This window comes from Juglans microcarpa x Juglans regia, chromosome 2D, assembly GCF_004785595.1.
Source record: "Juglans microcarpa x Juglans regia isolate MS1-56 chromosome 2D, Jm3101_v1.0, whole genome shotgun sequence".
NCBI classification, from domain to species: Eukaryota; Viridiplantae; Streptophyta; class Magnoliopsida; order Fagales; family Juglandaceae; genus Juglans; species Juglans microcarpa x Juglans regia.
Window position 1 is genome coordinate 5,258,595 of NC_054596.1, and position 144,179 is coordinate 5,402,773.

The 144,179-nt window shown below is 35.5% G+C and overlaps 10 protein-coding genes, 1 long non-coding RNA gene and 1 pseudogene across 22 annotated transcripts; 3 read left to right on the forward strand and 9 right to left on the reverse strand.

The window, feature by feature from the left end:
- Positions 1 to 4,243: 4,243 nt before the first annotated feature.
- LOC121248800 (protein DETOXIFICATION 14-like) lies at positions 4,244 to 7,182 on the reverse strand. Its single transcript, XM_041147379.1, has 7 exons — positions 6,768 to 7,182; positions 5,666 to 6,210; positions 5,466 to 5,552; positions 5,324 to 5,380; positions 5,000 to 5,238; positions 4,521 to 4,726; positions 4,244 to 4,365 (listed from the first exon to the last, which is right to left on the reverse strand). Exons 1-7 carry the CDS (start codon positions 7,011 to 7,013, stop codon positions 4,303 to 4,305), a joined length of 1,443 nt encoding a protein of 480 aa, XP_041003313.1. The 5' UTR covers positions 7,014 to 7,182; the 3' UTR covers positions 4,244 to 4,302.
- A 2,043-nt stretch (positions 7,183 to 9,225) lies between these two features.
- Positions 9,226 to 35,002, reverse strand: LOC121248081 (annotated as a pseudogene).
- Positions 35,003 to 35,660: 658 nt separating this feature from the next.
- LOC121248801 (2-hydroxyacyl-CoA lyase) lies at positions 35,661 to 40,976 on the reverse strand. Of its 2 annotated transcripts, none has more exons than XM_041147380.1 (3): positions 39,478 to 40,976; positions 35,849 to 36,244; positions 35,661 to 35,715 (listed from the first exon to the last, which is right to left on the reverse strand). In XM_041147380.1, the coding sequence occupies exons 1-2, from the start codon at positions 40,882 to 40,884 to the stop codon at positions 35,930 to 35,932; spliced, it is 1,722 nt and encodes a 573-aa protein (XP_041003314.1). In that variant the 5' UTR covers positions 40,885 to 40,976; the 3' UTR covers positions 35,661 to 35,715; positions 35,849 to 35,929. The 2 variants fall into 2 exon arrangements, with proteins under 2 accessions (XP_041003314.1, XP_041003315.1); XM_041147381.1 differs by having other exon boundaries at positions 35,693 to 35,722; positions 35,853 to 36,244.
- Positions 40,977 to 42,838: 1,862 nt separating this feature from the next.
- LOC121248802 (histone chaperone ASF1B) lies at positions 42,839 to 45,911 on the reverse strand. Of its 4 annotated transcripts, none has more exons than XM_041147385.1 (4): positions 45,675 to 45,911; positions 45,237 to 45,428; positions 43,689 to 43,804; positions 42,839 to 43,584 (listed from the first exon to the last, which is right to left on the reverse strand). In XM_041147385.1, exons 2-4 carry the CDS (start codon positions 45,343 to 45,345, stop codon positions 43,228 to 43,230), a joined length of 582 nt encoding a protein of 193 aa, XP_041003319.1. In that variant the 5' UTR covers positions 45,346 to 45,428; positions 45,675 to 45,911; the 3' UTR covers positions 42,839 to 43,227. The 4 variants fall into 4 exon arrangements, with proteins under 4 accessions (XP_041003319.1, XP_041003318.1, XP_041003316.1 ...); XM_041147384.1 differs by having other exon boundaries at positions 45,237 to 45,527; positions 45,675 to 45,910; XM_041147382.1 differs by having other exon boundaries at positions 45,237 to 45,454; positions 45,675 to 45,909.
- Positions 45,912 to 47,566: 1,655 nt separating this feature from the next.
- On the forward strand, positions 47,567 to 47,796 carry LOC121248804. The gene is made up of 2 exons (XR_005937514.1): positions 47,567 to 47,730; positions 47,766 to 47,796. It is a non-coding gene; the product is annotated as an uncharacterized LOC121248804 (long non-coding RNA).
- Positions 47,797 to 47,808: 12 nt separating this feature from the next.
- On the reverse strand, positions 47,809 to 62,808 carry LOC121248803 (DNA ligase 6). Its single transcript, XM_041147386.1, is given in 20 exon segments — positions 47,809 to 48,142; positions 48,339 to 48,438; positions 48,707 to 48,795; positions 48,892 to 49,053; positions 49,149 to 49,210; positions 49,329 to 49,363; positions 50,138 to 50,187; positions 50,343 to 50,450; positions 50,666 to 50,825; positions 51,704 to 51,769; positions 51,873 to 51,970; positions 54,559 to 54,606; positions 54,981 to 55,109; positions 55,441 to 55,543; positions 56,483 to 56,579; positions 56,681 to 56,783; positions 59,813 to 59,894; positions 60,025 to 60,142; positions 60,256 to 61,455; positions 61,458 to 62,808. Coding segments are annotated over 20 exon segments (4,335 nt in total). The 5' UTR covers positions 62,674 to 62,808; the 3' UTR covers positions 47,809 to 47,833.
- Positions 62,809 to 68,292: 5,484 nt separating this feature from the next.
- LOC121248806 lies at positions 68,293 to 69,117 on the reverse strand. Its single transcript, XM_041147387.1, has one exon. It carries the CDS (start codon positions 68,880 to 68,882, stop codon positions 68,316 to 68,318), a length of 567 nt encoding a protein of 188 aa, XP_041003321.1. The 5' UTR covers positions 68,883 to 69,117; the 3' UTR covers positions 68,293 to 68,315.
- An 18,981-nt stretch (positions 69,118 to 88,098) lies between these two features.
- On the forward strand, positions 88,099 to 94,201 carry LOC121248807 (EEF1A lysine methyltransferase 2-like). The gene is made up of 7 exons (XM_041147388.1): positions 88,099 to 88,505; positions 89,059 to 89,187; positions 89,907 to 90,104; positions 91,240 to 91,336; positions 93,250 to 93,353; positions 93,508 to 93,559; positions 93,786 to 94,201. Exons 1-7 carry the CDS (start codon positions 88,288 to 88,290, stop codon positions 94,008 to 94,010), a joined length of 1,023 nt encoding a protein of 340 aa, XP_041003322.1. The 5' UTR covers positions 88,099 to 88,287; the 3' UTR covers positions 94,011 to 94,201.
- Positions 94,202 to 95,278: 1,077 nt separating this feature from the next.
- LOC121248808 lies at positions 95,279 to 96,472 on the reverse strand. The gene is made up of 2 exons (XM_041147389.1): positions 96,252 to 96,472; positions 95,279 to 95,982 (listed from the first exon to the last, which is right to left on the reverse strand). The coding sequence occupies exons 1-2, from the start codon at positions 96,352 to 96,354 to the stop codon at positions 95,714 to 95,716; spliced, it is 372 nt and encodes a 123-aa protein (XP_041003323.1). The 5' UTR covers positions 96,355 to 96,472; the 3' UTR covers positions 95,279 to 95,713.
- A 1,732-nt stretch (positions 96,473 to 98,204) lies between these two features.
- On the forward strand, positions 98,205 to 101,394 carry LOC121248809 (eukaryotic translation initiation factor 5-like). The gene is given in 4 exon segments (XM_041147391.1): positions 98,205 to 98,364; positions 99,399 to 99,988; positions 99,991 to 100,773; positions 100,776 to 101,394. Coding segments are annotated over 3 exon segments (1,335 nt in total). The 5' UTR covers positions 98,205 to 98,364; positions 99,399 to 99,771; the 3' UTR covers positions 101,111 to 101,394.
- Positions 101,395 to 102,723: 1,329 nt separating this feature from the next.
- LOC121248810 lies at positions 102,724 to 108,081 on the reverse strand. Of its 8 annotated transcripts, none has more exons than XM_041147395.1 (9): positions 107,757 to 108,081; positions 107,164 to 107,216; positions 106,306 to 106,555; positions 105,431 to 105,502; positions 105,254 to 105,321; positions 104,984 to 105,131; positions 104,048 to 104,128; positions 103,866 to 103,955; positions 102,724 to 103,132 (listed from the first exon to the last, which is right to left on the reverse strand). In XM_041147395.1, exons 3-9 carry the CDS (start codon positions 106,552 to 106,554, stop codon positions 103,091 to 103,093), a joined length of 750 nt encoding a protein of 249 aa, XP_041003329.1. In that variant the 5' UTR covers position 106,555; positions 107,164 to 107,216; positions 107,757 to 108,081; the 3' UTR covers positions 102,724 to 103,090. The 8 variants fall into 8 exon arrangements, 7 of the variants coding, with proteins under 7 accessions (XP_041003329.1, XP_041003328.1, XP_041003332.1 ...); XM_041147394.1 differs by having other exon boundaries at positions 107,105 to 107,216; XM_041147398.1 differs by lacking the exon at positions 107,757 to 108,081 and adding an exon at positions 107,625 to 107,664.
- Positions 108,082 to 113,947: 5,866 nt separating this feature from the next.
- Positions 113,948 to 115,399, reverse strand: LOC121248811 (protein PIN-LIKES 2-like). Its single transcript, XM_041147399.1, has one exon. It carries the CDS (start codon positions 115,356 to 115,358, stop codon positions 114,000 to 114,002), a length of 1,359 nt encoding a protein of 452 aa, XP_041003333.1. The 5' UTR covers positions 115,359 to 115,399; the 3' UTR covers positions 113,948 to 113,999.
- Positions 115,400 to 144,179: the final 28,780 nt, after the last annotated feature.

Sequence of the window (144,179 nt, forward strand, 5' to 3'; positions counted from 1 at the left end):
CAAGAATAAAAGTATCCAAAGAAACTATAGTCAAATGGAAATTAAATTCCTAGGAAACAAGTAACCTCCCCACTCCCTTCCTAGCTTTCAAACTGAATTCAACTCATATTGTCTAAAAAGAAGGACTGTGTGGTTCATTGACTTGAAATCATGAACGTCGAACATTATCTAAAGAAAATGTAGTCAAAGGGAAATTAAATTCCCAGAAAACAAGCAACCTCCCCACTCTACTCATTCAAACTGAATTCAACCAGAGAAATGATAGGCTATACTGGGCTGATCTTCAAGGATGGGTCAAATCCAACACTACACGGAAAAGCCATAGAGAGAACAACCAACTCCATAACTAGTTCAACCATTTTTTTTTCTTTTTTTGCGGTTCAAAATTGAAATATTACCATGTTGATCTAGAATATTAGCTTTCTTCAGATCTTAACGTTAATTGCAAAAAACCAAAAGCTTTCTCACATTGGTTAATATATTTGCTTCCATTCTAAAGCATTTTAACATCTCGCATAAAATTTCTAAGATCGTCATTCTTTTTCTTTTCTCTATTCAATTTTAGTCCAAAGAAAAGAAAACTAGAGGGATTTTGAAATGAGTAGAGAAATTACGGTGAAATACTTGGTACTGATTTTATCTTTCAAACACTTCTAATTCAACCATTTTGGCACGTCTTCAAAGTGAAAATCTTCATCATCTGTGTCTTCAAGATCGTTTTTGGGTCTCTCATTTTCATGGATCTTAGTGGTCTTCGGAAGCCTCAAATTTCAACTTTGCATTAGACCTTCCAGCAGAACTGGGAAAAAATTGATAGAGAGTGAATGAACGAAATGAAGAAGTGGGAAAAAATTGATAGAGAGAGAAGGAACGAAGGTAGAAAAAATAAAATTTTTTATCTACTAATTACCAAGGGTTTCACCAACCGGTTGCAAATAGAATTTTTCTTATTAAAATCAAAGTTGCAATGATATAACAAGAATATTTGCATGAGGTAGTCCTTATTGAATTCAGATATGAGTTGAGATGAGTTGAATAAAATATTATTTTTTAATATTATTATTATTTTAAAATTTTAAAAAATTATTATAATAAGATGAAATGAATTCTAAATACAAATAGGGGCTTACTCTAACCTGCGCTATACGGATTTTGACCAGATTTTTTACTCAATCAGACACAGCTAGCTAGGAGTAGTAGTAATAGTTCTAATCTAATCATCAACTAGATGGGTCGACGATAATCGCAAATTTATAATTACTTGCATTTTAGACAGATCGACCCAAATTCTCGGGAAAAGGGCGCGCCTGAAAATACCCAAGAAATTAAAAAAAGGAAAAAAATTCGTCACGCTGAGATAGAATTTATGATAGAAATTAAACCGTTGATCCGATCTGTTGTCAGATCCGCTGATAACGCAGAAGTAATTGAATTAGACTTTTTATTATTATTATTATTATTATTATTATTATTATTGGGTGGCCGCAAGAACTTGTGAATACTTGTCGATTGGTACGTCCGTACATTGATTTAGTTGTGAACTAGCTAGCTAGCCGCTATTGGATTGAGAGCCGTTGATTCTTCGTGCCTAAGTTAATACAGCTTCTCCATAAAAAAAAAAAAGGTTAATACAGCTTCAATTATTAATATTGTTATTTCTGTGAACTTTCCAAATTATATTATATCTACCTCTTTTATCCTAAAACTGGAAGGACAAAGTAGAAGTGCTATGGGCTCGGTTTTTATCGGGTTATATTGAGACAGATTCTTTAACTTTTAGTTAATTGGGTTACTAGGGTTGTTTGTAATATTTGATATTTTGAAGATTTTTAGGATGAGATTTAAGTTTGTATTTTTTGTATGGACTAAAAACTTCTTATATCTATCGTGAAAGTAATGTTGTGACTGATTTTCTTAATAAATATGATGTTGATAGTTTAAATACATAATAGATTGATGATAGAAATATTTTATCTAGTCAGTTAAGAAGTCTTTTTTACATGGATAATATTAATTTTTCTTATTTGAGGCTATCAAAGTGAGGTACTTAATTTTTACTTCTCGTCCCTTTGTTATTTTCTTATATGTGTGATTTCTTGCAGATTGGTTTCTTGGGATTGTTCTTTCCATAATTTGGTCTTCTTAGTTTGTGGTTAGGTCTTTTAGTTTTTTATACTTGGGCTTTGGTCTTTATGCTTATTTGTACCTCCTAAGTGTCTGGTTGTAATCACGTTTTTCTTCTATCAAAAGTGAGGATTATCAATAAAATTAAGATATCGTCCTCTTCTTAAAAAAAATATAAAAAAAATACCTATTTTATATCTGTCATTCTTCCTAGAATTGCTTATCAAAGCCGGATTTTGATTCCTGTTTACGGGCTAGAACCCGAATTGCAAAAATTGGGTGCACCTAGTCCAGGTACCGCAACCCGGTTAATTTTTTTTTTAGTTTAAATGCTTTGATCTTTCCACAAATTAAACTCTTCCAAAATTTGTTTCATGTCAACCTTTCGTTCCTTAAGTCGGATATTATATATATATGGCATGGGGCAGAAAAAATTCAAAAGTTTTGGTTTTATTAATGCATGTACACGAATGATCATCGTGTGTTGGTAAGCTAGAAAACTTAAAATGCCAACTTTTTGTGAAAAAAAATTGACAGCAAGCAACCGACCGAGTAGTGCCAGTAGATCGGGCCAGAATCAAAACATTTGTTCTGATCTTTCTTTTTGTATCTGCCATTCTTCCAACTAACAGTCCCTGATCAATTTCATGGCACCTACAAACTTTTACTTCATCTTAATCTCACAGCTGCAATTGGCCTATATAAACCAGTACTCCACTTTGTTCTTAATTGACCTTATATTTGCCTCTCCATATACCCAAGCACCAGCAAAATAATGCCTTTCCATAGACATCCACCGCCACCTCCAGATCCTTTCGGCCCACCTCCACCGCCACCCCTGGATCCTTTCGGCCCACCGCCACCGCCGCCAAATATTTACGGGCCTCCTCCACCACGTCCTGAATTCTATCCTCCACCTCCACCGCCACATCACCATCATCCACCAGGACCACCCCCACCACCTTATGGCTATGCACCACCACCTGGTCCCCCTCCACCCCCACAACCTTACGGTTTTGCAGACCCTTATCGTCCTCCTCCTCCACCATGGAATCGCCCTCCTCCGCCGCCTTACTAGCATGCACTGTATCACGCACTTCAACAGATCGAGCCAGGACGCTATGAAATAAGGAAAAATAAGGACGGATCTTATATTGTTCTTATTCTTTTTTCTTTGTTCTTTTTTGGCTTTTGTTCCTTTTTTTCTTTCTTTCCGAGGAAGCAATAAGATATATTTATGTATCTTGTGCAAGGTATGTAATTTTCCCCACATCTTTCTGCAGTACTGCTAAATATGAATACGAGGGACGATCTAGTATTTTATTGTGTACATAATACATCGAATTTTGTTTGATACTCTCCATAGTATGTTTTTTTTTCCCTGGTATTCTCATAATTGTCGTATGGAGGAAGATAAATCAGATAGGTAATGATTGGCAGAGGCTTTTTATATATATATATATATATATATATATATATATATATATATATATACATCTTACCAACGATCCAGCGGACACAACTTTATCAGGAGAAATACTATATCATAAAAAGCCCCTCCCAGCAGTACCATTTATGTTGATTTTCTGACTTAGAAATTGTGCAAGATGTTGATCAGAATTTTAGTTATCTGAATAATGTATCCAATAGTGACGATCCCACTTATCGAACAAAGGTGAAAGGTGGGCTGCTAAATAACGCAAGAATCTTACCCAAGATATAGATGCCTAATCTGGTCCCTCATGTCTTAAGAAGTTCGAAAGAACAAATGTCCTGTGTCAGCATTCATAATTTGAGATGAAAATTGTAAGAACAATATGGAGGGGTGCTGTTTCTATTGGACACCGCAGAGTGAGCGATGTTGAGGACGATCTTGGCGCAAATCTTAATAAAACTGGTTACAAGATCATATCTATAAAACCCAAGAGACAGATTAGCTTTCATAACCAAACATTACAAGAGAGAGCTATGTGCTCGTAAATTGATGGCTCAATCTCCAGACTACAGGGATTATTACAGCACGAACAGCAATATATACGCATAGCCTTGTGCCTACAAGGTATGGAGCTGTTGACAATCCACGACTTCTAAAATGCTAACCATCGTAATTTTTTTTTGTCCAAAATGTTCAAGGATTTAAAGCTATTTCTCAATATATAAATATGTCATATGTATAACTCAAACTAATCGAGTCTCAGCAGGTATTGTTCCCTGAAATATCCTCACCCTTGCCTTGGTCGCCTGCAACATAATCACAGAAGCTTAATATTAGGTTTCCTAGTTGTTTGCAGTACAGGATTCCAACTTCTTCTTCTTCCCCACTTTCTCCGCAGTTAGTCCCAAAAGTTTCCAAAGAAAAAAAAAAAAAAAAAAAAAAAAAGACAGCAAAAGCGAACCTGTTTCTGCCAATTTGTGAAGGTTGTAACCAGAGCGAGCATGACTGCTTGTACAGTAGAGCCAGCCAATATCCCAATCCATAGGCCCTTCCCTCTTAAATGTAGAACAAAACCCAATACAACAGCCCCTGGTATTCCAACCAAGTAATATGCTCCAAGGTTGACAAAGGCGCCTATATGTTGCAACCCACTTCCTCTAGCAACCCCTAATGCAAATGAGAGAATAACACTCTTAGGAGGCATTAGTTCAAGGGAAGGATGCTCAAAAGAAACAGATCCAATCTTGATCCAAAAATTCGAAACACGTGTTAAATGCTGCCAGAGTATCAGAATTCAACTCCCTTTTGGTTGTCTTTTGCTCAAGTTAAAAGACTAGGCGCACACACAGTATTATATTTTAGCCTGGGGTTATTAAGCAATTGTTAATCAGATACAATCCAAAATATAGATATTTCAAGATGGACAAGTGCGGAACTGACCAGAAAGCAGAGTTTGTGAGGTGTCCATGATTACCGATAAACAGAGTAATGGAGTCATTCCTTTCATATAATCCACAATTTCCTTTTCATCGCTGTAAGCATACCCCCAGACAGAACGGCAGCAAAAAAGAGTTGTGCCCACAGTGACTATCTCTATGGCTCCAAGAAACATCGCAGCACTGACAGATAATCGTGCTACTTGTGGATTCCCAGCTCCTAGTTCATTTGAAACCCGAGTGCTGCAAAATGTCCATTGCATTCATTTTCAATAGTTTAATGCAAACATGTGAGGTTTATGAACTAGTAGGCAGTCTCAGATTAAACCTTGCAGCAGCACCAACAGCATATGGAACGTAGTAGTGCAGTGTCATTATCGAAAGGCTGCTCAAATTGGCTACGAAAAATTAGAATCCATGAATTGATAATTCTGTATTCATTTAGCATAGGGCTAATTAAGGAACCATACCATATAGAAAGAACAGAGGTTTCAATTGTCGGATTTGGAAAAAGCCCAGAAAGCAGTACAAGCAGTTCACATGACCACCATTCAAGACTAGTAGTTTATTGGCAAAAAAAAAAAAAAAGCCTTATCGGTAAGTACTTTGAAAAATAAAATGGAGAGGAAAATCAAAGAAGTCTAGTTAAAACGTAGAAAGGAGATGTTACCAAGCCATCACAGCAGAGGGGATAGCAAAGCGAAAGAACTCCCTAACGCTTCGGAAAACATCCTTCGAAAACGAGATGCGGGTTTTCTCACAAGCTGAAGAATACCTTATGTATAATCCAAGCATGGTTGCATTGAACCAATACGATAAACCATTAGCTAAAGCTGCTCCAATAATTCCCAGTTTAAAGTTAAAAGTCAAAGCCCAACAAAGAGGAACATGGAAGCATATCGTTGCGCAAGAGGTAAAGAGCATTGGAATGATCAAGCCTTGAGATTGGAAGTAGCGAACCAACGATTGGAGAACGGCAAAGCCGAATAGTGCCGGAGTGAGAAAAATTGAGTATTTTCCAGCTTCAAGTGAGATTGAAGGGTCTTGGCCAAGCAGTGCCAACACTTTGTCGACAAATATCCAGAGTAGAGATACCGGCAGACAAACCAATGTAAGACAAAGTATTGCACAGTAAGTATATATCCCGAGTTGCTGGTACTGCTCTGCCCCATAAGCTTGCCCACATAGAGTTTCCAAAGCACCAGACATTCCAAACTGCTTGGCATTCAAATTTGGTCAATTCGTCTATTAAGCTTCAGTTAGGAAGTAAAAAGCACGTACTCAATCAAAGTTGAGGGGGGTTGAGACGGACTTATAACAAGGGCAAGCCATATTAACTTCTTAGCATTCAATTAAGAGGCTTGCATGGTCATTTCAAATATTGTTTGCATCAAGCTCATAAAAAACATTAGCTTAGTTAGATCTCGGCTCATGTTAATCTGGCCAAGATCAAGCTTCGAGTTGGGGCCAACCGTTACAAGAATTATGGGGAAGAAGATGGAAAAGAGACGGTCAAGATAATATACGTAATTGCTTAAATTATGAAATTATCATTGCAGGAACAACCGTTACTACAACAACTCAATCCTTTAAGCTTAGATATTTTCAAATTGTCTCAATATGTCCTTAAAAAGTAAAGGGAAAGTACGAGGGTTACTAAAAATTAGTTTCCCAGACTTTTCACCGGGGATGATAATTAACGATGTCTTAAAAGCTAAAACGAAATAGAGGGATAAAGTAAAAAGAAGAGGGTAAAGGAAGGAGAACTTCACAAGAAGACTGAAGCCAGTGACGTTGGTGAAAGAGACGGCTATAGCGACACCGGAGAGTGAAAGTTCACCCAGATGTCCTACCATCATCAGCGACACAACCTGTAACAGATACTGTGACACTGTAACCACCACCATCGGTGCTGCCAAGAAGCTCAACCTCTTCAGCTCTTCCGCAAAGGCACCCCGTCCTATAGTCGGTTTCCATACCCTCTCTTCCCTTGCTGGTGACAACGGTGCTTCTTCCATTCCCCACTACTTACTCCCTAAATGCTTTTCCCTAACAAATTATAGGATTTTCAATATGGAATACTGGGTTACTTGTAGCTGCGAAGGTTGAAGTAGCCGCAAGATTAGTTTGATTTTCAGGAGAAGGGAGAAATGAGAGAGAAAAACAGTCTGGGGGTGGTGAGACAGAGGACAATACCCTTGTCAAAGGATCATAATTATAATATAAAATCATTAATATTATACATATCAGAAAAGAGAATAAGTTTTCTCAAATATTCATTTCATTCAAGATATTTACATTGTGCCCCTTGACAGAATATATAGGCATGAGGTGCTGCAAGTTGATAACAGAAAGGAATAAAATTGGTTACAACCGAATCAGAATAAAAAGCAAAATCATAAAGATTCTGGAAGGTCGTGAAGCTGCTGAGGTGGCTTCTGCTGCTTCTTGTTTTGCTCAGTGGTATCATTTGGATTTATGCTAATAATACACATCAATCAATCAATCAATTTTATACTCGCATCATTAAGATTAGCATCCACATCCGGATGCCGGCTACGGTTACACGTGGAATCAGTTGAGTTCATGTGTCTGAAAAATTTAAACCTAACTCAATATCTAAATACACAGTTTTTACATCATTAATCACTTAATTTAATATCTTTTTACACGTAAAACTCATAATTTTTTTAACTGAATATTTCTTTACAAGCGAAATTCATAATTTTTTTTTAATTTCTCATAAATACATCTAAACTCATCTTAATACCTAAACACATCTAAACTCATCTAAACTCATCTTAGATAGACTATACAAAACTCACTCCACTATTTTAATTCACTATTATTCATAAAGAACTCAACTAATCTCAACTCAACTCAACGTCCAAACATAACTTAAAGCTTCCAATTCCCTAAATTTTAGCAAAAAAATTTAACGGTTTGACAAAATTTCCTCTACATCCAATTCCCTATTTTAGGGAAGAAAAGTGTTATATATATAAAGAGAATACATAAAAATAAACTCATAAATTAATGTGTCTTCATACGATCTATTAGATCTACTTTATAATAAAATTAATTTTACAATCTGATATATTGCATTAAGCCTTGTGAGTTTACTTTTATATAATTCTTTTGTAACTAACAAATAAAACAAATTATTGTTCTAATCATCTACTTTTTCTCTCATGCTCATATTTATTATAGTTAAAATTTTAAAAAAAATGTCACCATTGAGATGATCCAATTTTTTTTTTTAAAAAAAAAAAAAATTGATTGACCATTTGTGAAAATATGATTTTTTTAAATATTATTGTTACGAAAGTACTATGTTAAAAATAATTAAATAATTACGAAAAAAATAATAGTTAAAGATGTACAAAAAATGAGTAGAAAAAATAAGAAAGAAATATTATTTTAATAGAATAGAGAAATAATAAAGAGTGAGATGTAGGATGTTTTAGAAAGATGAGTAAAATTTAAGAAAAAAATTTAGAAAAATATGACTTTTAGTTAAAATTTGAAGAAAATTTTTTTCATCCAGATGTGAATGCTCTTATATACAGTAACAAAATCCTCAATTTTAGACCATATGAAATCGTAATATTCATATTTTGTTGGTATCCTTATTCTCCTACATTAATCTTTTCTTTTAATTTTTATACTTTCTTTATGTATCTGGAATGTTTGTGTTATTAATAATAATGGCACTATAATATCATCGGTTTTGAGATTTTGATTATAATCCCAAACTTATTCTTCCACCGTAAATGAGGGTGTATTAATAAAATTAAGCATCCTACTCTTTTTTTTTGTAAACAAATATTTTGTTGCACGCATGAGCACCCCTCAACTCCTAAAACTCTCTTAATATTAAGATTCTTTTACAATCAGTTAATACCAGCATATTGTCATGACTTCATTAAAAATGAATTTTAATTTAACAAGTCACTATTAATTTAGTATAGACTACAGGGTTGTAAAAAAGTGCAAGAAGATGCTAGGATAATCATTTTCCATTATAATGATTTTTAAAAATAATTAAATCAAAATTGTAATAAAAAAGATATATGCAATGGATGATGTTGCAAGTGAGTTAAAAAGGTGCATCTACAATTTATGAGTACCTAAATTTACTACTTTATTGATGCAAATTATCCCTTCAATGGTCCATGTTTCCATATTTATATAGTGAGGCTCCATATCTGTTGAAAGATAGGCAAGGAACTAACCTGAAAGAACTGCCTGTAAGCTGTCCATAAAAACTGAAACACAAATCAAAGGAGTCATAGCTGCAATTTAATTCACAACCTCCTTCTCCCCGCTGTAAGCATAACCCAAAGCATGGCGGCAACCGAAGAGAGACACGGTCACAACAATTGCATCTGTAACAGAGGAATATCGTAGCCCAACTTGTCACTCTAGCTGCTTGTGGATTTCCAGCTCCTAGTTCATTGGAAATACGGGTACTACGAAATAGTTGGTGCTTTATGTTAAGTTTATGCTAATGTAAGTAAAACTTGAATCATTCATATTTGACAAAACGCATACCTTGCAGCAGCCCCCAATCCATAGACTACAATGAAGTGCAGAGTAGAAACTGAAAGGGTGATAAACCATAATAACAAACAGATAAGCTCGAGTTGTGAAAAATTAAGTTTGTTGAATACAAAGGTAAGAGATATAGAGGTGTACCATATAGAGAGCACTGAAGTCTCCAGCTTTGGATTTGGTAGCAGGCCAGACAGCAAAATAAGCACCTCCATTGACCACCATTTATTGACTAATCACTAGCGTGAAAACCAAGTAATTTATGGAGGAAATTGATGTATTTCTCGACAGAAAAAAGAAGAGAAAGTTACCAAACCATTACAGAAGAAGGGATGGCCAAGCGTGTAAGAATAGCCGATAAAACTAAATTGCAGAACAACTAACTGGAAAAGGAAAGAAAGAGAGAGAACTTTTCTGAATTTAATTCATTCACTATGTCGATTGCTTACAAGAGGAAATAGGTGCTGGTTTATATACAACAAAGAATAACAAACTCTGACAAGTCAGAGGTAAAAAGGAATATTCATCTGAGTGCTACAGCTACGTAACAAACTGTACAATTACATAAAAGGACACAAAGACTTAATTACAAGAGGACCCTTTCTGGTAGTTTGAGAAGAGCATTATCATAAGCTGCGAGTGCATGAGGCTGCAGGTCAGATGTCTTCATGGTAGTACTATCAACTTTATCTTGATCATCTTGATGAATTACAGTAGAGGAGCTATGATGAACATGCTGCTCTAATATCCCCCCACAAGATGGAGAATAGATATTAGCTATTCCCATCTTGGATAAGTGAGCACAAAGAATGTATGAAGGGAGAGATTTAGTAAAATATCAGCTAGTTGTGAATTTGTAGAGACATGTGCGGTTCTGATTTGTTTTGCAAGAATTTGATCTCGAATGAGATGGCAATCCACCTCTATGTGTTTTGTCCTCTCATGGAAGACAGGATTAGATGCTATGTGAAGAGCAGCCTGATTATCACAGTACATGTCAGCAGGTTGAGGATGAGAAATGGCAAGGTCAGATAGGAAATGCCTCAGCCAGGTGATCTCAGTGGAGAGGGAAGCCATTGCAATATACTCTGCTTCAGCAGAGGATTTGGAGACCACGGTTTATTTCTTTGAGCTCCATGAGATGAGGGAATTACCCATGAAAACACAATAACCAGTAACAGACTTGCGGGTGTCAGGGCATGATGCCCAATCTGAGTCACAGTATCCTCTTAAGTGAATGGAGGAATGGGAAGATAGTAAGATACCTTGGCCAGAGGAATTTTTGAGGTACCTTAAAACTTTATGAGCTGCATCAAGGTGAATATTAGTTGGTTTTTCCATGAATTGGCTGAGAATTTGAGTGGGATAATTGATGTCAGGTCTGGTTAAGGTAAGATAGAGGAGCCTGCCAATAAGTTGTCTGTATGGAGTTGGGTCAGATAATGGAGAGCTAGTAGTTTTGCTTAATCTGTGGTTTTGGTCCATGGGAATTTTAAGTGGCTTGGATGCTAATTGTCCTGAATCAGCAAGAATATCGAGGGTATACTTTCTTTGGCAGAGATGAATGCCAAGAGGGGACCTAGCAACTTCTATGCCTAAAAAGTACCTTAAATGGCCAAGGTCTTTTATTTTGAAATTGTGATTCAAGAAGGATTTTAAGGTGGAAATAGATTCAAGTGAGTTGCTTACAACCACTATATCATCTACATAAACAAGCAAAGCTGTGAAAGTAGCACCATTGATGCAAGTGAAAAGACTATAATCAGCCTTTGATTGTTTAAAACCAAACTGAATGATGGATGTAGAGAATTTGTCATACCATTGTCTTGAAGCTTGCTTAAGTCCATAGAGACTTCGAAGCAGCTTGCAAACTTGTCCTGGGTTGCCCTTTTGATAGCCAGAAGGTCTTTTCATATAAATTTCCTCTTGAAGTTCTCCATTGAGGAATGCATTATTGACATTGAATTGATGAAGATGCCATCCTGTAAGATGGAGGGGCGCCCACGTGGGGCTGACCCCCTCCTTAAAACATAGTGTAACGCATGGCTTTAAGCCATGCGTTACTTGCTTATAACGCATGGCTTAAAGCCATGTGTTACGGCAATTGAAGGCTGGCCTTTAAGGCCAGCCGTGTGTAGGAGGACTATACTATAAATAGTCCTCCTCAATTGTTTTTTTTTTGTGACAATTGGAAATACACAAAAACTCTCTTTTTTTTGTTCTCTCTTGATAAGATATTTAGGCTGTAGATTTGTTAAGTGTTACTCTAGTTGTATACTACGTAGTACACTTCGCCACTAAGAGGAAAAGCTTGTGATTTGTCAATCTGGAAAAACTTGTGGAGCAATTTTATAAACTGAGCTTGAGGTATTTTTTCCGCTGTGCATTCTAACATTGGTATCAAAGCTTTTTAAATTGCTTCCAGTTTATAGTTTTTTTTCTCGCATATGCTTGAGATTTGTCTTCTTTTTTTTATCCTTTGGGATTCAAAAAAAAAAAAAAAAGAGGCAGCGCTGCAGTGCCAGCACCATCGCAGTGGTGCTGCGCTCACCCACTTAGTGGTGCTGCGCGCACCGTTGCAGTGCCAGTACCATCGCAGTGGTGCTACGCGCACCACCGCAAGGTGCTGCGTGCACCTGGAGCAGCGCGCACCAGGAGGTGCAACGCACACCACCGTGGTGCAGCGCGCACCGCGGTGGTGCTGCGCACACCAGCGAGGTGCAACGCGCACTACCATGGTGCAGCGCGCACCAGCAAGGTGCTGTGGCACCACCCTGCCGCTTGGAGGAGCTTCTCCGACGGAGAATGCAGCTGAGGCTAGCAGTGGCTGAGCGCTGCTGTGTTACGGCTACTATTCACGTGAACAGTAGCCATCTGAAGGTTGAAGAAAACAAGTCTTTACACGGGCTGGGCTTGGGTTTTTTTTGGCTGGGCTGGGCCGGGCCATTTGGCCCTTCTGTGTTTTTTTTTTTTAAAAAAAAAAAAAAAAAAAAACTCGATCTTGTGTGAGCCTATTTTTTTGCATGATTTAATATATGCTTAGATATATTGTTATATTACATGCGATCTTTTATTTAATGTTTTAAATTAAATATGATTACATGTGAATATATGGTTATATTCATGCTTTTTTTTTTATTCCATTATGTTAATATTACATGTGATCTTTTATTGTTTAGATTAAATGTGATTACATGTATATGTGAATTGAACATCTGGATATGTGATTATTTTATCATCTATGAATGTTAGGCTTGAATGTTTATACATTAGTCTTTAATGATAAAATAGAAAAAGTTCCCACTAAGTAGTCTTAGTTAGAATTGTCAGTGTAAATGATAGGCTGAAAAAATTGCAGTGACTCCAGTAAGAACTGTAAATGCACTGTATAGCCAAAAGACCACAGTGACCCCAGTAATAACTGTAAATGCACTGATGGAACAAGAAAAATGGATTGTAATGGTCTTATATGAACCATCTTTGTAGACTGGCCCAACAGATTGATGTGGTTGGAGTAGTTGTCCTTGTAGATTGGCCCAAAAGGTTACTGCGATTTTAGTAGGTTATGTTTTTACATGTGACTGGGACTAGATGACTACTTAAGATAGTGGGAGTATGGTTGAGATTTATGATGATTAATTCTCCCATATTTTTTAAATTTACGCAGGAATTAGGTTAAAAATTTAATAATTGGATATTGTGGCGCAAGAGATGATTCTGAAGCCTAGCGATTTTTCGATCTTGCGACATGTCTAAATTATTCTTTTTCTAGCTTGGATGGACGCGACAGATTTCTTAGGTGTGTGTGTAATAGGTGTGTAGTGAAATGGCATCCAAGAGTATAGTTACCGATTTAAACAAATGGGAGAAATTGGATGGGGAGAACTACAACATTTAGCATCGCAAGATACAATATGTCTTAGATGAGCAAGAGGTCTTGGAGGTCTTATCTCACTCCCTTACTGCGCCCGGGGAAGAGATCTCGGAACAACACAAAATAGATCAACTAGCCTATTCTCAATGGGCTAAGAAAAGTCGGTGCGCGCGCATAATAATGTTAAGCTGTATGCACAATAATCTAATGTGTGAGTTCGAGATGTATGACACTGCCCAAAGCATGCGGGAGGCTTTGAAGTTGAAGTTTGGTGGAACTTCAACCACTAGGTTGCGTGGGTTAACCATGAGGTTTGACTCCTATAAGATGCGCTCTGACCACACGATGAAGCAGCATCTTAGGGCTATGTCGACCATGATCCGCGAACTTAAGTCGGCAGGAAACAACCTGACTGATGAACAGCAAGTCCGGGCAGTGATTAGATCACTGCAGAATTCTTGGGAGAATATGAGCCAGAACCTGACGCATAAAGAGAATATCAAAGACTTTGATGATGTCTCGCGTCACTTGGAATTGGAGGCTGAGCGCCTAGAGGCTGCTAAGCCCAATCATACGGCCTATGTGGCTGATTCTGGTTCGCGTAAGGCATCAAGGCCTAAACGCAAGAAGTCCAAGAATGGCGTAGCTGCTGGACAAATTAAGAAGGTGTCAGGAACTTCTCAGCGCAGCAAGAGGGGCAAGCGCGGGAAGAACAAGTCAAAATTAGAGTGCTTCAACTGTGGAAAGAATGGCCACTTCGCTCGTGACTGCACTGAGCCAAAGAAGGTACACTCTGACTTTTCTCGCATTGTTTTTGTAACTAGCCATGTGATGGTTGCTCACTCCTATCCTGTGTGGACCGTTGATTCAGGAGCGACCGAACACATAGCGCGAGATAGAGTCGGATTTGTGGAGTATCTCCGGATTCCAGCTGGGAGCCGTGATATCAAGGTGGGGAATGGAGCTAGCGTGGAGGTATTGGGACTTGATACCTACAAGCTGGACTTGCGGGGTGGCCGCACTCTTTTCCTTCACAATGTGCTATACGCTCCCGAGATCCGACGAAACTTACTTTCTGTAGTCACTCTATTAAGACTTGGTTTTCGTATTGTATTTGAAAACAATTATGTTTCCTTTTATTTGGACCATGTGTTTTATGGTAATGCATTTCTACAAGACGGTTTTATGATATTGAATTTAGATTATTTAAATATAAATGAGTCTATTGCTTTTCTTTCTACATCTGATAATTTGGATTCATATAAATGGCATGATAGGCTTGGCCATATAGGGCAAGATAGAATGACTAGGTTAGGAAGAGAAGGCCTTATAGGCAATCTCGTAAGGTCATCTTGCCCACATGCGAACATTGTCTAATGGGAAAAGCTAAGAGAAAACCGTTTGGAAAAGCCACTAGGGCATCTTTTCCACTGCAATTAGTCCACTCTGACATATGTGATCCAATGAGTGTGAGGGCAAGACACGGAGGTGTCTACTTCATCACATTTATAGATGATTTTTCACGTTACGGTCATGTCTACTTAATCTCCCACAAGTCTGAAGCATTGGAATGCTTTAGGCGATATTTAAGAATGGTTGAGAATCAGTTAGATAAGAGTTTAAAAACTCTAAGAACTGACTGAGGACGAGAATATCTCTCTGAGCAATTTAAAAGGCTCTGTGATGAAAAATGAATCAAAAGACAGTTGACGATGCCAAGTACGCTGCATCAAGATGGCGTGGCGGAAAGGAGAAATCGAACACTGCTTGAGATGGTCAGGTCAATGATGGCGCAAGCAAACCTACCAATTTCTTTTTGGGGGATGCACTTTTGACTGCTGCCTACATTCTTAACCGAGTGCCTTCCAAATCAGTAACTTCCACCCCATATGAACTATGGACCGGCGAGAAACCCAATTTGAGTAACTTGCGGCCATGGGGTTCAACGGGTTTTGTTCACGATCTTTCTCATAAGTATGGGAAGTTAGGCCGTAGAGGGAAGAAGTGTATCTTTATAAGGTACTCAGAACACTCTAAAGGGTATGTGTTAATAGGTGAACAATCTGATGGGTGTGTGACTGAGATTGAGTCACGAGATGTGGATTTCATTGAAGATGAGTTTCTAAGTAGAGGTGAGGTTGATAGGAGTTTAGAACTTCATGAGATTGTGGAACAAGAGGAAAGTGCTCCAAGGAATTTAGTTGAGAATGAGGAAGAAATTCTTCAAGCTCCTACAAATTATAAAAAGCATTTGAATCCGAGTGGGAGCACATCACTTGTCAATCAATCACAACAACCTAAGCCGCGTAGAAGCACACGTGAAAGGATTCCCCGTCGTCGTTTTGAGATTGAAGGGGAAGCTTTTATGGTAGCTCCGCATGATGATGATGAGCCTAGGACGATTCATGAAGCTCTCTCATCTTCTACTAAAGATGAGTGGATGAAAGCTCTTAATGATGAGATTGAGTCTATGAAGACAAACCAGGTCTGGGATCTGGTTGATCTACCGACAAGGCGTAAGACTATTGGGAACAAATGGGTTCTTAAGGTCAAACGCAAGTCGGAAGGATCAATAGATAAGTACAAAGCTCGCTTAGTGGCAAAAGGATATACCCAATAGGAGGGTATAGACTATGAGGAAACTTTTTCACCAGTGGTGAGGTTTGCCTCAATTCGCCTGATTCTAGCTATAGTAGCAAATATGGATTTGGAACTCTACCAAATGGACGTTAAGACAGCATTTCTCAATGTAGAACTAGATGAGGAGATCTATATGGATCAACCAACGGGTTTTGTGGTCAAAGGTCAAGAGCGCAAAGTGTGCAAGCTCAAACGATCTATATATGGCCTAAAGCAATCATCTAGACAATGGTACCTCAGATTTCATCGAGCCATTCTCTCGAATGGGTTTACGATGATCACAGAGGACCATTGTGTCTATGTCAAAAGGTCCAAGAAGAGTTTCATTATGTTGTCATTGTATGTTGACGACATACTACTAGCTGGAAATGATAAAGGGATGATAGTCGCCACAAAAGAGTGGTTATCCTTTAATTTTGAGATGAAGGATATGGGTGAGGCAGAATACATTCTGGGAGTTAAAATCTATAGAGATCACTCAAAGAGACTTTTGTGTTTGTCACAACAGACTTACATAAAGAAAGTCCTCGAGCGCTTCCTAATGAATGAATGTAAACCCATTGACACCCCTGTTGCAAGAAACGAGAACTTGTCTAAAGTGTTGTGTCCTAAGACTCAAAAAGAAAAGGAAAAGATGACTCATGTACCTTATGCTAATGCTGTGGGTAGTCTGATGTACGCAATGATGTGTACTCGGCCTGACATATGCTATGCAGTTGGCTTAGTGAGTAGATTTCAATCGAACCCCGGACTGGCTCACTGGAAAGCGGTCAAAAGGATTATGCGATATCTCAAGGGAACTGTAGACTATGTGTTGTGCTATCAGGGTTCAGATTTGCATCTAAGAGGTTACAGTGATGCCGATTGGGGCAGTGACCTAGATGAGCGCAAATCAACCACTGGGTATGTCTTTCTGCTCAATAAAGGCGCAATTACATGGAGCAGCAAGAAACAACTATGTATAGCTTTATCCACTATAGAGGCAGAATATAATAGCTTGTTCTACAGCAGTTCAATAAGCTGTTTGGTTACGGAGGTTCCTCAAGCATTTAGACATTGGCACGGATACTTCAGATCCAGTGACGATATTCTGCGATAACATGGCAGCTCTCGCATATGTTAAGGACTCAAAGTATCATGGAAGAACCAAACACATAGATATCAGATATCACTATATCAGAGACATGGTAGCGCAAAAGGAAGTGGTTCTAAAACACCTTTCTACGAGTCGCATGGTTGCTGATCCCTTAACGAAGCCTATTGCAAGAGATGTCTTTGAGGCTCATGTTAGGAATCTAGGACTGCGTAGACTGTAAATGTAATTTGTGTTTCAAATAACACTGAGATGTAACCTTTCCTTTGGGATATTAATACAATATGATTCAGTTCTTGTCTTTATCGTATTGTTTTATAATACACACACACAAGATATGTCAACAGGCTTAGATCTGCTCACTCATACGAGCGATCGCCTCTAGCGCTTAAGTAGCGAGTAGAGATGAGACATTATGTCCCTAGGTACTTGTCCAAATGGATAAGTTGGTTGACACAAAGTTATGTCGCCTTAGTAGGAGCTAAGATGAGGTCCATTGATAGGATTATGCATGGGTTACCCCACCATCCATGTAGCCTGTAGTAAGCCAGATGCGAATTTTTTTTTTTTTTTGACGTCTTGGAGGCGTGCAAATAGAGGAATTCGGGTTAGACGCTTAAGGAGCGGCTAGACTAAGATCTGTACGGTGTTGATACAGACATATGCTCTTTAAGAAAGAGAAATCCACCGTAGCATGTGTTTCATACTATATGTGCTTATTCGACCAAATAAGGAAGTGAGTAAAATGTTTCTCTCTTTCTCACTGTGTGAGTCTCATTTTTAAATGTCCTTTACTTTTGACTTTGTCACGAAATGGAGGTTGTAATGTCTGCTACTTTGGCATGCTGTCTATGGCCATGATGTCTATGGCCATGATTGATACGGTCTAAAGAGGCATTGTTGGGAAAGCGGTTCGACCAAAATTGAGTGATATAAGTGCAAAGGGAAGACTCTTCGATATCGTATCTTCGATAGTGTTTGCTGACGTCATACAATGACGCTACATCATGGTAGTGGCTAAAGGTTGTGAACACATTGAAATGATTTGGAGGTAGTCAAACATTGTTCTGAGTTTTTTAACTCAAGAGGGTTCGAAAATGCTTGATCTTGATGCGATCAAATGAGTCTAGGACATGACCAGACACTTTAGGGATGTTACTATACTGGTCTTCTCTGGGAGAGATTTGGTATATGTACTCCCACCTTTCTATAGATGTGCTTGGTGGTCGCACGACCTATTTATCTGTATGAACAAGATTAAAAACATTAGAGAGATGTAGACCTGGGGTCATGCCCACTGTGTGCGAGTGGGAGATGTAAGATGGAGGGGCGCCCACGTGGGGCTAACCCCCTCCTTAAAACATAGTGTAACGCATGGCTTTAAGCCATGCGTTACTTGCTTATAACGCATGGCTTAAAGCCATGCGTTACGGCAATTGAAGGTTGGCCTTTAAGGCCAGCCGTGTGTAAGAGGACTATAAATAGTCCTCCTCAATTGTTTTTTTTTTTTTGTGACAATTGGAAATACACAAAAACTCTCTTTTTTTTTGTTCTCTCTTGATAAGATATTTAGGCTGTGGATTTGTTAAGTGTTACTCTAGTTGTATACTACGTAGTACACTTCGCCACTAAGAGGAAAAGCTTGTGATTTGTCAATCTGGAAAAACTTGTGGAGCAATTTTATAAGCTGAGCTTGAGGTATTTTTTCCGCTGTGCATTCTAACACATCCATTAATGGTAGCCAAAGCAAGAATAGTTCTGACTGTGACAATTTTAACCATTGGAGAAAATGTTTCATGGTAATCCACTCCTTCTTGTTGAGTGAATCCTTTGGCAACTAGTCTTGCCTTCTTTCTTTCAATAGTACCATTGGAATTGTACTTTGTTTTGAATACATATTTGCAGTCAATTGGGATTTTACCTAAAGGCAGGTCAGTGAGAACCCAGGTCTTATTGAATTCTAGTGCATCAATTTCTGCTTCCATTGCCTTACACCAATCAGGGTCTTTGACAGCTTGTCTATAGGTTTGTGGGTCTTGTGTAGATGAAATGGAATTGAAAAATAAGGAAAACTTTGGTGACAAACGATCATAAGAAATAAAATGAGATAGAGGGAAAGAGGTACCTGATGTCGTGGCTTTGGATGGTGAAGGTGAAATGAAGGATGCTTGCTTGCAATGAAAATCCTGAAGGTATTGAGGAGCTGTCCTTGTTCTGGTTGACCTTCTGAGTGGTGGTGGAGAAGCAGAAGTAGAATTAGGATTAGGAGAAAGAGAGGAGTGTGGAGGTTCAAGAGGCAAAGGGGGAGAGGTTGTAGGATTAGGAGTCTATAAGGGTGGGGAATGTGATGGGATAGGTAAAGGAGCAGAAGAAGAAAATGATGGGGGTGAAGAGGAAGTGGGTTTGGAAGTTGGGCTGGGTAAGAAATTATTTGGTAATGGAATGGTGGTATGTAGAGGTGGAAGGGAATGATGAAAGGGGAATATATGCTCATAGAATGTGACATCTCGAGAGAGAAAAACTGCTTGAGTGTTAAGGTCAAGTAACTTGTATCCTTTTACCCCAAAATGATAACCAAGAAAAACACATCTCCTGCCTCGAGGGTCTAATTTCTTCCTATTTTGTGAAAGGGTGGAAGCAAAACAAAGACACCCTAACACTTTCATATGAGAATATGTGGGGGGGAATGTTGAAAAGAATTTCAAAGGGGGTCTTATTGGACAGAATTGAACTTGGAACTCGATTAATAATATATGCTGCAGTGAGAATAAAATCAGTCCAGTATTTATTGGGAAGATTGGATTGTATTTTCAGAGCTCGAGCTATATTCAAAAGATGTTGGTGTTTTCTTTCAACAACCCCATTTTGTTGGGGTGTTTCTACACAAGCTCTATGATGGATGATTCTCCTTTTATGGAAAAATTCTTTCATTTGAAATTCAAGGCCATTGTCACTTCGGAGGACTTGAACCTTTGTGTGAAACTGTGTATTAACTAGATTGCAAAAGGACTCGATGCATTGTCTAGTGTCTGATTTAGCCTTGAGCAGATAAATCCAAGTGGTCCGAGAGAAGTCATCTACTATAGTTAAAAAGAATCTGTGACCATCATATGATTCAATGGAATTGGGACCCCATATGTCACAATGTATGAGTTCAAAAATAGTTTTACTTTGATGATTGCTTATTGGAAAAGGAAGCTTATGATGTTTAGCAATGGGGTACACATGACAAGGATTGTTATGAGAAATAGTAAAGGTGTGATTCTGAATTGAAGTATCTTGAATTACATTTAGCTTGGAAATAGGTGTATGACCCAATCTACAATGCCAAATATCTGAAATATAATCTACACTTTTGGAAATAGCAGAAACAGAAATCTGTTTGTGTTGAAAAGTAGAGAAATAATCAATGAGGGCAGTAGGAGACATTGAAGCAGTAAGCAAATTGTAGAGTCCATCCTTCATTTCACCCATGCCAATCGTGGTCCATGACAAAAGGTCCTGAATAAAACATGATTGTGAAAGAAAAACAAAACAACAAGAAAAACAAAACAACAAGAAAGAGAGGTAGTCAGTTTGGTTGCTGAGATTAAATTGAAATGAAAAGATGAAACATATAATATATTGTGAAGAGTTAATGTATTAGTGATTTGCACAGTGCCAATATGTGTGACAAGGGTTGTGGTTCCATTTGGTAATTTAACAACAAAAGAGACACAAGAGGAAATGGAGGAGAAGAGGGAGATGCTGCAGATCATGTGATCTGTAGCACCTGTGTCTATGATCCATGGTAAATGGGCTGTTAAGTGGTGTGTGTGAGTGAAGGAAGTGAGGGAAAGGGATGTACCATTCATGGCAATGTTGACTAAATGAGTGGCAATGGAAGCTTCTCTTGACTGCAATAGAGACAAAATTTGTTGGTGCTGATCCTTGGTAAAAGTAGGCTGAGTATCTGATGGTGATTCTGGCTCAAGGGATGTCATGTTGGCATAGGGAAGGTCAGGTTGCTTACCTTTGACATGTAACTTATGGCCATGGGGATAGCCATTTAGTTTATAGCATTTATCTGCTATATGTCCTGTCATATGACAGTGTGTGCAGGTTGGTGGCTGAGCATTTCCAGCCTTAAAACAATTTTCAAGCAAGTGGCCAGAAATTTTGCAATAGGTACAATAAGGTCTCTCACGCTTTGGTGGTTGGGATGATTTGAAAAAATGTTTGTAGGAGAATTGAGGTTGTTTGACAGTAAGAGCCATGGATTCAGGGGATGGTATTCCAGAGAGAATCAAATGTTGCATTTCTTGCTGTTGAATCATGGAAAAGATCTTGTTGATGGGAGGTAATGGGTCCATGAGCATGATTTGATCTCGGGTCACATTATAATTATCATTCAGACCCATGAGAAATTGTATAACACAATCTCTCTGATATCTATCATATAAGACAGCAAGCTTACCACAGGTGCAATTAGGCATGGGTTCATATATGATAAGTTCATCCCATAAGGTTTTAAGCTTACCAAAGTAGACATTGACAGAGTCACTGTCTTGTTGCAAACCTGTTAAGGATTTCTTCAGCTGGAAGATGCGATGGCCATTTTGTTGAGTGAATCTATCTCTGAGTTCAGTCCAGATTTGCTGAGCATCATCCACCAAGATGATGCTAGATTTGAGGGCTGGGTTGATAGAGTTGTGAAGCCAAGACACAATGAGGTCATTACATCTTTCCCAGACTTCATGTAAAGGGTCTTTTGGGTCTATTGGTTTGGACAAAGTGCCATTTATAAACCCAAGTTTATTCTTGGCACGCAGAGCCTTGCACATGGCTCTTGACCAAGTAGTATAGTTTTCTATGGTAAGAAGATCTGGAACCAAAGGAAGGGAGGGTTATCTCCATGGTCAAGTCTATAAGGATTGACAATGTTAGTGAAATCAAGAAAAATGGATGTGTTGGGTTTGGGTGCATCTTTTGAAATGGATTTATCTGTTGAAATAGGTGCTTCCATTGAAAATTTTTAGAAAAACCTGTCTCTTGATACCATGTAAGAATAGTAGATAAAACTAAATTGCAGAACAACTAACTGGAAAAGGAAAGAAAGAGAGAGAACTTTTCTGAATTTAATTCATTCACTATGTCGATTGCTTACAAGAGGAAATAGGTGCTGGTTTATATACAACAAAGAATAACAAACTCTGACAAGTCAGAGTTAAAAAGGAATATTCATCTGAGTGCTACAGCTACGTAACAAACTGTACAATTACATAAAAGGACACAAAGACTTAATTACAAGAGGACCCTTTCTGGTAGTTTGAGAGGAGCATTATCATAAGTTGCGAGTGCATGAGGCTGCATGTCAGATGTCTTCATGGTAGTACTATCAATTTGATCTTGATCATCTTGATGAATTACAGTAGAGGAGCTGTGATGAACATGCTGCTCTAATAAAGCGATAGAATATTGTGATACCAAGCAAAGCATCTTTTGAGAAAGGGACACGGGTTTTTTTCGCAGGCTGAAGAAGAAATCACATAAAAGTTGAGTATTATCACGTTCAGCCAAGTTGACGAACCGAAGGCTAGCGCTGCACCAAGACTCCCTAATTCCCATTTGTACACTAGAGTCCAACATACAAGTATATGGATGTATAGAACAAAAAAAGAGCCAAAGAGCATAGTCAAGCTTTGTGACTGGAAATACCGAGTGAGTAGTTTAAGTACTGCACTGCCAAACAGTGCAGGAATGAGCCATACAGAGTATTTGCGAGTTTCAAGCGATATTATAGAATCTTGGCTTATGAGGATTAGTAATTTGTCTATGAAAATCCAAAGAACACAGACGGGGGGACAAACTAGAATGAGAGAAATGATTGCAGTGTAAGTATAGGTTCCAAGTTTTTGATACTGCTCTGCTCCATAAGCTTGCCAAGATAGAGTTTCCAACCCACCAGCTAATCCCGACTACTTGAAATATAAAACAAGATCAGATAGTACATGTTAATTACTCCATACCTTTTCGCAACCACAAGGATCACAAGCTTCTGTTTTGTTGTCTACCAAGGCCAGCAATTGTTTAATGAATAATTGATTTTTGGAATTAAAAGAAGGGGGTGTTGGGGAAGAGTGCAGACTGTTTATTAATGGTATTGGCTTTGAGAACAAGATGACTCAAGATCTAGCAAACTACGCTTTTCTTTTGCTACTAGCCCCTTCACTTAGGAATTAGGATTTCCATATGAAAGAGACATACCACCGTAATCTACTCCTCTTATTTCTCTCCATGAAAAGCTGCTGAGATCTCTCTATTATTTTTGGTAATGCCTGATTCTTTCACTTATGTACATAGCGTGTTTGTAGGCTCTGTATATTCCCTGTTTTACAGTTGTATATCTTTCCTTTTATTTTTCTTCTCTACAACTATAACTTTACATTATTCCTATGTAAATCATTATATAAGTAAAACATGAGCCATGGACAAATGCAGGCTATTTTTCCTTACATGGTATCAAGAGCCACCAAAGGATTTTTTTTCCACATTTTCAATCCCTCCTGTGGAAGAGCTTGTTTCCCTTGATCTATCTTCTTCCGAAACTCATCTTCCTAATATCTCCATCAAATTAGCCTCCAATAATTATTTTCTCTGGAAAGCCCAGGTTATTCCTATTCTACATGGTCACGGGCTTCTCGGTTATGTCACAAATGATCTTCCTTGCCCACCTATAACCGTTCATGGAACTGATGGTGTTCTCACTTAGAATCCAGTTGCTTTCAAATGGCTCCGTATTAATCAATTAATCCTTGGATGAATCAATAGCTTGTTGTCCAATGCTCCCCTCTCTCAAGCGATCAACAGTGAGACCTCCATGAAGCTTGGGACGTGTTGGAAACGTTGTATGGTTGACATACTAGGGATCGTGTCCAACAAATGAAAAGTGAGTTACAATCACTACCAAAGGTACTACTTCAATGGAAGAATACATTCACAAAGCCAAGTCTATGGCTCTTACTCTCCAAGGTGCTGGAAAACCGATGGAAGAATATGATTTTATCATCTGTATACTCAGAGGTTTGGGCTCTGAGTTTGATCCTATAGCAACTCTACTAGGTACAATCGGCCTGCAGAACCGCAGTGCAACCAGCTGTTGTTTATTTCATTTCTTGGATTAAGAAAAGGAAGGGACCCACCACTGCTTCCCCTCTCTTTATCTTTTTGTATGCGTACAATGCCATGAGACAAGTCTTAGGCAAGCCCTCATGTACATGAGCTCCCACCGGACCCAGCTTCAGCTTCATTCCCAGGCAAAACACCAGCACCCATTGAAATCGGCTCCACAACCTTCAAGACCTGCAACTCCTTGGCCCCACATTCTCTCCTCGTTGCAAATCCGCACTTCTTCCCATTACAATCAGTCCTCCATCTCGACTCTTCAGGCAGTCTCACAGCCTTCTTTTCTTCTTCCTTTCCCTATCACACTCCAACGCAATTCGAACCAACCCAGATGCCATTTCTCGAACCAAGACGCTAATTGGCATAGCAAGCTCAATCAAGAAGGCAAGTTAAGAATTGGGATCCCTTTGGAACGCAATATTGGGATCTCTTTTTTTTTTTTCTCTTCCTCAACAGCTTTTGAGGAAGATTTGATGCTTGGAACTTCATCATCATCTTCATTGCCAACTTTAGTCAACCAGTGGAAGTGCCTCTTGGGGAGTGGTTGTGGATTCGTGGGTTCGTGGAAAAGATGAAAGGGGGAGTGGCCGTTTGTGGCTTCGTGGAGAATAAGATGAAATTTCACCAGTGTGTTAGCTAGATTTTCTTCTTCCTACCTACTGCAATGGAAAAATGAAACTTCATTAATGACGTAGAGATTCCCCGCCGATTGCACAAGCCCGGTTGCAAGAAGCATTTTTCAATCCTGTAGTTGTTGCTATCAATGCAAGAGACAACTTCCCTTCTCTTGAGGCTGTCATAAGCAAGTTACATGATTTTGAACTCCAAATTTCTATTGGTTGAGACACTGCTTCAACCGTTGCTTTTTACACAAATCGTACTGCTCTTTTCTCAAATCGTGTTGCTAGAAATTCTTCTTCTCATGGGCGTCAAAATCAGCCAAAGTTTAAAACAAATTGTGGTGGTGGACATTCTCATGGTCGCAAAACACTACTCCTTCTCAACAAATGTCTTTCTGTGGTGGCGATAAAGCTCCAGCACGTACTAGTCGTATCACCTGCTTTTGGTGTGGAGGTCCTAATCACAACGCCGACAGCTGTTGTGCCACCGATGAAGACATCGAGGGCTACCAAGCATTCCTTGTTGTCCAAACTGGTGATACCATTGATGATACCTGGTATCTCGACACTAGCGCAAACCAACATATGGCTCCTACAACCACTGATACTAAAGGTATTTTACCATACATTGGTAACAACTTTGTAATGGTTGGAAACGGTTGTGGTCTTCCTATTTCTGTTGTTGGTCATTTTGATGTTCCACATACGTCTCTCACTATCACTAATGCTCTTGCTGTGCCTAATATTAAAAAGAAGCTTATCTCAGTTTCTCAATTTACATCTAATCACAATTGCTACCTTGTGTTCTATCCATGGAGTTTTTTTATTAAGGATCTGAAGACGAGTCGAGTGCTGTTTAAGGGCTTGGTTGAATATGTTCTCTACGCTTTACGTGCAAACTCCACTTCCTTTTCCCCTGTTGCATTTCCAGCTACCAAGGCTTCCAGCAATCTTTGGCACGCACGCTTGGGCCATCCAAACTCCAGAACTCTTAAGTCTATGCTTCCTTGTTTACCTACTTTAAATAAAAGTATTGGTTTTTGAGAAAGTTGCACTCTTGGAAAATCAAAGAAATTATCTTTTTCCTCTCGTACTATCCATGCTAAATCTTTTATTCACACTCTTCACATAGATGTGTGGGGTTCAGCTCCCATCCCCTCTTATGATGGCTTTAGATTTTATTTAGTTGTTATTGATAAGTATTTATGATACATAGGGGTGCTACCCGCCCCGTACGGGGCGGGGGCACCCCTCCCCTCCCCCCCGCCCCTACATGGGCGGGGGTTAGTTTTTTTTCCCCGTACTCCGCCCTTGCCAGTGTGGGGGCGGGGAACCCCGTCCGTTCAACGGGGGGCGGGGGTGCACCCCAATCCGTCTGCCTCCCCTTAATGGGCTTTCGGCCCAATACATTTTTTTAGGTCCTTTTTGGGCCTAGAATTTGTTTTTTAGCCCAGAATTTAATTAAAAAAGTTAAATACATTTAAAAATTAAAAAAATATATAGTATATACATATATATAGATATAACTATATACTAAATTTCAATTATTAACTACTAAGTTATTACAAACTACAATTTACAATTATACAAATTAAGACTCTAAGAGAACTAATAAACTTAAACTATTACAAACTCCTCTAAAAATATTAAATATTACAAATTGTAGCAACATTACACTTAATTATAAATTAACAATTACAACTCATAACTTTTCAATTTGATCAATTTGGGATGGCGGCATGGCGCTGTGGACTGTGGAGGGGTGAATTCACGGAGTAGTGAGTTGTGTCGACTGCTGTGAGACTGAAAATCAAGATCATAAACGTTAATAAGTTATAAAACCTTAAAGGCCGAAATATTAACAAGTTAAAAATAAAACAAATTAGAATTATAAAGTTATAAAATGAAACAAAAATTAAAAAAATTAAAATACAAAATATTAAAAGTACCTTTTGAGATGAGATTGGGATTGGGCAATTAGAATTTGAGATGAAGATGAGACAGATGAGCATAAATCGGTCAATAGGATTGGGCATATGTATAATTGTATATTGAGAATATGAAAGCTAAAATAAAAACAAGCAAAATAATTAGATACTAAAATATGATATAAAATTATAAATAAATAAAACAAATAAATGACAAATTGTGCAAACCATGGCAATGGTGGGTCCAATACAAAGTCATACTGCATCGGAGGTAACCGTAGACGTCGTCTCATGTATCACTATAACAATAAAATTTGAAATTAAATTAATGAATACCAATTAAATGAAAATAAATAAATTAATAAGAAATTAGAAAATGAAATTAAAATAAATACCAGATCCAGGCTGATCACCATCCTCCTCCTCGACATCGGTCTCCTCATACTCAAGAACATCCGGAACATGAATTGGAGTTCCCTTGATCCAATTCTGCATACAAATCAAAGTCTCCACAGTGATAGGAGCTAATGAACTCCGAAATGAATCCAATACACACCTTCCGGTGCTAAAAGTTAATTCTAAGGCTACGGTGATAACAGGGATGGCCAAAAGACTACGGGCTATCTCTCCAAATATGGGATACTTCACGGCATTCACCTTCCACCAACTTAATATATCGAACTCTCGTGAAAATGGTATTACATCCACTGCTAAGTATCTGTCTATCTCTGACTGAGCCTCTACATAACTTCACATTAAGGGGGTCTGCTCAAACCTCTCACCCCAGTCCAATCTACGTCTTTTCCCAGTATCGACTTCTTGAACCTGTGTGGGGGTAGGTATAGGTGCCGCAATATTACCATCCCGCAGGACGGTAAACTCATCAAATAATCTACAAAGGGTTTCCCGAACCCTTGCAAATACAAAGTCATACTAGTGTTATAAATTATAATAATAAAATATTTTTAGATATTTGTTTCACAATATATATTGTACTATATATACAATACAAAAGGGCATTATAAACATAAGTAACAATACAAAAATATTTTTATTGGTATATATCAATTAGGAATATATGGTATGCATTTATTTTAGGGTACTTCGAAACCCTAAAATAATTTAGGGGTTTTAAGGATAATTTAGGGTATTTCAATTAATTTAGGGTTTCGGCTTGGAACCCTAATTCCTTGAAACCCCTAAATTATTTTAGGGTATTTACAAAAAATTGAAAAAAATAAACCAATCACGAGTCCACGACAGATTCACATTTTACACAAGAACACTCAACAGTCAACACACAAATCAAGTGAACCACATGCATAATCAAGTCTCCACAGCACACAATTCACAAAATTCCATCCTCCATCTCCGATTACACCCCATCCTTCCTCCAATCTCCATTTCATAAAATAAATTACACAATAAATTGTAGGAGATGGGTTTCTTATGGTCTTACCTTCGGGCCTCGGCGACGGAGATGAACTGTGCCTGACGAAAGGCAGTGGCGACGGCGAGCGACGGACCACAGAGAGCGCGACGAGTGAGCAACGGAGCTGCGAGACGCCGAGAGAGAGAGAGAGAGAATCGGGTGACTGGGAGGGAGTCACAGGGGGGATTCTAAACAAAAAGGAAACGACGTCGTTTCACCATTAAGGAAACGACGTCGTTTCCTAGGGTATATAAAAAAAAATAACCCAAGCATGAAACGACGTTGTTTCATGCCTGGGTTATTTATTTATTTTTTTATATATATTCATATATTTATATATTTATATATATAAACAAAATAGCGGGGCGGGGCCACCCACCCCCGCATCTGATGGACGGGGGGCTCAGCCTCGTTGATCGAGGGCAGAGCGAAAGCGGGGTGGGGCCCCGCTGCCCACCCCTAATGATACATATGGCAATCTCTCATGGGTCATAAATCTAATGTGCTTCATATACTTCCTTCATTTTTTTTCAAATGTTGGAAAATCATTTTCAAACTCGCGTGAAAATTGTTCAAAGTGAAGGAGATGGCGAGTTTGTAAATTCCTCGTTAAAACATTATTTTTCTTCACAAGGGATTATTCATCAATTATTTGTCCTAGCACCCTCGAGCAAAATGGTTTAGTTGAACACTGACATCGTCATATTGTTAAGACTGGTCTAACCCTACTGTCTTACTCATCTCTTCCCTCAAAATTTTGGACCACCGCTTTCACTACCGCCGTCTTTCTTATTAATCGATTACCAACTCCTATACTTGATGGCAAGTCTCCATATGAACTTGTTTTTTATTCACCGCCCACATATACCACCTTGCATGTATTTGGTTGTGCATGTTATCCCTATCTAGCCCCTTTTGGTCGGTCCAAACTTGATTTTAAATCCACACAATGTGTTTTTCTTGATTACTCACCACATCACAAAGGGTATTGTTGCATGTATATGGTTTCTGGTCGTGTTTACATTTGTTGACATGTTTTGTTTGATGAGACAACATTTACATCCAATCGTAGCAAGCTTTGTATCGGACCACTCCCGCCTTGAGCTTGATGGGAAATGAAGAGACATACAACCGCAATCTACTCCTCATATTTCTCTCCATGAAAAGCTGTTGTGATCTCTTTGTTATTTTTGGCAATGTCTGATTCTTGCACTTATGTAAATAGCGTGTTTATAGGCTCTGTATATTCCCTGTTTTACAGTTGTATATCTTTCCTTTTATTTTGCTTCTCTACATGAGCTGTAACTTTACGTTATTCCTCCGTAAGTCATTGTATAAGTAAAACATGAGCCATGCACAAACGCAGGCTATTTGTCCTTACACCATACTCTTCTCAAATTCCATTTTTCAAATTTATCTTTTACAAAGTACACATTTCAATCCATGACATCCTTTCTATAAAAAAAGAAGTAATCTTATATAACAAGACCAGACTGCAAGTTGATAAGCTGCGAAGACAGCATTTGGAAACCCCCGAAGCGACGAAGGGTCAAATAACACAAGCCAAAACCTTAAAGTTAGGCAAGTTGACAAGTAGAGCCAAATATTGACCCCTAGATCATGGTCACATGCCACGAGAAGCTTCAGTACCAAGAATGCTTCACCTTTAATGTTGCCTAAAAGTAGGGGTGTGCAAAATTCTGACAATTCCGACTCCGTCCGACCTCCGCTCCGATGCCGACTCCGACGGAGTCGGAGTTGTTGGAATTCGGAGTCGGAATTCGGAGTAGCTCCGAATTGTTATTCGGAGTCGAGTCGGAGTCGGAGCTCCTTGTAGCTCCGACTCCGACTCCGAATTTTTTTTTAAACCCAGCTGTAAAACGACGTCGTTTTACAGCTGGGTTTAAAAAAAAATTATTGAACAACACCGTTCCACTTAATATGGAACAGCATCATTTCATATTCCTTCTTCATACGTTCCCCCCCTTCTTCTTCCTTCTTCAATTCTTCTTCTTCCTTCTTCAGTTCTTCTTCCTTCTCCCTTCTCTCTCGCGTCTCCTATCCCAGTGACTGAACCAGTGAACTGTGAAGCCGTCCTCACGTCTTGTGTCTTTCTTGCCAGCGTGCCGCCGTTCGTCGTTGCTCCTCCGTGCCGCCGTTTCTCGTTACTCCTCTGTTCAGCTTCCACCTACAGTGAGCCCTAAATTTATGAGCCCTAAATTTAATTCAAGCACGTCTCTTATGAATTGGAGCCAGCAGTTGTGATTCTTGTGAATTGGTTGTATTGAATATTCAATTTAGTCCCAACACGGCGCTCAAAACCCTGAATTTTACACTGTATTGCAGACTTGCGCTCGAGCGAGAAGTCGAGCGCAAGTCGAGCGCACGTTGTATTGAACATTGGCTCGAGCGATATGTCGAGCGAAAGTCGAGCGAACCTCTCTGGATGGATTCTGCTCGAGCGCCACGTCGAGCGCATGTCAATCGAACCTCTCTGGATGGATTCTGCTCGAGCGCCACGTCGAGCGCACATCGAGCGAACATTTCTAGATGGGTTCTGCTCGAGCGCCACGTCGAGCGAACCTCTCTGTATGGCTTCTGCTCGAGCGCACGTCGAGCGAACCTCTCTGGCTGGGTTCTGCTCGAGCGAACGTCGAGCGCACGTCGAGCGAACCTCTCTGGATGGGTTCCACTGAGTCGAGCGCACGTCAACCGAACCTCGATGTAATAATACATCGATACAATAATATATTATGATACAATAATACATGTCCTATTGTATAATACAATAGCCTAGTTTATTTTTAAACTAATTTTTTGCTTCTAATTTAATTTTTTCAGCTTCATTGATTGTGATATGGATCCTAGACATAGTGAAGATGATCGTCCACAAGGGGATGTGGCGGATGCCAATGCTACAACTCCTACACCGGTGGGTACTTCCACCCCTAGAGCCACATTTAGGGCAGCTACATCTAGAGCAGCTACATCTTGTGCGAGTAGTCGACTCCCACTCCCAGTTGATATAGAGGATGAGGATATGTTCAAAGAAGAGGAGGAGATGCCCATTGAGCAAGATCAACCACCACGACCTTCTAAAAAGAGGACGTGGACATGGGAGCATTTCACCAAAATTCCTGGTGAAATTGCGAACCCAGTAGCAAGATGCCATTACTGTGGATCACTTTGTGGATGCCATTCGAAGAAGCAAGGTACCAGTGTGTTAATAGTACATCTAAATGGTTGTCAACGATATAAGATAGCGAAGGGATTGCAAGCCACTGATCAGACCAACCTCAGTTACCAAACTTCTACAGCCACTGATGGTACACAGACTAAGAAATTGGTCATCCCTCAATACAGTGAGAAGATGTTGAGGGACATGCTTGCAGAGATGATAATTATTGATGAGATGCCATTTACCACAGTCGAGAAAATAGGCTTTCGAAAGTTTCTAAATTTTGTTGAGCCACAATTTCTCATTCCATCACGATATACAGTGATGCGAGATTGTATGAAGAGGTATGCGAAGGACAAGGAGGAGATGAGGAAGATGTTTATTACCACTGGCCAGAGAGTGTCTTTTACGACTGACACATGGACTTCCATACAGAACGTCTGCTACATGTGTATCACAGCACACTACATTGACAGTGAGTGGATTTTGCATAAAAAAATTATTGGTTTTAAAGAAATTGTGGATCATAAAGGTGCATCCATTGGGGCGAAGATGGATGATTGTTTAAAGGACTGGGGAATTCAAAAAGTGCTGTGTATTACAGTTGACAATGCCAGTGCTAATGAAACAACAATTGATTGGTTTAAGCGGAACACTACGGTGAGAGATGATGTCATTCGGGCCCACGAGTTTATTCACGTTCGATGCTGTGCTCATATCATTAACCTCATAGTTGTTGAGGGATTAAAAGAGGTTCATGATTTCATAACCCGAGTCCGCAACATTGTACGATATGTGAGGGTTCCCCTCAAAGGCTTGCCAAGTTTAAGGCAATAGCAGAAGATCTGAAGATTGAATGTTCTAGTATGCTGTGCTTGGACGTTCCGACTCGATGGAATTCTACATACATGATGTTGGATGTGGCACAGAAGTACCAAAAAGCATTCGAGCGGATGGAGGTCGAGGATGGGGGGCTGAGGTATGCTTTGTTGGAGCCAGCAGGACAGGGGCTCGGTGCGCCGAACGCACATGATTGGACCAGTGTGAGTTATTTTGTTGAATTTTTTAGAACTTTTTATGAGATAATCATGCGGCTATCTGGATCCAAATATACGACTGCGAACTCATTTTTCAGCAAGCTCTCGGAGCTTCACTTCCAGTTGGAAAATAGTTGTACTGATTCTGCTGGATTGTTATCTGCTATGGCTACGAGGATGAAGATCAAATATGATAAATATTGGGGAATATTGAGAAGATAAATAGATTGATATTTGTGGCTGTGATCCTTGACTCCCGAGTTAAGTTGGTCGTTCTAGAATTTTGGGTAAATTCCGTCCTCGGGGCAGTGAAGTCTGCAGAGTTTATTAGATTGCTAAAAAGTGATGTTGATGACTTATATCATCACTACAGTACTAGTGCTCAGCCTTCATCCGCAGTTGGTAGCTCCTCACATTCGAGGCCGACATGATTGACAGTTTCCTCAGGTGATACTAACCCATCTGTAGGGTTAGAGGCAATCGTATTATACAACAGTATCATCAACTCATGTCAACAAGGAATATTATGCATTGTATATCTGAGGTTGAACGATATTTTATGGAAGCTGTCGAGGCACCTAATGATGTATTTCAGTTATTAACTTGGTGGAAAGTTAATTCCACCAAGTATCCAGTCCTTTCTCGTGTGGCCCGAGATGTGCTAGCCATTCCTGTCACTACGGTTGCCTCAGAGTCGGCATTTAGCACTAGAGGTCGCATGTTGGATGCTTATCGGAGTTCATTGTCACCGTCAACCGTGGAGGCCCTCATTTGCACACAGAATTGGATAAGTGAAACGCCTATTGGACTAGATACCGTTGGCATTGATGCTGAGAGCTATAGGCTTGAATCGGGTAAGTTTATATGCTTTTAAATGATGATTTAATTATTTTTAATATTTCTAACTTCTACTTTTTATGATTTTATAGATCTAATTGTGAACCCTAACATAATTACCGATGATTGAGAGTCTGGAACGGACGCTACTTGAGAGTTGGGATGGAGTTGAGAGAACCTCTTTTCTTGGTAAGAATCAAATTATTCTTTTACCGTATTCAATTTTTTATTATCAATTTTTTTTCATCTATTGATTGCTACTTTATATCTTCATTTCAGGCATGACCAATGGAACAAAAAGTATTTGAGTGAAATCCGTGTTTAATTTTTATGTAGTTATATTTCAAGATTGAGTCATATTGTTATTATGTTATAAATGAGACTGTTATAACTTATGGCTACATCATACATGTTATTTACTTTTTAAACTATTTATATAGTTATATTTATGTAGTTATATCCCGAGTAAAGACGTGAGATAAGTACTCTTTATTCTATAATTTCTATTAGTACTTATCCATCCTCTCTCAAACGTTTAGAATTTATTATCCAACTGAAATTAATCGAATTATAGAAATTCGTACCATCATTCTTTTTTATAAAATTTTAAATTTGTGTAATTTTCAACTCATGAGTCATGAGCACTTTTAATGCTAAATTTCAGGCGGACATAAAACAAATTAAAGATATAATCAAAATTCAGTAACAAAATCAGAACGAATATTTAAATTATTGAAAACTCTTGAATAAACCAAATATTTGTAGATCGTTCACTTTTAAAAAATATATATATGTTGCTCACTATCTGAAACGAAATTGAACAATAAAATTTAAATAATAATAAAAAAAAGAACAAAATTTCCGAAATTGAGTTCGGAAATTTTGTTCGGAGTCGGAGCTCCGACCTCCGTTCGGAACTCCCTCCGAACTTCAGTCGGAGTTCCGATCGGAGGTCGGAGCTCCGACCTCCGTTCGGAGTTCCGATCGGAGTTCGGAGCTCCGACCTCCGTTCGGAGTTCCGATCGGAGTTCGGAGCTCCGACCTCCGATCGGAATCGGATTCCGACTACGTTCGGAGTCAGAGTCAGAGGGGAAATTCGGCTCCGACTTTTGTCAGAGTCGGAGGTCGGAAATGACAACTCCGACTCCATCGGAGTCGGAGCTCACCCCTACCTAAAAGTAAGAATTTTTGCCGCCCAAAAGAAAAATATGAAACGTAACCCACCCTCTTTTAGAAGTGAAGATGGTGAGAGTTTGAGAGACTTGCAAGAAGACTAAAGCCGGTAAAATTGGTGAGAGAGGCGGCAATGGCAACACTAGCGAGCGAAAGTTGGCCAAGGTGTCCAACCATTATAATAGATACTACTTGCAGAAGATATTGCAGTAATGTCACCACCGCCATTGGTGAAGCTATGGAACTTGTCTTCTTCAGTTCCTGCACAAATGCAACCCCATGTTATTGCCCATTTTTTCTCCAGTCACTGCCATTCCTTCCATACCCTTTTCTCTGTTCTTCTCAATACTAGTAACAGTTCAGCTTTATAAAGAACTGGAAGGGTTTCACTGCTGATGGGTTATTCCTCTGCTTGGCTCCACTTGGTATTAAGTATTCATGGTATAATTCGCTAATGAAGCTAACCGACGACTGCATGGTCTTGATGGGAGACGTAGATAATATAATAAACGTCAGCATTTGATTGGGCCTGCAAAGATTACTTTGACGAAGTTGTTCTCAATGTAGGGGTATATTTTTAGTCAAAGTGGGATTTATTATTGTTTCTTCCGCAAGTGCTGCCTTATATCACTCGATAAATCAACAGTATTTTTCCGGACATATGAGTTAGATGACATGGCAAATTTAGGGGAAATAGCTAACAGAAGTTTGGTGTTTCTTATTCGCTTTCTGGATGCACCCTTTACTCTCTCTCTCTCTCTCTCTCTTTTTTCCCCCATTCTGGCTAAGCTTTGTTTGCTGTTCAAAACTTCAAAGCAGTTGGAATTCTTCACAAGGAATTCTCTTTTAGGGGGTACTCGCCACATCGCAGCTTTGTGGATGGTGTCGAACTGTCGGTACAATTCCTATATATTACACCCCGATTTTAGTAATTAAAAAAGAGAAATAATTTATATAAAAACTAAATATATATAAGCCTTTTTAAACCCACCTTGAAAAAGCGAGAGGTATCCACGACTTTAGCTCTTTACCAGGCATTCAAATAAGCTTTAACTCGAAAATTACACCCAAGACAATTGCTGCAAGCAATGCAAAACACAAACAATACTATGTTCATGAGGCTCTTCTTTTTCGTTAAAGCTCTCCTTATTCAATAACTATGCACAATAGCACAATGCAGTACTCCCCTTCTTTAACCTATGTGATGCAAAAGTCAAGGAATAAAGAGAGCTTATGGAGGCTCTGAGTATCCCAGGACGCGTAATATGACTCCATCAATCTCGTGATAACAATAAATACATGTTTCATTATAAATCATTTTCCTAACGCAAATATAACCTTGCTATGCAGCAAATGAAGCACAAATCCCAAAAAAGGAAGGGAAAAAAGCAGCCAAGCGTCACTTCAGTTCTTGTGCTGAAGTCTGCCACTTTCTGAACCAGCGTAAGGATCAATTGTGACATTTATAACAGCAGGTTTCCTGGCAGAGAAGGATTCCGATAGGGCGGACTTGAGCTCTTCAGGGGTCGCAACAAGATAACCTTTGCCTCCAAAAGCTTCGATTACTTTGTGATATGCTGCACCAGGGACTAAGGAAGTGGGTGCAGGATCATCTTTATAAGGCCCATCAATTTCTTCAGGGCTCCTCCGGTCACCACCATATACTCCACCATTATTAAATACTATCACAACCACAGGCAACTGGTATCGAACCAATGTCTGCAGACGTCAATAAAAGATACACCACATTAATTTATTTATACAATACAACTAACAAGTACAGAAACCACGAACAGACTAACATAATATGGTATTAATAAGAAGATTTTTTTTTATAAGTAATAAGAGATTTCTTAATGCAAGTAAATAGGTATAACTCAAATACACAGAAAGTATACAAGCCGAAACACTTAAATACAAGCTATGAACTAGGAACTAGTAAAGTCTGAAAGAAAAACATTTAAATTATCCACATTCAATACAAGAAGAAGATATAAATAATGTTATGTTTGAATGAGAGATTTTGAGATGAGATTTTAATTGAAAGTAATTTGGAAATTTTGATGTTCATTTCCCTCCTTTGGGATTTTCAAGCATCCAAATCCCAACTTCAAATTTCATGGTGAATATGTCATTCTACACAAACTCCACCAACATTACCACCCCCATACCACCTTCACACTGCCCCGTGGGTGCCATCAACACCATGGTTAGCACTGTCATTTTCCTCTTTTGGGATTTTCAAGCATCCAAACCCAACTTCAAGTTTCATGGTGAATATGTCACTCTACACAAACTCCACCAACATTACCACCCCCATACCACCTTCACACTGCCATCACCACCATGGTTGGCATTGCCACTCCCACCACCACCAACACCATGGTCACCACCACTATTACCATCAGCATCACAACTACTAACCAATAACACCCCTTCTACCTTTTTTTTTTTTTTTTTTCCTTCTTTCAATCAGACTACAGGTAAGGTAACTAAATCCTCTTTGATAGTTTCATTAGTTCAAATGCACTCGGTGGTCTTGAGCCCATGATCCACCCTATCCTCAACCCTGTTCTTTATGGTTTGGAGTACTTTTTTTTGGTGTGTCGGGCGGGCGAGCATGGCTAATAGCCAAATCATACCAACAGCATACAGAGCACACTTCCCTTTCAGATCTTGAGACTAAGGATGGTCAAATCTTCTACCAGGAAACATACCAGCAATGTATGGAGCAACTCCTTCCCCCCTTAGATGAGTATGGGATTTACTCAAAGAAGGTAGGAAAAAGGCCCTCAAAATCTGACAACTACCATCTTTTGTCCTTCCTAGTCCTTGTAGCCATTCTAGGAAGCATTCGGATGTCTACACCAATTCCCGCAAGGAAGCGAAGCTTGACATCACAAGTAAGTGACCAATGCAAACAGATTGAAAACTGTCCTCAAGGTTCTCGGTACATCAATAAGTTAACGAAGTTGGAATTTTATTCCCCCACAAATGGGAAACCCAAGAAGCCTTTTCAATTTTTTCACCATTACACAGAGAACATCGAAAATGAGGCAAACCAATCATATCAACTAAGCAATGACAACAGCATAAACAGGAAACCCAATAAGCCTTTTCAATTCATTTCCCACTGAGAAAATCCGAATTGTTGAATCTAAATGAGGCAAGCCAAACAGATCAACTAAGCAATGACAACAGCATAAGCAAGAAACCTAATAAGCCTTTTCTGTTCAGTTTTTTTGCCACAGAACATCCAAAATATCAAATCCAAATTAGGCAAACAAAATGATCAACTAAGTGATGACGGTGCCTTTGTCTGTCATTCAAGAAATGCCTCCGCACTTTTCTTTTCTCAGACTAAAATAAGTGTGCTTAATCTTCTCAGGGAATGAAAACAGACGAATGCACCAGAATTCTCGACTGGAGAACATAACAAAAAGTAATGGCAAGAATAAAACAGGACTTAAAAGGCCCTTGGAATCTGACAACCACTGTCAGTCCTCTACTCTCCTATAATTCCTATTCTCATAACTACTTAGAGAACAAAATAAGTAAAAGATATCCATGGTTCCAGCTCATTCTAATCTCCACCAACATCAGGTCCCAACAATGAGAAGCAAATTTTTAATGTGAACTACCAAAGCCTTATACCATCTGAGCAGAAAACAGTGATAGTTTTTTTTCTCTATTTGAGAAGAAATCTTTATTGATAAGCGCAAAGGCGGAACCCAAGTGCACAGTGAGTATATAAGAGAGACACCTATCTAGAAGGAAAAAAAGAATGATGCTAAAGATACAAACAGCAATAGAATCTTGTTCTCAGATGAACACTCACGAGACCATCAACAAAACCAAAATGGAACTCGCTTACACTGCAGAGGTCTAACTAGGCTTTGAAATTCTTCAAACACAAAGGTAATCCCCTCTTATGTCTTAATAGGAAAATACTCTGTTGCTACCCCAACCATTACAACTCAGATATTATGATACTAATGACGTCCAAAAAGAATCCATTTTCCAAAACCATATTCTTGGAAAGACTATCAAATTACACAATGGAGTCATGATAAAAAAAAAAAAAATGGAGCAACTGAGGCAAATGGCAACATCAATGCAGCAGAGAACACAACGATAGAGAGATCTAATGATCTACTCCCAATTTTAATAATATTACCATCCCCTAATTAAACTTCTTCCTACATCCGGGATGGTTCTCAATATTTCAAGATCCAAATCTAAATAGCTTTATTTACTTATTTTTTATTGGCACCAGGTGTCTGGTACTAAACTGACAGCTTTATTTAATTAATATACAGTGGGTTCCCACCCTTCTTCGTTGGTTTTACTCTAAGAATGCATCAATAATGTAACCAGCATCCCATCAATGCTATGATGAAAAACCACTACAATGGTGCCAAATATGGAACTTTCAGCGCATTCACTTCTTTAACCAGACACCAGCATTACGCACCTCATACCCGTATTTGATTCAGGTGAGAAATCCAAAATGCAAAAGATTCCATCGGCCCCACATGAAAATTCATGTTCTATATCTCCACCTATAATGTCAATTAGCATCAACATAGACTTCAACTTATGCTAGCAGCCAAGTTCTATGATCGTGCGGCCATTAGTTACCCACTCTATAGAGGCTTACTAATGTTTGTCAGTCATGAGAACCATGTTGGCCTCTGCTATGACTGAAAAGCCATGGCCAATTTTAACTAATGACCAAAAGGAACCAAATGGTCTGTGAGCGTGAGCTAATTCGGCCAAACATCAGCCAAACAAACAGCAACAATGAACAAGTGAACCAACAAACTACTTAAGAGCAGCCATTTGTTCCTACAACGTGTGAAGAAATAAAAAGTTGAAAAAATGCTTATTGGTGGTGGCAACTTGTCTGCCATCACCAATAAGCATTTTACAGGGGGAGAGCGAGAGAGTACCTCAACTTCGATTGCACTAAACCCAAATCCAGAATCCCCTTCGACCGCAACCACCAGCCTACCCGGCGAAGCCACCGCAGCCGCAATACAATAACCTAAACCAACCCCCATTGTCCCCCAAGTCCCAGCATCCAACCTAGTCCTCGGCTCCGTCTGAATCAACACTGCTCGCCCAAGATCCATCGTATTCGCCCCTTCCGAAACCAATATCGGTGCAGGACTCCCTACTCCCAATATCGCATCCCTTATAATCCTCAACGGCGTATAGAAATTAAACGGCACCACAACCTTCCCCAATTGCGCCTCCATTCTCACCACATTGTCCTTCACTTTCTTCGCTACTTCCTGAACCCAAGGATGCGACCTCCCCAAACAAAAAGGGTCGTCCTTGATCACACTATTAATCAATTTCAGAACCTGTTTCGCATCTCCAACTAAACCCACACTCGGTTTCCTCAACTCAATCTCTTCGTTACTTATATCCACCAATACGAACTTAACGTCTTTGGACCACTTGGGTGGCTCCCCAAAATGCAATAACCAATTCAGTCTAGCACCAACAACAAGCGCGACGTCGCACTTGCCAATGGCCAACGATCTAGCCGCCGTCAACGCCAGCTCGTGCGTATCCGGTAATAACCCTTTCCCCATTGGAGTCGGTAGGAACGGGATTCCAGTGGTTTCTACTAGCCTCTTCAGTTCGTCCTCTGCTCGTGAAAATGCCGCTCCTTTTCCAAACACAATTAACGGTCTCTTAGCATTTCTAAGCAAAGACACCGTTTTCTCAATATCGGAAACTGGTGGGACCGGGATTTCTTCGCGCTTTATAGAGCTCTCTGCCGCAGCTAATAAAGTTTCAGCTTCAGAGCTGGAGATGGTCTGGTGTAATACGTCGGACGGGAGGTCCAGATAGCAACCACCGGGCCGACCTGAGATGGCATGGTGGAGGACTTGGGCCACAACATTTGGGATTTCGGAGATGTGCTTTGCTTTTGCAGAGAACTTAGAGAAGTGTTTGACGGCTTCGATCTGATCGAGCTCCTGGAAGTCGCCACGGCCGATGTCCGATTGGTCGCAGGAGCCAGAGATCATGATCATCGGCCAAACGTTGGCCATGGAATTGGCAAGGCCAGGGAGGCCGTGGACGCAGCCTGGACCGGATACGGTGAGAAGAACACCGGGGCGGCCGGTGAGGTAGCCGAAGGAGGAAGCGGCATAACCGGCGGATTGCTCGTTGTGGAAGGCGATGAAACGGATGCCAAGGGTAACGGCACGGTTGGCGAAGGGGGTGACGGGGATGCCGACCACGCCGAACATGTGGTCCACACCAAAGCGAGCGAGGGACTTGGCGGCTAGGATGTTGCCGTCTATTAAGGATTTGGTGGTGGTGAGGTCTGATTCCGCCATGGGAGAATTTGTTTGTTCCGACGATTGTTTAGAAGGATTAGAGAAAAGTGCAGTGGGTGATGACTGTTGAAGGATGTCTGCACTGCGTATGATTTTGTAGGCGACGGAAGTTACAACGATTTTGCTACTCTTTATTTTTAATAACATTTCCTAACATAACATATTTCAAATACTTTTATATATATATATATTATTTAAATAGATAATGGTTTAACATGTGCCAAAATTTAAGATAAAAAATAATATTATAACATATATTAAAGTTTAAATGATAAATCTAAAATTAATAAGTAACATTATATCAAAACAATAAAAATAACGATTTAAAAAGATTAAGAAGAATTAGGGAAAGGAGAAAGAAGAGAAGTTGGATTGCAATTATCAAAATGAATTATTGATGTACAAGGACTGTGGAGAGAATAAAGTTAACGTGGGGAGGTGACGGCGAACTCGTGGCCAACTGGCAAACGCAAACAGAAATGGCAAAGTTGGAAACGCATCAGTATCCATCCTGAGACATTTTTTTCCATCTACAGATTTGGGTGGGTACGTCAGGTGAAACGTCGGTTTTGCCCTTAGTCGTTACAAAATTTGGTTTTGGGAAATCCTTGGACCCAACCGCCATGTAATAAAGGCTGGACACGTTGCCAAAGGAGCTTTTCAGAAAAGCGACGTGGGACGGAGGGATTCGTCAATATAGGGCCATTTAATTTTACGAAAACGTGTTATATCAATATAATAAGGTCGGAAATGCATTTTTTTAAAAAAAATAACAAAGGAATTTTCAATTTGACATTTTATGTGTATCGGCTGTCGTGGATCCCAGCAAGACACTAGATTGTGTGTACGCGTAATTTAACAACATTTTTAAAACATGTATTGGACTTGACTAGTCTTGACTTAAGGAGTAAGAGTATTACTATACTTACCGAAAAAACATTCCGAATTTACTTTCCGAACAGTATATTTTCTTTTCTTTTATTTTCTTTTTTTTTCATATATTTTTTTAATCATCATAAACATTTTTAAAAAAATAAAAAAATTCACAACATCATTAAAAAAATATTTTCTTAATCACTAAGCAAAAAAAAAAAAAAAAAAACCTCATTCGGGACACTTTTTGGTTGTGTTTGGATGTTAAAGTGAGTTGAGTTGAATTGAGTTAAGATGATAAAATATTGTTAGAATATTATTTTTTAATATTATTATTATTTTAAAATTTGAAAAAGTTGAATTATTTATATATTTTGTATTGAGATTTAAAAAAATTATAATGATGAATCGAGATGAATTGAAAAGATTAATAATTCCAAATGAAGCCATGTCCCGAATTCGGGAGGTTTAGCATTTCTCGAGGAGTAATAAGAGGTTGTGTGTCCACGGAGCCATATGTCCAACTATCCAATCTTAAGGAGTAATATTATTAATTTGTATTTCTCGGAAGTTACGCTACATTGTTCAAATATATTATCGTATTTTTTTTTTATTATTATTATTGCTTGAGAATCCATATAATGTTTTTGGCGGGTGGTATTTTTGGATACCTTTTCATTTAAGCGTGCCGTTAAAGGAATACGGATGTGTTTCGGCCAATCAAGCTAGTTTAGGTACGTAAATATAATCAAATTGAATAGTTATATTGAACAAAAAATTAAAAAAATTAGAGTAAAGCCAAACTCTGGCTGGAAAAAAGGTTTAACGAGCAAAATTGTTTCGAACTCAAAGAGGACCCAAAAAACTGCTGTCTCTCGTCCGGCCCGACCGTCCGGCTGGTTTGGCTCTCGAACAGGGTTTTTTTAAACTTTTGAGTATCCGCAATTACGGAAACCTTCACCACCCTTGACCAAGCTCACTCGACAATGCCCCTACCATCAATTACTCCAAAAGTTTAAATAGGAACATACATACATACATACATACATACATACACACTAAAATTGTGATATGGAGGATCCACTCAATTGTCCTTCCAACATTAGGAAGCCTCAACCACATAAAAGAAACATTGGTTGTCAGCGATACATTCAGCAAATATTGATAATTAAACCCCAAAACTAGCAAGGCCAAATTTGATGAAAACCACTGTGAACCCAGGATTTCTTTCTTTGACCCCAACACAACTGAAGATTCAATTTGAAACACAGCAATCAGCTTAATACAATAGGATTTAACAATCTATGGTCAAACTGAACCCTAGAAGTTCAACCACCACCTCATAAACTCCTTCACATTGTTGTCAAGTTAACGCAATCAAAATGCCTCCAAAATGAAACCACCGTTAATACCTTGAATGAGAAAATCCAAGAGGTCAGGGACTGGAAGTAGTTTCTGTGATTGCATTATTTACTGCCCCTGCCCATCTGAAGGATGAGGATCAGGTGAAGCAGGCAATTCTTCATTTCCATCAGTCTCAGAAGGATGATCAGGTGGAGGTGGTTGTTCTCTACTTTCGCTGTCCTCTGGGTGGAAATTGATGGGGAACTTTGTGACCCTCGGTTTATCAGATAAAATGTTTCTTTGAACCCTATCAATTAAGACCTTCGATGGAGGTTCCTCTCTCAGCTGCTCATCATCGTAATCGTTGTTGACATAGTAGCCCACCCGGATAAACTCTTGACCCAGATAAGAGCATGTTAACAGAAGCACCGTCACACCAATGATATCTTCTTCACGAATTTTTGATGGATCCGGCGGGTCTGCCTGCAAATGTCCAACAGAAGAATAGATCAAAGTTGATTCTATATGCAATTCAAATGCAAAAATCTAATAAAAAAGAGGCGGTACAAGGTGCCAGGGAAGATTGCCTGTAAAACAAATCGATAGTTCCCCACATTGACAGGCCCGACAAGTACACTCTCTAATAGTTGGTCATAAGTCTCATCCTCTGCAGACCCCACATAGATGAGTTTCCATTCCAAATCTGTACCAAGACAACAAAACGATATTTGTTACTCTTAGATAAACAGCAAATAAGTCAACAAAGACTAATTAAAGAGCTCACACAATGGAACAAACAAAGATTGAACAAGATTGGGACATGACCTCTTTACCTCTTTTTTTATGCTCAATTGTATTCTCTTTAGATTAAGAAAAGGAAGACAAGACACGTTGAAGTATAACTGTGAGAGAGGTGTTCGAAGTTAAGCCATTCTACAAGGTTTTAGTCCCCCAAGACAACGTTACTTTTCCACAGAAGACCATTGGCAGGAGCAAGGCTTATTTGAGAGCACAATATTGGATCATCTTCTACTCCATTGAAATGTAGCTAGCACAATATTGCAAGCTGTTTTTAGTCTCTATGAGGTAGGTTTGGTGGTGCCTAGATAGGTAGTAGATATGATATCATGCTGGAAGGGGCAGGATGGTAGCAACCACAGAGATCAGTGAAAAGTGATCCCAAATTTCTTGTATGGTGCCTACGGAGAAAAGAAATGAACGAAGTCGGAAAAAAAAAAAAAAAAAAAGACAATTGAAGATCTCAAGGTTTTCTTTTTTAATGTGTAGCACCTTTGGATGGAAACCAATCTATGTCTCTCTAGCTCTAACTTCCAGATTTTCCTGCACTTTTCGTTCTCCAACTTGGTGCATCTGATGTATCCCCGTGTACCTCGACTAAGTCGTCTAATTTTTTTCTTTGATCATTAATAAAAGTTACCTTACTTGTGTTACACAAGTCCGGCATTTTACTGAGTAAAAACATGTTACGTTTACACGGTCCCCACGTGCCTCGTCATAATAATAAAAAAACATGTGTAAAACAAATCCTCAACAGGTACCCATTCTTCAAATGCAGAACATCTAGCATAATGATAAGAGGCTCAAAAAGACACCTAGTGGTCTCATAATTTTTAGCATTTGTACACCATCAGTAAACCATGTTCATTGGCCATTGCCTCAAGACACTTCATCGTCTCATACAAAACCATAAGCATTTGGGATTTACTTCTCACTCCAAAATCAAAACAAGATTCCAAACCCTAGCTAAAAATCCAGACCATATCACAAATAGGGGCAAAAACAAAGAGCATCGATACACAATAGCAAATCCCATATCTCAGAAGTTTAATAAGATACAATTATGACATTGCAGACCCTACCCAGCTGTTTGGGTGCGGATAAATCAATGGGAAAGAAATAGAGAACTTACTCAAAAAAAGGAATCAAACCCGATAAATTAAAGATTTCATTTTCCACGTCTACGACAGATTAAAGATGCATTCAAGCTTCCTTTATTTTCGCGAAATTTGTAACCAGTCAAGCAGAGAGAGAACCCTAACCGGAATCAACCAAATTTAAAAAAGAAGAAAATAATGACACAGAGAGAGAGAGAGAGAGAGAGAGAGAGAGTGTACCGTCTTTGAGAGGGGTCAAGCACTCGTAGGAGATCTCGAACTGAAAGGGGGTCAAGAAGGAGGCAGGATTGTCGAGGACGGTAACGTTGGTGATATTCACAGCACTCATAGTTGTTTAAAATGGGAGGAAAGCGCGGAGCTCTCATGCAGCTGGTCCACGTGCGGCTGTATGGGAACCCTACCTTCCAGAACCTTCATCCGACCTCAGAGTAAAAACCCTAACGAGAAATCAAAAAACACAAAACGGGAACCTCAACAACACTACACCACGCCAGCCAACACCTTTACTATCTGAAAAATTTTAAATTTAAAATTTGTTCACTTTATGGGGTAAAACAATTCGAATTTTAAAACCGAACCAAAGTACCAAAAGGACTTCCCTTTTCTCTTAGCCTTTAAATAAAGCAAAAATTTATATGAAATTTGGGGGATACTCACCGGGATTGTGCGGAGGTTTTACCGGCGACAGCCGGTTGCGAGATTTGGCGGGAGTTTGTATGGAAATTGAGGTTACGAAAACGGTCGGTTCTCTGACAGACACCGCGTGCGTGCGTGCGTGGTGGCGGGAAGAAAGATAGAAAGATCAAAGATAGATAGATTAGATAGAATTTAGGGCTGAAACTGAGAGGAGTAAACTCCAGGTCCAGTATCCATGGAGAACAATTTGCACATGACCTGAGGAGGGATAATCTTTTCTCTCTCTCTCTCTCTTTTTCTTTTTTAAATGATATTTGTAACAGTAATTGTGAAAGTAGTTCAATCCTTTTAAAAAAATAAATAAATACGATATCCACATAAAAAAAAAATTTAATAATAAATATCATTTTTTTCAAAACGATTATATAGAAGTTACACACTCTACAATTATATAAAGCATAAACTAGTATTAGTTTCTCTATATGCAACTTTAAAATCACTTTTTTTAAAGATTGATTTTGTATATTAAGAAAAACTCTCACATTAAATTATACATCTTTGAACCAAATAATAATAAAATATTATTATTTTTTATTTTGTCTTAAAATTATTATTTTTATATATTTTACAATTAGTACCATGTGCTCAAAAATACCAATTCCATATAGTTAAATATTACCGATTTCATATATCAAAATGATCAATTTTATCAATAAATATCAATATGTGCTAAAAAACATTTTGTATCAACTTAATACAAATTTCTTATATCAAAATCATCTTAATACAAATTCCACAAAGTTGATTTTAATGGGTATGAAAGAGAAAAAAAAGTAAAATAATGTTGAGAGTGAATAGTATTTCTTCAAATTTAATTTGAAGAAATACTATTCATAGCTATGCAAAATTTTGAAGATGCATAATCCAATGTAAACTAGTTTAAAGAGATATTATACAAATATGAATATGAATATAAAGATGCATAAGCTATTGCCAATAACTCTTTATTTTATGCCACATGTATGCAATAGATATAAGAATTCAAAGTCATAGTAGGCATGGATAGAGTAATAATTAATAGGAAAAATCTAATAGTAAGCGATTATGCGTACTAATACGCGCACCCTTTCAATATAATTGGTCAGAAAGTAGACTTTATTGAAAACATTATTAATTTGAATTTAGAATATGAAGGCAACAACATTAATACGCAGATTGGTACGCAAATTTACTTGTACATAACAAAATTCTAACTAATAAGAGTTTAATAGTTGGGTCCAACTTATAGCCCAAAGCCATCATCTCTTTTATTAGTATGAGTTTTGTAGAATAAGCCATCATCTCTTTTATTAGTATGAGTTTTGTTGAATACGATTGTAATTGTTAGTTATAATTGTAATTGTGGCTTTATGTTTATCGTTAGAGTAAGTCGTTTGTGTCCCAAGAGTAGAACATAGAAGTCGTATATGTAGTAGAATGACAGACTTGTAATGGCATCCAGAATCTAAATATCGATTATTTTCTATTTTGCTCTCACCCTCTCTTCTATTAGAGCCTAGGTCAACCTTGAATCTGATCATTTTTTTTACATTTTCTTTCATATTTTCTAGTTATCCAAACACTACCCATCATGTGTGTTTCATTTTATGTCCTTTTTTTTTTCTTTTCTTGTCTATTTCTCCTCTGTCTTTCCTGCAAAATAAAATGGAAAAGAAAATTTTCAGTCTTATATTAGTGAATAGAGCACATCAAATAAAGTGCTTATATAATATAATTTAATTTGAAAGATAAATTTTAAAATTTAAATCTTATAAATCAAATCTTACTATTTAAGTTATATGAATAGTGTGCTCTGCACCAATTTAAAAATATAATAACCGAAATTAAAAGAAAAGAAAAACCATCTGCCGCCCTCTTAGCTTTCGTTACGCAGAAGTAGGAACATTCAAAATTTATATATTATTTGGAAGGCTAAAAATAAGTAGCAAAAGAGATGGCTAGACTCCAATCTTATCTAACGGTGCATACAAAATTTCAGCTGCATCATACCCTGTGCACCATACATTCAACTTCTTTTGTTTTAACTATACATTCAACTTCTTTTGTTTTAAGTTTTAACTATACATTCAACTATTTTGAAATACAAAAGCAGCTTATGTACAGAATGACAAAGACAATGTTCAATCTTCAGCTGCCACATCCATCCTTCGAGTCTGAGACTGAAACATTTCAGCTACATCTGCAGCTGTGCTACATTCTTCTGGATTTCTATCAGAAACGGGGCAGATGAATCTGGGGAATCTGATTGAGATACCTCGAGATGGATGAACTAAACCTATGGCCGCCTTGTGAACTGGTGACAGTGTGAAGTCTGCACCTCTTATTTGCCAAACAAGTTTTGGCAAAAACCACATATCAGGCACCTCAGCTGTTAGATAATACGGGGGCTTTTTGGATAAAATCGTGTCCCCAGAAAAGAAATCTTTCATCTGCATTTCAATGTAGGCATCCCAAGTCAGTGAGTTGTCCCTTCTAAAGAATTATTTTCTCCCGTAACAAACACCAAACTACAAACTGCATAAAATGATATGCTGCTAAATGCAGCTTTGGTTCATTTAAAACTTTCACCATAACTCTACCAACATGCACATAATAACCATGCAAGTAAGCAACAATCATGATTACCTCTCTGTAAAAAGAATCTGCAAACCCAGACATGACACGGCACACGCTTTGGAATTCCTCAGTGTCAGGGTCGTAACATGCCACAAGAAATGGACTGTACCTGCAACGTAAGACAATCAAAATAAATATTTCTTTAGTAAAGAAACGGATACTTCTCTATCATGAATGAACTATAGTTTATTGTTAATTATTTTAAAAATATCAAAAATGCATTTTATTGTCACTTTTTTCTTTCTGCAATGGTTTTTACTATAAACTAAAATTTTCTGGCCTAGAAGATGGAAACTATTTTAAGTTTCGCGTAAATTCCAAATCAAGTGTTATAGCAAATAGCTATCCGCAAGCAGCATGAACCGGGGGGGTCTTACCATCCAGCTTTTCTCCCATTTCCATGCCAAGCACCGATTGGGACTAAATCAAGAGAGTCACATAATCCTTCCACATAGTCACGCTTGACCTTCAAACAAAAGAATGATGTCAATGAGGGGTCAATAACTTTCTTGCTCTACGGTAACTACATGAAGTAAGAAAATAGATCTCATATGCCGATAACCTTTAACCATGTGTCAGTACGCTTTGAGGGAGAATATTCAGCATCAACATCTAATGATTTCACAATGACCCCTTCACATGAGGAGCGGAACGCATCTTCAAGAAAAGAATTTATCTTACTTAATGTGGCTTCATTAGTCATACAAGCATCATTTGCTTCAACCTACAAACGGATAAATCATATAAACCACTAATCATATAGTGGTTATTTAAAAAGACAACAAAAAACGAAACAAAAGGTAAAACTCAAGCACTTACTGTCATTTCCTTTGCATATTCAAAATATCCCAACTTCTCATCACAAAACAATTCCTTCAATTCTTTGAGTTTTTGGCACAAAGGGTTAAAGGATTAAATTACAGTGAGTTTCAAGGGAAAAGAAGATTCTTAAATCCAGAAATAAAAGAATACTGCACCATAAGATGTGGAGATGCATACTTTTTCGTCTTTGGCGGAGAGGGAAACTCAAAAGCCTGCAAGAGAGTATGAGGCAAGCTAAATTTAAAACTTTATTCCAAAGATAAGATTGGATGCTGAAAATAGAATCACTGATTCTTGTAGCCACGTGAAACCTTTCCCCCTGCTAATAATGAGGTCTCAGGTTTGGGGATGGAATCTGGGAGGGGAAGGCAACACCATGTTTTGTAACCTTTCTTTTTTTTCATTTTCCCAATTAGGACTATGAGTACCGCAAAAAAGACACTCATTTGGTTTGACCACTTCCCAAGTCACTCATAAAAAGGAAAATTTCAGAAATATGTTACCACCACAACAAAAACAAATTTCATCCATAAAGTAAAATAAGGAAAGTCATGGAAATAGATGATAAATCAGTCAAATTAATAAATAAAATGCTTGAGATCCACCAACATGCAAGCTCGCAAATTGCAAAACTAGCTAGCGCTCTGCTTGAGCTTGACTCCAGTATAATCAAAGCGAGCTTGAATCGTCAAATATTAAACAGGATAGCAACAGTATCAGGACCACTTCATAATCACAACAAAAAATAAATTGAATGACCTCCATTTGATCACAATTTCTCAATACCATACACTTGACAGATATATAAAACTTGACTATCTTGGTCAGTAAAGGGGCAATGTTGATGGATACCACTGCTAAACATACCACAATAGTCCAAAATGTGCATGCACACTTACGTGTACGGTTTTTTCCAAGACATTCAATGCACATATATGAGGCAAGAACACCCATCACAATACCAAGACAAAGTTGAAAATAATTACCGTTCTCCATTAGCAAACATTATATCAAATACAAACACGCAAATGTCAACCTGTGTTAACAAGAAACCATCAGAATCATATCTAGAAGTTTAAACAAAAAGCATATTACCTTAAAGGTTCCATTTAAGGAAAAGCTCCATAGCTTTCATATTTAAGCATTAAAGTATTGGAATATATCATGAAGTAAAATAGGTACACATCAAACCTTTATGCTATTCACTGTGATAAAGGTATCTTTGCTCCCTCTCCCTCGTGAAGATAGTTCTTGGAAGGACATGAGTCTGCAGCCATTCTTTCTATCAACTGCAACAACCTGAAACCAGAAAGGAACACATTCAGAATGATTAATGCTTACTTTATGATCTTTCATGTACCAACTCAAAAATAAACCATCTTAACCTTAAAATAGGATTTAAGGGAAAAAAAAAAAAAAAAAAAAAAAAACAAACAAGGTTCAATACCCCAACAACAAAGAAGCATCTGACAGAAACATGGTCTGTCTTAATATAAAAAGCCAAATTCGCTTACCTCTGCATCCAGTACAAAAGTCACTGCAGAAGGCTTACACGACTCTTTAATTATATTAATCAAATCCGGAAATCTTGATGTTGTTTCATCTCCATTTCGAGAAAAAATATGAAAAGATCCATCAACTAATCTGTGAATTTGGCCACGCTGACCATCATACCTAAAATCACAACAACAGGAACCAGTTCCAGATAAAACAGCCAACTTACAAAAAAATAAAGTGAAATGGATTATAAAATGCTGATTACATATTGTCTACTCAATGACAACCACCAGACTAATTATGTTCATGACAAAAACGTCTTATGCTGACCGAACAAAAGCAAAGAGCAACGGAACTGAATTCTTTTTCTTCTTCTTTCAGTAAGAAAACAAGAGCAGAGATATAGAATAGCATCAAACTTGATAAAAGAGTTAAAAGTTCCAAACTCTGAATTCAGGAACATATATAAATAACTATGAACATTAGAAAGCCCCTATAAATAACTATTGGAAGTTGAGGACATTAGACAGAGAACTATGAACAAGCTAAAAACCACTATTCCCTGTATGACCTAAAGCACGCCTCTATATAGTAAAAAAATGGAAACTGCTTGCCAAGGTCCTCAGATCAGATTTGCTATAAGATTTCATATTACTTTGTTTCTTCCTCATCAGAGAGAGGCCCCTTAGGGAGTGGGGCCTATTTGTTGAAAATGGGTAAGTGAGAGGAGAAGGAAGAATGGAAAGGTAATATCTCCAATCTATTCAACTACTCATCTTGCTTGTGGCTAGATTCTTTCAATTCTACCATTACAGTGCCAATACGGTAAACTTAGATAAAAACCTAATAAAGATCACAATAACATTAAAAAACAATCAAAATTGTATGCAATACTTGTTATCATATCCAAGCAAGAACCCAACATGACTACTGTCACCTGTCCATATGTTATTAAGCATAATATATGATCCAACTCATCAAAACTTCAAATAAATAACTGAATGGGAAAAGACCGCAAGAAAATGATCTATCTACCATAGAAAAAATGGGCATACTTATATTCACATGTAAAAGCTTTATGTTCGAAGAGCTTCAGTGCTTGTGGAATACCATTTGTGATTCTATCAGAAGGAAGAAACAATACAATAAGCTGAAGCATTGCCATGCATCCTGCATAATTCCAAATGGGAAAAACACACATATCGCATATCCAAGAATATATACTTTGCAAGCATAGGCTTAATAGGAATTCCTGGAACCATAGACAACGTTGAAGAAGAGAATTCGATGCCTTTGTTCATGAGAGAAGGAACAACCAGATCCTGCTTACAATTAATTAAACAGGTGTTACATTTTCAGATAGTGAATGTAATAAACTTCCCAAATATCTTCCAAGTTCATCACAAAAAAGGAGTACACAAAAGGGCAACCATATAAAGTATGCAGGTCAATTCTATACTGTATAATAACCTATGAATAAAACTCCTTGATTACCCATAAAAAAATTACATACTGTATACTAACCACCACCATAACATAATACAAAGGAAATCAACGGGAGTATAAGCAAATTTATCACTAAAGAAAATGTTAAACCTAATAAGATAAATTCCCCAATCCAACACCCCCTCTCCGAATCAAATGGCCACAACTCATTAACAAATTCTATAGCATTAGCACTATCTTGTTTCGAAGATGCCTTACCTCTAATATCCAATTTATTTTTCCAAGTACACAATCAAGAGTATGATGCCAACCTTTTTTTTTTTTTTTTTTTTATAAGTAAGAAATTTATTAAAAATCGTAATTAGGCATAGCCCAAATACACAGAAAGTGTACAAGAGAGAGACACCTAATTACGAGCTAACCCTGAAAAACAGTACAAAAGTCACTAAGACTATTCACATCCAATACAATAACCGAAGCCCAAAACAACAAACTAGGAAAAAAGAAATCTCTAATCCCTTCCACCGATCGTTCTCCATTCTCAAAACAGCGCCCATTCCTCTCATTCCAAATACACCACATAAGACAAAGAGGTATCATCTTCCAAACAGTTGCAATTTGACGGTTTCCTAGAATCCCTCTCCAACATGCCAAAAGGTTCACCACGCACTTGGGCATCACCCAAGCAATTCCCCCGCCTTAGCAAAGACCTCATCCCACAAAGCCTTCAACTTCCTATGGTTTATTTCCTTCAAAAGTTGAGGTATTGGCTATCAAAGCAAGGTGTAAAGTTGTTGAGACAGAAATACTTTGAACAATCAATCCCTAGGCTAATTAGTTTCTAGTTCCAAGATCAGCACTTGGAAATTGATCAAGAACTTGCTAACAATTGCCTTCCAAATGGTGTTTGTTTTATAATTAATAAGAATTTTATTATCACAAATAGGCATAGCCCAAGTACACAGGAAGTATACAAAGGAAATACCTACTACACTCTAGAAAACAGGAAAACTAAAACAGAAACAGATTCAGTACATTCTCATCATTCTTTACAAAGATCTTAGCCCACAAACTCAAAAGTAGAAAAGAAAAAGTTTCAAAGATCTTCAAAAGAGCGCTCCTTGTCTTCAAAACATCTTTCATTTCTTTCCAGCCATAAACACCACATTAAACACAAAGGAATCATTCTCCACCTGGAAGCAACATCTTTCCTCACCTCACAACCACACCAACATGCAAGAAGCTCCACAACTTCCTTAGGCATCACCCAAAATAAACATGTCCAACTAATAACCTCATACCACAAAAAGTTTGCCACCTCACAATGTAAAAACAGATGATTTACAGATTCTCCATCCTTCTTGCACATGATACACCAATCGGCTATACACAAACCACGTTTTCTAAGGTTATCCGTAGTCAATACTTTACCTAGAGCAACCACCCAACTGAAGAACGCCACCTTAGTAGGTAGCTTCACCCTCCAAATGCTTTTCCATGGAAATACACAGCCAGAATAACAATTAAGCACCTTATAATAAGAACTGACTGAAAACCTGAAATTTCCAGCATAGTCCCACAATAGCCTATCCTCTCTTCCCTGCATCACTTTTGAATTATAAATCCTTCCCAAAAAATCTGAAACAACATTAACTTCCCAGTCATTTGGATCTCTAATAAAGTCAGCATTCCATAAAATATTATTATCCGTACATTGAAGATAATCTGCCACAGCAACATTTTGATCCCTTGCCAGCCTGTAGAGAGATGGAAAATCCGATTTAAGAGCTGATTCTCCACACCAAATTTCATGCCAAAAGAGAATCCTCTTCCCTTCCCCCACCTTAAATTTAATATGTTTAGAAAACTCCCCCCAACCTTTCCTAATAAACTTCCATAAACTCACCCCATACGCTCCTCTAACTTCTTTAGAACACCAATCCCCCCACCCACTCCCATATTTAACAGCAACAACATTCTTCCATAAAGCATATCTCTCTTCATGATATCTCCAAAGCCATTTCCCAAGGAGTGCTTTATTAAACAACCTCAAATTTCTAACCCCCAATCCTCCATAAAAAACTGGTTGACAAACCATGTTCCCACTAACCAAATGAAACTTCTTTTCCTCTCCTTTTCCTCCCCATAAGAAATTACGATAACAGAGCTTGAATTAATGCAGTCACAATTCAAAAACAGAGCTTGAGGATTAACAAATCAAACAAATTCTATTAGCAGCATGAGCAGAGAAGCATTTCTTTTTTTTTTTTTATAAGTACGAGCAGAGAAGCATTTCTTTTCAAAACAGTTTACAAAAAAAAAAACAGATGTAGCATATAGCTGGAACAAATGTACGAGCTCTGCCCCCGAACAAGAATAAAAGAAAATTCAAAATTTAAGTTTCCTGAGACGGGAAAAAAATGAAAACAGCAAAAAATTTTAATGCATAAAACCAAATACTAACCAAATTGGGGAGGATATTATAGGCTTCAACCACTGCCACAGAAAGGCACTGGAAAAAAACCAAAAGATCAATTAACCATCAGAAACTATATAACAAAAACAAATTCTACAAATTAAGTATACCCACATTAAATAATTACTAATTGACTTCACAAACAATTTTTTTTTTACCAGTACCTCTTTTATAAGTAAATCAGTTTTTTTTATCAGTAATTCACAAACAATCTTTGAAAAATTTAAAGAGAAAAAAGAAAAAGAAAAATCTTCAAAAATTATCAGAGATTATGTAGAAACTTATTTGTTTGAATGGTAGATAGGATAAAAGATCTAAAAAGTGCCAACTAAATGGAGAATTAAAAAGATAAAATCATAAAACGATGAGAAAAAAGGCAGATCTTGTTAAAAGCAGTGAAAAGAATTCACCTGAAGCCTGTCCTTCAAATTATCAACTCTTCCTTCAGGGTAAAAGCCAGGGGAGGAATTAATAACAACTGCTTGAGCCAAAGCAGGAAGAACAGTTCGGATCATTGCTCCAATCCGTAAATTCCTTATCTGCAGAGAAATGATACTGAGAACCAGGCACTCACAAAACATAGTTCAGTACAGAAGTTAAACCACATCTTAAGTTCCACCAATTATCATACGCATTAAAAAATATTTCTGCCTCTCTCCCACCCTATTTGAAAGTAGATACTGAAACCAACACTCTTCCTAAAATTCCCTTAGATGAGCACAGTAATATGTGTTCAAGTATGAAAAGAAGGTGACTTCAGGAGCAACAGATCCTCCCTTCTGTTTTCTTACTTTATTCAATTCAGATGGCAAAATATAAGTATTAAGATAAATGTAGACTGTCCAAGTCAAACTATGTTAAAAGACTTACCAAAGTTCTAACAAGAAACTTCATCTCCTTCTCTCTACAAGTACACATGAGATTTACAATAAGGTTTTTCTTTCGAACAGTGCTTCCATTGCCTGTTTGTACACTGATGAATATCATATAAGAAGACCTAGGATTTTATAACAAACTGCTAGCAATTAGTGTCACATCTAAATATGTAAATCATTTAAATAAGTTCTTTTTTTGATAAGCCATTAAAGTAGGTTCATTAAATTCCATAATCTCGAACTTGAAGTTTATTGAAATTATTTCTTTCATACTAATCAACAATACAAAAGAGATGATTTCTTTTAAAACCTCTAGAAATAAGACTCGGTTTCGTAGGGCTTCTCAAAGGTACTGAGCTTATAAAAGCAGAAATGAACCTTGAGCTATTTTGATAACCCAAAACGCAACTATCTTGACAATTTTAACAAAGTCTTGTGATCTTTAAAAGCATCCACAATTGTTTTCCATATTTAAAAAAAAAAAAAAAAAGGATTCATATCATTATAAAATCATATTGTTATAGTATTAGGATAATGCTAATGTGGTCATATTTACTAACTGCATTAGCATATCCAGGTAAAATATAATGGAAAAATGAAAACAAAAGTCACCATCGATGAAAAAGTTCTAAAATGGTAAAAAAATTTTGACGTTGAAACAGACAGAAGTTACATGGAAAAATCAAGTATTGGATCTCTCTCGCACGTGCATGCACATACACCTAAATGCTAAGACCTTACCCTGCACCCACTGTTTTGGGGGAAGGAGATGCCCATTTGTCTAAAAACTACCCTAACTACTAAGGCATTACACCTCACTGATAATCCCATCCAATTAGGGCTATCCTTCTTCTACTTATCCCTTTGGCATGTCAGAAAACTACCACTGAATAATCATCAATATGTCCATTAAGCTCATAATTCTTTGATAGGTAATCAAGAAGTTTTATTCATAGAAGTAGGCAAAGCCCACGTGCACAGGGCCATTAAGCTCGTAATTCTGTCATAAATAGAAAACCATGATGGATTATTCATACCTTATCTTTCGGAGTGCAGAAAATACATCTCTAATTAGAAGTGGTGAAGGAGTGACAAGTAAAGTCTGTGTTTGTCGGCATTCTTGAGCAACATCACCTTTAAGAATAATAGACTATTTCATACGTTATATAAGAATCTTGCAGCAAGAAAGTGTTTGGCAGACAAAATCTAAATCACAAAAAAACATTTGTTACTACCAAGATCACCGAGCTGGTTATACATCTCCCTTATTTTGGACCGGTTTGTGCCACATGCCTCTTCCAGTGCTGATGTGACCAAACTTCCACCGATATTTAGTTCCTGGAGCATAGTGTGACATGAGGACAAGCACAGGAGCAGATTCTTAGAGCCCGTTTGGATACTTATAATATCTCAGTATATCTGTGAATAGTAGTGAAATAGTTTAAGTTAAGATGTTCTATTGGGTTTTGGGAAATGAGAGAGAAAAAGTTAAATAAAAATATTATAAAGTTAAAAAATTGTTTGAATATAATTTTTTAATATTATTTATGTTTTGAAATTTAAAATAGTATTAGTTTTTGTGTTTTGTTTGGGAGTTTGGAAAAGTTGTAATGATTAGGTAATGATTAGATGAAAAAGTCGAAAATTTGAAACTGAAATGTGTTTTATGTTTAAGTGATATTTGGAAAGCAAATATCTGAGAATATTTTTTTTTTTAGTGCAGTTATAGTGCCAAACGATTTCCAACCCCAGAGACTGGACAGGTTGAGAAGGTTCTTAACCTGTCAGATTCTCAATTTCTCCTGAAGGTTTCTTCAATAGCTCTCGGGGCTTGAGACAAGGGGACCATTTATCTCCTCTTTTGTTCATTTTGGTAATGGATGTGTTGAGTAGAATGTTGGGCATTATTTCGGGCTTCATGGTGGGTGGCTCTTCGAATGGTTGCTTAAATGTATCTCATCTTCTCTTCATTGATGACGCGTTGATCCTTTGTGAGCCGGACCCCAATCAGATTCGCTCCTTGAGGGCTCTTTTGCTTTGTTTTGCAGCTGTGTCCAGACTTAAGGTGAATCTATCGAAATCTGAAATGGTTCATGTTGGCTTGGTTCATAACTTAGGTGAATCGGCTGCTATCTTGGGCTGCAAGGTGTCATCTTTGCCTATGTAGTATCTTGGTCTTCCCTTGGGGACTCGTCATAAATCCAAGGCAATGTGAGATGGGATTGTTGAAAAGATAGATGTAGATTGGCCGGTTGGAAGAAGATTTATTTGTCCAAAGGTGATAGAACCACCTTAATTAAGAGCACGTTATCTAACCTCTCAATATACTTTTTATCTTTATTTCCCTTACCTGCAGGGGTGGCGAATAGACTAGAGAAGCTTTTTTGTGATTTCTTGTGGGGAGGCTTAGAGGATGAGACAAAATTCCACTTGATTAAATGGGATAAGATCTGCACCCCTTTACTCTGTGGTGGTTTGGGGGTTAGAAAGATGAGAAACTTCAATATTGCACTACTAGGGAAGTGGTTATGGCAGTACCATCGGGAAGGGGATGCTCTTTGGAGGAATTTTATTGATGTCAAATATGGGAGTGTTTGGGGAGGTTGGTGCTCAAATGAAGTAAGAGGGACATATGGTATGGGAGTTTCGAAATTTATCCGGAATGGATGGGAAGGTTTCTTCAACAATTTGAGATTTAAGGTGGGAAAGGGAACACAAATCGGATTCTAGTACGACACTTGGTGTGGTGAAGTTGCCTTGATGAATGCCTTCCCCTCTCTTCACAGGATTGCATTGGGCAAGGATGCTTCAGTGGCCGATAACATGGTCATTTCTTCTGGTTCTCCTCAATGGTCTGTGAGGTTTATTAGAGCTACCCAGGATTGGGAGATGGGAGATATTACAAAATTTTATAGTGCATTATATGGGCTAAATTTAAATGTTGGAGGGGAGGACATGTTGCTTTGGATTCATTCGGGGAAGAAGAACTTCTTGGTAAACTCCTTTTATAAGGTTATGTCAATCCATTCTACCATTGTCTTCCCTTGGAAGAGCATTTGGTGGAGTAACATTCCCCTTAAGGTTGCTTTCTTTGGCTGGTTGGCCTCCCATGGGAAAATAGTGACTACTGATAAGCTAAGAAAGTGTGGCATTGTTATAATAGATTGGTGCTTTATGTACAAAAGAAATGGTGAATCAGTGGATCATCTTCTCTTCATTACGACGTGATTAAGGCTACATGGGATGAAATCTTTACTAGGCTTGGTATTGCTTGGTGGTAGATTTACTGTCATGTTGGAGAGGTATTCAGGGCAATCGTCAAATAGCAATTGTATGGAAGATGGTGCCTCTATGTCTCATGTGGTGCACTTGGAACGAACGGAACAGTCATTGTTTTGATAACAAGGAACGTTCGATGGGAGGGTTTAAGGACTTTTTCTTTCATACACTGTTACTTTGGGCTTCGGCTATTGAATTTAATGGGATTAGTTTAATGACTTTTATGATGTTTTCCACAGCGCTTAGCTTGTAATTAGGTCCATCTCTTGTACACTTTAGTGTACCTGGGCAAGGCCTAATTACGTGGATCAATGAATTCTTCTTACTTATCAAAAAAAAAAATTTGCCATTGTCAGCAGAATCATTAAGAAGTGCATTGGGTAGAAAGAACATTTAAAGTATCAAGGTTATGTATAACAGTATCTAATCTGAGTACGTCTCATCAAAATCATCAAAACCACACCCAAAATAATTAAGGCCTCGTTTGGTTACGCAATTTAGATAAGATGAGATAAAATGTTTTGTTGAATGTTGAATAAAATATTATTATAATATTATTTTTTAATATTATTTTTATTTTGGGATTTAAAAAAGTTGAATTGTTTATTATATTTTGTGTGTAAGTTTGATAAAATTGTAATGATTATATGAAAAGAGATGAGATGAGATAGTTTGGTTTTGTGTAACCAAACCAGGCCTAAGTTGCATTATAAACGCATCACAGATTTCCATTTTTCCTGATATTATCTATTTTAGGGTACCTTTTCAGAAAAGTAACAAGAATAAGATGGGGATGCAGTTGTAACTGAGAAACAGTGAAAACTCAATCAATTTTAAGAATAGAAATCAGAAAATTTAAAAATTTCGCACAAATCTAAAAGAACAAGAAAACAAGCAAACTTCTTTAATAGATCTCTACATAAACCATGCCCTTCACATAATGACTAGCCCCACGATGGTATTATTTATACAGCATAAACCAAACAAAAAGTTACTAACGATATTTCTTTATTGTGATAACTGACCACCAAGTCAAAGTCATCTCCAACTCCAGAACAGGAGAAAGATTGCAGAGGGAAGGGACTCACTATATTTTCATGGTTAGCAGCAATCTTATTTGTGCACAAATATACAGCGGGCAACACATCCTCAGGAGACAAGGTCAGCAGACTGTCATAAAAACAATTGCAGGCAAAGATTGTGCCCCATTTAGATACCCTAATGAAACCATAACAGAAAGAATGTATATCTATCTATGTATCTATCAACAGTATCAAAGATAAAATCTACAGCAATAAACCTTCTGAACATATTGCACAACATAGAAGTAGCTTTTATCTTTCCTTTCTCATCCTCAAGCAGGTCAAATGTTCTCGCAAGATGTATATATGGAGCAGGTTGCCCACTTCTCCAGCATGCTGCAAATGTATCTCAGCAAGGTGAAATATAGCCATTGAAAATATTTAGAATCAAAAGATATGAACAAGAAAACTCAAGATGTTAGGGAACTTCAAATTATAAAATGACCAACCATGCTTTATAGGATCGTATTTTTCTGACGGTAGTGCAACAAGAGTTGCATCCACATCCTTTGTTAACAATGCCTGCACGGAGATATCGGGAGTATGTTCTGATTTCCCTGACACATTCTTTTTTTGGCCAGGAGAGCAGTTGTCCATATTGCTCTGCTCCCGAACTGATTTAACAGAGTCACCAAGGCCACCCTGAGTATCACAGTAGTATATATCCAGTGCCTTATTAACATCTCCTTTTGTTTTATTTAGGATGGTAGCAGCATAGCCTTTAGATGATTCGTTACCATTTATTATTTGAATAAACTGAACTATTTCATCCCTGTATAATTTCGCATCATCATCAGGCACCAGATTTTCATCTTTAGGGCTTTCCTCCAACAAGGTTCCAACCTTACCACCTTGGGAAACATCAGGCAAAACTTTACTGAAAAACCTTGTTATTGTAGGTTGTTTTGATCCACCACAGTATGACTTCGTATCGACCTTTACTTTCTTGTCCGGCTTATTCTCGGTCTTTGTTTTCGTTTTTCCAGGAGAAGTGCCATTTTTAATTGAATTGACTTTTACCTTCTTGTTTGGCTCAGCCTCAATAGTCCTTTTCCTTTTTCCAGGGGAAATGTTACTCTTGATTGAATCTATCAGGTTGACTGACTTATCAAATTGACTTAAAAATTTGTCCACACTTCCAACAGGATTGCTCGTAACAAAGCCTGGGTTTGAAACCGAGGTGGAGTCATTAAGTAAGCTTTTCTGAGAAGACTCAGAAGCTTTACAAGTGAATACTTGCTTGTGAAATTCAGTTTCACGCTCATAGAAATTGGAGGCCGCCTCAACAATATCCCTTCCTGAGCTGCTAATCAGATCTAACATTTGGCTTCTAGTGACCCATGCTGGCAAACAATCACAAAGTTCCTGAATGATTTTCTCTGTTTCATCGTCATTTAACATGGATAGATCTTGTGAACAAGGTTGTTGGAGAGAAGATGCATCCTCATCATTCAATAACACTGGATCTTGTGTAACCGGTTCTTTCAGAGACAATGACGATTCCAACACAAAACCCGGATAACCAGTTTTAATGACTTTTGACACAGATGTCTCGGCCTCGTTATCCCGGTCCAGACACTCATTTGAGGCACCACTGGCATCCTTTGCAACCTTGTCAACCATCTCAAAAGAGCCTCGATAAAAGCCCTCAAAAACTCTTTCTTGTTGGCCATTTCATCAACAAACCCAGCAAAATGCTTTCGCATTTTATTAGCATGCTTACTCTCAAGGTTTTCAACATCCAACCCCACTGTAGGAACAACACGCTTCGGTTTCAACAGCTTCACATAATCCCTAAGTTCATCATAGTTTGAATGTTCACTATACGGTACAAGATGAATATCAAAAGAATCCTTAGACCTCACCGTAAATTTATTGCGCTTCACTTCATATGTCCACCCTGTCGGAACAAAACCCACAACCTTCGAGTACCCTCTTTCCTCCATGATCTCCTTCATTTTCACAAAATTCGGCCTAAAATAAGGCCATGTCTCACCCAATACATTCCACCCAACAACATGAACATCACTTTCACGCTCATCCTCTGTAAACACCCCACTATCACCGTACCCCAAGACACGCAGAATCTCCATTTTTCTAGCGTCCACATATATCTTCCTGTCACACCTCCGAGCAATTTCAAGCAAAATCTTCTCTTTCCCAATAACATAAGTAGCTACAAGAAACAAAACGTTTTTCATTAGACCATCCTTGTCATACTCACCTCCTATTCTCTCTATGACACTTACAACATACTCGACAGACTCATCTTGTGACGGAAACACAAATTTCGGATTACAATACGTAGTATCCAAGAAAACCGCATCCGATCCAGTAAATTCAGAGAAAAGAGGCTCTGATTTCATGGAATCGCAAAACCGGAAATCGCCCGTGTGAACAAACCTCTCGAATTTGCCGTTGGGACCTGGAATCCTGAACAGAAATTGCACCGCACCAGGACAATGATTCGCGTCGACAAGTGTAACCTCACTGCCGTCGATTGCAACAGTTTCGCGAAGCGGTAATGGAATGACGAACGGCGAAGGGACTTTGAGAACTTCAACGAGGAGACGAGCGGTAGTGTGGGAGCAGAAAACGAGGCCTCTGGACCAATTGGGGGAGAGGCCGGTGTAGTGGTCGGAGTGGAAGTGGGAAAGGAAGTAGGAAACGGAGAAATCACCGGCGAAACGGAAGGCATCGATCGCGAAACGGGTTTTGGGGATGAGTTTGGACCGGGGAAAAGAGGTGGGAACGGCAGCAAGAGAGAGAGGGAGTGGTGGTTCTTGTTGTTGACGGAGGGATTGAAGGGCAGTGAGGAAGAGATGGGAGGAGTCCAGTGCTAGGGTTTCGTAGGATTGGGAGGCCATGGCCCATGGAACATAGGGAGTCTAGTGGTGAGTGGTTTTCTTTGGAGGACTACAATGGAAGACGAGGCATTCTGGTGTGTGCGAGCAACGAGAAATAGGGGAGAGGCGCGTATTGTACATTTGAAGCATACAAGTCGTAGGTTGTTCTGTTTTATGAGAGAGTTTGTTTTGTTTATTTTTCTTTTTTTGACCAGAATTGCTTGTTCTGTACTCTACGAATTTAAAGTCGCTATACAATCGTCCGCTCCGCTCCAGTCTGTTCGGTTTCATGAATTGAAAATTTTGGTCTATTATTTTTGTCCCATCAGACCATTAGCTATCAATCTGATGATCTCAATCTGATTACATCAATGAACATTTTAATTTACAGATTAGTCATCACTTTAATATTTTATATATAATTAATAAATATTAAATAATTTAATTATATTTAATTAATGATATTTTTTTAATAAAAATTACATAATTAACTTATATAATTACTATATAAAATAATATTTTATATTTAAAATATATATACATGTCGATCCGATCTCATCTAAAAATACAACACTTCAAAATCGACTAATAGGACTATCGGGCCGATTCATCTGGTCTGCACCATTGGATCTAATTGATTTTTTCAATTCGAACCAATCGCCGTCTATTTTTATAAAATTTCTTTCTAATATAATAACACTTTTCTTTGTGAAATTGTGGGAAACGATGATCCTTATCGAAACCATATTAATTCGATTTATTTTAAATAAAAAAATATTAAAAATAAAAATTAAATATAATAAGTTATTGATGTAATTGAAAACAATAAAATTTAAAATATGATGATCAATTATTCATTTATCATTCGAGTTATGCAGAAAGTACAAAACCAGCACAAATATGAGCCTAATTGGTCACAGGGTTGCAGCTTGAACAAAAACATGTTAGGGATCCTTGGATCGAACCGTCGTCAATAATACGCAATCACGATAATTCATAAAAGCTATCTGCAGTCGTTGTGCGTAATCACTAGAAAGTCGGTACCCATGTGAAAAATGAAACGGCACCGTTTCAATCAAATGGAAAACGATCCGCTTCGTCCCCTCCCCTTTGTCTTCCCACGAACACTTCCTCCCTTCAAAGACCACTCTTCCCATGAACAACACTCTCTCCCTTCGAAGACCACGAACAAGCCCTCCTCCCTTCGTCTTTCTAGATCTTCCCTCCCACGATGCTGATCTGCCTCTTCACAAATCTTTAGCTAATCACTTAACGTTTTGTTAGTAATTTGGTATTATAATGTCCAATGGATCTGAACTTCATCTCAATCTCTGCGACTCTCAAAATTCCATATTTTTAAGGTATTATTCTCTGCAAATTTAAGGTTCCTTTTGCAAAACTCATCCGGCATTTGTGTCGTTGAGCTGTTGCATTATAAGGCCTTAATGCTTTTTCTACTCTTAAGTTCAACAACCCAAAACCATATTATATAGATAGACTTCAGATGGGTCCTGGGTATAATGGTTTTTGTTTGAAGCTACCCATTACCCATTATGTTTTAATTGTTTGTAATTTAAACCCCATGTTTCCCCTATCGGGTGGGTTGGAAAAAAAAATATACTTTAGGCATCTCGTGTATTCCTTAATAGGTGATAGAAATTGTACTTCATTTTTGTGGTTAGCTGAGCAGGTCAGGCCATATCCTCTCAGTTTCTTACATTTGTAGAAGATAGAGTTTGGGGGAGTTAATCCAAGACTTCTTTCATATCCCAGATTTTTTATCTTGGTGGAGAAATGCTTCAACGTACCAAGAAGTCTTGATTGTGCTCTAATCTGCTACTCACCCGAAAAAGAAGAATGTAACATACTAATCATGGATTTAGGGTATATAAGTAAATATTCTAGTTATATATATTTTATTATTATTATTATAATCTTATCAGATTTTATATTTATTTATTTTAATAATTTCTATTATAATTTTTGTTTGAATTTACTGAGTTTTGTGTTTTTTTTTTTTTTAATTCTAATAACTATTATTAGATTTTATCAGATTTTACGAATTTTGGTTTGAATTCAACTCTTAGTTCCTTATATCTCCATCGAACCTCATCTCTTGTTTTTAGCCTCTAAAATAAACACAATAAACCTTTAAACTCGTACGTCTCTCAGTATTAGTTATTAGTATTCTAGTGGAAACCGACTCTGTTGATGGTCAATTTCTCCACTCCGCACGTCTCCACTCCCATGCACATGCACGTCTCTACTCATCTAGGTTTCTTTTTATTTTTTCTCAATCATCTACATTTATAAATTACGCTTACCCCTTCTACGAGAAAAAAAAAACTCAAAGCCGTGTGCCACCCCACTGCTAAACTCCTCCACACCGTGAGCCCTTCCCCCCACTCTCAACCACCGTGCAAGGCCAAGAGCCCCCCAAACATAGTAAGCGTCATCGTGCGCCACCCTCTTCACAGAATCATCTGGTAAACCTCTGTTTTTCACGTCCAAAACAGAGTAGTCGCCTCTCCTCCACGGTAGCCACCTCAAGAGACGCCGAACCACCTCTCCAACGACACAGAGTTTGTCGGCCATCTTTTTCCATCGCACCCACTCCCTTCCAGTAAGCCCACCACCGTCGACCACCAGTTTCTCTCCTTAGCTTTTTCGGTTTTACAGTTTTCTCTCCCTCTTGTTTTTGGTTTAACAATTTCTCTCTCTAATACTCTCTTTCTCTCACTGTGTCGAACCACCATGCTCAGAGGAGCCTCCAGTTGCGCCACCGCGATCCCGTTTGCTGCCCAGAGCAGTCGAACTGCGCCGCTTTCCTCGGTGAGTCCTCTACCATCGTACAGCTTCTCTTCAAACTGTGTTGCCCGTGTGTTGCCTGAAGGGTAGCCAACCTTTATTTCATAATGGGCCCCTGGGCCTTAAAGCCCATCCGACCGAAAGCCCCGGTTCCTAGTGGACTTCTTCACGCGGGCCTCAGGCTTTCTTGTTTTTATGAAAGGCCCTAATTTTTGTAAACTGGTATATATTTTTAAATGGGCTTGGACTCTTGTGGGATTGATTATTGCAATTGAATTGTGCTTAAGAAAATGTTTAAGGAATTTAAAATGTGTTTTGAAGTATATTATGGAGCCTATTACTTTAGTTAATATTCCTTTATCTATTTAGTCGGATGTTAATAAAATTATCATGTTATACTTTAAAAAGAAATTAAGAAATAAGTTATGAGTGTTGAATAATATTATGATTGAGTCTACTTTTATTAATCGAATGTTTCTACCAATTATTTTAGATTTATATATATATATATATATATATACAGTTAAATTATATTTGAAATATTAGATATCATATTTTAGAAGTAAAAGTTTTTAAATTATTTTGAACGCTTTATTAAACGAGATTCTACTGTCTACTTTAATAGATGTTGTTATGATTATGCTATTAAAGTTGTAGGTTGAAAATAAAGAAATATGTTAAGAATATTTAAATGATATTAATATTTATTAGATTTCTTATAAAATTTAATAATTATGTTAAGAAATGAAACTTATTTTAAGAATTGAAGTTTTATGACTTATTTTAAAATAGCTCAAGTATTCTACTAAATTATAATATGTTATTAGTATTTAAGTAATTTAAATTCCTTTATTGATTATAGTGTTAAACAAAAGATTTATTTAACTATCTTTTAGATTGTGAATTTAATTTAGTAGGATATTAGTAAAAATTGTTCCCAAACAAATTTAGTAATAGTTATTATTACGTATAGGTGTCGAGTTACGAAGTGATATTCAAGAAGAAGCGCAGCGAGGTAAGTAATTTGATCACAAATTAGGATCATCACAGTTCAACTTATATATATAAGTATTATTTCAAGCCAGTTCATTGCCATCTATTATTTTATGCACCACTCATGTCATATGCAAACATGACATCCATCATAGCATACGATTATGTCATTCTGCATCATGTTTAAATTCAAAAATTATGATTATGTATGCAATATGTCATACATCTCATGTGTATAAGACACATAAGCTATCTTAAGTTCAAGTGCAAGATAAAGATCAGTTAATTAGATGGTCATTCAAATGCATGGTACCAATGCAGTTCAATTTCAGGGTAGGTGTGCAAGCCACGGGCTCAAGCGTGGTCCATCATAGTATGCCAGAATACTATTAGCGGCTCCCCTAGCGGCCGCGGGACGTGGGGCTGGTGCACAACCTCGCACACAAGGTTAAGTGTGTTGGTCAGTCAGATAAATCAAATAAATCAGTCAGATCAGTCAGTTAATTCAGTTAAATCAATCGTGTATAATATAAGCATCAGTATGAATAATCATGAATTTAAACTCTCAGCATGAAAACTTTTATGAAAACCTTATGTTTATTATGTTTATATTGTGATGGATTTCTTGCTGAGTCTTTGACTCATTTTAGTTTGTTTTCATGTTTTTAACCACTCAGGTGAGGATGATGAATACGAGCAGGCAGCCCAGGATTAGAAAGAGCAGTTAATTTTAGTTTCAGAATTTCTAAAATAAAATTTACTTTTATGACATGAATTTATTCAATTTATTTTATTAGACCTCTTTTTATAAAAATAAATAAATAAATTTCTAATTTCATTTATGAAATATGAAATCTCTTGTCGGGTTTATTTTATGAAAAAATACGTGACACTTCTAACCTATAGGAATGGGGTGTTATAAAAAAAAATCTCGCATTGTCCTTTCCTTCCAACATTTTTCTTTCTTTGCTTTTTCCTTTTGCTTTTTTTTTAGTTTTTTTTCTTCCACGGAAGCTCCCATATACAGCCGGTTACCCACCGTTTGCAAATGCCGCTTGTACGTAGTAGATCAGGTGTTGATGCAATTATTAATGTTGATTAATCAAGTTGGGACTCATCTGATAAAATTGGCTTAGGCAGCATACGATCCATGAAAGTTCAAAACGCCTAGCTAGCTAATAGAATTAATAGCTGCATGCAATGCCCTAATTTGTCTTGCAATAATTTCAATGCATATTGCATACCTAGCTACATATACATAATGATCATGTTTCGCATGCATGCATGCCAAATTCACGGAAGAAATTAAGTACTGTTTTATCTCATTAAACATCTTATAATTCCCTTCATCAACACGTACGTGTAATCATTCCTGCTTGGGTGGATAGCATACATTTTCAGTCCCGTTAAATGGAAAACAGAGTTTTTCACCCACCGTCTGAATTGACATAATTCGTGCAATTTGAATATCATACAACCGTTAATTAACACACATCATCTAACTTAATATATAGCATGCATGTACCCTACCCATGACAGATCAAGATAAAGATATTCTTGATCATCTATCCATATACAACTTGGGATCTCCAGTACTGGAGATCAGCCCATGTAAGATATTTCCAATCCAGCAACTCATGCAATTGTCGTCAAGACAGGAATTAACGTACATTAAACCCACATTAGCAGCTTCCTAAAACGACATATAATATATATATATATATATATATATATATATCACATCTAGAGATCGATCGATCTATAACCTACCTTGCAACAAAGGATATTAATACTGTAGTTTGCAAGCAAATTCCCCCCCATGTAACGTTCTATATCAGTACATAAAATCATGATCTATTAATTCAGGATGAATAAATTGGCTCTTCTGCTATGGTATCTAACACTGGTTTCTTTGACCTGCACATGGACAACCTATGCATGAACTCCGGTGTCGAGAACTCCTCGATATCATCCAAATTTAACTTTGGCACCTCCACATGATGAGCTGCCTCGTTTTCCATCCTTTCAACGGTTGTTCTTCCCTCCACCATCTGTGGAGCGTTCCCAGACTCAAGTAAGAACCCAACCTTCCCACTGGACACGCTGTTATTGGCCATGGAGTTGGCGGTGAGGAACAAGACGCCCATGTCTGCAGCTGACACGACAGATCTCATTCTCTTCATGGGGAACATGACGTAAACGTTGGCGATCTCTAGATCTTCGTCGGCGTTGAGCGCAGAAAACCTCCGTCCGATGTGGAGAGACCTTGAGTTTACGAGAAAGAAGTTCGGGATTTCGAGCATGAGTTCGGCCGCCTTAATGGGTTCATGGAATTTTCTAATTTCGCCGCCCGGAAAGATCACTTTTGTGGCTCTAGAATGCTTGCCTCCTGGGGCGCCGGCCAGCGTGCAAGAGATATAGTTGCCCATATTTTTGCGCGCGTTGCAAAAAGATGAATCTACGTATACGATCGTACGTACTCTTTCAATATAAGGTATGATAGCAATTCAGATCGAACTCCGGGCACAACTTTCCAACCGGAGAGAGAGAGAGAGAGAGAGAGAGAGAGAGAGGTGGGATTTGGTGGGGGGAGATTTGAAAGAGTGAAGGGTTTAAAGAAGAGACGGTGGGAGGTTGAAATGACTTTGTCGTACACGTCGGCCGTGAAGGTGATCATGGAGATGAAGTTCTATTTGGAGGATGGAGTCAACTCTATAAGGGAAATAGAAAAAGTCTAATTGGAAATAAATAGCAATAGAAAATTCGGAGGGAGCCAGTTGTACCCCAGGTTGACATTTTGCGAATTAGACTCCGCGTCGGGGAGAGAACAAAGAAAATGTACAAAAAATTAATACATCATGTATTCATGTATATAATACGTACAGAAACAGAATGGAAGGTTTCCTAATTTCCAGTTGGTAGTTTATTGGTCTCTTTCCTATGAGTACTGGAGATGTAGCCCGATAACCCACCGAAAAGGAGAAGTAGTTTTTTTTATTTTTCTTTTCTTTTTTTCTATATAATTTTTTATTCATCATAAATATTTTTTAAAAAAATAAAAAATTTACAACATCAATAAAAAATATTTTCTTAATCACTAAATAATAAAAAAAATCTCATTGACCCAAATTCTGGTCTCAAAACATTTCTCTTTTTCTACGTATAGTATGATATGAGAAATATTTTAATCATAAAAAATAAGGCATAATTTGATTTGTCATATCGTAAATTTATTTTATCATAAAGTAAGTCTAATAAATCATACGAACTCACGTCAAATAGATTATATAATATCTGTATCACTTCTCTCGTCATGTATGGACATGAATAATAGCAACTCTACAAATCGCAAACATTTTTCTACCGCTGACGTACGTGTAAGACTTGATCCTTTTTGCCTCCGTGATGGAAATTTTCTTCCTCTCTTTATTCTTGCTTCGAAGTGGGTGGGTCTTGGTCTTGGTCTTGTTCTAGTAGTTCTTGATCAAGCAGTAGTTGTCTTGTCTTTCGTACAACAGAGTTAGTGTTAGTATAACAAATCTAATCACAAGCTGCCTAATACAGTTTGACCACAAGTGAATAGTAAGCAGCTTTGCGCGAATTAATCTTCTGCTATTTTCTTTTCTTTTTTTTAAGTTTCTCATGGGAGAAGCTGAAGCCGGTGCATGGCGGTGTGTCGGTGTTCAAGTGCATGCGGCCGATGATCATATGCGCGCTGCGTCACGGGATAGACGTTGGTGCCATATTCCAAAAGTACTTTTTCTTTTTTTTTTTTTTTTTTTCTGGGAACATATGCCAATTTAATTTAATATTAAGATTGTATTTAGATGTTATAGTGAATTGAGTTGAGATGATAAAATATTATTAGAATATTATTTTTTAATATTATTATTATTTTAGAATTTAAAAAAATTGAATTGTTTATTATATTTTATATTAAAATTTAAAAAAATTATAATAATAAATTAAGATAAATTGAAATGATTTATAATTTCAAACGAAGCTGTAGAGTTATCCAAGATGATTTCCCACATGGAGAACAGTACTTGCGGCAAATGTGTACACACATATCTATCTACTATATATATCTTTTTTTTTCCGTTTTCAGCCGCTTCCATTTTTGTCCTTCCTTGTGCATTCATTTTGCTGCTCTGTCCTTCTTCTCCTACGTTCTGATTTTTACCTCGATTCTGCCAATTTTTTTCCCACATATATTTCTTATCACTGACTGCACCGACTGATTTTAAAACATGAGTTCTACCGGATGGAAATGCCCCTAAGATGTTACGTGTTTATTCTAGATTACATTTCCACCGCTTACCGCCGAGTATAAAAGTCTTCACCTTGTTCGTTTTAAACCGTTTCGTAGAATTTTCAGTTACTTCATCTTCTCAAATCTGCTTCTTTGTTCCTCACTTTGGAATTATCCTCTTTGTTGTTCATGTCTTTGTATCTTACGGTATGTTTTCTTATATTTATCGTTGTAAATTAAATATTTTTGATAATTTCTTCTATTATATATTTACATGGAGTAGTAAAATCTAGAAGGTAAATAAAAAAATTCTAACTATAAAATAATTTTGGAAGCAAGGACAACACAAAAAATAGAATAAACATTTCTGTTTCTGCTGCTGTTGTTGACTCTTTGATTTTAGATTTTGAACTTCCGATGGCACATATAGACTGTTTGGAGCTATGTTCAGATCTGGAACAAAAAACAAATAATGTTAATTATTTCAATATTTATTAAAAAAAATTCAACTGTAAACAAAGAAAGTATACCCCAAATTGAATAAGAAAATCAGAACATGCAAGAAAAAAAGAGATCATGTGTTATTAGATAATAACATCAAAGATATATTCAAACCTGGAATAGAAAAGAAATAATGTTATTTATTTCAATCTTTACCAAAAAAAAAAAGATTGAATTGTAAACAAATAAAGTAAACCCCAAACTAAATAAGATAATTAGGCCAAATACACAAATAAATAGATATGTTACTAAAATTTTAGATAATTACATTTCAGATTTGAGATGACAAAAAAGAAGAAATAAATCTCAACATCTGACAAATAATGTAAGATATAAAATGAAAAAAATAACTAACATTTTTGAATGTGGGAAATAATATCTGACATATGTGTCACTTCTGAAAATAAAACTATAATACATAAAGAACAGATCCAGAAATCTACAAAAAAAAAAAAAAAAAAAACAAAGCTTTTATTTATGCGTTGAGGTCTATAGAGAGAGAAAATCAAAAAACAAAAACAAAAAGGAACAACATCCATTCATCTATTTATAGATTCACAATAGAAAAAAAAATGAAAAAAAGAAGTAGGATTTTCAGAAGTGAGAAATAATATCTTACATATGTCTTACTTTTGAAGACAAATATCTAACAAATAAAGAACAGAACCAGAGATCGTCAAGACCAGCGAGCGTTTTCACTATTAAACATTTTCTTACATCCAGTGTTCCATTACGTACATGATAAATAGCGTATTTAAAATAATTTATTACATTTGTTATTTAAATGTAATATAAATTTTATATTGGCTTCTCTTGATATATTACTATATATATCTAACATGTATTTTTTCTTGTTTCAATGTTTTAATTATTAATTCAAATCTTCAGAGCAACAAAAAATAATGTATTGCTTGAAGAAATAATTGCAAACAATTTTAATAGGGCAGGCGCATCAACTTCAAGCAGTTCTGCTGATCCATAAATAAAAATATTTGAAATTGCCAAAGGCTTGAAATCTATACCAGCAATGACAGTATAATTTTATTATTTAAAATCATATCTCTTATTTATTTTATTTTTTTTATAAAGGATTAACTTTTTTACACTTGCTTTCTTAATCTTTTTTTTAGATACGAAGATTGGAGGTTGGTTGGGAAGAAATGGAGATGGAGGATGAGAATTTGTGAATTGTGTGTTGTGGATTTGGAATAGTGCATGTGGTTAAATTTAGAATGTTGATTGTTTGTTAGGTTCTATTGATGTGGTAATATTGAACTTTTATTGATGCACTTAATTGTTCAATTTTAACGCAACAATCGACATTCCTGGTTCGATGGAGATTTATGATGTTTGATTTATATCAATCATTTTATTACTTGTCATGTGGGAACTGCATCAAAACTACTATATATGAAAAAGATGAAGTATTTTGATGTTATAATTGCAAAGAGGTAACAACTTCACAACCAAGGTAAATGTTTTTTCTGATATTCTAAAATTAACAATTTCTACATTATGATTAGAATATATTAATTGCTAATATAAAAAAATAATAATTTTATTATTATTCTTCGATTTCGAGTCTATTTAGAGGCATTTGATAACAGTGCCTCAACCGTAGTAGTTGCTTTTGGATTTGCAGTGGAACGAATCTTGAATTGTACAACGACAGATCTTGTACAACATGCAGGGGTAAGATTTGTACTTATAAGCACGTTTAAGAAATTTAATATTTTATTTTTTTATATGTTTTTATCGTTACATGAGGATCCCTCATATATAGAGAATATTGTAAATAAAATCTAAGATAAAGAATTGATGATAGTTTTGGGCGTGCTTATGAACGAATTTGGAAAATTGTGTTAAAATAAACTTAATGTATTATCTGTTAATAATGTACTTGAAACAGTAGAATAACTATTTCAAAAAAAAATTTCAAGACTTTCAATTATTGTAATATATAGCTACAACAAATTTATGTGTAGTTGTAAATGTGTTTATGAAAATTTTTATATTATAATTATCAATATTTTTCACATAACATATGTGATGTTTCTTATGATCAGGAAAAAAATCTTAAAATATAGATGAAACTCTATTCATTGATACTTTTTTTCATTGTAGATTGACATGTAGCTAATTTTTCATATTTTTGCAATTGGGCACACGCTTACTAGTGTATATATATATGCGAATGTTGGGTGAACAATATTTTCATCTAATATTTTTATTTTCAATTTTGCCCTTACTTATATGACAAAATTACATTATGTTTCCTTTTATACCGCACACAACACAAATCCTCTCTCATTGTTGGCTCTCTGACTTTCCCTCCCGAGTTCTCTCTCTCAATACACACTTCAAAAATTCTTCATTAGAGAACATTACACCCAAATTTAAAAAAGAAAAAAATCATTTGAGGAGGAAGATTTATAAGATTTCAAAATTTCTATAAAATTACTAAAACACTATATCCATATACACGAAAGCTAAACAAGAACAAAGCCAAAACCAAGAACACCCTCTGTGCACTATTGTTATTGCTTCTTCCATCGTTCGTTTGTATTTCCCTTAGCCCAGATTACATCACAAGGTGCAGATTATTAACATATACACAATCTTAACAGGGAAAAAAAATCTCAGATCAGGAGAAGAAAAATTAAAAAAATAAAATAAACTCCACCTTTCCCATGAAGAACAACTGTGTTCTTCGTTGGCTGACCTAGGCTACAGTTTTCTTCATTTTCTTTGAGACCAAACACCGGAAACGTTTATAGAGGAGATTTGAGAGATACGGTTGAATAATCGTGATGAGAGAGAGAGAGAGAGAGAGAGAGAGATTTTCTTTGAGCTTTACAAGTGCATTTTAAATCTTATTAGAAATAGTCTTGAATATTATTTTCCAAAAATGATAGTAAATTTTCATAAAATTCTTGAGGAAATAAAAACTCTAAAGAGATAAACTATAATGTTGCATAGTGTTTTATTCCCTTCATAAGAATCAAAAGAAAATGTTTACAAATCAAATTTTAATGTTGTGCAGTATTTTATATCTTTTAATTTTGAGTCCTGTAAATATTGAATTGAATTTTTGTGTTCTACTACAAATACGTAGTTAGCTATATAATTTCCCCTGTTTCTATTAATGGTTTCTTTTTAGTGATTTATTAAAATATATACTTTCTAAACCTAAATGTTTCTTCCGTTTTCGGATAAATTGAAGATTCTCTTCCAAAATAAATATATTTCTTAGTATAATTATAAATTTCCATCGGGGAATGAATTATAATTTTTTAATAATTCAAATAAATCTATATATTTATTAGATCGCTTATTATACTTAATATATAGTTATTTAATAAATGTAAATATAGATGGAATGACTTTGGACTTAACTATTAACCTATAGTCTGTTCTTTGTTTTTAGAAATTATTATACCAATTGCTCATAAAACTGTAATAAGAAATTACTAGACCACCTCCCATATTTCTAAAATATTGCAAGTCAAATTTCAAAGAAATAATGGATGATCCATTTAGGCGCACAAATAAATGAACTTGTATAGTTGCGCCAAAACAAGTTGAAGTGCTCTCCATCAATGTTGTAACTGAAGCAGCATCATAAATATTGTATGGAAGTGAAAAGGTTGGATAGAAACTGAGTAAGTGGGTTTGGGGAAAAGGGGAGAAGGAGAGAAAAGTAAGTGGGTTTGGGGAAAAAAGAGAGAACTTGGCGCAAGTGGGTTGAGAGGAAAAGAAAAGAGGAGAAAATAATATATAGAAAAATCAAAGAGAAAGAAATAGATAAGGAAAAAAAATATACTAAATTTTAAAATCAAATTTTTTATTCTTGATCTAAAATTAAAATTTTTTATTATAAAATAAAATAATGAGTTTTAATAAATATTTCTTAGGATAATAGAGTCATCTAAATAATGAGAGTTCTTAACACAAAATAAATTAATGAATAATAAATAATATTCTTAAAATAATAAAATCATTTAAATAAATTAATTTTTTAAAACTATATTATTTTTGGGACTCCAAAATATAAAAATGTTTACTTGAAATTTATTCTCTATTCAATAACACTACAAATGCCTCATTTAAAATGATTTTGATAAAATATTTAGCAGATTTTAGAATACTTGACTCAATTTAAAAATCATCAGCTAGATTTAAAATAAAGATATTAGATTTAAAATATTTTTTTTAAAGAAATGTTATTCATCATCTCCACACCACACTTTAATATGTGATTTTTTTTTCTTTGGTGTATAAACACACATATTTAAACATCAATATATATATGTTTAAATTGAATGGTAAAAATGAGAAATCACATGTTACTGTATACTATAGGAGATTATGAGCTGAATTTTTTTTCTATAATTCATTATTTCTATTTTTTAAAGTAATTTCTTTGTTTAAAAAATAAAAAATTATGCAAAATTAAACTGGATACACGTGCAGGGCACGTTGTCCTTTCCATGTGTGTGTGTGTGTGTATATATATATATATATATATATATAGATATATCAAAAGGTCTACTTGCACCCGGCTGGAGGACCCCGCATACCTAGTGTCCACATGTATAAATGAAACGGTGCATTTCATATACCAAACCGTGAACACAAGATGCTTGAACAGAAGCAAACTTCCCACAGAACGTTGTTACCTTTGTCTACCCACAAAATAGAGCAAGCTTTCCACATTGCAGATTCAGCTAACATACATAAAGTGGACTCGTTGGTCATGGGGATGGCAAGTGACACCAGTCCATTTGCATGGGGACTCATCGGAAGCTTTTCAATTACTAAGGATGTTTCTAGTGTCATTCAAAATGCTTTTGAGTTGCTTTTTCCACCCTCACAAAACTAAGAAAAAAAAAAAAAAAAAGAACAGCAGACATTGAAGGGAAAGTTTTCTTTCGTTGCAACGAGCTCCCTGACAATTTATCATGAATAAAAAACTCCAAGGAAAAAGAAGATGAGATGCAATGTGGCTTTACCATCTTGACTGAGAGCAAGAGAGCTAGGGCTTAAAAGGGTATTCGCATATATTAGAGAGAGCTTCCAAAATGATCTTCCTGGGTAGACTTCTCTTAGTATACTATTCGCTTGCAAAAACAAAGAAGAGAGAGAGAGTGTGTGTGTGTGTGGAGTGAAGCTGAACTACTATGATAATAGTAGTGGGTGGAGTAGCTTTCTTCGGCTGGAGTGGTTTTCGTGTTTTCCGTCTGCTTTTTTTTATTTCTTATTAATATATCGACTGATATGGCCAGCCAATTCGCCAAGGTACCCCAACCACGATTGCTTGTAGCATAATTGTGTGTGTGTGATATACACTAGTAGTGGTTTAATATGCAAAGCACGCTTGCCACATTTGGTCTAATTGGAAAAAAAAAATTGCTGAAAATAATGTGTCAAAACAGCAAATAAAGTGTGACTCCTTACACGCAACATATAATCTTGAATAATTGAATTAGTTGTTAGTTTACAATCATCAAGATTGAAAGAGTATATAAGATTAATTAGTAAATAGCCTAATGCATAGGAGCATAAAACCTAATATAAACAGACATCTATGAATTTTCATCTTTTTATATTTTAACAAGAAGAGTTTATTCCAACCGCAGTATCTCTAAAACATTCTCATGCAAACTTTAACAAGAAGAGTTTGCATGGAAGTTTCAGTTCTACAAATTAATCACGTTTGACGGTAGAGATCAATGCATGCATGTCATGTTACCTCCAACCATGCACAAGATGTAGCGAGCTCCTATGAAGCAAATCTACGCACTTTATTTCTGCATTTTATAGAATAGGAAAATATACTCAAATTATGACAAGAGAATATACTTTCCAAAATTTGATCGCATGAACAAAAAAATTATCTCACGATTAATAAAAATTAAACCACACTACTCGATGACCTAGGGAGCACTGAAAAAATACATTTTTTATTCCTATGTTGCCCTTACGTTCTTTTATCATTAAAGTAAGTCTCTTATATTTAGGAAACCCCAAAAATATTATAATTGTAGAAAATCATTTTAGCTAAATGATTTTAATTAATTCAGAATATTATGAGTTTTAAATTATGTTAGAAACTCTAATCATTTATATGATTTTGCTCTCTTAAAAATATTTAGCAAAATTTCATCATTTATTTAATGATGAAAGATAGTATTTTATAAATTAAAGTAGATTTTAAATGTATGATATGTTATTTATATTTTAATTATCTATTTTAAGTTAGTTTATTTTCAATATTTTAACATCCACCGTTGGATCAAATCTGGGACTCAAGATGAAGGGTTGAGATTTAAAACCCCAAACCTAGACCAATCAAGACAGGGGCATAAATGGAAAAAGTGGATAAAAAATGTCAAACACGAATTACTATTCATTCCTATTTATTTCATATATATAGACAATTTTAAGATATAAGGGATAAGGAGATATCTATTATATTATAACAAGTGATTATCTAACTATGAATAGTAACTTTTTTTATTTTTCCCTTAACTTTTCTTTTTTTCCGTTAAGTCCTGTTTTACCAAAAGACCCTTAAAACCCTTGACCATTTGACATGTAGCTCTCTTGTAGAATTTAATGAAAGATCATGTTTTACCAAAAAGTCCTTAAGACCCTTGACCATTTAACGTGTAGCTTCATTGTAAAATTTAATGATTTAATAAAGGATCATATTTTACCAAAAGGACCTTAATAGCCCTGCGACGCACATGAATTGACGTCTATTTTTCATGTCTTTTTTGTTCTGACAATGTACTCATTTTCCTTTCTTTTTATTTCAATTTTTTTTAAAATTAATAATATTTTATTATTATATAGAGAGTAAATTGATAATCCAATATGAATGCAAATCAATGCTCATACTTTGCTGAAATTTAGATTTTTTCTTAATCTTAATTTTTTGTCTTTCTTTAACATTGTATTTTCTTTTCCCAAACAAATAAACTATTGACTTTTTCACTTTTTTTTTTATTTAAATCATTATGTCAGGTGCACCCTGGAGCTAAAGAACCCTGGATGGTTTCCGTGTGCGTGTGATAGAAAAGCAAGTAGAAGACTGTAATAAGACCCAACTACTAGGGGCACTGATGGGAAAACAATTGTCAAGCATAAAGTACTGGCTATTACTGCTTATAAGGAGATAGATGCTTTTAAGTATTATAAGGGATAAGGGGATAGATGTTTTATATATATATAAAATAGAAAAACAAGTAGAAGACTATAATAAGACCTAACTACTAGGGGCATTGATGGGGAAAAAATTGTCAAACATAAAGCACAGTTTATTACTACTTATAAGGAGATAGATGCTTTTAAGTATAAGGATATATATTTATATATATTATATATATATATATATATATAAAATAGAAAAGCAAGTAGAAGATTGTAATAAGACCTAACTACTAGGGTCATTGATAGGAAAAAAATTGTCAAAATAAAGCATTGTTTATTGTTTATAAGGAGATAGATGCTTTTAAGTATACTAGGTAAAAGCCACGTGCAATGCATGTTTGCTTAATTTATATATATATATATATATATATATATATTTTAAGAATTAATTTTTTATTAATAAAGACATAATTTTTTGGCTTAATTAAATAACGATGTAATGTTTATGTTATATAAATTAACATCACAAACAAAAGAAGAGCATTAATAGAAACTATAACATGGTCTTATAAATAAACATCGTCCATAGTCTTATGAAAGTTATTTGAGATAATTTTGATTCTAGAATGACGATCCAGCATTTTTTCATCTTACATTGCCTCAATAGAGAGGACATCATAATGCTTATGTTTTTTCTCCTTTTGTTTTTCTGGATCTGCATAAACTTGAATCTTTCAGATTTTTGTTGATAATTTATCCACAACATTTTTAATATATGGTTGATGTTGCTACAAAAAAAAAAAAATGAATAGCTTTACATAATTAATTAAAACCCAATTTCGTTTTTAATTAACTCATTATAACCAAACTCAATTTTTGAATAAAAATTTTAAAAGATACCTCTCCAAAATGTTTCATCAACTCAACTGCTGAACAACTAAATGCCTCTTCTGCTACTTCACCAAACATAATAGTAGCTATTTTTTCAGTATTATCGTTCAGTTCAACATATGCCCTAGAACTTTAAATGCATTGAATATATTATTTTAAATTTGAATATTGTTAAATTCTAAATTAAATTAGATATCGATTATAAATTAAAATTGTAAGATACATACCGTAGTTTGCAGACCCCTTGACTTTTGCAATATATACAAACGAAGCTTTCATTATACTTATATCCAGTTATTTTATTACAGCCAACACATGACATGTAATAAAATATTTGGTCCAAGTTAATCACATTTATCTTCGCCTATATCTAGAATTTTATTTTTTACATTAAATCATAATCAATTTTTAGAATGAATGTTTGTGTAAATATTTTAATTTATTACTAATAAAATAATATTTACCGTCATGGGTTGCAAACCCTTCATCAACTCTGTAATATCGTAATTTTTCACAATTTCTCGAATATCAACAGATGACAAAGGGGCAGATAGGTATGTCAAGTTTCTTGTAATGATACTTTTAATTATTAAATTATTATTATCCGACCTTAAAATTTATAAATGAAGAATAATATAAGGAAATGAAATATATAGATAAATTACATAAATCGCATAATTAACTCTAATATAAATGCATTAATATGTAATTTTTAATTGAGAATTACTATTTCTTCATTATAGCTGCCTCAGGAAGAAGATGATTGATTGTAAAAGTACTTTGACGGACGTGATGACAAAGACAATCATTTATTGAAATTGAGATCAGTATTAATGCAAGCATATACAATGAGAAGTTATAAGAATTTTTTACCTTTCATCAATAACATATATCTCTTAGATTGTTGTTGGTCCAAATGCTGTCGTTATCTTTTTAGTTGGCTTAATTTTGATTGCAACAGCTAAAATATATAAATATTCAAATAGAAATATTATTTTATTGATTATTAATTTATAATAAAATTAAAATTAAATTACATATTTCTCCAATCGACTCTTTGTAGGCCTCTAAGTCCTTGAATGAGATGATCTCATATTTTGATGTTTCTATTTACTCTTCATTTTGTGGAACATCTTCTATTATTGTTCTTGAGTTCAGGGTCCATTGATATTGATATTCTCCAATTTTGTACTTTGGATCTACTGGTTTGACATGTGCATTGCTAATATAATATGACTGAAAAATATTTAAAGTCTCGTCCCTGTGGTCAATATCAGTTCCAAATATTGCTGCCTGCCACTCGATTTTCCTAGAACAACAATAAAAATAATTGTGATTAATAGTGTATTATATAAAATTACGAAGATTATTTTACTAAAATATTTTGTTTAATAATTTTTGCATTTTTTATTTCTTTTAAACAAAATATGTTGTAAAAAGATAAATAAATAAGTGCAGCATTATTAATATTTTTATATAATATGATAGAATTTAAGAACCTCAAATTTCAAAGAATATTAAAAATTTGAAACGTAATATATGCTAACAAATATTATACCTCTTGATCAATTAATGTTAGATTTTGGTACTTCACAGTTGTGCGTTTGTTTATTCGCTTAAATGACTTCTCCGCAACGATCATCTTAATTTTTCAGTTTCTTGTATTTGGAGTGATATCCTTTATTGATGTATACACCGTCCGCATTTTTTCCCATTTTCAGATACAAAAATATTAGATGCATAAATATAACTAGTGTTAATTTAAATTCATGACTTACCAAAACAATTGATGAAAACATTTAATTAAATGATTGAATATTAGTCATATAGAAATTAATATTATAATAGACAGTAAATTGAAACTATACAATTAAATCTAGTTACCTGTATAACATTAATTTGAACATGATAATGTTAGTAATTCCGAAAATATAATATTTTTTGTACAGTTCTTTTCACATTGTTTAGTGGACACTGGTCGTATTAGAATCCTCACTGTAGATGCTGTCTTCGCCTTTGATAAAGCCACATATAATTGACCATGTGAAAAAACTGGTTGAGGTAAATAAATCCCAACATAATCCAATGTTTGCCCTTGTGACTTATTTATAGTCATTGCGAAACTTAATCTTATAGGGAACTAAGTTTGTTTAAATGGAAAACCACTATTTTTATAAACATTTCGTAAGAATGGTATCATTGGAATGAACACTCTTTTTTCTGATATGGTGTCCAACTGCAAGTTTTACATATATGATATTTCGATCAAAAGCCCGACAAATTAAACGGGTTCCATTGCATAGCCCTTCTGAAAAATTCATATTTCTAAGCAGTATGATGAGATAGTTTTTCTTGAGTAATAATTCATGAGGCGGAAGTTCATTTGTGATTAGAGTATTTAAGAAATCTTCTATAACTGATTGTTCAGATGCATCTATTGTCTCATCAAAACTGTAATATCGTTGAACTTCACCTGAGAACCTATGAATTAACAATTCATATATTTAACCAACAGAATCGTTCTTTGGTGTTAATATGGCCTGATTCATCATAGTTGAAATATTTGCTGAATATTCTTGAATATTGTGAAAAACATCTTCTATTAAATGATCTAAATAAGTGTTATCATCATCATAGGGAACAAGCATTCAATTCGGAATTTTTATGGTTTCATCAATTGTGTTGGGTGGCATTCCGTTGCCTACTTCTAATACATAATCTGAAAAAACTGGATCCAATCTTACTCATATATTTTCAGTTAAGCGGAACTTGGTCAATGTAGGTCACAAATAGGAATAAACCAAACTGGAATTAACCTGTTCTTGTCTCGTTCCTTTACGAACCACGGGTAAAACCAGCCGAAAACAACAACATTTTCACCGAATGTTACATCCGAATCATTGATGTCTCGTAACATTTTATCTACTACTTTTATGTGTTTTTTTCTTGTCATTGGAGCTTCATCCCATATTATTAATTTTGTTGCATGAAGTAGGTTTGCAAGGTACTTTGTTTACTGACATAACATGTACTTCTTTTGTCAGTATCAAGTGGAAGCTTGAAACGTGAGTGTGCCATTCAACCTCCCAGAAGAATAGATGCGACAACACCTGATGAAGCAGTTGCAAGTGCTACTAATTTTCATGATCGTACTGTTGCGAGAAGTGCCTTGTATAAGAATGTTTTCCCTGTCCCACCCCGGCCATCTACAAAAAATGCAACATTTTGGTTTGTAAATACTTTTTCCAGCATTGCATTATAGACATGTTTTTGTTCACTATTAAGAGATTCTGATGCGGCAATATCTTCTTCTGAAATTTCAACAGCCAATTCATCATCGATTTCTCTAGATTGAAATTCTTTTCATCAAAACAGATGCCGTCATCAAGAAGATGGTAGGAATTAATGTTTTTACCCATCGATTCAATTGTGAAAGAGATTGACCTCAATACTTGGGTTCTTACATTTGATATAGAATCTTCTGTTGATTTGAAATCAACTGACATGTCTTGCTCAAAACGTTCCCCAAGTTCCATCGGATTGGTTGGATCACAATAAACCAATATTGTTGCAAATAACCGTCTCAAACTTGACGACATTTGATATTAAGATGCTTCTTATAAACAATCTTCTAAGCTACTGTTTCTCTGTAGCAAACCATGCATTGTTGCTGCTTCGCGAAATGTTGGGACCATAACACCATCAACTGTTCTAAGATCTTCAAAGGACAAAGGTCCTCTTACATGGTTTAGTAATATCTGCAGATAATACATCTCGCTTTCAAATGGATTTGCTGTAACAATACGACATATAACGGTTTTCTTTTTTCGAGAAGTCCACTCTTTGTATTGTTGGCTCCAAACATAATATTCTGGAAATTCTGTATACAGTAATCTCTTTGCATTATCATCTACTCAATTTAATGCAAATAATTTTGTTAACATCAATTTTCTAGAACAATCTAAACTGACAACGTTAATTAGATCGTCATTTGCTCGGAAAGTCACTAGGTGTTGATCCTTCATATGTAAATGTAAACTATACGCTGCTGGGTACATTTCATTAATAACAAAGCCATATATTCTCCACATAGCTTCAGGGGGAGCAATCCATCGGGCCGATTGGAATTGTTGGATTTCATCAACTTGTTGATTGTTTTGTTCAGAAATCAAGTTGAAAGTAATACGATCATAGCCTTTATAAATGTATTTATAAATATATTTGACTGCTTGTATTGTAGAACAAATCTCACTATTAATGTGACAGTCAAATGTTGCAAGCAGATATGGATTATATGGAACAACCCAACGATTGTCTAAATTTTTACCTCTAACTTTGATAGTTATTTTATTGTTCGAACGCCTATATATTGGGAAGCAATCATTTCCATCGGTCATAGCAGATGTATAATTCTTTGGATAATTACTTTTGCAACAACCATTTCTTTTCATGCAAACATTTGATGGGTTCAAGACTCCACATGGTTCATGCATCATATGCTTGACAATAACGTTATGCACGTGTAGGTTTGTATTTTTATCAAGTATCTATGCTGATACGATCTCATTAAAAGATTCAGACGCATAGACTTTCCAATCCTTCTATAATATAATTAAAAAATGCGCATGTGGAAGACCTATTTTTTTGTGCTCAATAACGTAGACATATGCTGAGACTTTACCAAAAATTTGCATCTTGAATAATTGATCATTTAATTCTTCTAATTTTGCATGAAAGACTCGAGCAACTAAATCAGGTCGATTTTGACTCTCCTCATGCAAACTTAATTCGTTTGGAATTTATTATCAGTTTGGATTGCACGTTGCCAGTTTGGATTGCACGTCATTGTTAAGAAAATGTCTGGTTTGCCATAATGCTGAACTAAAGCCATTGCTTCCATATATCTTTTTCTCATGTCTCTTAGACCTTCAATAAATGACGAAGGCAGTATAATCCGTTTCTCAACATTAGAAGCGTTTGTTTCCCTAAGCGTAATGGTATAAAAAATACCTTGATATACTTTTGATCGAATATGTTGTTGGTTATTTATAAAATAATCTAATTTTGACGTCTCAATTTTAACATACATATCTACCACAAATTGTTGCAGTAGTCGACCAGAAAATAATAAAATTGATCTGACATTTTCTCTTATTTGTAATTTGTAGCAATAATATTCACGGCACGAAACAATTGGATCATTCTTTTTTATGTTTAACGCTACAAAAGTAGAATGTGAATGAAATGTTACTAAATTGGACGTACATACTAAATGAAATTTTTGAATATTAATACTGTAATCTAACCTCGTTGTTCTCTTGCAAGTAATTCTTCTGTAATTCCTGATTGTTGAGGATTTATTGATCAGCTTGTTTCGTTATGTGTAGATTTGTTTCTTCTACTGACTCTTTCAATTCCTTGATGCCAACCAATATCGCCAAAAGGAAATAATAACTGATATTGCAGCAGATCATAACATCTAAAATAATATTGTTTCCCCTTTTCGTCTTCTCTTTCATTTTCTACATCTCGATGAGTTTTGTATTCTACCATGCTTCGTGTTTGAAATTTTTATGTTCCTCTGTTTGCTTCAAAGGGAGTTTATTTCGAATATACGGTATTTTACATGGGGGTATTTGTGAGTTCTGTCCTTCAGTAGTCTCTTCAATAGTGGTTGGAGGTCTAAACATATGGGTCGATTGGCATTGTGAAAGCATATATTTAATCAAGAAAATATTAAGTTCCAAACACTGAAGTAAGAAAATGTCAGGAATATTTATGGGTCGATTGGCATTGTGAAAGCATATATTTAGTCAAGAAAATATTAAGTTCCAAACACTCAAGTAAGAAAATGTCAGGAATATTCAATATTCCAACTCCATCCGAATTGAATAAAATCTATAATAAAAATATAAACAATGATATATGCCATAAAAAATGTATGGGTTTATTTTTAAATGTTTATTTTCAAGTTTTTTTTCTTTTGCATGCAGTCATTGTTCTTGGTTCCTCTTCTTCTCTTTTTTTTTTTTTTTTTTTCAAAAACTTGTTGCTTTGTTTGCGTACAATCTATCACCATAGAATGACCATCTTCTCCAGATAATTTCTGACCTTTTTTTCCCTCAGTTTTTTTACTTATTCCTAAATAGTCCTATGTACTTTGATCACCTAATCTGCCAACATTTGGTTAGTGAGGAGTTGAAATGTAATTAGTAATAATCAACATTTATAACATTTCTTGCTCACGTAGGATTGTATGCATCTAATTATCGTACGTTCTAATCCCACTGAAATCATATGGCCAACATAGGACCCATGTTTCGAACAAAGATTTGAGATGTCACATAGATAAACTATATATATATATATATATATATACACTATAAACACACAAAAGGTAGTTACACTTACCTTTCAATGTTCCTTACAAACTTAGGACCATTGCACTGCTTCCATACACCTGATTTGAGAGAAACAGAATTGAGTTTATAAGGATTGAGTTTTCTGAATTGACCTTTTTGTATTCACTAAATTTTCAGAATTGAGTTTTCTGATAGGTTTTTTAATAAATTTTATGGATTTCTAGGTTTTATGGTATCAATTTCTTCATTTCTTATAAATATGAACAAAAATATGTAATGCATAGATAAGCTTATACTATAAATACATAAAAGACTGTTATACTCACTTTTCAATCTTCCTTGAAAACGTAGCACCATTGCACTGCTTGTAATGGAAGGGTTATTTGAAAAAGAATGTAAAAGAAAAAATCAAGTTACTTTTCAAAGCTTAGCACCAATGCACTGAAAGTAATAGAAGGGTTTTCTTAAACACAGTTCAATGCCTCTAGCCTTCCTACGAAATATGTCTCTTGGTGTTCAAACATTGAACCTAACTACTGCACTACCTGGCCATTCGGCTGTCTCATGTGATTATAAATTCCAAATTTATCAATGCCTATACAAAACGAACATAAAAAGTAAATTATTAAATATAATAAGTTATACTGCATATTATAGCTTACATATGATTAAAATCTACCTCCACAAATTTAATACTACATGCAATATAATATGTCATTTAATTTCTAAATTATTTTTCTTGTTTGCAGCTACCATTCCAATGCATGGATTCACAAATTCAGTAGCTGGACACGGATGATAATGGGAAATTCCTATTTAAATTCAGTTGTTGTGTTTTTTCAAATTGTAAATTATTATAATGTTTTCTATTATAATGAATACGAAAAGACAATTGCATCCACGATTTATTATTATAATAAATCTGTTTTATTAGCAAATTTAAAGATATTAATAATGAAATACAAACTGACAGAAACTACAAGAGTAGCCACAAACGAAATGTATAGGAAAATACAATTGTATCCCTGTGTTTTGTTTTCATTGCAGATTTAAATTTATTATAATTATAATAGAGGCTTAACAAATTATTACAAACGGATGGAAAGTTAATGAAAACCAGGATATTCCGTTAAAACAAGAAAATTATGTTAAAACAAGGAAATTTCATTTCATAGGCTCTTTATATATAGAGAGAGATGTATATATATATAAAACAGAAAAGCAAGTAAAAGACTGTAATAATACCCAACTACTAAGGGCATTGATGGGAAAAAATTGTCAAACATAAAGCACTGTTTTTCACTGTTTATAAGGAGATATAAATATATACTGTAACATTTTAATGTCTGCAGCTTTTAATTTCCACTCTTACTAGATAGAGTGCACTCACTGGCATGCAATTAGGTCTATGAATTATTTGTTCCACTCCCGTTTATGTCCCATTAATGATTCCAATCCCATTACCACGGCCAGTCACTCCATTCCATTCACTTTCGATGGGGATGGCGCAACAAGATCGACTGAAAATAAGATAGAATACACAATTTGCAGTACGGTCGCCAATTCTATACCCTATTTTAGATATTAACGTGGTATATCATATAATTGAAGATGACATAATTTAAAATAAAATGTAAAATTTTACCAAGAGTTATATATATATATATATATTATATCAGGAATGTTATGCATCAGTCACAATTTACTCACACACTCTATACTTATAATTTTTTTATAAGGTGTGAAGATATTTTCATAGGATGTGAGATGTTTTTCATAAGGTATGAGGTGTGGAGTAGTGAATAGTAGCTGATGAGAATAATTTTTCTATATATATAAGTTTTATTTTTCAATGTAGTATTATGTTTATAGCAGATCTCGTGGACACTGATCATGCCCTTATGAATACACTTTTCATCAACTTAGCGAACTCTATGAAAATGAATGTTAAAAAAGAGACTGATTTATGAGATAGGCCAATCAATACACAACCAAATAATTAGTGAAAGTCGTATATAATCTTAATATTCATTACCGGCCATAAGGAAAAAAAAAAAAAAAAAAAAAACCTCCAAGTGGTAATAATCCGATGCAAAATAAAAACTGAATAGTAGTTTTGAGCATATGAAATTTGTTCAGTATGAATTCTATGGCAAGAGACGCCAATTCATTTATCACATATCGTAAGGTGCTTTTTTTTCATTGAAGCGATTGAATTTTAATAAAATGTGATATTATTTTATAAATAATGAAGAATGCATTAGCCGGTAGGATAATAAATGATAAAATTTATAAATCCTAGAACTCAGAAAAAAAATCAAGAATTTTAATATAAAACAACAGTAAAATGATTATTGTATTAATATTAGAGTTGATTTCTTTAGTTGATTTTATCTTGTTCTGATTTATTAATGTATTTATCATTCTTTTCTTTTTTGGAAAGTAATGTATTTATCATTCTTGATCCGTAAAGATGGGAAATGGACTTTTGGGAGAGAAGATCCGAATCAAAGATCCAACCCAAAGTTCAAAATTAGCGATTTAACGGCCAAAGATCCCACTGTTCATCAGTACCCTTCTTTCTCGCGGTTACTTCCTCTCGTGTCCCACCCCGAATCCCAATCTCTCTCTCTCTCTGTGTTTTTGTGTGTGTCTTCATAGAGACATGATATAATGGCTGGAATCCGACTACCTCCGGAGGACCCCGAGCCCTCGTCACAGCAGAGCAGAGGTGCGGTGTGTGATCTGGTCTCCGACGACGAGCGCTCCGTGGCGGCTGACTCCTGGTCCATCAAGAGCGACTACGGCAGCACCCTCGACGACGACCAGCGCCAAACCGACGCTTCCGAAGCCCTCTCTGCCGCCAACTACCGTGCCCCCTCAGATTACAGGTCTCGTTTCTTTATTTTTCTGTAACGCTCCGTCTGGTTCGTGAGAAATTTTATTGGGAAGTAATGAGAAAATATCAAGAACACGTGAAAGGTAGGTTCTTGCATTGTTAGGGGAATTTTGTTTTCAATGTCGTTGCTTGAGTGAAAAATGCAATGATCGGTAGACCGAGTGTAAGCAAGATTTTGTAACTGTTTGCTATTTAGTTGTGCGATTTTGTTATGGAGTTCCTAAAAATGAAGGTCTCTGAATATGTTAAAACAAAAGCTGTAAGACTATGTGGTGGAACGCCAAAGTGGGGGCTAGTTTATTTGATGCGTGGCTCTGTCAAATTCATTGATTATCAATTTTGATTGATCTAATGTTAATCCGAGGAATATATGTGAATCGCCCACAACTTACAGTCGCCAAATAAACTTTTGGAATTGTTTCCCTCATATTTTAGGAGCATATGATTTGTTTAAATTGTTGAAGTCTGTGGAAGAGCTGAATATGATTTAACTTTTAGTATTTTGATGTGCATACTGAGTTTTAAATCATGTATTGTGTGTGCAGTTCTGACAAGGAGGAGGCAGATGCTGAAGAAGCAGCGCAATCAATGCTAGGCCTTCAGAGTTATTGGGATTCTGCATATGCAGATGAGTTAGTAAATTTTCGTGAGCATGGCCATGCTGGAGAAGTTTGGTAAGTGTTGATTTGTATACGTTATTCTCTTATTTTCAGGCATGGAAATCTGGAATCCATTTCGATTTTCACCGACTTTAATTTATTTTTTATAGGTAATAAGTTAATTCATTGATAGAAAGATAGGCATAGCCAAGTACACTAGGAATATACAGAAGCATACACCTATCTAGGAACTAGAAACATTTTCACTGACTTTTATTTATAACACAAAACCTAAAAACTTTCCTAACAAGGGTTTTATATTTCTAATTTTCTGTAGATGAAATCAAAGATAGGAAGGGACTCAAATAATTTTAGTTTCTATATATGTAATTAAAGTATCTGGAACATTGTTGCTATGTTATGCGATATATAGGGTTTATACTTATTTGATGACTAAAGGTATAATGAATATCGACCAAAAGAGGGTACACCTTGTGTACTTGAAGCATTAGAAACCGAGGCTCACATGAGTATAAACTTGATTGCACAAATGGATGCACATAAAGTGGCAAACATCTTCATTTCTTCACTAAGATATATTCTGGAGGTTTTATCTTAGGTCCCTGTATGATAGATGGTTTGCTTAAATGTGGTGTAAAGAACACTGAAGTGATTGGATGTACTTATTAATTTGATAGGGATAGGGCTAAAGAATGAATTTAGAAAGAATCTTATGTTCTTGTTTTTTTCTCAGTGAAAATAATCTATTTGCTTGTTTACCTATCTTTCTACAGGTTTGGAGCAGATGTCATGGAAGTTGTTGCTTCTTGGACCAAAGGCCTGTGTATTGACATTTCTCGAGGTTGCATGCTAAATCATGTTGATGATATCAAGTCTGAGCCAGCTGAGGGAGATAAATCTTTGTGTACACGGAGTGTTCTTGATATTGGAACTGGCAATGGTTTACTTCTTCAAGAACTTGCTAAGCAGGGGTATGCTTTGAAATCTGGACTGTTTTTCTGGTAATATATCTTTTTTACGTAGTGAATGCGATTGAAGTGATTTTCAGGAATTGTTCATTAAAATGACAAGAGGAGATTTTCCTGCATTTGTTTGATTTAGAATGGGTTTTCACAAAAAGAGAGTAGGGAAACAATTTGGCGACGGAGGGGAAAAATTGATGGGTAACATGTGGAGTGTAAATGCATCTGTATGTTACAAATTTCAGTCACATGTCAAGCACATTATCAATGAAGTGTCATTTTTAATGTCCATTTAAAGTGTCTGGAACATTACAAATTATTTTGAATTGTTGTGAACATTGAAAATGTCTATGTGCTCCACCCGAGGGGGAGGGAGTGGGTTTGCTTGCAGAGCATTGTCAGTCACCATTCATCCATGGCATATTCGATCAAGAAGGGGGAACTAGTCAGAGTTATTAAGCAATCTAACTACAGTAGGAAAGTTGCAGGTTGTGAAATATGCATTAACCATGTATACCCCAAATAATAGGTATGGCCAACAATTGAGACAAAATAGTTTAACTGCTTAAAGATCCAATGCCACCTAGCTTTAATCTCCTTGGTACATGCTTTACAATCAATGAAATGGCCATTTCTACAATGTTGGTCGTCTCCCCCAACATTAGACATGATCAGTCTTCTTTACTGTGTGTAACTAATGTAATACATGCTTTCCTTATTTGATGCTAGCTTATTTTTTTTTATTAGGAAGAAAAAATAATAAAAATCTCCAGACAAAGTCATGCCAATATTTTACCTTCCTAAACATTACTGTACCATCCCGTTGTCGTTTGGGATGGTCATCTTTTAGAACCCTATTTTATGTAATTGTGTTAGTTGAGTAGACGAATAAGGAAAAAAAAGTGATGGAAAATGTAGAGAGAAGAGACAAGCCAAATTCAATAGATATCAGTGTGTGCTAAACTTAAAATTCATTTTTGTATATTTCCTGTGTACTACAACAACACCTCTTTTGATCCTCAGTAAAGCGTAATTTATTTATTATTTTTTTGTTTGATTTTAACATTGATGGTTGTAGGGCATGATTCTGAAGATATAATGATGTTTTGGTTAAAGTATGAACTCATGGTCTTTCTGGATTCAGATTCTCTGATTTAACTGGTACCGACTATAGTGAAGGGGCAATTCAGCTTGCTCGAAGCCTTGCTGATCGTGATGGATTTCCCAACATTAATTTTTTGGTATGAGTAAATCTTGAGTATATTTTGGAGGCATATTTTGGAGTTATGAAGAGTAATAATTCTATGTGGAATCTTAATATCTTTAATTATTAGTGGGTTGGTAACCCCTATGGGTTGGCTCAAGTGGTAAAGGCCTTGGTCTTGGTGGTATGCTCCCTCCAAGGTCCAAGGCTCAAATCCCATTGGGTGCAAACAATCTCTAGGGGCCATTGGACTGAGGGATTTTTCCCTTGAATTACCCGAGGTGCACTTGCTGGAAACTTCTTGTTGAGAGCCTGTGCACCCCTGGGATAGTCGAGATGCTGTTCCCGGATACCTGGTGCCTGTAAAAAAAGAAATTGTTAGCGGGGTTGGTGCGATGGTTTTGCACGCCTAAGAAATGGACCTGTTTTCTCCCGTACCACATTCTTAATAGGATCTTAGCACCAGACACTTTTCCAATCTTTCAAATTTCTTTGGTGCCTTTTAGAAGGGAGGGAGGATGGGGAGAAGGTGAGGTGATGTTTATTTTCTTACTTTACCTTCCCTGCCCCTTTTCTTTCCTTCAGAGCACGTTATCACTTTTACAAATTTTATCTGCCATTTTATTGGCTGCTTGATAAACAGTTGTCTACTTCAAAAGATAAGGTTAATTAGAAGTTTGAATAATCTGGTCTGGCTTGAATTTCCGAAACAGAGAAGTCTGCAGTTTGAAATGGATCCAGTAAATCAATAGAAAACATATTATTAGCGAAAACATTTTCATTTTTCTTTAACTTCCAATACAAATACGTTTAAACCCCAAAATAATTTTTGACCTCACCAAATGAATCAATTTCTTTTGATAGGTAATCTCACCAAATGAATCATAAGTGGAACCCACACAAAAATCTTAAAAAACAATCTTACAAAACTTTTTCACTTTAAATAGATCCTACCACTTTCGCAAACAATAGAACATCTCAAAAGAGTTTTTCACAAAATTTTCAATAAGTTTCTTATGAATGCTTATAGTTTCCATTAATTTTCTTTAAAGAGACTAGATTAATGCACTGCTAAGAAGATTTACAGGGTAAATTCTTCTTTTCAATGTAATACCGTAATGGTGATGAAGTTGGGCTCCTCTCATCCTTGATCAGTGTTGTTGAAAGCATTAGGTCCCCTTTTTCTACATACCTGCCAAGTCACTTTTATGAGTAGTCTATTAGACTGTAAGAACGGAATTGTATAAATAATCAATATTCAATTGCAACTAGTTATGGATCCAACCATTTTTCCAATTGAATTACGTACTTTTTACTCAAAAATAAAAAAGCTGCATTAGCACCTGGTACTTCACAAAAAGGACATTGTGTTTGCACTTTGATTTAGGAGTTTGAAGTGCTCTCTCTTTGGTGCTTTGAGCTTTAAGCATGCCTAGGGGTGTGTTAACATTCCATTAATGGGTATTAAATAGAAATATCATAAGTTGATGTTAATTTGTAAAGAATAAAGACTGTAAATTCACAACCGTGGTATCAACAATCAAGTTGGTTCATTCAGCATGTTTTCGTGAAATACTAATTTAGGGCATCATATTGTGATTGATAACGCTAGATTAAATAAAATATTGAATGTTCTTGAGGACATTACACTTCAACCCCCTCCCCCCCCCCCCCCCCCCCCCCCCCCCCCCCCCCCCCCCCCCCCCAAAAAAAAAAAAAAAAAAAATTCTCGTGAATTATTTTAAGCTTTGATTGAAAGCTAAATTTAACTAATTCCATATGTATTTACAAGTTTGTTTATTATTGTGAAATGGATAGCCTTTATAATGCGCTGTATTTGATCTACATAAATAATGTTACCAATATGAGCGTATGTAATAAGTTGAAATCTTATAGTTGATTCTTTTCATCTAAATCTCCTGTATTGTTCTTCTCTTATTTGCTTATAAGGTTGACGATATTCTTGAATCAAAGTTGGAAAGGCAGTTTCAACTTGTCATGGACAAAGGTACTTTAGATGCCATTGGGTTGCATCCTGATGGCCCAATCAAAAGGTAACGTGTAGTTTTTTAGTTATTCTACTACTATTTTTCAAGTAAAAAGGAAGTTGTACTTATTGAACAATAGTTGTGTGAAGTTTTCATTTGATCTCCTGCCCAATATACATGGGCATTGGAATAATTGAGTTGGCGTTTTCTGATATCGCAGGATGATGTATTGGGATTCAGTATCAAGATTGGTGGCTTCTGATGGATTATTAGTAAGCACCATTGCTTTGGCTAATATTTGTTACTGGAATTGGTACCTTATAGTTTCTTTTACGTATACCATACTTTTAAACAAGCTCTCATTTTTAGGGAGATTCCCCGTTGGGAGGATCATGATTTACCTTATGTTGAGTCCTTTGTAGCTTATGTTTCCCAAGGTTTTTCATACTCCGCTGGATGTTCTTTCTTTTGTTACCGATCAAGGTGATGCTTTTGTAGGTTATCACATCATGTAACAGCACAAAAAATGAATTAATGCAAGAAGTGGAAAGTTTCAATCAGAGAAGGATTGGTGGGTCCCAGGATCCTGAGACACCTAGGGATCAAGAAGCAGGAAGAGATCCTCCATTTCAATTCCTGAGCTATGTTCGCTCATATCCAACATTCATGTTTGGTGGATCTGAGGGATCACGTGTCACCACTCTGGCATTTTTACGGAGCTAAAATTGCAAGTCCCTTTGTCTTTGTTGGATATACTTTTGGTCATATGATTTGACGCACATGGTTTTTGCTTTCCGTGTGTGTATGTGCATGGGAAGAAATGGAAAGCTACTGATGTAGAAGGTTTATTTCCTTGAGACCCTGGATTTGCTGATGAATGTGAAAGTGAGGTTTCCTCAGGCTTTAATTTGTTAGGGAACTATGTGATTGGTTGCATATGAGAATATTTCACACTAAATTTGCATTGCATTTAGCTATACATCTTAGAGCATCGTTCAGGAAGGTTTCTGAGATCAATAATAAGCTACATGTGCAGAAACCCTTGTTGGTGATATTGATTCAACAAACCTTTGTTGAACATAAACCTGGCCGAGCACATAAAATGAGAAAAAAGTGGACATTGTCTGATTGACTGTCGATCTGAATGTCAGTTTTCCATTAATTTAAGAGAGAGTCTACTTTGCTTCCCCAACTTGACACTTTTATTTGACCGCTGGTCAAATTTTTTTTTTATTTTTTATTTTTATTTAGTGATTAAGGAAGTGATTTTAAGTGTATTGGTGTATTTTTTTTTATTTTTTTAAATATATTTAAACATGTTAAAAAAATATGAAAAAAAAAGAAAAAAAAATTTTTATACCGCCCAGCGGTCAAAATAGGGTGGCATAGTAGCCGCCCCCTTAATTTAAAACCAAGTACTCTTTACTGGGAGAAGTACTCGGCCATCAGAACAGTGTAAGTGTATATTTAATAGAAATAAAGAATTAGGTTGGTGGCAAATCAGCACCCAGATCACTCTGTAATTCTTCTTATCAAGCATCATTGAACAAATTTTTAATGGCTTTTGCAGGCCAAAAAGGAAAAAGTCATAAGCTTATACGAGTCCCAAGTGCCTTATCGTTTTACGTTCTTAGAATAGTTGTTAGCATATTATATATATATATATATATATATATATAGCATGAACCAAAAGTAGCGGAATACAAGCTAGCGACCGTTAAATTGGCTATATGCAGGTCAAATAACTCCACAACTTGGGACAAAAGGAGATTGTCTTTAATAAGGTACTAAGTTAATGATAATTATTGGAGATAATCAAACAAGATTGTAAGGAAACTGGATTGATAGAAGGATAGACACTTCCTAATAAATTATAGTTTGTTCTTGTCTCAAACAAGTTGCAAGTTCACAAGGCCTTCTCAATTTTCATCAGCTTATATGAAACCAAAACTAGTTCAATATATAAATTCTTAGAAGAACAGTGACTCAAATGTGCATATCTGTTTAAAGGTTTGAAACAGTTATGAGTCACTTGACTGACTGACTGCTTGCAGATGGCATGGCAAACAAATGAGTCTGAGGACTAACTATATTCAAAGGCCCTTCCCACCAGCTCTGTAATTATTTTCTGCATCACGAGACGTCTGTAGCTTTAGAAACAGTGGAAAAGGTAGTCGTCGATGAAATTACCTTTTGTTTACATTATGAAACGGACCTACGCATGGTTCAAATCCTACCCTTTTCGGTACAAGTACAGGTTACAGCTCTAACATAATGTAAACAAAAAGCCTCTAAAGTTCTTCAGTTGCAACAACAATATGGTATGGATAAACCAAGAGATATACAATATGAGAGAGAGAGAGAGAGAGAGAGAGAGAGAGAGAGAGATTGATCTACATTCTTCTTTTTCGCAAAAATATTCCAACTTATTGAATCAAATGAAGAAAGAAGGAAACAAGGCAAAGACAGACACTGCCACCAAGACAGGTAAAACCAAGACTCCCACAAACGAAACCTACAAGCTCAAAGAACTGTGACATCTCTTTATCTCTTTTGAGTTCATAATCATATCCAGGGACATAATTCCAACCATTTTCACATTTGCAACACCGCTCGAGCCTCTCCTTGGTCTTAAGCAGCTCTATTTTGTCTCTAAGAACAGTCAAGTTTGCATCGACTATGTTACTTGATTCCCCTGCCAAGGCGAAAAGACATAACAGCAAAGTGAGATGAATATTACCTGTAAGCACGAACATTAACAACTTGGCGAGGAGAACAACAATTAATTGTAAGAATCCTAAGGAATCATTTCAATATAGTAAACAGTTATCCTTGGACTCAAGTCTCTACCTACGTGCCAAGTTACATGTTATAAAATCGAAGGAGCTGCTGAAATTTGTTCTTGTAAAAACCTCTCTTTTTGGTAGTAGCTGAAAATGACATCGATGGTGAAAGGGGAGTTACCTTCATTACTAAAGCTCTGAGCTCTTATATGCATGGCTTGAAGAGCACGGTGCTTGAGAGGCGGTTTTACTGAAACAAAGAAGGAAGGCGGACAAGAAGCCATGCTGCTTTATTTTCACACATATACTTAGATGTACTGGTTCTACAGGACAGTAGTTAACCAAAACACGGAAACTGAGAGAGTATTTCTGAGTAGTTTTCAAGATGGGAGGCGTTTCTGAGGTGCATTGCCTCAAATTCAAAGAATAATTGAACTTCGGTTGTTAAAAAATGCACATATATAAATGACTGGTCTACAAAGTCAACATGTGGCCCTTCTTCTATATATGCTCTAGGAAGGCCACATTTTGTAGCCCATTTATGCCTATCAGAAGAAGGACCGCGTTCCAATATATAGACTTCCAGTACCATGCACGTACCTTGCATTGATTGTTATCAGTTAATTATCAGACTTTTCGATGCATGATGTATTTTGTGAGTGTAATGTTATATAAGATTTGGAACGTATAAGTATCACGTAGTGATTTTAAAAAAAGAGGAAGATTTATTATTAAAAAATTAATTTTTTTTTATATAAATTATATATATATATTTTTTTAAAATGATTGTACGGTATTTATATACTTACGATTATAATTATTAATTTTTTTTTTACGCATAGGTTTGCAAACAGTACCCTTATTCGCAAATAGGATGTCCCTATTTATTTATTTTTTAACTAGACTGCTTTAGAATTCTAGATCAGGAGTTCCAGACTCTACAGAATTAATCATTCAAGTCACACGACCAGGAAGAAATGAACATGACGGTGGAACTAGTACTTCTTCACGGATGCGTTGGGCTGATCATCTCGTGTTTTAAAACTTCAAGAAATATTTATATTTTGCTCGGTAGTTTTTGCATTTATTGTTATTGTATATAAATATTTTAAATAAGTAATAAATATTATAAGTCTTATTTTATATGTATATATTTGGAGCGAAACCAGGAGTTTTTTGTTGGGCGAACCAATTACATAAATATAAAACATATAAATTCTTGTAGTCTTCCTTTATACGAGTTGTGTGCATCACTAAAGATATATTCAAAGGCTAGGAGTAAAAAAAATCAATATGGCACTAGTTCAAGTAAGTAGGATAAAAGTATAAGTAAGGATAAAATAAACCTTTTATTAAATGCCGAGATTGAATGTTGTGAAGATTCTATAGTATAGATAGAAATAGATATGTTGCCTTCACTTCTAATTAATAACTCGATGGTAGCGTAGATGTTACTAACAAAACCAATCAAAATAGTAATTAGACAGAGACTTGAAATGAAAAATGCAAAACAAATGAGAAAAATGATATTGTAAACTTAACAAATTAATAGCTTGTTTATTGAAAATATTTTTATATATTTTTGCATAGGTACAGAAGAAAAAGAATAAAAAAACTTGTAAAAAGGGACCAATAAATTTTCTTGCTTAGTAGGAGAAGTGGAAAAACTGTGAGGTTTTTAAAACTAAGTATTAAGTAAGGATTTTGAAAATTTTTTGGGGGTCGTCTTTACATTAAGGATATCTTCAAGAAAATTATGTATTAAATAAAATTTTAGACGTGTTTTGGTGAGAGATCATTCCTATCAATAGTTTTGTCTATCTAAATTTTCTTCGGTTAGACTCGAAGTGCTTGATCTTATTTTCATTAGCCATTAACTTTAACATCCTATAAATGATATTTTTTTTTTACCTAAATGATAGAAATTGTAAATCAATTACGAAGAGATATGAATGTAGGGCAAAATGATCAATTTTTGTATTAAAATGATTCAAGTTGGCATCGCTATTGTGGAATAGAGCTGATAAAAGGAAAGAATGGGCTGAATAGTAGTAGCCCAAACAGACGGCCCAAACCAAGTGCGATTTGGTTCATAGCTTTCAACAGGTGAATATTTTTCTCCCCCTTCCTTGCATCCAACCCTATATAAGAAATCGCTTGGTCGACATCACCCCCTAACCCTCTCTCTCTCTATCTCTCTTTCTCTCTCTCTCGCTTCCGCCTCAGAGTCGTCTAAATCTAAACCCTTTTTGATATTTCACAGCCTTATCCATCTCGATCTCGATCAATTGCAGGTACGAGCCCTAGGGTTTCCCTGGTCAGTTGGTTCTAATATTCATATGCGTCGATGCTTGTTTTCCTGTTTGGAGCTATGTTATCTGATAATTTCAAGCTATCTAAGTTCAATCGATTTATGAGTTTTTGATCAAAATACAATTTCATATCAAATCATTGTATCCGTCACCATCTTACAGTTATCAAATGCTCTCAACATTTGTTCAAACGATAAATAAAAATAATTTCTCTAGCTCATGATACGGTGTGCCAAACGTTGTCAAAATGGTACTTTTGGGGAGGAATCAAGAAAGAAAAATCCACATATACGAATGACATCTACGTTCTGTAACTTGCGATAGTCCCGACAGAGAAATGCCTCGCCGAAGAAAAAAACCAGATATAAAGAGAAATTATTTGTGTAATAATATATTTAGATCAACTTATTGGGTTGTATCATGTGTGTATAGAGAAAGAAGGATGTGATTCTATTATCAGGCCGTGTTTCTATGTTATTTGTTCTGGTGACCTCGACTCGAATGCCTCTTACTTCAAGATGTTACGATATAACCTGAAATGCGTTCTAGTTTTTTTTTTAATTGAATTTCGTCTTATTGAGGAAGTACGTTGATGTGTTTGCTGGTTAAGGAAGTCTGAATGTGGAAAACTTATGAGAAAATTGACTAGGTCAATACATATAAGAAGTACTTTTCATTTCACATATCTTAATATTTTTGTAATCTTATGGGTTTTCCTATGAATCTTTGTCTACTACTACCATGCAGATATTGCTGTGAGTAGATGTGATCTAACGGTTTTTTTCTATATTATGAATGTGGTATTGGGTCTGATATTACATATTACTTTTACGTTTTACCTCCATTCTGACTGCTTCTTATGTCTCTTAGGGGAGTCATAATTTGTGTAACTTGATATTTATTTGGAGAATTTGATGTGAGAATTTTATTTTGATTCGCAATGTTGATGGTCGATGTATCTTCCATTTTTTCTAATTCTACATACCATTTTCTGATTATGAACATTGTTCATACAGGGGGGTTGCTGGTTTTCTGCTATTTGCAGATTCTCAAGGTGAAGGTGTCAACATTGAAGTTTCTTTTATGTCCGAACAGGCCGCCTTCTATTTGGGATCAATTGGGCTGTTGGGAGAGTATTGTCCTTCGTCAAGAAAGAAGAACAGATTCATATCTCTAAGGACTGGCTGTATGCATCTTGAGCCATTTTCGGAATATCTAGAGTTTCATGGTTGCAATTGTCTGCAACCTTTTCTCACCACAGAAGACCAGTCTTCTCTTGCTCAGAAAATCTCAGAAGACAATTTTTCAGCCCCATACTCTCCAAATTTTAGCATTTGTTTCTTGTGAGATCCAGCATATTTCTTCTACCACTTCTGATCTGTGGTCAAGATGGCTTTACAGAACATTGGTGGAAATAATGATGATGCCTTCTACAGGTATAAGATGCCCAAAATGGTAACAAAAATTGAGGGCCGAGGAAATGGCATCAAGACAAACATAGTCAACATGGTTGATATTGCAAAGGCTTTGGCAAGACCAGCTGCATACACCACAAAGTACTTTGGCTGTGAGCTTGGAGCACAATCTAAATTTGATGAGAAAACTGGACCTCTCTTGTTAATGGAGCGCATGACACTCCTAAACTTGCTGGTCTTCTCGAGAACTTCATTAAGAAATATGTTCAGTGTCATGGTTGTGGGAACCCTGAGACAGAGATTCTGATCACCAAAACCCAGATGATCCAACTGAAATGTGCTGCTTGTGGCTTTTTGTCAGATGTTGATATGAGGGACAAACTCACTACATTCATTCTGAAGAACCCACCTGAATCAAAGAAGGGATCCAAAGACAAGAAGGCTATGAGGAGGGCTGAGAAGGAGCGTCTGAAGGAAGGTGAGGCTGCTGATGAGGAGCAGAAGAAAATTAAGAAAGAGGCCAAGAAGAAGGGCACTACATCTTTGAAGGATGGCACCACAAAAGCCTCAAAGAAGAAAGCAAGTGGCTCTGATGAGGATCGCACGTCACCTACTCACAGTCAGGTTGATGAGAAGGATGAAGCTGATGAAGATGAGGACGGTGATGTCGAGTGGCAAACAGATACATCCCTGGAGGCAGCTAGGCAACGCATCCAAGAGCAACTTAGTGCAGTGACAGCTGATATGGTCATGCTCTCTACAAATGAGCCAGAGAAGAAGCCTACAGCGGTAAATAAACCAAGTGTAAATGCTGCAAATAAACTGAGTGTAAGTGCTGAAAATGGAAACTCGGCCACACACAAAACACCAGCTGATGAGGTAAAAGAAAATCTCAAGAAGGGTGTCTCGGCAAAGCAATTGCAGTCCCTTCTGGGATCACTCTCCGGCTCTGCCCAAGAAAAGATGACTGCCCTGATTGAGGACTATTTGATGGCATTGAGAAAGGGTTTACAAAGGAAGTGAAGAAGAAGAAGAGCTACCTTGCTACTGCTGTTGCACAGGAAGAGGGTTCGCAGTTGCTCTTACTTCGCTCAATTGAGGAGTTCTCCCTGAAGTCAAATACGAGTGCAATGAAGGAAGTTGCTCTAATTTTGAAAGCACACTATGATGCTGACATCTTGGAGGAAGAGTTCATCGTTCAGTGGTATCAAGAAGGACTGAAAGGAGGCAACAAGGAGTCTCAGATATGGAAGAATGCTAGACCCTTCATAGATTGGCTCCAGAGTGCCGAGTCAGAATCTGAAGAGGAATGAAGTGTTCTGCTGTCACTTAACTCTTTTGCTTGCAGTCTATACTTTCGTCTGGTATTACGAATTAACGTTGCTTTTGCTTGCAGGTCTATACTTATCGTCTGGTATTAAGAATTAACGGTTGTCTTTTGGTCCTTGTCCTGTCTATTACCCTTATCTTCGATTATTATGTCTTCAAAATGGTTTGCTTGATGTCTTGTCTGATTCAGTGTGTAAGTGCAGTTTGTTTCAGTGTTAAAAACATCAAATTTTGTGTCTTTTATAAACGAATGCATCTTCTTTATCAATTCATATTTTATTTTTCTAATGGATAATGCCACGTACTTTGAAGCTTCCTAAAAGATTTCTCTCGGTATCTCCGAGAACATCTTAACCTTCTAGGTAAGTGCAGTTTGCTTGATGTTTTGTCTGATTCAGTGTGTAAGTGCAGTTTATCTAAACATTATAATTTTTTCAAATTTTTAAATAAAATATAATAAAAAATTCAATTTTTTTAAATTTTAAAATAAAAATAATATTTTACTCGACTACTTATCTTTGCTCTAGAATGTAACAAAGTTTCTGTAGATTAGGCTTGCACACCGTCCAACCCATACTGGTTTTGGACCCGACCTGACTCGTGTCTAGCCCAACAAGAAAAGAACTGACCCGACTTTAGTCGGATCAACCCGTCTGCCAGTTGAGAACTTAAAAGTTGAAAGTCAAAACTGATCTCCCCATTTCTTTTCTAGGCCCTAAACATTCATTCCTTCCATCTCATCTCCCATTTCGTCTGCACTGCAAAAACATTCTCCTTTCCCTTTAGCTACTGTTGTTGTGCTTTGAATGGTCGAGTGAATTTATGAGGCTTACTGTGGAGGATTTCTTAAACGAGTGCCAGCAGTCCGCGTTGATGCCCGCATCTTCCTCTCCCTTCTCGAGAATCGCTTCGCCTCCTCCCATTCCAAACTCGCTGCTGATCAGTTCTTTCATTCTTTCCATTTTTGTATCAATGACATTCTCCTCGATGGGAATGAGTTGGGTCACGTGATTTTTTTCTTCAGGCTACCAAAATGTTTTAGTTAAGGTGAGCTTTCTCGATTAATCCAGCTTGTGATGAATTTCTGTTTGCTTGGTGGACGAGGGCTACGTTATTGGATCGTGGGGAAGTGAATGCGATTGTATTGTTTGAGTCAAAATAACCACGTGATTTTCTTTATTTTCCCTCCATTTGAGGCTGTGCTTGTTGCTTGTTGGAGTTGGCGGGGAAGACAAATGGAGTCAACAATGATGACGAATGGAGTTGACAACGATGACGGTGATGATAGAGAAATGAGGAGGGATGACAACTAGGATTTGAGAGTTGGGGAGGGATGACAGACGATTTGAGATTTGGGGAGTTTTAGTCGGATCAAAACTGTCACTTAGCGGATTTGACCCACAAGTTAGTTCAACCCCGCTTTTATTGGTCGGGTCGGTTGGTACGGACGGTACGGGTTGACGGCTTTTCTGCACAGCCCAACTGTAGATGATATTTTGAAGGAGTCAGATGTATGTACTAACCATCATTGAGAGAGAGAGAGAGAGGAACAAAGTAAGTATTCAAGTAGAAGTTGAAGGGGCGGGGGTTCTGCATATGGGTTAAAGTCGTTTCTGGTACTCCCACATTACCAGGATTAACCATTGATTCGATTTATCGCCAACTCTCTATCAAACATTATATGCCACTTTAATTTTGGCTTTCCCATTGGCAATTTTCAAAGCAGCATTCATATATACACTTCACTGTCGCTTTAGGTCTTTAACAATAATACTTCATAATTCGTATAAGGAGCTGTCATTATATAATAAATAGATGCAGCTAGTTAAAAGGCTTCCTTCAGCCAAAAGTGGTACTATTGCACCAATCATCTTGAGCGTCTCCGCTTCAACCTGGCTTCTAAATCTGAACGAGCCGATTGTTGAGAAAATCCACAATGCAGACGTGAGTACATTAGGATTTCTTTAATCGAGATAAGGAGAAGTGACAAGGGAGAAGTGAGGATCCTAGACATAAGAGGAACAATATAGAATTAATCACAATGTCAGTTTTCAATGGCCATAAATCAACAAATTGCTTGCTTACTATTTATCTCAAGAGCATACATAATGAACTATAGATTATGCAATACACCGGCACAGAAGTAGTTAAAGGATTTCACCAGCCTTGCAAGAAAAGCATTTCCTAGAATTTAAATTCCAAAAACACCGAATGATTGCTTAACTTTTTCTACATGAGATAACCCTCTAACTGAAAATTTTTTCTCTAGTTCTTGCAATTATAAGTTTTCGAAGATGTATGTGTGTGTGTGTGTGTGTGTGTATTAAAGGATCGGTGTGCCCTTGGATTTTTACCAAAAATGCCAGAACTATGATGTATAGGAGTTAAAAGATAGACACTTGTCCCAAAGACACTAGAGATATAAATTTTTTTTACAAGTAAAATTGATTTTTTAGAACGAATTTTAAAGGGTAATTTGTCGATAACAATAAAGCTAATAAATTTATAAAGCGAAATGGTGAATTTGAAAGACATGATTGACAAATTGGGGTTACTAAATCCTATTCAAGGAAAAAATGCACAACTCAATTTAGCAGGAAACTTTGCTTGCTTATATGTAAAAAAAAAAACTCGTATCTGTCAAAGTGGAAGAAGTGAATGCTCTTATTACCCAAAACATTGGTAAAAAAGGCTAACCAGATGTTGTAAAAGCATGGCAAAACAGATCCCAAAACTAACCTGATGGTGTCGTCGACGCTGGATAGCAGTGAATGCTCTTACCATAATATAGATTGGCAAAAGAATCCCAATGATCCTTAACATCAGTAACTGTAATACAGTGACAAACATTAGACATTTGTGTAATATCATTAAGCCATTGAATCTTCTTTCACTAAACAAACAGTCTACGCCTGCCATACCGTGAACAATGTCGATGAGTATTCTCCAGCTCCACTGATTATGATTGGTAGAGTATGACGTAAAACTAGAAGAACCATAAACTGCAAATAAAAGACAAATAAAACACCCTTATTGTTACAATGGTGTGATCTGGTAAGCCAGCCTAACAAGGATCATATTACATGGCCAATCAATAGAATTTAGGGCACATTTACTGTTTGAGGGTAAAATGGAATTATGTTCTTAAAATACTCTAATTCAATAGCATGCCATCACAAGCATAAAATCGGACCATTATTTTGGAATTGGAAGTCAAAGGCATCAAAACCTGTATCCACCGGCTTAGACAGCAAGGCTGTGAAGAATCGTATGAAACAGCTCTTTATGTAGTAGGCTGAAAACCTTAATCACTATCACCAAGTGGTCACCAACTATAAACCATCTATCATATGACAGTTTGTCTAGTACTAACTGATAAGTTCCGGTCAACAAAGTTATAATTGTTGGTGTTAAGTATTTCGCAGGGCTGCAGTCATTTTGATAAAAATGATTTGCTGGGAGAACTTTTTCCAGGAACCCTGCTGAGGAGGCTGAAGAGACATCATTAATTTTCTTCAAGCTTCATAATTACGCATTCGTTTAGAATAAAGCCTGCGAAAAAAGGGCGATGTGTACTCCTTGGGCTATTTTTTGTTAGAACTAAGAGAACCAATCAATATACCTGCAAGGCTTTCCTATTTTTTTTTTTTTCAACAAGCGAACAAACTTCATTCATAAAAATAAATTACAAGCAGTCACAGCCATCCAGTACAGTTAAAAATTACAGCATAACAGCCTAATTTCATTACCAATTAACAGAACAAGTAAACAGCGGCCAGGCGGCAATATTAGTATCTATCTTTTAAGTCACAACAGCATGGCAGAGAGAGAGAGAGAGAGAGGGAGAGAGAGAGTACAATTATAGCAACTACACGGCAGCAAATCAAGCTTCTTGAAGGAGTTGAATATTCATCAAAGTCGGTGTTTAAAAACTCATGATCACTAGCAACCATTGGTATAAATTGAGGGTCGTGCAGGTCCCTTCTGGAAACCTCCCAATTTCCGCTGAGGAGAGTATCACAAAAGGAACATGTTTAATGAGTTAAAGAAAAAAATCCAAGTTCCATTGCTCTAAAATAAAATAGGAAATATCGGCTAAAAATTAAGAACATCCAGGTGAAGGATACCTGAGATTTATTGGAATGCCACCATAGTGAAATAGAGGCGGAGGTGTTGTATAACCGGGCTCATAATGCTGCAGTTTCAATGTTCAAGCATCAAAGAGCTAGTGATCATTTCTTCTTACTTGAGATGATTAACATAAAAAGTTAATTTATAATAAAGTACATAAAACAAAGGCAGACCTGACGGCAAATCTCACAGATGGTGTCACCCTTCTCATTGCACCACCTTTGAACACATTTGCGGTGCGCATACTGCAATATTTAAAAAGGAATCTAGTCATTGCTTTTTTTATAAGGAATCTAGTTATTGTTTGGAGCCTAAAAGCCAGGTGCGCAAGTCCCACATCAGAGATAATTTTATATGATCAATTCATACCATAGTCCAGGAAAACTCTCCATTAGTCAAGTTCACTACTTGCTCGCTGAGGATCACATAAAGAATATATTAATGCTCATTGTTTATGACAAGATCTTTGTCCAGAGATTATCAGCCCAATCAGCTCTGCTGTGAGTCTAGTTGCTTGGTGATCAATTAAATACCCAGTCACCAAAGATAATGTCACCTATGTGTTTAGAACCTAATTTAACATATCATTATTCATATTTACTATAATTCATCCTGCATTTTCTTTCGGCTATTAGCTTCTCCATTATTCTTCCTTAGCCTTAAATGTCTTTTTAAGAATCCAACTGATCACCATGTAAAAGTAAGTTGGAGTGCCAAATCCAAAACAAGGGATGAGCGTTGAGTTGGTGTACTCGAATTTACTGAGAACAATGAAACCAGCTGACTACCCAATTTTATTGGAGATGGTTCAATCGCATAAAAAGCTAGATAAAGGTTGTCCTCTAGAAGTTGTATAAAAATATTATAACGGGTGAGATCATTGTATAAATAAGCAATCCATTTTACTTATAAAAAGATAAGCATTATTCTCATCGTGAGGCAAGTCAAAAGCGTACAGCAATATTTATAAACACAATCAATAATTAAACTCAACAAGCCTCAAATCTCGAAGTAAAGGAGCAGTTGCCAAAGTAAGCAACTGACTGACCTTCAAGCTGCCGCAGCAAGAACAGGGCATCTCCATGTTTGACTCTTCATCCTCATCATGGCAAATCCTACATTCTACCAATTTACTTGGACATACATTAGTACTGACATCCATCCTATAGGAAGAACTCAAATAATTTTGGCTTGCTGAGGGCATGGCTTGCTTCAACCAGTTTTTGCTCTCAATAGCAGCTTCAAGAGTAGATTCAGTGAGCAGCCGATCCATCAGCAACACGAAATGATCCCCCATCCTTCAAAGTAGAAAAAAAATTGAATTCAAAAATAAAAATCGAAATATTAGTTAAAATCCAAGCAAACCCTATTTGCAGTCTATTTCTTCTTCATCAAAGTCTGGGAAAGTAGGTTCTACAAATCTCACTGCGTTACAATGTGGAACTGAATAGGAAATCAGAGAAACAATTGTGAAAATACCTACATTACAATCAAAGCATGATATGAGTCTGCAACAAACCCTTACCGTAAAATGATAAGTAAGAAAAAAGAACGTCTCTACTGAGAGCAAAAAATTCCCCAAAAGGGGGGCCAATGTAGTAAACTAGATGAAGAATACAGGAGAGAACAAGAAATTATAGGACATGAGTTTTCTATTATTCGGCACTCATGAACAGGTCCAATCAATTACTAGTTACAAATATTAGAACGGAAAATGCATAGAAACATAAGGATTCCAATTTGGTTCTATAGATTTTCCAGCCTTATGTGAGCAATCAAACGATATTTAGAATCACCGATTAATTAAAAAAAGAAACAGGTATCTATCAGAACATTGAGAACCCAACTAGTAATGGCAGAAAATGATAGCCGATACAAGTAGACAGCATATAGTACAGAAGACTAATTAGAAGAAACCCGAGAAAGTAGCGGTCGCCAGTCAAAAGAGCAGTACTGAAGCTGCATAAAAAACAATAAAGGACCGTCAAGCAAAGAAGAAAAATAAGGGATATAAAGCTGAAGAACAACAAATAAAGCGGGAAAAAGGATTAAAAGTAGAGATATCTTTGAATGGGAAATGGAAAACTCTAGTAGATAGGATTCGAAAGCATAAAAAACCCAGGAAGCGCAAGCGACAAAGATTTCAAGAAAACAACAAGAAAAATATGAAAACCCAAAAAAGAAATGCAACTTTGAAGAAGTTACACGGTTAATGGACCACATTCAACCCAGAAAGAAGTTTAAAATAAAATCAACCCAAGATTCTATTCGAAGGTGACAGCGAAACCCAGATCCGACACACTTCAATAGCTTCAAAATGCAGACATAGTGAGAAAGAAAAGAGAGTCAGATTGTAAAAGGTGTCACCTTGATGAATAAAAGAACATGCTTTAAACGAAGACAGCTTCTATATGATTGACATGTAAGAAATATTAAATCAGAGAAAGAGAGAGAATATGAGAAAGATTCAATGCGGGAGAGAGAGAAAGAGAGGCTTACGAGAATGGAAATGGAATCTTCTGCAAGCGAAGAAAGCAGCACTCCTTGCCTTCTTCCTCCTATTTGATTAAACGAAGCAACAGATGGAGTGTCCTCGTATACAACAAAAGTAATCAAAACCAATTCTAAAGGTAAGCTCAATTGTAAAGGTAGCACAATTCCAAAGGTAGACAGAAACACAAATTCTCTCTCTGTAATGTGTTTGGTTCGCAGAGAGAAAGTTGAGGGAGAGATTCTAACGGCAAAAAGCCCAACCCCATCACCACCACGACCGCCACGATTCTTCTCGGTTACTTTCTCCGCATTTCATGTCCCATATTTATCAGTACCTTTTAGTCGTATTTTGATCTTGTGGCTTGATTTTCATTAGTACAATGGAATCCCATCTCGCCTTTGTTTATTTCAGTGTCTGAGTAGTAGTGACTACTGAGTGGGGCTTTGCAGTGGAATGGATTTTGTACGATAACGTTGTGGGATGAGATGGAAGAGCGGGTAGGAGAAGTGGGGCTTAAATCACGGTGTACTATCTGAGTGGATGAATCGTGAGCCCCACTTGCATTTTGGCTTTGCCCAAAAACATTGCATCACTGATCACTGTTTCGAAATATTACCGAACAGTAAACCTTAAAGCAAAGACTTGTATTAATTTATACTATTTTTTTCCCTCAAGGAACCATGAGTTCATGCTGTCTATCATGAGTCCTTTGAGATATTTGCAGTGGTGTAAAGATCAATGCATGTGAGTATCACTTTCAATCAATATATCTCCAAGTGTAATGAATACAGTAACCTCTGTTTCACCGGATACAATCATTTCTAATCATTCAGAGGAAACTCTATAAATCATTGATCTGGACCTGATAAATGTTATGAATAAGTATCAATTAAAGCTCTTCTTAGAGATCATCTATCTATAAAGAAATTGCTTTACCATATATGATAGTAGAGACAAATGTACAATAGACATTATCATATGTATTGAGAACATGTAAAAGATTTTTAAACAATGAATCGCTAATTAAGTTCAAGCTATTATGCATTACGAACATATGAAATGAAGCTAGCAGTACTTTTTATAAAGTTTTAACAATTTATGATATATTCAGAAATTATTTGTGTTTGAAATATGAAATATCTAGGGCCCTACTATAAATGTAACAAAAGTTTGTTCCTGATCTCTCAAATCTGAAGGATATATATATATATATATATATATATATAAATATCGGTGGTGTTAAATCAATATAATTTATAAATTTCATATAATAGAATGGCATGATTAAACTTGATGGTACCAAGTGTAATGTTCTCATGTGCTCTAGTGCACTGCTTCGTAAAGAAAACATACGGCATATAATATATATATAGACCAAAACAATTTTAAACACGCAACACATGTGGCCTGTCGAGGGTACGTACGTAGTATACATTGTGTAATGCATTTCATTCGTATATCTTTCCTTTTACTTTAGTCCATAAAATTTGAATAAGATTAACTCTTATAGATAGATCATGTTAATACATGACGATGGTTATCCGATCCCATTGAATATCTGTTTTTGCCGTATCAGGCGTCGCCTTAGGAAATGATATATCCCATAATAAGGACACCTAATGATTGAATTCTTTGCCTAATTCGTGGACAGTGGTTTAGAAGTTACGTTGGAGCTATGAATGCACCCCTGTTCCATTAAATAGCTCAAAATGGCCTTTCAATGACATTAATGGATTTACTTTATAGTTGGGAAATTATACATGTACCTCTTCCCGAGGCCAAGGCCTTAGGAAATGTGCCTGGCATAAGGTAATCCATCAATTAATATCGCATGTAAAAACTACATTTTGAAGCCCACCCCCATCCCCAACACACACCAAAAAATAAATAAAAAAAACTCGAGTGATAGTGATGCCACACCAGACATGGGATTGGTTCTCGTTCTGTGGCTTTCATCGAATCAAAACCTATTTTTTTCCCTCGTTATCTTTTTCTTTTTTTTTTTTTTTGGGGTGTCACGGGTCACCGTCGGCTTTAGAGCCAGAAATTGCATGTTTAAGATATATATCTTTAGTAGCTGCATAGAATGATGAGCATCGGATCATGAAACGTGGGTCTACCTTGATATTGGATGGTCTTTCATCATCCTCACCATATGAATTCATTATAGAAAAACCCTTTTCCAATAAAATCACTTCCCTTCAGAAAAAAGAGCATAATTTACATTAGTACGTACGTAATAATAAACTTAGTTGATCATGATTTGTTACTCTTTGGTGCATTATGTTACTTAGTTTGAGAGCAAAATATAGTGAGTTGTAATGTGTGATCTTAACATAAAACCTTGTGTCGGCGCGCGTAAACGTTCTCAAGACAAAATGGGGCGGCTTATTTAATGAGCACGTGAAGTCATATCCCACACCCACAAACTGCCGTCTCATTCTCAAGTCTCAAACTTGCGGGAAGTGTTCTTATCCAAAGGGATTCACGAAGCTGATCACTTCACATGGATGCTGATAATATTGAGTAGTAATAATGGACCATAGGCATGCAGTTCTAGTGAGGCATGCAAGCAAGACATAAGCACACTGTGTTCATTCTTGGTGTGTTTTTTTAAGCCCTTTTTATTTCCCTTTCTTTCTTAGATATCAAATGGTAGCTACGATTTTTAATGGACAAGGACTTGAGTGATCAATCGATATTGACCACTTCTGCTCCAGCAGGCAGGCCAAGACTAGATTAAAAGCTTTAGTGATTACCAATGGCTTAACGCTGAATTGCATAAAACCAAAATCCTAGCTGCAGGCCAACCCGAAGCTGATCCGTGTCTAAAGCACTGAAGCAGTAATTAACCATAATGATTATGCAGCGAGGACGAGTTACCAAAACTTTGTTGCTTTCTGATGAAAGATATGACGGAATCACATCTTTTGATGAAGGAAACGACGTTGGTGCTTTTCATGGTTATAAAAGTTGTTCTACTATTTATGTCTGATTTATGCAGATGATTTAGAGACTTTTTTTAATGGCTCTTTAGCTTCTTTGAAAGAGTTGGTAAAGGTGTTGCAAGTTTATGAACAATATTCAGGACGGCTAGTGAATAAGTTGAAATAAACAGTGTTTTCCCCCTTTCCTAATCTTTATTGTGGGCACAGAAAAATTACAACAAGCATCCTTATTTGTAACAACCCGGTTCAGTATTATAAGAATAATTTTATTGGGCTTAAATTACGTTGATGGGTTATGTTGGAAAGCCCAATTGCAAATTCTTGGATAACCATGGACCCAAAATTTGATTTTGGTGATTAATAGTTTTGTGTTTACAAGTCCAAAAATATTATTGTGTGAATTGGACTTAAGGTTGTTTGTTTTTAGAGATGAGTTGAGATTAAAATTAAAAAATTGAATAAAATATTATTAAAATATATTTTTTAATATTATTTTTGTTTTGAGATTTGAAAAAGTTAAATTGTTTATTTTATTTTATGTGAAAATTTAAAAAAATTATAATGATGATGTGAGATGAGATGAGATGTTTTCTGAAAACAAACAAAGCCTAAGGATGCTAAAGCTAGTCAACCCATTAAAATGGACCTCGCCCACGTTTAAATGCGTAAAAAATCCCAAGCCGATTACTTGACATCCAGCCACTATTTTAAATAGTAAGTAGTAAATAGTAAGTTTTAATTTTTATTATTCTGGAACACTTTAAATTCGACTTAAGTCTATTTTATGAAAAGGATTTTGTTGTTTACCTAAATAGATTTTGATATAGTTATAAACTTATACTATTAAAGTTGTAAATTGAAAATAAAGGAATATGTTAAGAATATTTAAATGATATTAGTATTTATTAGACTTCTTTTGAAATTGAATAATTATGTTAATTATAAGAAAGTAAACCTAATTTAAGAGTTGGGGTTTTCATGACTTGTTTTTATTAGAATTGAATATAGCTCAAGTATTTTGCTAAATTTTAATATGTTATTGATATTTAAGATGTCAACGTTAATTGATTCTGTATTAAACAAAATATTCATTTGGCTATTTTCTGCAGTATGAATTTAACTAAGTAAGATAATACGACACGTTTTCTCAAATAGATTTAGTGATATTTAATACTTTGTATAGGTGATGAACTACGAAGTGAGATTCAAGAAGCAACGCAACGAGGTAAGTAATTTGATCACAAATTAGGATCATTACAATTCAGCTTATATAAATTATTATCAGCACCAGTTCTTTTACAACCATTTTTTTGTACTACTCATGTCACCAAGCACAACACATGATCACGTCATCTAGCATCATGTTCAGATTCAGAAATTATAGTATTTATGTAAGTATGTAAATTATGCATCTCACGTCGCATAAGACACATAAGATATCTTAAGTTCAAATGCGAGATAAGATCAAATCAATCAATCAGTAAATTAGATGGCCATTCATATGTATGCTTGTTTTGGGAAGTGGGTGTTACATTTTTTGAACCTTTGGTGTAACAAGAGAGAACTAGCTGGTTGAAAATCTAATTTGTTGTGAAATGGTGGGAAGTGGATTCTTAAAAAACGTTTTGAGTAGCATGCTTACATATTTACTCTGTTCCTAGTATTACTCGGAAGAGTGTGCAGGAAGTGTCGAGGTTGTTCTCTGAATGTTTCTGGGGAGGAAGCTAAATGGAGAGCCAATAGAAAATGGGTATCTTGGTCAGGCCTTGAAATTCTTGCTGATAGGGTGAATAAAGTGTTAAGGCATAATATTGCGGTGGCTGCATTGTGAGTTTCAAACAGCTGGAATGTGCGAAGGAGTTAGCAGGGGCGGAATTGAAAGATTTATTGTTATCTAGGCAGCTGAGGTTACAACCTGGAATAGATATTCCAAGGTGGTCAGCTGCTAAAAATGGGGGTCTTTTCTTCTAAGTCCGCTTGGTAATTAGTGAGAAGCTATGGACAATTTCAGCCATTGAGTAATGGGTATGGTCAAGATGTATTCCACTAAAAATTTCTATTTTCATGTGCTAAGGTTTCTTCTAATGTCTATATTTTGACACTAGAATTTAGCAATTGACAATACCTTTAGCATCAAGATGTGATTGTTTTGAAATTCTGGGGAAGATTCACGTTTCAAGTAATGGAGATTGCAATTCTCTTATTTGGAAATGTTTTCCAATTGGTTAGGTATTAGCTTCTATCCTAATACAATATGTTCTGATACTCGTTCATACTAAAATTGAAAAAGATCCAATTTCACTCTCCCACATGCAGACATGCTGGTCTCAAACCACTGTAATCTAGGAAAAGTTACAGCAACGCAGGGAAGCCCAAGATACAGAATGAAGATGGCAGTAGTTTTGGAAACCTGGGTGAGTGGAGGTCGACGGGTTATTAGGGGTGAAAGGGGAAATTTTGTTGCAGCATTCTCTGCCCCTCAGGGGTTTGGTTCTAGTCATATAACATGTAAATTCCATGTAAAAAAAAAAAAAATAAGGAGATTTGGACACTGATGAGAAATGTTGCCGGAAGAGAAATTCCAGGACATAGTGACATAACATGTAAATTGAAGTGAAAATACTTCAAAATTCTGGCTATGGAACGACATAATTGGACTATAATTATGTGTGCATTCCTTTGAGACGGGCAAAAACAGAGAGAATGGAATGAGAGGGATCACAAGCAGATAAACTTAACAATGAATGACTGTAGTTCCAAACCTTCAAATTGCGCTATTAATGAGACAGATTCCTTGAAAAATCACCAAAAAACTCTCTGCTACATGTAAAATCTTGTCAACCAGTACAGTACAGTTGAAGATTTTTAGGGCTTGGACATCAAATAACCTTAAGCTGTTGAATAAAGCTTATAACAGTGTATAGCCACGGATGCCTCCGTAGTTTATGCAAATATGATCTTGCTGGAAAAAAAAAGTTTTCAATAATGATAGAGCTCAGACTTCTAGGAAGTCTTACATATCGAACTCCCCTACTGATCTCATCCCTCCTGCAATGATCCGATTCTAGTGGAATGCTTTAACATTATGTGGAAAATATATTTTTCCCTTGCATCCAGTGAGCCTGAAGTTATATTTCAAAGATTTATCTTATCTTTAGACCAAAAGAACCAGCTAGTGAACTATTTCTTATTGTAATGAATACAACCTTTTGACTTAACCGCAATGAGTAAGAGAAATATACTACTTGAAATCAGGAAATATGTATTTCATAAAGTTAAAAACAGAAGTCAGGACATAGCTTAGATATAAGGAAATAACACGTTGAAGTACAGAATTATATACAATGAAAGGGAGAACAGAGCAAACACATGCTGCCAGAAGAGGAGAGCCGATGCCTCATTCACTGCATAACCCCTCAAGCTTGCGATTGCCCCTAATAAGATGGCACTTGGTGTTGTGTATTGCAGCAAAAGCACGAATCTGTACATGTTATCCCCGGGGACCAAAATATTCAGCTTATCAGCCAATAGAATGACCCCAATTCCAAGTAAAGGAAGAATTAAAAGTCTTGCTACAATGATGCCAATTGTAGTTCGGATCCCTAAATTAGATTCATTGGGACCTTCAGCAAGCATTCCTCCAAGAACAAGCATAGTTGAAGGCACCATTGCCCCAGCCATAAAATCTAAACTGTCTGTGATAAAAGAAACCACAGAATCATCACTAAAAACCAAAGATTTAAGTGTAGGAACCAGTCCTATAACAATCCCTAACAGTGAAGCGATTGTTGGTGGCTGAAGTATGTGATGAATTGGAGTTTTCTCAGCAACAATTCTGATTTTTCTAATCATCCTAGGCTCTGCCCAACATCTAATTGACTTGGTACTTCTAGGACCTTCATCCACTGAATCAAGATCCGGAATAGTTGTTTGTGAGATGCCCGAGATGCTGTAGAAAAGCCTTGCAATAAAGGGTGTCTTGCAATGTTCGGTTTCCTTATCTTCGAGCCCCGGCCATTCAGCTTCAACAAGAAGCGGCCTACTAAGATCATCAGCAGCAGGCACTACCTCCTCTATTTCAGGCTCTCCTTCTTCAATGATCTCATAATACTCCAATGGGGGCTCCATCATGTGGTAAACAAGAGTGTAAACAAGTATAACAGCAACCCATTGGGAAAAGGATACATAAGCCACACCGGAGGCGTAACATTCCTGACCAAATGGGTTAGCAGTATTGTGGCAAACTGATGAAACTATTGCCAGAGGGAGGTTCCCTGTGTTTCCGAATGCAGTCATGATGATGGTGAATCGAAAGTATTCAGGTGGTGGCCGGCAAATTATTGCCACCAAGAACCCCAATACGCAGCCAATGGCAGTACTAAGAACAACATTTACGGGGATGAACCACCAGTGAATGACACTCTCGAGAGTAATGCATGGACCAAGGTGAGTGAAGATCAAACAGGGCAAGAATAAGGCAAAAACAAGCTTGCTGAGTAACTTGAAAGTCTCTTTGGGGACAATTTGCGTTTTCCGGTGGGCAAGAATCAGACCAATGACAGTCATAGATAGTAGTTTCAATAGAGGCACAATTGCAGTCAGAACATTAACAGCATCAGATTTCATGGTTCCATGCAATGAAACACGGAAAACCCCCATTCCTTGTGCTTTTTTGTGCAGTTGGAATCCCAGGAAACTCCTTAAAAAAATAAATCAATCCCAAAAACTGAAATTCAGATCCCTTAAGTCACAAATGCCGTATAAGAATAAGAATTCTGGCAGATGAGTCTCAGAAAACACGGAAAACCTCGGAAAGGAAAATAAAAAGCATGTTGAAGTTGACGAACAGGAATGTCAACAGTTCACCAACTTCTACGCAGACTTCAAAGCATCGCAACAGATCGTTTCTCCGAAGTTCTATAACAAGAGATTCAGCCAGAAACATGAAAAGGGCACTTTCACAGAATCGAGATCATAATGACACTATCAGAGAGGACAGTTTGGTAAGAGAACTTTACAGATATCATGCCATACATGGAAATCTAGTTAAGTATGGAAGTGAAGCTAGCGATTCGTGTAGAAGTTTTGGTAGCTTTTGTAACGCTGATTGCATGATGCTTAACTAATAGTATATATCATTAAACCGGCCACTGTCATTATGTTTAAACCATTTAAAACCCTGTCTTAGGATATTACTCCTACACCTGAAGATTTTTTTTTTTTTTTAAGTAACAATTCATTTTATTGCAATCCATCATTTTTTACGGAGGAATATCTGGAATATCGTGATAACAACAACAGATTTCTGAAGGTAGCATCCATACATTATTCCAAAGAGAAATCCATATGAAAATTAAGTAAAACAAGCCTAGAAGAGCATATGCACCTTAAGACTTATGGCTCGTTTGTTTTTAAAAATGGGATGAGATGATTTGAGAATAAAATTAAAAATTGAATAAAATATTATTAAAATATATTTTTATAATATTATTTTTATTTTAAGATTTAAAAAAATTAAATTATTTATTTTATTTTATATGTAAATTTAAAAAGATTATAATAATTAAATAAGATAAAATAAGATGAATTACGAAAATTTACCGTTAATCCGTAAGAGATTCACGAGAACGGACCCGATTTGACTGTCAAACTGCAGACGCGTGGGTGACCCATTTACCCGGTAAAACTCTCTCGCTCCTCTAAAGTATAGACAAAGTTATTTTTGAGATAAATTATTTAGCTTTTGTCTGCAATTACTTCTGCTCTAATCAACTGACGTAGATTCCCCTCCATCTTCTTGATTTATAATTAATAAAAGCAAATAAGCTGTATTTATTAATTATATAATATTCATGTGTCTTCTTGATCATCTATTATTGCTCAATTATTAGCTCAACTAATTAAGCTGTTAGAAAAATGAATTCTTCATGATTCGTTTGACAAATCACAACGAGCATCATCAGAGAAGTGTCACGTCCAAACAAATATTTATATATATATATATATATATTTATGTATGTATATGTAAAATGTGTATAATATTTATTTACACACACAACAGTCGGAAGCTATTCGCCGTAAGATATAAGAATACTCATTAGATTATGTAAATGCAATTTTAATAGTGTTTGACTAATATATAGAATTTCAAGATGTATTGTATTGAATTATGTCAATGACTTTTTACTAGAATAAATTACTCTTGTGAGTCAAATTTGATAATTACTGTTTTATTCCTTACCTTCCAATCATGATTTGATTGCAACAACTTTTTTAGAACTATAATATTATTATTAATTAATATATAATCAGTAAAATGGTAAAATATAATAATTTTTTTAAAAAATTAATATTATTTTATTATTATGTATATAAAAAATATATAGATAATCTAATGAAATAAATAAAAACAAATTCATATCATATTAACTAAAATTTGAATTTAAGTTTAGCTATTCCAACCAGAGTCCTTTAAGCTAACTAACTTTCGTAAAATCTTTGAGATCATCGAGCGATACCTTACCGTCCACACAGTGTGTAGCTCTACCTAACTGTCCGTGAGTCGACGCTTTAACTGATTTTTTCTTCTTTAATAAATATCTCTAACATTAATTATACTATAAATATATGCTTCTGAATTATGCATTAAGAATGATTTTGTAATTATTACTACAATTTTCGTTTGAGATAATTGATTCCAATATTTGAAATTAACTTCAAACTGTTCTCAATTTATTATAATTATATAAATTGGCATTTCAATAATTCATACTTCATTATTTCATTAGGGAAATAACTTTATTCTGCCTTATAATAATTGTTGTGTTCACGTGAATTGAATTTACAGATCACCTATAATAAGTTAAAATCTTATGGGACATGATATTTTCTCCGAAATTCAAAAATACTCATATTACTAACTATTATTTTATAGAAGTATCACAACTGTCTAGCCTGCCCTAGTTTTAGAGAGAGACTTCTCTTTCTCTCTAAAAATCACTACCAAATCAAAACTTGCGCAGAGGGGAATGACCTTCTTCCTCTCTCCCTCCTCCCTCCATCCCTCCTCCATCTCCTTTCTAGTTTTCTTATTATTATTATTTTTTTTAGGGCAAAGGAGGGCGGAAGACCGATTTGTTGCTCTCTGGCTTTCAGTGACTACCACGCGCTCTACCACAGGTTTTTTAAGACGTCGATCCTTCAGACGAATGAAGAATATCGCCGAACGGTGTTGCGCGTGAGCACGTGCGGTCCAACCTGGGAACGTGAAATCCACACGCCACTGTCAATGGTGCTCTTCTACCACCACGCGCAACTTTTCTGGGTCCAGGGTCACCGGTTACTTCAGACCTGACTAATCACCATACTCTCAGGGTGGCGCATGGCTCTCACATACTATCATAGTCACTTTGTCTGTCTTTTTTTCTCCAAGGTTGAAAATGCAGTTCTATATTTTTTCAAGATGTAATTCATTTTTTCTCATGTATCTTTCATTTCTGTTATATCTTTTTATTTTAGAAAAGTAAAAACAAAAAACACAGTCTCTTGGACTTTTGTCCATAAAGCGTGTCCTCTACTCTGTCTTAGACAAAATATGGGGTTTGTAAACTTTGTCTTGGACATAGTTGTGCTGTCTCTCAGACGGTGGTCTATAGAAATTTACAGCATGGACTAGACCATGTCAGTCACAGTTATGTACTGAGAATCTATTAATATTGTAGTTGAGTTATTATGTATGTTTCAGGTCAAAGTTGTAATGTCCGTTATTAATAAATGTAGTATACAGTTATATATATATATATATAAAACTATTATTTTATAGTACTCCCCCCCCCCCCCCCCCCCCCCTCCCCAAAAAAAAAAAACCCAAAAACAAAAAAAACATATAAATTTAGCTCAACCCCCGATCGAACACATGCATTATGAGCATGAGTATGGAAAGAAATAATGAATATATGTTCGAGTTCAATTTTTTTTTTTTTTTTTGGTCAATTGGAAATTATGTATTAAACCAGTGATGGGTAATCGAAATGATAATGGAAGAGAGAGAATAAAAATATTCCCACCATCTATTTTTAATTTGTATATATTGTAATGCGTGCCCAATGCCCGATAATTATTTGATGCCATTAATAACGCTTGATCACATGCAAGGTCGGAACTCCCGGTTGCCAAATTTACAATTCTTTAATTTATATATATGATAATAAAATAAATCGTGGAACTTTGCATATTGACCAACAACCGACGAAAATCTAGCGTCCATGCTGCGTACCATAATATTATATATATCTGAGATCCAACATGCGGTAATGTCATTACAAAAAAAATAAATTTTTGTGATTAATTTATTATAATTAAAATATTATTTATAATTAATTTTTATTATAAATAATTATTTTATTAAAATTAATTAATCGTAAATAAATAATTTTTTTTTATAGTGTGTGCAGCACGAGATGCATTGCATTTGTTTTATCATTAATGACTACATGGTACGGCACTTCCAGCCTAGCTCCTGCAAAAACATATATAGATCGAATATATTATTCGGAAAGATTTGAATAATAGTGAATTGAGATGAGTGAATTGAGTTAAAAATTAAATATTTAGAATATTTTTTTTAATTTAAAAAAATTGAATTATTTATTATATCTTTTAAAAAATTTAAAAAAATTATAATAATTAGATAAAATGAAATGAGATGATTTTGATATCCAAATCTCTTGACCAGGACAATGTAATTTTGGTGTATATCATGTTAATGATCTAAAAGTGGTCGGTTTTAGTGAGAAAAATAAGTTATGACATAGGATATATATGATCAAGAGAAATGTTAAATCTCTCGAATTCGGGACACAAAAAGTGTTCCGAATGAAGTTTTTTTTTGTTTTTTTGCTTAGTGATTAAGAAAGTATTTTTTTAATGATATTGTGAATTTTTTTATTTTTTTAAAAATGTTTATGATGATTAAAAAAATATATGAAAATAAAAGAAAATAAAAGAAAAGAAAATATGCTGTTCGGGAAGTAAATTCGGGATGTTTTTTCGGTAAATATAGTACTACTCATATATGATCAATTACGTACAATCGTTTCGAGACGTACGCGCGGTAATACTAATTTTTCTAAGGTGGTCTTAGTCCCCATGCATGCACTGATATAATTAGTTTGACATGATCCAGCCGTTGTAATTGGCAAAGTTATTTAGGATACAACATGTAGATGAAACTCACTCAATTAGTTCAAATATTTGTAAATTTGTTTATGCAATTTTATGAATTATATTCCACTTTAAAACATTAATAGAAGGAAAGTAGTTAATTTCTTAAAACAATATTTTTACCTTTTCATTGAGTTGGATTTCACAGCCGCACATACAACATTTTCAGCGCATAAAAAGTTGCGTCAAATAGGCGTTTCATAAGATTACTTTATATTAAATAGTTCTGTATATAGATGACGTCGTGATTTTATTTCTCACCTTATCACATCATGATATCATTTCATTAAAAATCACCAATTTTTAGTGATATAACATTTTAAAAGTACTATGCATTCGTATTTTAAAATACTTGATCAACACCATCCATGCTTCGGAGTTCCCTAACGGACAACTAGCCAGGTCTTGTTCTAGAGATCAGAAAAACTCCAACTTCTCTCTATAAAACTCTTCCAAATCCGAATCTAGCTTTGAGGGGAGGTTTGGCTCCTCTCCCTCCCCTCCCTCTTATCTATATGTTCAGTCTGTTCGTTTTGTTTTATTTTTGGCGTGTTTTAGTTTTTAGTTTTAGCTCAAATAAGGGGTGCTCTTTCGGGTAATCCCCTTTTTAGTATAGGTTTTGTTCCTTTTTCTTTCTAAGATCTGTGTTCTTGAATAATCTCAAAGATCTTCATTTCAAATATTCAAAAACCTCTTCTTTCATTTTTTCTTTCGGACTTGTGTGTGGTGTTGAGTCGCCTGGAACGGCCGCAATTGGGGCAAGAGTTGGTCGAGAGGGGCGGGCAACGCTATAGCCTGTTGGTCGTGCGGCGGAGCTCGTGCATAGGAGGTCTTCTGCACAGTGGAAGCTGGTATTCATGCGAGCTGGGTGTTCGTGCTGTCTAGAATCAGGATGTCGATGCTTGTGGTGGGCGCGCTTTTCTAAACTCACGCCAGTGCTTGTGGAGGGTGGCAGTAGCATAGAGGGAAATGGGCTTGGGAGAGAGCGGCGGAGGGGAGCGATCAGCATAGTAAAACGCAGAAGAAGAAGAAGAAGGTAGTAAAAGAAAAAGAAAAGAAAAGAAAAAAAGGAAAGTAGAAGGGGGGCATCAGGCTTGGAAAGAGATGAAACCCTAGCCCCACTTGCTATTTTTTATGTTTTTGTATTTTTTTATGTGTTTTCCGTTTGCTGTTTTTAGTTTTTAATTAAAAAAAAAAAAGGCTATTTTGGACTTGGTGTCCATAATAGCAGAGTCCCGTATTCCTCCTGTCTGGGAGGATGGAGGGGGCTAGTGTTTCTCTTCTTTGGAAGATGGGTAATTTAGTTTTGTTTTTTCAAAGCGCTCTCTCTGTTAGGAGAGAGTTTTATAAAAGTTAAGACAATGACCGCCATAAATGAATTTGTGTGCGAGGGTGCCCTAGAGCAGATGCGTAGTTTGACTTGTTGTTCGGATTTTTTCCTGTATTGATAAGTCACATCTGTAACTTTGGTTTATAGAATGAAATGAAGTCTATTTCAAAAACACCATCCATGCTTCTATATATGGACCTTATAGTCTTTTTTTTCTCTTTTTAAAAAAAGAAGATTAGACTCTAATTTTTATTAATTAATAACTCTAATCTCACTTTTGACAGAGTATATTTAGTTACAATTGGTAGACTTTAGGCTCCGTTTCAAACTTTTCGCCCTTATTTTCGCATTGCTTGATTAATTGATCTACGTACACATTCAAAATAATTTACTTCACATGAAAACAAGGCTAGTGGATTTTGCCATCTTTTGATCAAGCATGAAGAAAATTATGTACCGGTATTACTGTTTCACGCATCAATATTATATATGAAATACATCACTTACTGGACCAGACATTAATGTTACCGCAAAGATATCATCAAGCTGCATTAAAATGGTGTCTTACTGTATATATGTTTATGCTGCAAATTCAAAAACTCATCATAATCATGTCTTAGGATCAGTAAGAATCAGATCAAAAGGAATTCTCAGAATATAACTATAGCTAATTGAGAACAAGTACATCATGAAACGTATTAGGTTATGTTTGAATATTAAGATCATCTCAACTCATCTCAAATCAAACAACCATTCATAATAGCATCATTAATTAGTCAATTTAATTAATTAGCTTTGCCCAGCACGTCGGCATGGAGAAAGCTGCCAAACCTCCACACAGAAACTTATACGTACATCAAGGTTAGACGAAATTAATTAAACCCAGATCGATAAGATCCTCTTAGCTATCTCTATTGCATGAATCAAGGCCACCCCAGAAGATATGAGTACACTCAAAAAAACAACTGCCACCATCCCAAAAGCCAAACCTGGCCTAGTATTCATCAAATAATTTTGCAGCAACCCTAATGCTTCAGAAATATCCTCGTTGTAACGCAAAGAATATTGCTTCTCCCACTCCATCCAGTTCAAAGGTGGATCGTAATTCGTCTCTGAGATCTTCATCTCCCTAATCCGCAACCGGAGCACAATCATGTTCTCATCCACAAGCCTGCCCCAGTGATCTCGTCCCCTTGTTCCCCCGCTTGCTGCCACAGTACTTATTAGGTTAACGCGCCCTCTGTGGCGTGGCGATGTGGAAGAAAATGGCCGGCAATGAAGCGTAGGGAATGAAAGTTTGGTTGCTTTCATTGATGAATGAGTATTAACTAAGGACGCCAATCAAAGCTTAGAAGTTACAACTAAGCAGCTGTGAAGCAAAATTCTATGGGACTAGGGATGTTTTTATAGGGAAGATCGAGACGACGTACACGTATTACTGTACTGTAACTATTTGAAATCTATATTATGAGAGGACATCATGAATAACATGCAACTATATATGATAATTAAGATTTGATAACTTGAGGCCAAATGATCTGCATTTAGAGTTTTTAATGACGATGATTTTGGAAGTTGCGTCCAAATTAAAAGTGCCTAATAAAGTCCATTAATAGAATCAAAGTGGGCCGTTGGCTAGGATGCAATAATATGAGAAATGATTTTTTAAAATAAAAAATGGTAAATGTACTTGAAAAAAACCTACAAAAAACTTAATTCTTCACACATGTTAGTTAATGATTATACTGAAAATCATGAAATTTAAAATTTAAAAGAAAACTAACAAAATGAGTCTAATAAGTAAAATTATAAGTAAAAATATAAGTACATGTAACATAACTCTTTTTAAAATAGATAAGTTCTGTGTAAGATTTTGTAAAAAGTAGATCTCACACTGAAAGTTGTAAAAAAAATTTATTTTTTATTAACGAGACCCATTTTTTTATAAAATAACTTGCACAACACTTGTCCATTTAGGATTTGCATCTAACATTATTCATCTGAAAATATATTGTACTTACAAACTACTATTTATCGTGCGGCCTGCATGCGTTAGCAATATGGTTTACTTTTTAAAGTTGAGATACTTATTTTTAATTTTTTTAGCCAACTACGTATATTAGCTTAGAAAAAAGTTTCATAAAAATATAATTCAATATTGGTATTGTGGCTAAATATGAAATGTTAGACATGCTTTTCTTTAGTAAAAAGAGTTTAATTAGAATTTGATTTACCACAATAAGCTGGCACATAACTTTACTTTTATGAGAGTTTTTTGTGAACTAAATATTTTCCTTCAGTCTACCTTGACTCATGAATTAAATTAAAATTGTTTATTCTCAAGAATAATCGGTTCATTGCTTTCACAAATAATTAGACAAAATTTGGAAAACACAGGATTTACAAGAGTAGCTACAATCTTTTTAGAAATCTTGATTGTATTATAATTTGCAAACAAAAACCTTAATGTTTGGCAACGGGAGATTTTAGGTAATTTTCAAAGGAGAAATGTTATTCTAGGACTTGATCTATATCACATACAATTCAGATAACATAATTTGATTTGTAAGATACAAATTATCTTACAAATTTCAAATTATAATTTGCGAATGATGTGTACTGACGTAGAAACCTTAGAATAGAATCATTCTTTTCAAGGACACCGGCACATCATCATGCATCATGATCACGCACTCACACGAACTGTACCCGTGTCACTATTCATGCCCATAGAAATCACCTAAAATATCCCTAACTTTAACGGCTCTTAGATGAAAAAAGAAGAAGGAAAAAGTAATAATACCGCTGACCTATTTCCTTTTCATCCCGCATAAAATTTGCATGTATATATCACGGTTCTAATTTATAAACATGCATGGGAGCTCGATCCGAGCCCCACGCGCCGCGTAATCATGGAAGCTTTGATAAATTTCTTTCCTTATTTTTCTCCGAGCAATCATGTCACCTTCTTTCGTCCGTTCATTTTTCACTTTCCTTCGTTTATTAGTTAATTTGCTTTGAATCTATTTATATATATTATAACCTCTGAATATATGGTATGATGGCCGCCGCGTTAGTTGTGTTGACAATGATATCTCCTCTAGCTCTGTACTGTACATATAAAGATGGAGACCTTTTTCATAATACTGCACATTGGCAATCGACTTCCGTCCATTACCTTCTTTTTTCTCCCATGATCATAGTTGTTCCAGCACGAGTACCTCTATATTGGATCACATTATGCGACAATTTATAAGGCTTAAAACCTATCTTACGGCCGATCAATTCAGTACTGAACCTAATTTTAAATTAACTGGCTCCGTCGTATATTATATGATCATTCTTATATCCACTCGTAGTTTAAATATACTTCTTCATGCGTTTGATCTCGAATCTGAGAAAGAATCGTAATCCCGCGTTGTACGTATATGCAAGCTGAAATATCAGATTAATTCTGATGATAATAACTGAGAGAGAGAGAGAGAGAGAGAGAGAGAGAGCACGCTTTAATATCGAATTCTATCCTTAAAAGTGCTATATATCATCATGTGTATGCTCATCATTTTTTAGCTCGATACAAGCAAGGTATATAGCTGCTTCTTAGATCTATTTTTAAAGGAATTAAGCTCATGTACGCGCGTGCGTATTGCTTCAATACGCAACAAAGTAAGAACGCATCATTATTCATTAATATATTAATGTTGAAATTGTTCTTTCAAGCAGTACATGAGTTACGTTCCATACAGATTACTTGAGGATCTTTGATTTCTAAGATCAAAAGCTTCCTAGCTAATTCATGCAGATGAAATGATCCAGTCAAACAGATATAGCTAGCTGCGTGTATTGCAAGAGGCAGAGCCCTTGGATGACTCGGAATATTTTCTAGCTAGTAAGATTTTGCAGTACTGGAAAAGATATAATATTATTCTCCACGACAAGAATTAGTCGGCCATGTTTTTAATACTTTTCATATCACCGCCTTTCAATATTAATTCAGAGGCTATATATTCATGTTTATATTCGTAATATAACCGTTTACAATAATCCTATAATATTATTTTATAGGAAAATTATATTTTACAGCTCACGATGTAGTACATCATGATGATGATCTTTTTTAATGTGCACCAGAAACTAAACTATCAATGGATTTCAATTTTGTGTTAGCTAATATTAATTAGGTAGAACTGGTCCAATATTGAAAGCTATCTATTAATGGAACGCACGTGCATGGTGCTTTTAGCTGCACTTTATATTTTTTACCCATTTTTTGTTTTTTTGTTTTTTGCCTAATAGTTAAGGAAGCGTTTTTAATGATTTTGTGATTTTATTTTTATTTTTAAAATTTTTTAAAGGGATTTGATAGCGGCCATTCGGTGGGAGTAGCACTACTCATTGATCAATTTTGGGGCCGCACGCGCGTTCCGTGTGATTAAATATTAACTAATTGACAGTAAAAACATTAATTAGTCTGAAACTCTCTGCATGTTATTAGTAATGTTATTTAAATATTTTTACACTACACACTATTCTCATATTATAATTTAATTTATAATATTTAAATTTTAAAATTTATTTTTAAAATCAAATTATGACACTTAAATAATATATAGTATAAAGACTTTTAAATAGAATTATTTTCCATAATATTATTGCATCGAAAGAGTTGATACTAATTTGTTACATGCTTTTTTGGGGGTAATAAGTAATTATATAATTATTATTTACACGATAATTAACATGATGCGATCACAAAAAGAATCTTATGTGAAAGTAATTATAACTTATTTATACGGAGAGGATGTTTTGGCCTCAGTACTGCATGCATGTACAGAGGATTCATGCTTTCACGTACGGGAATGAATAGATATGCATTTTTTTATTAATTACGTTATTATAATTATCTAGTTGATTTTAGGACTTGCAATGTGGACACAAGAAGCGTGTATATATATATATATATATATATATATATATATATACTAGTAAGGAGGCTACGTGCAAGGCATGCATGCCCTTTGTACGTAGCGTTCGGTTGGAGGGAAAAAAATTTATACAAAAATAAAATCTCTTTGTAACAGTATATAATAGTAACATATCATTAATTAAATAAAAGCTTTTTAAAAGTAGATTCTGAACAATACCTAATTAAAAACACCATTATTCATATAAATGGGCTAACATATAAAATAACCATTCAATTGACAAGTTGATAAGAGTTGTATATTTAAAATTACCAAGTTTATAAACACAATTTTTTACATAAATATTATCAAGTTTATAAGCAACATAATAATAATAATAATAATAATAATAATGTATGTTGAAGTTACAATCAAATATAATTGTCCAATATATGCATAGCAACATGCGTATAATATCGTACGGTATGTAGTAACTAAAATTTGACGAATCCAAATTTGTTTGTTCAATAAAAGAGTCGGATAGAAATAAAATTAGTGAGTCGTGTAGTATAGGTCAAATTAATGAACCAATCAACGCTGCAAATGGCGATCTACATGGCAGTATAGAAATGATAGAAACATAAATAAGATAGAGATCAAGTAATAATGCAATATGAAATAAATAATTTGGTTTCACTCACCAATTACGTGCATGCTAGCTAGCTAGCTTCATGATTTGATCGTCACCACATGATATACATAATTATATGCTAGCTAGCTAGCTTTTTCTAATTTAATTTGGACTATTCTCCATAAATATATACATGATAACATAACTAGCGTTATTCCTAACAAGATATACTATTCATTAGCTGCAATTTTTAAAAAAAAAAAAAAAAAAGTGGCTCTACAGCCACCACTGCTTTGTTGAGGGCTCCCGCTAGTGTATTTCATGTGTTTTTTTTTTTTTTTTGTTTTTTTGCTTTTTTTTCACATGCATTTTTCTAACATTTTTGAATATTTTTTTTAAAAAAAATAGACAACATCATTAAAAAATATTTCTTTAATTACCAAATAAAAATAAATATAAAAAGAAAAAAATCCAGAAAGAGGCAGCAGGAAGACTAACATTTTCTAAAACTAATTGTCAGCCTAGTGTGTGTGTATATATATATATATATATATACACGTATGAGCTTATGTGACTATGTCATACTGCATGCATGCCAACCCATCTAAAAAAGTCAAGGTCATTTTTTGTCAATAAACTAAAAGAGTTCAAAACCTTTAGAAGATGAGAAAATATATTTGTAACTGTAAATTGTGCAACCGTTGCATTTTTCTTTTTTTGAACCGTTGCTTTTTTTTCACATGCATTTTTCTAACATTTTTGAATATTTTTTTTTAAAAAATAGACAACATCATTAAAAAATATTTCTTTAATTACCAAATAAAAATAAATATAAAAAGAAAAAAATCCAGAAAGAGGCAGCAGGAAGACTAACATTTTCTAAAACTAATTGTCAGCCTAGTGTGTGTGTATATATATATATATATATATATATATATATATATACACGTATGAGCTTATGTGACTATGTCATACTGCATGCATGCCAACCCATCTAAAAAAGTCAAGGTCATTTTTTGTCAATACATTAAAAGAGTTCAAAACCTTTAGAAGATGAGAAAATATATTTGTAACTGTAAATTGTGCAACCGTTGCGTAATCGTTTTAAAAAAAGTGAATAAAATATGGGACCCACATGAAAAAAATTAATTTTTTAACAGTGGACCCCACTCTTTTTCAAAGCGATTACGCGATATTTATACATTTCACGGTTATATGTAGAATTACTCTTGGAAGATACTACACGGTAAATGATTTTTAATGGCAATTTTTGTAATTATAGTAAGCTATTTATGTACTTTTTTCAGTTTTTGTAAAACCGAAGACCTAAAAGGGCACAATTGTAATAATAGTCAATTACATAGGGGTATATGCGGAATAAAAAATATCCAAAAAAATACTATTCATTATTGTTCATCTTACTGTTCATATGAGGATAGGCGCTTTTAATGGTAATTTTTTGTAATTATAGTAAGCTATTTATGTGCTTTCTTGTAAAACTGAAGACCTAAAAGGGCACAATTGTAATAATAATCAGTTACATAGGGTTATACGCGGAACAAAAAGTGTCCAAAAAAATACTATTCATTACTGATCATATGAGGATAGGTGCTTTTAAGATATAGGAGATATATATATATATATATATATATATATAATTTCCCTAGAAGTCAAGATTAGCGCTGTGTATAACTCGTCAAGTTAGGTACGCATCAGAGAATTGATCGGCAAAACAAAACGTACAAGAAAAAGAAATTATCCAAACACATGATCATACAGCATGTATTTATCTCTTTAATTCCAAATTGTATAGGCCAATGATCAGAAAATTAAAAAAAATTATATGAAAATCTGATCTAAAACCAAAAACGTTTTCAACTTGCATGTAAGCCCTCTAAGTTATATATGTTTCGAACCAATAAGTTATTGATGAGGGTAAGAATATGTTAAAAACTTAACCATTGATCTAAAAATTTTATAATTGTTGGATACTCATTTGGTTAAACGGTCTTTAACCTTGATGAGTGGTAGCCATTTCTCTATTGGCAGCTTCACGCATATATTAGTATTCAATGATTTTATACTATGCTCATACATAGTATCAAGATATTTTAATCCATCCTATAAGTTGCCCCGGCCCCTTCGTAACTTGAACCCATGACATGATTCCTTCTTTGATACCAATTGTTAAAAACCTAACTATTGATCCAAAAATTGTAGGACTGCTAGATACTAATTTGATTAAATCTTTAACCCTTATATCATAATAGAATACTGCTGGCCATCAACTTTTAGCCTTTAATATTGATCCTCTTTTTTGTAACTTGATCCATTGGAAGCTCTTATTTATAAGCTGCTAAGGAGTACTGGCCGGTGCCAAGGTTCTTTGAAGCAGATGGTAAGATTTGGTCTCCAATTGAGAGAATCAAGTTCAAAACCCCCCACTCTTGTATAAAAAGAAAGAAAAACTGGCCGATAGTAAAAAAAAAATATAAAGAAATGATATGCATCTCATAAATTGATTAGTCGTTGTTACGTACGTCTCTATTGGCCGGTACTTTCCAGCGCTTGTTTTCGAGTTTATTAAGGATAAGAGAAATTCTACATGAAAATTAATTTACACTACAATTATTCACCTAATTATTTATCATTTTTATCTTTTTATTTACTTATATATATATATATATTTAAATAGAATAAAAATAAAAAATCCATATTAATTATGTGGTAGCATTTGATCTCTTAATTAAGGATAATTGAAGCAAAAGCGTGTTTTGATAAAGACAACATGAAGTTCAGGTCAGGCAACCAAAATTTTGATGTTTACGCGTGTCTAAATATGCCAATATATTATCATTTGAAATGTTTTTAAAGAGTCGGGGGTTCTACGTAACTTGATCATTTGAAGTTGCTAGCGCATGCCACGTGGCTCCAGATCACTCAGAACTCTCAAGTAGCTAGGGGAAAACATGCATCATGTGCAGCATTTATTTTGTTTTGCCCTGGTGCATGCTGCTATTGGTGGGGCCAAGGGGCAAGGGACAAGGGACAAGGGTAAAGGGAGGGGCTAATTTATTATCAAGAGTGAATTAGGATAAAAACAAGGATCGGAAGAGATCAAGTGCATTAGTACTCGCTTTATTCATTAGAAAATCAACCATCCTTTTGTTTTGGGGTAATATATACATATTACAGGAGTCTGCGAGAAGGATCGTTGAACTCTTCATTAATTTTTGTTCGATCTTGATTATGATCCCATACATACTTATTTTAAGTACAAAAATCCATCGAAACATCGTAATTACATGGGAGATTCAAATTTTTTTTGTAGTACTAGTACATTACTGCTGTATAATGACCCTTACGAGTTTAATTGAGGCAGCATCTCCATGCAAAACAAAGCTGCAACTTGCAAACGAAGCCAATATTCTACAGATGATCTAATTAATTTTAGAAATACTAAACCCACCGAAACTTGGATTCCGAAAGTGTGTCTCAAAACTTTTTTTTTATTTTTTTATTTAATAATTAAAGAAGTATTTTTTAATAATATTATAAATTTTTTATTTTTTTAAAATATTTATAATGATTAAAAAAATACATAAAAAAATACCCTATTCAGAATCCTTCTAAACTTAGGCCAACCCGTCACGTCAAAGTAAATTCTCTTTGTTGAGACTCGAAACTAACAGTGTTATCGAATCAAAACAAATCTCCTAATCTTAGTGCTCAAATCAAAGCAGGCAGAATTTTTTTTTTAAAGAAAAATGATAGGATTCATATCATTCTACTATTTATTTATTATTATTTTTATATTTAATTTTTTATTTTACTTAATACTTAAAAAAAATTAATATTAAAAAAATGATATATTTTTTAAATTTTTTCTCAATGATTAAAGATGTTAAAAAAATACTTAAAAAATGATAAAAAAAAAATCAAGTATGGTATAAGTAGTAAATAAGTAGTGAACCGGTTGCAAGGGTATCATTAATCTTTTTCAAAAGATCATGTAGCTCAATCAGACTCTTACTAATGTGACCAGGCAAGCGGCGCACATTATAATTAAAATGTTACGATTTTAGAGTAATGTTATATACAGTCGTAGAGCTTGCAAGTGTTGTGTAGCCATTTTTAAAAAAAGTGAGATATATTATTAAAAAATTATTATTTTTTCATGTGAGTCATGTATTTAATCATTTTTTCTAAAGTGATTGCACGGTACTTGTACATTCACGACTACAAATATCATTTCTCACGACTACTTTAACAAGCCGGAATGCTACTTTACTGATGTATTATTATCTTTAGGTCTGGTTTAGAAACAAAATCTATCTCGACTCATCTTATCTAATCACTATAATTTTTTTAAATTTGTATATATAATATAATAAACAATTCAACTTTTTCAAATCTCAAAACAATAATAATATTAAAAAAATAATATTCTAATAATATTTTATTTAACTTTCAACTTAATTCATCCCATCTCAACTCACTATCCAAACCATACCTAATCTTCTATATTACGCATATGGTTTTGTTAATGGCAAACTATAACATAAGTTGTTGATGTCATGTTTTGAAATCTGAGCAACTCCACAATGGGTCGATCTTTTCCTGTAAAAATGGGAAAATGGGGGCATTAAATGCCTAAGTCAGCTTGGGTTCTCAGTCTGTGTTTTAAGGGAGCTTAAATGAAAGTGCATAGAAAATTTTCTACCCCAGTGAAGGGATATATATGCCCGATCGGAGTGGTTCCCTGGCAAGCCGATCGTGGCGATGTTGCTCTGTATTGAGTTCTTACTATCGAGCTACCCTTAAACCCATCGGTACCTCGTGGGCTGGGCTCGTGTGATTCGACCTGACCCTAGCCTCCCTCACAGAAGTAATGCCAAATTAATTAGTGATCATTCAAAACCATATAATAGCATGCGTGCAAGAAACATGCACACAGATACACAGAAAGAAAAAGAAAGTAACTAATCTTAACTCATCTCAACTCATCTAATAATTACAATTTTTCTAAGTTCTCACAAAAAATAAAATAAACAATGCAACTTTTACAAATATCAAAACAAAAATAACATTAAAAAAATATATTCTAACAATATTTTATTCAACTTTTAACTTTAATCTCATCTCATCTCATCTGAAAGTATAACCAAAGACTAATGCTACGTTTGGATGTTGAGCTGAGTTGAGTTTAGTTTAGTTTTTTATGAATAATATTGAGTTGAGATAGTTGAGTAAATTTTATGGAGTCCACTTGAGATGAGTTTATGTGTATTTAAATGTTAAAATGAGTTTTATGAAATCTACTGTTCACCTGACATTCCTTCTCACTACTGGTATAAAAGACAAATTTTTTTTTATACAAACTACACTTGCAGCCATGGCACAAAGCATGCAAAAGTAATAAACAATATGAGAACTCTACGGAAAATATGGAAACCATATGTTTGGCAATTAATGTTCGTCGGTTATGGGCCCACAATGAATTCAATTTTGAACTAGACTCCAACTTTATAAATGGAGTCTAGTTCAAAATTGAATTCATTGGTAGGGCCTATAATTGACTTGTCGTTTGTATAAAAAATGATATTATCTTTAAAGTTATATTTATATAAATTTAACATAAAAGAAATCACTATAAAGTTTTGAAATTAATTACATAAAATTAATTTATGAATTTATAAATATTTTAACTCACCACAAATCATAATAATAATATATACATATTTTTATATTTTGAAAATGATAACAAATTAATAGAAAAAATGTTTGTTCGAACGGTTATTAACTTTTTCCGAGAAAAATAAATTAATTTCCCGCTAATATTATTGTTCGAACGGATTATATATTGTTCGAACAAACATTAATTTCATGTTCAAATCTATTTCGTTCCGTTCGAATGGTTTTACTTTTTGAGATGATTTTGTTCGTCACAAAATATGTTGTTCAAATAGATATTTATCCATTCGAATGAATTTAGTAGCTCAGATATTTTTTGAGACGAAATGTATTTTGACTTTTAGGGACGAAATTTAATTCATTCATAACAAATTTCATCCTAAAAGTCAAATCTTTTGTAGTGATAATACATCAATAAAGTAGCATTCCGGCTTGTTAAAGTCTTCGTGAAAAATGATAATTGCAGTTGTGAGTATGCAATGATCGCGTAATTACTTTTAAAAAAATGAATAAATACAAAATTCATATGAAAAAATAATTTTTTAATAATAGATTTTATTTTTTTAAAAAATAATTATATGATATTTACGTGCTTTACGATTATATATAATATTACTCTAAAATCATAATATTCTAATTATATTTACACACCCTATAATTATATATATCATTAGTTTAAAATCGTAACATTCTAATTATAACGTCCGCGGCTTGCTTGGTCACATTGAGATTAAAGTTAAAAAGTTGAATAAAATATTATTAGAATATATTTTTTAATATTATTTTTGTTTTGAGATTTGAAAAAATTGAATTGTTTATTTTATTTTATATGGAGATTTAAGAAGATTGTAATGATGAAATGAAATAAGATGAGATGTTTTTTAAAAACAAACGGGATCGGTTTTGGCCGTGTTTGAACACATGGATTAGTTTTGAGTCCCGACAAAGAGAATTTACTTTGACGTGACGGGTTGGCCAAAGTTCTAAATTAATTAGATCGGTAGAATATTGGCTTCATTTGCAAGTTGCATCTTTGTTCTGCAAGGAGATGCGCCTCAATTAAACTCGAAAGGGTCATTATACAGCAGTAGCGTACTAGTACTGTAAAAAAATTTTGAATCTCCCATGTAATTTATATATTGATGTTTCGATGGATTTTGTACTTAAAATAAGTATGTATGAGATCATAATCAAGATCGAACTAAAATTAATGAAGAGTTCAATATCAAAAAATCGTAACGAAGAGTACAACAATCCTTCCCGCAGACTCCTGTAATATATATTACCCTAAAACAAAGGGATGGTTTATTTTCTAATGAAGAAAGCAAGTACTAATGCAGACTCCCTAAGCACTTGATCTCTTTGACGTGACGGATTGGCCTAAATTTGAGAAGTCAAAGGTTGATTCACCGCCTGAATTAGCCGCTTTTCCAATTCCTTGAGCATTTCCATGATCAACTCGGCCAGATTCTAAAATTGCGTCGTTCATTTTTTCAATTACGCGATTATGCACTTTCTCGAGTACTGTCGTTTCCTCTGAAAAAGCAAGTTTTGAGCAGCGCAGGCTAATTGCTTCCATATTACATTCGCTAATTACTCAGGCTCGTTTTATGCTAAACTGCCTTCTACATCCAAACACACCTTAAAGGTTACGTGACAAAGCATAAGACGTTTAGATTCTTTTCGAGGAAGCTTCTATATTGTCTAAACCGTGTGGATAAAATGACGTCAAGTGGCATAAATGCCAACGCGTCTTACTGTGTCGTACGTGTACCGTGTGTTTTTGTATACAGCTTGGAGACGAAGGTTCGGTTAATTAAGGAACAATTAATTAATGTTATGATATTATCTAATCGGGCCACAACTTTGTCGTAATTAAATTAGGTATAGCACAAATTAAAGGGAAGAACCTAATAATTAACGAGCAAGCATCGATAGTCACACATGATCTGATAACTTTTTGAAGTTGCGTTCATGAAGACACTTAGAGTGTGTTTGGATATTGAAGTGAGTTGAGTTGAGTTGAGTTGAAATGATAAAATATTGTTGAAATATTATTTTTTAATATTATTATTATTTTAGGATTTGAAAAAGTTGAATTATTTATTATATTTTATGTTGGAATTTGAAAAAGTTGTAATGATGAGTTGAGATGAGTTGAAAGTAGTTGAAGATTCAAACAAAACCTAATTGGGACTCGATCATGCGATGATCAGTACGCGGTTCCCAAATTAAACAATACTACAAATAAAAACATACCAAGAAAAAAAAAAATGAAGTCAGGTTGGTTTTATGCATTTCTTTTTAGTTTTCTTATTAGATCTCCAGAGTCCCCGATCCTTACAGTAAGAATTAATTTATTCATAATGTTAGCCCCTTATTTTTTTTTATAGGGAAGATCGAGACGACGTCATACGGACTTTACCACGTACACGTATTACTGTACTGTAACTATATATATGAAATCTATATAATGAGAGGACATCATGAATAACATGCAACTACATATGATAATTAAGATTTGATAACTTGAGGCCAAATGATCTGCATTTAGAGATTTTTAATGACGATGATTTTGGAAGTTGCGTCCAAATTAAAAGTGCCTAATAAAGTCCATTAATAGAATCAAAGTGGGCCGTTGGCTAGGATGCAATAATATGATAAATGATTTTTTAAAATAAAAAATGGTAAATGTACTTGAAAAAAACTTACAAGAAACTTAATTCTTCACATATGTTAGTTAATGATTATACTGAAAATCATAAAATTTGAATTTCAAAATTTGAATTTCAAAAGAAAACTAACAAAATGAGTTTAATAAGTAAAATTATAAGTAAAAGTGTAAGTACATTACTCCTTTTAAAATAGATAAGTTCTGTATAATATTTTGTAAAAAGTAGATCTCACATTAAAAAGTTGTAAAAAAAATTATTTTTTGTTAATGTTTATAAGATAACTTATACAAGGCTTGTCTAATTAAGATTTGCATATAACATTACTCATCTGAAAATATATTGTACTTACAAACTACTATTTATCGTACTCAGGCCGGCTCATGGTATGGTCTATGGCCATTGCCTAAGGTCCCCCACCTTATGTAAGGCCCCCAAAAATAAAAATGAAGTGTTTTAAAAAAAAAAAAAAAACCATTTCATTAAATAAAATGTTAAATAATTTTTATAGTTTTCAATGTGTGCAAGGTCCCATAATATACTGAATTTAATATTTAATACAATGATTTTTTTTATAAGTAATACAATGAATTATTTATATTTTAAATAATTCTTTTAAGATATTGCTAAATTGAGGCACAAAATCTGTATTGAGACCTCATTTTAAGTTGTTGATGTAAATATAAATTCACAAAAACTATATTTAAAGATTTTAAATAAAATCTCATTTTATTGAAAATTTTAAAAATTTCATCTTAATCCTCAATTTGTATTGAGCCGTCTTTTATCGTGCCGCACACATGCATTAGCAATATGGGTTACTTTTTAAAGTTGACATACTTATTGTTAATTTTTTTAGCCAACTACGTATGTTAGCTTAGAAAAACGTTTCATAAAAATATAATTCACTATTGATATTGTGGCTAATTGTGATATGTTAGACATCTTTTTCTAAAATATCCCTAACTTTAACGGCTCTAATTAGATGAAAAAAGAAGAAGGAAAAAGTAATAATACCGCTGACCTATTTCCTTTTCATCCCGCATAAAATTTGCATGTATATATCACGGTTCTAATTTATAAACATGCATGGGAGCTCGATCCGAGCCCCACGCGCCGCGTAATCATGGAGGCTTTGATAAATTTCTTTCCTTATTTTTCTCCGAGCAATCATGTCACCTTCTTTCGTCCGTTCATTTTTCACTTTCCTTCGTTTATTAGTTAATTTGCTTTGAATCTATTTATATATATTATAACCTCTGAATATATAGTATGATGGCCGCCGCGTTAGTTGTGTTGACAATGATATCTCCTCTAGCTCTGTACTGTACATATAAAGATGGAGACCTTTTTCATACTACTGCACATTGGCCATCGACGTCCGTCCATTACCTTCTTTTTTTCCCATGATCATAGTTGTTCCAGCACGAGTACCTCTATATTGGATCACATTACGCGACAATTTATAAGGCTTAAAACCTATCTTACGGCCGATCAATTCAGTACTGAACCTAATTTTAAATTAACTGGCTCCGTCGTATATTATATGATCATTCTTATATCCACTCGTAGTTTAAATATACTTCTTCATGCGTTTGATCTCGAATCTGAGAAAGAATCGTAATCCCGCGTTGTACGTATATGCAAGCTGAAATATCAGATTAATTCTGATGATAATAACTGAGAGAGAGAGAGAGAGAGAGAGAGAGAGAGAGCACGCTTTAATATCGAATTCTATCCTTAAAAGTGCTATATATCATCATGTGTATGCTCATCATTTTTTAGCTGGATACAAGCAAGGTATATAGCTGCTTCTTAGATCTATTTTTAAAGGAATTAAGCTCATGTACGCGCGTGCGTATTGCTTCAATACGCAACAAAGTAAGAACGCATCATTATTCATTAATATATTAATGTTGAAATTGTTCTTTCAAGCAGTACATGAGATACGTTCCATACAGATTACTTGAGGATCTTTGATTTCTAAGATCAAAAGCTTCCTAGCTAATTCATGCAGATGAAATGATCCAGTCAAACAGATATAGCTAGCTGCGTGTATTGCAAGAGACAGAGCCCTTGGATGACTCGGAATATTTTCTAGCTAGTAAGATTTTGCAGTACTGGAAAAGATATAATATTATTCTCCACGACAAGAATTAGTCGGCCATGTTTTTAATACTTTTCATATCACCGCCTTTCAATATTAATTCAGAGGCTATATATTCATGTTTATATTCGTAATATAACCGTTTACAATAATCCTATAATATTATTTTATAGGAAAATTATATTTTACAGCTCACGATGTAGTACATCATGATGATGATCTTTTTTAATGTGCACCAGAAACTATATACGAAATTAAAGTTGCAATTTACACTCTAAACTATCAATGGATTTCAATTTTGTGTTAGCTAATATTAATTAGGTAGTACTGGTCCAATATTGAAAGCTATCTATTAATGGAACGTACGTGGTGCTTTTAGTTGGGAAAGTAAAATGGAATTTGGGTTTTTTTTTGGAAAGGGGGGTGGGGGTGGGGGTGGGGGACGCGTGGGAATATTTTTGTTCGTTTTCTCATCATGGATTATCTTTATTTTATATATTATAGGTAAAATTAGAGAAAATTTTCTAAGAAAAATGATAAAGCCATCGAAAGAATATTGTACACATATTTTGTGTTGATTTTTTGTTTATTTCTTTTACCTAATAGTTAAGGAAGCGTTTTTAATGATTTTGTGATTTTATTTTTATTTTTATTTTTATTTTAAAAAATGTTTGAAGAAAAAATAAAGAAATTTTTTTTTGCACCATTCAGTATATCGAATTTTTGATGGGAATAGCACCACTCATTGATCAATTTTGGGGCTGCACGCGCGTTCCGTGTGATTAAATATTAACTAATTGACTGTAAAAATATTTGTGAGGGGAGGCCCACCCCAAAAGGGCCCGAGCCTAGGGAAGCCCAACCACAAAGCCCAGGCCGGAATAGGGGAGCTAAAGACCCTAGACCACAAGATCAAGGACCGAGTGCACAACACCTTGCAGGGGGCCCGTGATACGAAATTATACATCGGAGGGAGTTGGGAGCCTGGGGCGAGAGGATCGGGAAGTGAGAGCAGGCCCAATCGAGATTGGCCTGTCGAGTCAAGGCTCGAGAGGATCAAGAGGAATGCTTCGGGGGTTCAGAGTTACGAACCCAAGGCACGAGCCAACCCGGGTCCGTGTCAGGGAATCCGGCGCGCAACGGCACGTCCCACGAGCCAAGAACAACTCGCTTGCGATCTGACACCTCCTGGCATGACATAGAAGTGGCGGCCAGACAGATGTAGGATGACTGGCACAGCGCGCTCTCTAGCTAGGCCGCAGACTGACGCCCATTAAAACGACAAAGAATGAGTGGTGGTAGGTCTGGTATCTGACACGCTACGATCTCCCTCAACGGAAGGGCCCGAATCATGTATAAATAAGGAAAAACCCTCCTACGGGAGACTCTCGATTCAATTTACATAACAACTCGACTTTGTTCTATATTTCTCTCTCCTTCACCAGAGGAATATCCACTGACTTAGGAATCAAAGTGACATCGGAGGCCACAAGAGCCTCACATTCTTCTTAGTTTCAAGCACCAAGAAGTTTGGGCTTTGCGAAACTGTTTGGGTTGCGAAACACGACATAAACAGTATTAGTCTAAAACTCTCTGCATATTATTAGTAATGCTATTTAAAGGTTTTTACACCACACACTATTCTTATATTATAATTTAATTAGTGATTTATTTTTTAAATCAAATTATGACACATAGATCATGGTGTGTGGTGTAAAGACTTTCAATTAGAATTATTTTTCATAATATTATGGCATCTAATGAGATGATACTAATTTGTTACATGATTTTTTGGGGGTAATAAGTAATTATATCATTATTATTTACACGATAATTAACATGCGATCACAAAAAAAAATCTTATGTGGAAGTAATTATAACTTATTTATACGGTGAGGATATTTTGGCCTCAGTACTGCATGCATGTACAGAAGATTCATGCTTTCACGGGGGCACTGATCACGTTAATTTATTATCTAAGTAATAGTTTTTTCTGATTAATTACGTTATTGTATATTCAAGGTCGGAGCAACGTCCAAACAATGCCTAGTTGAGTGAAACAATTTTTTTTTTTAACAAAAGTAATATGTTTTAAAAAAATGATTAATGAATAATTTAATAAATGAAAAAATAATTAGCAAATATAGAAATAAAAAGTATAATAATTAAAGAGAACGGCCAATAGATCAATACTGTTGAATTCTGCCATTTTCAGAGTTGACCGAGACATATGAAATTATTAGGTCATACATATGTGTGTGTGATCTTGTTTATTATAAGTTATTTGGGTCTCTTAATTAAATCGTATTGGATATTCTTTAGAATTGGATAATGATCAACAAATATTAGAATTAACAATTATATATTAAAAAAAATCTATTCATTGCCAATTTTACATTAAATGATAAATTTATAACTAAAATATAATAAATAATTTACATACATATATATATATATATATATTGAATTTAATTTCAGAGTTGGTGATCAATGCAGTACTTGGGATTTGGAATAATATAATATAGTAATAAAAATCTCGATCGAGATAATGAAAAGTAAGATTTTGATTCCATCGTAATTTACGGAATGCATTAAGGAATTTTTTTTATTAAACATTATTCTTATCCACTACAGAATGATGCATGCATTCCTTCTTAATGAATAAGTTCCTAACTTCCTCGATCAGATTCTTAAAAGTGATTTCAAATTAATTATTTATAGAATTCATTAGTTTTTTAACTTCTCATAAAAATATTAAATTTATTTATACATATATCAACTTATTTACATTTAAATATATCTGAATAAGATTTATAAAACACTATTGTTCACATATAATGGCATCATATATCAATATTGTGCCCCAGCCCCATGCTTTCTACGTTCATTTTTTGCATTATTCAAAGTGGTTAAAAGGTGGAAAATATCATTACATGAAAGTCTGATAGTGATATTATACTATCATTTTTTTTTTTTGTCAGATATCATATACCTTCCTGAAACTTGTTTAAATTTTACCATTTTTAATGTCTTTGTCATTGAAGATCTCAAATCATGACAGTATCCAATATTGCAGAGCTTGGCCAAACATCGAGATTTTCGTTTGGACGGACCTGCGGCCTAGGGGAACCTAAAAAACAAACAAAAAAAAACTCATGCTCGGCGATGTCCTTTGGCCAGACTAAAACGAAATAAAGAAAAAGAAACGCATGCGGATCGACACGAAGAAAAGGAACAAATATCCAATATCATTGTTTTTTCTTTTCAATATCATCATTTTCTCCCTCTTCCTTGCTGCGCCGCTACCCTTTCTTCATTTTCTTTCTTTTTCTTTCCTCTGCCTTCTCCTTCGTCGAGCACCGAGAAAAAGGATAAAATATAAAAACTAAATAGTTATAAGAATGCTTTACCTTACCCATAAAAGCAACAAACGCAACCTTCAAGCCCAAAACATTGACAAAATGTTCACTGGTGGGTGGGCACTTGGTCATTGCAAAATCGAGTGCCTTTACGGCCAACCCATAAGCCGACTTCTTCTGCTTCATGATGATAATCATCAATTCCGCACCTTCAACATTCACAAACCTCTCCTTGTTTTACAATGACATCAGCAAACAACATGTGACGCCCCGACTCCCACGTACAAAAGAACGGGAATCGTGACGTCGGGATGATGACAATACGGTCACGCATCCTAATGAAATGTGCTCAAGTGTGTGTGAAACATACAAATATGCACAATAAAAATTCGCAGCCGATATTATAATAGTCAACTAAGTACCAGAATTTTAAATACAAATATTCAACACAATTTATCTTTAAAGAGTTATACAGTCATCCCAAATATATTACAAAGGCAATATATAAATTGATAAAAACATAACACGCTTAACAGGAGCAATCTCAGATCACTCCACCAACGGAGCCAAGCTAGGACTCGTCATCATCATCTGCATCAAAATCTGCGATACCATAAAATGGTACCACAGGTAAGTATAAACCAAACAACTCTCGGAATAAAAATACATTAATGCAACTAACAATATGACAAAATACATTTAGTCATAAAATACCATTTTTCTCAGAAAAATTATTATTTCCAACACACGCCAAAAATCTCATTTTGGCCCAAAAATATAGTTTGTCATTTTTCCAGAAAATGATTCACACAAAACAACCCATTTATCGGACACTGTAGACGGGAATCGCAGGCGGAACTCTACCACCATCTCTGCTTACCACCATCCCTACAGTTCCTTTCCACACAATGAATACTTAACCGAGCACTGTAGGCGGGAATCACAGGCGGGACTCTACCACCGTCCCTGTTTACCACCATCCCTACCGCGTGCACCGTAGGCGGGAATCGCAGGCGGGACACAACCACCATCCCTGCTTACCACCATCCCTATCGCGTGCACCGTAGGCGGGAATCGCAGGCGGGACTCTACCACCATTCCTACTTACCACCATCCCTACAGTCTCTTTTCCTTTTACTCACATGAGAATTCAATTTTCAATAAACACATGAACATGTATGCAATCATACGAAAATCCAATTTTCTTTACAAACATGATCATGCGTGCCAATGCAGTGAACAAGACACGACACCAATATCCAACAAATGTCAACACAATCCAATCACAAACCAAACATACAATCAACTCCGTCCGCAATCCATCCGACCCCCGAACTCCTCGGACTCAGTCCGGCATAACCAACCAGTTCACAGTTAAAATGAGTCAGTGCAAAAATACATTTAAATCACGAAAGTTCTTTGAGAAAATACTTACAGCGCTATAAAGCAATTTCCGAAGGATCACGAAGCTGCAAGAAGTGACGTCTGAGCAACGCAACAGTGTAAAATACACTGTGGCCGTGGGTCACAAATACCCACTTTCAAACGGAGGCAAACGAAGACCCAAGATTGATAGGGTAGGGCCTAGGGAGGTCGGTGAAGCTAGTGGTAGTGAAGGTTGGCCGTGGGTGGCGGCGCAATGGGCGGTAGAAGACCAAAATACCCAAATCATAAATGTAGATGGTGGAGCTTCACCGATGACGGATCGGAGGTGGGGTTGGGTCCAATGGGTTGCCAAGAGGTCGAGGATGAAGTGGTGTGAAGATGGTGGCCGGAGGTGGCGCGACGGCAGTGCTGGAGCGAAAGTGGCCCGCGGCTTTGAAGAGCTGGTGGTGGTTAACGGCGGCGTGGATGGAGGTGAGGTTGGTGGGGTAAGGTCGCCGGCGGCTGGGGAACCAAATGGGGTGGGCGGTGTCGCGCACGGCGGCGGGTTGGGTATGGGCGACGGACGCACGGGAGAGAGGGAGAGCAGGCTGGGCTTCGCGTGGGAGAGAATGAGAAATAAGGAGGAAAAAGAAAAGAAAGAAAAGAAAAGGAGAGGAAAGAAAAATGGAGGGAAAAGAAATGAGGTCCAATCCTCATAACTTGGGTCACAAAAATGATCCAACGGAAACGATTTCAAAACCATAAGTTCAATAAAATACTTCAAACGGAATGGTAAAGTCAAATTGAAATAATTAAATCACACAGTAATTAATTTAAATATTAAAAGCAATTTAAATGCATAACAATAAATAAATATTAGGAAAGCACATAAAAATAAATTTCACCAAATTAAAATCATAGAAATAAACTCACTAAAAAAAATCCAACCAATTTTAAAATAAGAGGATAAATTTTTGAACAATAAAAAATAATCCTTCAGTAAAAATACACTAAAATACGGGGTGTTACACAACACAAACAGTCGAACAAGTTTTCTAGCATCTCCTCCTTATCAGAAGTTTTGGGGTCCTTGGACTTGTACATAATGACCGCCTGAAGCACCACATCCACGCCGTTCATCTACCCCACTCTTCTGGTTGGTTGTGCTGCTCTGCAATAGAATCGCCAATATTTTTGAGGTGTACTGCTTGTTGGAATCGAATTCCCTTACCTTGATCCTCCCCAGCAGCACCTTGATGTAGACGGCGGCCATCTCGTCCAATCAGTTTGGTCGCCGGCGTGAGGGGAACCCCGCTTACATCAAGAAGAACAAACCAACACACTTCAAGCGAAATAACAAAATAAAAAATGGAAGAAAAAAAGAAAACAAACCTGAAAAGAGAAGAGGCAGAAACGAATAAGAAGAGAAGATCAGATCTTGGATCATCTGCATGCAAAGCAAAAAAGAAAAAAGAAACCATCTATTTTGTTAAGAAATCTGGAGATCAAAAACTCATTTACAATCCTCAAACCAGTTCAACGATATGAAAACAAAAAACTTAATGATGCAGAAAACAAACTTGAAGCGAGAAGATGCATAGATGAAGATAAAGAGAAGAGAGAGACAGAGAGAAGAAGAAGAGAGAAAAAGGTTACTTTCGGTGAGAAGAAGAAAGAGAAAATGAATAAGGAAGAGAAACAGGAAAGTAGAAAGACTGAGAATACAAATGGACACAAACGGGGCTTAACTGGGACTCAATGGGAAACAAGGAAACTAACAGTAATATCCCTAGAAGATCAAGATTAACGCAGTACTATATAACTTATGTTAGGTTATACGCATTAGAGAATCGGTCGGCAAAACAAAACGTACAAGAAAAAAAAAATAATTAGATGGCGATTTCGGAAGTTTGATTGGCATGAATTCCCTCTAGTGTGTGTATATATCTTATTTGCCCCCAAGAATTTCTTGATTATTTGAAGTTTATGATATGAATCTTCCACGAAAATTTTCCCCAGCTAGCTTCGAATGCAATATGTACTGATCTAGTACATGAAATTAATTAATGAATCTAGCTACATACATACTGCACATGATAATTAATTCATATAGTTTTAGACTCCGTTTGGATATAGAGATGAGATGAAATAGTTTTGGAAGAATTGAATAAAATATTATTGTTAGAATATTATTTT

Excerpts from the sequence above, each read along its gene's own strand:
- LOC121248800 (XM_041147379.1), bottom strand. The coding sequence starts at position 7,013 with ATGGAAGAAGCACCGTTGTCACCAGCAAGGGAAGAGAGGGTATGGAAA. Across the intron at positions 6,211-6,767 it reads TCACTGGCTTCAGTCTTCTT|TTTGGAATGTCTGGTGCTTT; the intron begins GTGAAGTTCTCC and ends AATGCCAAGCAG. Across the intron at positions 5,553-5,665 it reads CCCTCTGCTGTGATGGCTTG|TCTTGAATGGTGGTCATGTG; the intron begins GTAACATCTCCT and ends ATAAACTACTAG.
- LOC121248801 (XM_041147380.1), bottom strand. The coding sequence starts at position 40,884 with ATGGCGGAATCAGACCTCACCACCACCAAATCCTTAATAGACGGCAAC. Across the intron at positions 36,245-39,477 it reads TTAGTGCAATCGAAGTTGAG|ACATTGGTTCGATACCAGTT; the intron begins GTACTCTCTCGC and ends TGACGTCTGCAG.
- LOC121248802 (XM_041147385.1), bottom strand. The coding sequence starts at position 45,345 with ATGAGTGCTGTGAATATCACCAACGTTACCGTCCTCGACAATCCTGCC. Across the intron at positions 43,805-45,236 it reads CTTGACCCCTCTCAAAGACG|ATTTGGAATGGAAACTCATC; the intron begins GTACACTCTCTC and ends GTCTTGGTACAG. Across the intron at positions 43,585-43,688 it reads ACTATCGATTTGTTTTACAG|GCAGACCCGCCGGATCCATC; the intron begins GCAATCTTCCCT and ends GGACATTTGCAG.
- LOC121248806 (XM_041147387.1), bottom strand. The coding sequence starts at position 68,882 with ATGGGCAACTATATCTCTTGCACGCTGGCCGGCGCCCCAGGAGGCAAG.
- LOC121248807 (XM_041147388.1), top strand. The coding sequence starts at position 88,288 with ATGGCTGGAATCCGACTACCTCCGGAGGACCCCGAGCCCTCGTCACAG. Across the intron at positions 91,337-93,249 it reads TTCCCAACATTAATTTTTTG|GTTGACGATATTCTTGAATC; the intron begins GTATGAGTAAAT and ends TTTGCTTATAAG. Across the intron at positions 93,560-93,785 it reads TGGCTTCTGATGGATTATTA|GTTATCACATCATGTAACAG; the intron begins GTAAGCACCATT and ends ATGCTTTTGTAG.
- LOC121248808 (XM_041147389.1), bottom strand. The coding sequence starts at position 96,354 with ATGGCTTCTTGTCCGCCTTCCTTCTTTGTTTCAGTAAAACCGCCTCTC. Across the intron at positions 95,983-96,251 it reads TCAGAGCTTTAGTAATGAAG|GGGAATCAAGTAACATAGTC; the intron begins GTAACTCCCCTT and ends TCGCCTTGGCAG.
- LOC121248810 (XM_041147392.1), bottom strand. The coding sequence starts at position 107,480 with ATGTGGTCCATTAACCGTGTAACTTCTTCAAAGTTGCATTTCTTTTTT. Across the intron at positions 104,129-104,983 it reads GCCGTGTAGTTGCTATAATT|TTTATGGTTCTTCTAGTTTT; the intron begins GTACTCTCTCTC and ends TTTTATTTGCAG. Across the intron at positions 103,956-104,047 it reads ACTCATCGACATTGTTCACG|TTACTGATGTTAAGGATCAT; the intron begins GTATGGCAGGCG and ends ACTGTATTACAG.
- LOC121248811 (XM_041147399.1), bottom strand. The coding sequence starts at position 115,358 with ATGGGGGTTTTCCGTGTTTCATTGCATGGAACCATGAAATCTGATGCT.